Source organism: Protomyctophum parallelum (assembly GCF_964188405.1).
Source record: "Protomyctophum parallelum genome assembly, chromosome: 9".
Classification (NCBI taxonomy): Eukaryota; Metazoa; Chordata; class Actinopteri; order Myctophiformes; family Myctophidae; genus Protomyctophum; species Protomyctophum parallelum.
Window position 1 is genome coordinate 13,232,891 of NC_139706.1, and position 126,886 is coordinate 13,359,776.

The 126,886-nt window shown below is 42.8% G+C and overlaps 4 protein-coding genes across 9 annotated transcripts in view; 3 read left to right on the plus strand and 1 right to left on the minus strand.

The window, feature by feature from the left end:
• Positions 1 to 13,348: 13,348 nt before the first annotated feature.
• LOC310864907 (uncharacterized protein) lies at positions 13,349 to 70,121 on the plus strand. 2 transcript variants are annotated; one of them, XM_083773737.1, is made up of 32 exons: positions 13,349 to 13,627; positions 16,030 to 16,117; positions 16,321 to 16,390; positions 17,462 to 17,535; positions 18,614 to 18,853; positions 20,923 to 20,988; positions 21,752 to 21,835; positions 21,993 to 22,046; positions 22,715 to 22,820; positions 22,915 to 23,020; positions 23,461 to 23,531; positions 23,647 to 23,718; positions 24,539 to 24,659; positions 25,591 to 25,696; positions 26,038 to 26,184; positions 29,155 to 29,202; positions 33,722 to 33,823; positions 53,441 to 53,471; positions 54,319 to 54,379; positions 55,288 to 55,332; positions 57,769 to 57,965; positions 58,675 to 58,734; positions 60,307 to 60,374; positions 62,216 to 62,351; positions 62,986 to 63,070; positions 64,264 to 64,336; positions 64,756 to 64,893; positions 65,088 to 65,171; positions 66,219 to 66,242; positions 66,371 to 66,441; positions 67,315 to 67,363; positions 69,006 to 70,121. In XM_083773737.1, the coding sequence occupies exons 1-32, from the start codon at positions 13,471 to 13,473 to the stop codon at positions 69,109 to 69,111; spliced, it is 2,940 nt and encodes a 979-aa protein (XP_083629863.1). In that variant the 5' UTR covers positions 13,349 to 13,470; the 3' UTR covers positions 69,112 to 70,121. The 2 variants fall into 2 exon arrangements, with proteins under 2 accessions (XP_083629863.1, XP_083629864.1); XM_083773738.1 differs by having other exon boundaries at positions 22,718 to 22,820.
• Positions 70,122 to 77,865: 7,744 nt separating this feature from the next.
• Positions 77,866 to 90,564, minus strand: LOC310863882 (high-affinity choline transporter 1-like). Of its 5 annotated transcripts, none has more exons than XM_083772399.1 (10): positions 90,279 to 90,564; positions 89,234 to 89,557; positions 83,976 to 84,166; positions 83,655 to 83,768; positions 83,310 to 83,465; positions 82,792 to 82,940; positions 81,900 to 82,046; positions 81,246 to 81,399; positions 79,303 to 79,520; positions 77,866 to 78,517 (listed from the first exon to the last, which is right to left on the minus strand). In XM_083772399.1, the coding sequence occupies exons 3-10, from the start codon at positions 84,157 to 84,159 to the stop codon at positions 77,966 to 77,968; spliced, it is 1,674 nt and encodes a 557-aa protein (XP_083628525.1). In that variant the 5' UTR covers positions 84,160 to 84,166; positions 89,234 to 89,557; positions 90,279 to 90,564; the 3' UTR covers positions 77,866 to 77,965. The 5 variants fall into 5 exon arrangements, with proteins under 5 accessions (XP_083628525.1, XP_083628523.1, XP_083628527.1 ...); XM_083772397.1 differs by having other exon boundaries at positions 89,227 to 89,557; XM_083772401.1 differs by lacking the exon at positions 89,234 to 89,557.
• Positions 90,565 to 96,553: 5,989 nt separating this feature from the next.
• Positions 96,554 to 107,626, plus strand: LOC310864909 (dihydropyrimidinase-related protein 5-like; the record flags this gene model as incomplete). The annotated part of the gene is made up of 12 exons (XM_083773740.1): positions 96,554 to 96,817; positions 100,210 to 100,368; positions 100,928 to 101,107; positions 101,814 to 101,882; positions 102,750 to 102,794; positions 103,343 to 103,418; positions 103,766 to 103,922; positions 104,868 to 105,009; positions 105,962 to 106,104; positions 106,476 to 106,683; positions 106,836 to 107,007; positions 107,404 to 107,626. 12 exons carry the CDS (start codon positions 96,554 to 96,556, stop codon positions 107,487 to 107,489), a joined length of 1,701 nt encoding a protein of 566 aa, XP_083629866.1. The 3' UTR covers positions 107,490 to 107,626.
• Positions 107,627 to 125,308: 17,682 nt separating this feature from the next.
• dock10 (dedicator of cytokinesis 10) overlaps positions 125,309 to 126,886 on the plus strand; it is a gene marked incomplete at its 5' end in the record, with an annotated part of 160,202 nt that continues 158,624 nt past the window's right edge. Inside the window, one exon of the mRNA XM_083773857.1 lies at positions 125,309 to 125,669. Coding sequence (XP_083629983.1) covers positions 125,559 to 125,669 — 111 coding nt within the window. The remainder of the gene's footprint in view (positions 125,670 to 126,886) is intronic.

The following is a 126,886-nucleotide window of genomic DNA, read 5'->3' on the forward strand; positions in this document are numbered from 1 at the left end:
AAAATGATGAAAAACGGCGTGCTATAGTATGCCGTACGATATGTTTATTACCTCTCTGTCAGCAGTATGAGAATGAAACAACAAGCCCGCGCTCTGTCTTCCACCCTGAGCATGCAGTAAGTACCTACCAGTGTATAATATGGTACAGCATGCAGTAAGTACCTACCAGTGTATAATATGGTACAACATGCAGTAAGTACCTACCAGTGTATAATATGGTACAGCATGCAGTAAGTACCTACCAGTGTATAATATGGTACAACATGCAGTAAGTACCTACCAGTGTATAATATGGTACAACATGCAGTAAGTACCTACCAGTGTATAATATGGTACAACATGCAGTAAGTACCTACCAGTGTATAATATGGTACAACATGCAGTAAGTACCTAACGGCTGATTCGGTCTGGTTTATTAACCAGGCTAGTAAGTACCTACCAGTGCTTTTTTGCCTCTGCAACACCATGCCTTTACTTGCATGTGAATTATTTTGTTTTGACGGTAGGCCTACTTCTACATTTTTTTTATAAAATATTAATTTAATCAATCAATCAAACCCATTCATTATAACACAGATATGCTAAGCTATTCATGTCAACATGCTCTCTGAGTCTCAATAATAAGTATAACTGCTGTTTATTGTAGCAGAAGAGGCAATTAATTGAACACAGTTTGGCACAATTTTAACATCCCAGATCCATTGAAATATGAATCTACTGTGCTGACTGCTACAGCAGGTCCATATATAGTTCTAATGCCCATTGAGCTATGGACCACCGCCCCCCCCCCCCTTTCCTCTCACTGTATATGTATCTTTTCCCTTTTTGCTTCCTATATGATGAATTCCTGTTCTGTTCTTTAAACTACATAGAAGTGTCTATTTGTATGTCTCTAAATGTTTTGATGAATTGAACAATGTGGACCCTGTTGTAAACAAGTGTAATGCTTAATTGGGTCGTCCACTCACAGTTAAGTCTTTGTATTGAGTTTGTGCTTGAAATGTAGCCTACTGTAATTCTACAAACTGTTAATAAATATCTCAATCAATCAATCAAACCAGAGCTAGACTACACCATGATATATTATTAGGAGTACAATAACTTTGCATTGTGAATAAAAAGGTATAGCCACAGTGGGGTTGCAGTGTAATGCTGAAGGTTTAATCACAGGGCTGTCTGCTTTATGTACTATGATTAAACGTGCATTCTGGTATTGTGAATCAATGATTGAGAAAAACATCAGAGGGGTTTGAACCCGTGAAGTTATATAAAGTTTAATTCAAAGTCGGGTGTCTAAACCGCTAGACCACTGAGGACGCTGCCAGGAAGGGGACTCATGTCTGTATTGACTATTTATAAGCCGTGACGTAACCCGCTTCCGGTTCTTATTCAAGGAAGCTCCACGTCCTCGCGGGCGTGGCCTCACGTCACACCCGGAAGGAAGTGCCGCCCCCCCTCAAATACGGAAGAGACGCGTGGAGGGGGTTTTGCTCAGTGTTGTTTTGCCACGTCACCATGTCGGTCGTCGTCGTGTCCGCAGCAAGCAGGTACGTTCAATGTTATTTAATGCTTAACGTTGTTGTTGTTCAAACATCTGTGATCACTTTATATGATGTTAACTTGTTGTGATGTTTATATATTATGTTCGTGCCGCTCTGTAAAACCGTGTTCCAGTAGCCTAATGGTTACTCTCGGCGCTTAGTAGATAACAGGGCCCGGGTTCGAGTCCCCATCGAGGACTGAGAGTTAGCTACATTCTTACCAAACTAGCACAATTGTTTTAGCTTTTCTCGTCGAGGTCCATTATTCATTCAGTATTTGAGCTTAAAAATGGTGGTCCCGTGGCTCAGATACTGAATGAATAAAGGACCTCGACTTGACGCAAACAAACAGTGTTGTGGGATGCACGCTAGTTCGTTAGCTAGCTACTTAACTTTATGGCTAGCTAGCGTGCTGCCGTCGTGAACGTGCACATTGCACAATGATAGTCAACGGACCAGCGCGTTCATGTGTTTGGGGCCAGGCTGCAATACCTTCATTCGGCCACTATGTCCATTTCGCCTCAGGGTTTCCTCTGGGTGCCTTCTCTACTCTATTCATAATATACTCTATGCTCACAATGGTGGTCAGTGGCTCAAATGGGTCTGAGAGGCTAAATGGCCTCAAATGGTGGTCCGTGGCTGAATAAATAATCGACTAGAGGTGAACAGAGTAGTGTTTAGATGGTTCTGTTATGACTGCATGCTGTAGTGTTTAGAATTTAGATGGTTCTGTTATGACTGCATGTTGTAGTATTTAGATGGTTCTGTTATGACTTCTCCTCTGCATGTTGTAGTGTTTAGATGGTTCTGTTATGACTTCCCCTCTGCATGCTGTAGTGTTTAGATGGTTCTGTTATGACTTCCCCTCTGCATGTTGTAGTATTTAGATGGTTCTCTTATGACTTCTCCTCTGCATGCTGTAGTATTTAGATGGTTCTGTTATGACTTCTCCTCTGCATGTTGTAGTGTTTAGATGGTTCTGTTATGACTTCCCCTCTTCATGCTGTAGTGTTTAGATGGTTCTGTTATGACTTCCCCTCTGCATGTTGTAGTATTTAGATGGTTCTCTTATGACTTCTCCTCTGCATGCTGTAGTATTTAGATGGTTCTGTTATGACTTCTCCTCTGCATGTTGTAGTGTTTAGATGGTTCTGTTATGACTTCTCCTCTGCATGCTGTAGTATTTAGATGGTTCTGTTATGACTTCTCCTCTACATGCTGTAGTATTTAGATGGTTCTGTTATGACTTCTCCTCTGCATGTTGTAGTGTTTAGATGGTTCTGTTATGACTTCCCCTCTGCATGCTGTAGTGTTTAGATGGTTCTCTTATGACTTCTCCTCTGCATGCTGTAGTATTTAGATGGTTCTGTTATGACTTCTCCTCTGCATGTTGTAGTGTTTAGATGGTTCTGTTATGACTTCTCCTCTGCATGCTGTAGTATTTAGATGGTTCTGTTATGACTTCTCCTCTACATGCTGTAGTATTTAGATGGTTCTGTTATGACTTCTCCTCTGCATGTTGTAGTGTTTAGATGGTTCTGTTATGACTTCTCCTCTGCATGTTGTAGTGTTTAGATGGTTCTGTTATGACTTCTCCTCTGCATGTTGTAGTGTTTAAGGTGGTTCTGTTATGACTTCTCCTCTGCATGCTGTAGTGTTTAGATGGTTCTGTTATGACTTCTCCTCTGCATGCTGTAGTGTTTAGATGGTTCTGTTATGACTTCTCCTCTGCATGTTGTAGTGTTTAAGATGGTTCTGTTATGACTTCTCCTCTGCATGCTGTAGTGTTTAGATGGTTCTGTTATGACTTCTCCTCTGCATGCTGTAGTGTTTAGATGGTTCTGTTATGACTTCTCCTCTGCATGCTGTAGTGTTTAGATGGTTCTGTTATGACTTCTCCTCTGCATGTTGTAGTGTTTAAGATGGTTCTGTTATGACTTCTCCTCTGCATGCTGTAGTGTTTAGATGGTTCTGTTATGACTTCTCCTCTGCATGCTGTAGTATTTAGATGGTTCTGTTATGACTTCTCCTCTGCATGTTGTAGTGTTTAGATGGTTCTGTTATGACTTCTCCTCTGCATGCTGTAGTATTTAGATGGTTCTGTTATGACTTCTCCTCTACATGCTGTAGTATTTAGATGGTTCTGTTATGACTTCTCCTCTGCATGTTGTAGTGTTTAGATGGTTCTGTTATGACTTCTCCTCTGCATGTTGTAGTGTTTAGATGGTTCTGTTATGACTTCTCCTCTGCATGTTGTAGTGTTTAAGATGGTTCTGTTATGACTTCTCCTCTGCATGCTGTAGTGTTTAGATGGTTCTGTTATGACTTCTCCTCTGCATGCTGTAGTGTTTAGATGGTTCTGTTATGACTTCTCCTCTGCATGTTGTAGTGTTTAAGATGGTTCTGTTATGACTTCTCCTCTGCATGCTGTAGTGTTTAGATGGTTCTGTTATGACTTCTCCTCTGCATGCTGTAGTGTTTAGATGGTTCTGTTATGACTTCTCCTCTGCATGTTGTAGTGTTTAGATGGTTCTGTTATGACTTCTCCTCTGCATGTTGTAGTGTTTAGATGGTTCTGTTATGACTTCTCCTCTGCATGTTGTAGTGTTTAGAATGGGGGTGGGCAACTTTGACGATAGAGACTATATTTCCACTCTCACTCCAGAGGGCCACGTTGCATATTACTGTTGTAGCAAAAATAGCCGAAGTACAAGCTCAAAACGCGTCGCAGTGCAACGCGTTTGGGGCTTATTGATCAGCTATTTTTTCCCCCCAGACGGTGGATTGTGGCCCATGCCTTCCTGCTGTTATTTGTCATGTTGGTGTTCTCTATATCTTTTCGTCCTGGGCATGACGTTAAACTGTTCCGTTCGAGAGGACCGGCGACCCTCGAATGTAAACAGCCACGAAAGGAAACTGTGTGTGTGAGGTGTTCTCTATCATTTCATTCCAGTACTACTACTTTGGGTAGTGGCTGGACGTTTGTGTAGATATTGAAAAGGAGGGGGCGAGCAGGCTACCTTGCCCAACACATCCTCAATGTGTTGGGTGAGGTTGAGCTCTGTCCAGCACAGGAGCGGCCGGGACAGAAACCAGCTTGGTCTTTAGTCAGCTTGGTGTCTATGAGTGGCATGAGGCGTTGGAGTAGCAGCCTCTCTTGTAGGTTATGCAGAGGAGGGAAATGGGTCGGTAGCTCTTTGAGGATGATGGGTCTTTGCCAGGTTTAGGGATTGCAACCACTTTGGCCTTTTTCCAGACAGAAGGGATGGTTTTCTGTGCCATGCATGTATTCAGCATCCCCACAAGCCAGGTCTTTACGTTAGGTCCCAGGTGCTGTATCATTTCTGCCAGTATGTCATCAATCCCTGCTGCTTTTCCGGGTTTCAACTTTCCCATTGCAGTTTCGAGTTCTTCTAGGTCGAAGGGTTTGGTTTGAGGGCTGGCTGATTGAGGTTGGTCTGATACCACTGTGCGATGGTATTCTCCTGTGGGTCGGTGGCGGTGTTGGTCACAACTGGTGGCCAACAGTCGTAACCAACACCGCCACCGACCCACATAGAATACCATCGCACAGTGGTATCAGACCAACCTCAATCAGCCAGCCCTCAAACCAAACCCTTCGACCTAGAAGAACTTGAAACTGCAATGGGAAAGTTGAAACCCGGAAAAGCAGCAGGGATTGATGACATGCTGGAAGAAATGATACAGCACCTGGGACCTAGCGCAAAGACCTGGCTTGTGGGGATGCTGAACACGTGCATGGCACAGAAAACCATCCCTTCTGTCTGGAAAAAGGCCAAAGTGGTTGCAATCCCCAAACCTGGCAAAGACCCATTATCCCCGAAGAGCTACTGACCCATTTCCTTCCTCTGCATCACCTACAAGCTCTATGAGAGGCACTAACATTTCTGAACAGACTATATTTACATCAATATGTCTGGGTCCCCACCTACTCACTCAGGGTTGACGTGTAACACCTGCAGTGATGGGAGGGGCACCAAAATGTGGTGTTTTGATTGGTTGATGGGGGCACTCCCTTAGTATAAAAGTGTATGTTTTGTGTACACATGACCTGATGAAGATCAAATAGATCGAAACGTTGTCAGTATTTCAATACAGAACGTTTTTTTTATACCTGTGATGTGCGGGCTCCATCCAATACCTACACCAGTTGTGATGCAACAGAGTTTGCTGTGACCGTTGTGAATTATGGGTGGTGTGGTCTTTGCCAAGACGGTGGATTGTGGCTCATGTCTTCCTGCTGTTATTTGTCATGTTGGTGTTCTCTATATCTTTTCGTCCTGGGCATGACGTTAAACTGTTCCGTTCGAGAGGACCGGCGACCTTCGAATGTAAACAGCCACGAAAGGAAACTATGTGTGTGTGAGGTGTTCTCTATCATTTCATTCCAGTACTACTACTTTGGGTAGTGGCTGGTCGTTTGTGTAGATATTGAAAAGGAGGGGGCGAGCAGGCTACCTTGTGGTAGGCCGTTCTTTTGGGCTTTCCATTTACTCCTCTGGTCATTTAACTGGACATAGAAGCGCCTGTTGTTGAGGAGGCCTTTCCTGACCATTGTGCGGTGTTGGACAGTGTCGTAGGCAGCAGAGAGATCTCTGAATGCTGCTCCAGTTATTTGTTTTCCCTCAAACCCATCCTCAATGTGTTGGGTGAGGTTGAGCTCTGTCCAGCACAGGAGCGGCCTGGACGGAAACCAGCTTGGTCTTTAGTCAGCTTGGTGTCTATGAGTGGTATGAGGCGTTGGAGTAGCAGCCTCTCTTGTAGGTGATGCAGAGAAGGGAAATGTGTCGGTAGCTCTTTGAGGATGATGGGTCTTTGCCAGGTTTGGGGATTGCAACCACTTTGGCCTTTCTCCAGACAGAAGGGATGGTTTTCTGTGCCATGCATTTATTCAGTATCCCCACGAGCCAGGTCTTTGTGCTAGGTCCCAGGTGCTGTTTCATTTCTGCCAGTATGTCATCAATCCCTGCTGCTTTTCCGGGTTTCAACTTTCCCATTGCAGTTTCGAGTTCTTCTAGTTCGAAGGGTTTGGTTTGAGGGCTGGCTGATTGAGGTTGGTCTGATACCACTGTGCGATGGTATTCTCCTGTGGATCGGTGGCGGTCTTGGTCACAACTGGTGGCCAACAGTCGTAACCAACACCGCCACCGACCCACATAGAATACCATCGCACAGTGGTATCAGACCAACCACAATCAGCCAGTCCTCAAACCAAACCCTTCGACCTAGAAGAACTTGAAACTGCAATGGGAAAGTTGAAACCCGGAAAAGCAGCAGGGATTGATGACATGCTGGAAGAAATGATACATTACCTGGGACCTAGCGCAAAGACCTGGCTTGTGGGGATGCTGAACACGTGCATGGCACAGAAAACCATCCCTTCTGTCTGGAGAAAGGCCAAAGTGGTTGCAATCCCTAAACCTGGCAAAGACCCATTATCCCCGAAGAGCTACCGACCCATTTCCTTCCTCTGCATCACCTACAAGCTCTATGAGAGGCACTAACATTTCTGAACAGACTATATTTACATCAATATGTCTGGGTCCCCACCTACTCACTCAGGGTTGACGTGTCACACCTGCAGTGATGGGAGGGGCACCAAAATGTGGTGTTTTGATTGGTTGATGGGGGCACTCCCTTAGTATAAAAGTGTATGTTTTGTGTACACATGACCTGATGAAGATCAAATAGATCGAAACGTTGTCAGTATTTCAATACAGAACGTTTTTTTTATACCTGTGATGTGCGGGCTCCATCCAATACCTACACCAGTTGTGTTGCAACATAGTTTGCTGTGACTGTTGTGAATTATGGGTGGTGTGGTCTTTGCCAAGACGGTGGATTGTGGCTCATGCCTTCCTGCTGTTATTTGTCATGTTGGTGTTCTCTATATCTTTTCGTCCTGGGCATGACGTTAAACTGTTCCGTTCGAGAGGACCGGCGACCCTCGAATGTAAACAGGAGTAGCAGCCTCTCTTGTAGGTGATGCAGAGGAGGGAAATGGGTCGGTAGCTCTTTGGGGATGATGGGTCTTTGCCAGGTTTGGGGATTGCAACCACTTTGGCCTTTCTCCAGACAGAAGGGATGGTTTTCTGTGCCATGCATGTATTCAGCATCCCTACGAGCCAGGTGTTTGCGTTAGGTTCCAGGTGCTGTATAATTTCTGCCAGTGTGTCATCAATCCCTGCTGCTTTTCCGGGTTTCAACTTTCCCATTGCGGTTTCGAGTTCTTCTAGGTCGAAGGGTTTGGTTTGAGGGCTGACTGATTGTGGTTGGTCTGATGCCACTGTGCAATGGTAATCTCCTGTGTGTCGGCGGCGGTGTTGGTTACGACTGTTGGCCACCAGTTGTGATGCAACAGAGTTCGCTGTGACCGTTGTGAATTATGGGTGGCTCCCTGAGGTCCTTGATCCCCATGGGGTCCAACAGTGGCCATTGAAGCGTGCACACACACATGCACACATGGACCTTTAAATGAACAACAACACAAAAACTAAGGCGCTGGTGTCGGACTTCTGGTTTACCGGAACGGGGTTCAACTCCCTGCAGTGCCCTGCTCAATGTGTTGTATTTCATTCATTGGTCCATGGTCTCAGGTCATTGAGCGGCGCGCTATAGTGCGCGATTCTTCATCTCCATCCAATAACTACACCAGTTGTGATGCAATAGAGTTTGCTGTGACCGTTGTGAATTATGGGTGGTGTGGTCTTTGCCAAGACGGTGGATTGTGGCCCATGCCTTCCTGCTGTTATTTGTCATGTTGGTGTTCTCTATATCTTTTCGTCCTGGGCATGACGTTAAACTGTTCCGTTCGAGAGGACCGGCGACCCTCGAATGTAAACAGCCACAAAAGGAAACTATGTGTGTGTGAGGTGTTCTCTATCATTTCATTCCAGACTTTCCTTCGTTCATTCCCAACTTCACTGTCTATCTCCTGTGTTCTCCATTCATCTTGAGCGATACACAGTCGTCTGATGTGCGGGGGGAGGTGCCGGCTAGCGCATAAAGGCACGGGACAGGTGTTGTCTTGACGCATCCCGTGTTGATGCGACAGGTGTCATTTAGGGCTGTGTCGACCAATTTGGTGTGACGTGATCGGCTCCAGCTTGAGCAGGCATACTCTGCTGTAGAGAAAGACAGGGCCATGGCAGTTGCACAGATTGTTTGTGGGTCTGCGCCCCTCTTGGAGTTCACTAGTTTTCACAGGATGTTATTGTGGGTGTTGACCGTGGCTTTTGTGTTCTCCAGGTGTTTTTTGAAGAAGAGTGTCCTGTCCAGTGTAACTCCAAGATACATGGGGTGGGTATGGTTGGAGAGTTTGTGACCATCCCAAGTGACGCTCAGTTCTTTTTTCGCGTCTCGGTTCCTCAGGTGGAAGCTGCATAGTTGGGTTTGTGTGTGTCTTTCTTTTTCTGTCTTTCTTTCTTAGGACGGAGATCAAGGTAGACGCCGTTGGAAGGCTCAACACAAGCCGATGCCCCTAGAGATCCATCCCAAAGCTTCCCTCAGGGAGCCCAGCAAGCCAGCTAGCCAGCAAGCCTGCCCAGTCAGCGAACGCAGCCAGTCAGCTCCGCCAGTCAGCCAGTGTAGAAAGTCAGGCTGCCAAGCCAGAGCATATCAGCCCTTGCAGTCAGCCACTGCAGCCATGCCAGCCTTGCTCAGTCAGCTCAGCCAGGCCTCTCTCGAGGCCTGGCTCTCTGTCTGCCTGGCCCGGTCTGCCCCGCCCTGCCTTGCAGCAACAGAACCAGCCTTTCTGGCAAGCCAGCCAGCTCAGAATGCGAGCTGAGCAAGCCAGTGCAGCAACAAGCCCAGACTAGGTTACTGCAGCCTTACTGTGCAGCCACAGCCACTCAGCGGAGATCAGCAGGAGCTGGCCAGGCTCCAACCCTTGCAGCGCAGCCTTAGGCCGGATAGTCCCCCTGCCTGCACTTTGTTGCCTTCCTGGCCTGTCTGCCTGCCTAGGCGCCTCGGTCTTCCTGTCTGTCTGCCTTGGCCTGCCTGTCTGAAACTGGTTAAGACTAACTGCGTGCTTGCCAGCTGCGCTGGCTTGCTGAGCTCGTATTCTGAGCTGGCTGGCTTGCTAGCAAGGCTGGTTCTGTTGCTGCAAGGCAGGGCAGGGCAGACCGGGCCAGGCAGACAGAGAGCCAGGCCTCGAGAGAGGCCTGGCTGAGCTGACTGAGCAAGGCTGGTATGGCTGCAATGGCGGACTGCAAGGGCTGATATGCTCTGGCTTGTCAGCCTGACTTTCTACACTGGCTGACTGGCGGAGCTGGCTGGCTGCGTTGGCTGACTGGGCGGGCTTGCTGGCTAGCTGGCTTGCTGGGCTCCCTGAGGGAAGCTTTGGGATGGATCTCTAGGGGCATCGGCTTGTGTTGAGCCTTCCAACGGCGTCTACCTTGATCTTCATCCTAAGAAAGACAGACAGAAAAAGAAAGACACACACAAAGTCAACTATGCAGTTTCCACATGAGGAAGGCAGGCAGGAAGGCAGGCAGGCACGCAGGCAGGCACAAGCTGCCTGCGTGCTTGCTTCGCCCTCCAGTTGCTGCTCCAGTTATTTGTTTTCCCTCAAACCCATCCTCAATGTGTTGGGTGAGGTTGAGCTCTGTCCAGCACAGGACGGGACGGAAACCAGCTTGGTCTTTAGTCAGCTTGGTGTCTACGAGTGGTATGAGGCGTTGGAGTAGCAGCCTCTCTTGTAGGTGATGCAGAGGAGGGAAATGGGTCGGTAGCTCTTTGAGGATGATGGGTCTTTGCCAGGTTTGGGGATTGCAACCACTTTGACCTTTCTCCAGACAGAAGGGATGGTTTTCTGTGCCATGCATGTGTTCAGCATCCCCACGAGCCAGGTCTTTGCGTTAGGTTCCAGGTGCTGTATAATTTTTGCCAGTATGTCATCAATCCCTGCTGCTTTTCCGGGTTTCGAGTTCTTCTAGGTCGAATGGTTTGGTTTGAGGGCTGGCTGATTGTGGTTGGTCTGATACCACTGTGCGATGGTATTCTCCTGTGGGTCGGCGGCGGTGTTGGTTACGACTGTTGGCCACCAGTTGTGATGCAACAGTTTGCTGTGACCGTTGTGAATTATGGGTGGCTCCCTGAGGTCCTTGATCGCCATTGGGTCCAACAGTGGTCATTGAAGCGTGCACACACACATGCACACATGCACCTACACACGCACAGGCGCACATGCGTATGCACACCTGGACCTTTAAATGAACAACAACACAAAAACTAAGGCACTGGTGTCGGACTTCTGGTTTACCGGAACGGGGTTCAACTCCCTGCAGTGCCCTGCTCAATGTGTTGTATTTCATTCATTGGTCCATGGTCTCAGGTCATTGAGCGGCGCGCTATAGTGCGCGATTCTTCATCATTGTTGAGGATTTTTTAAAGGTGAAAATCAAGGAAAAGCAAAAGGCTATAGTCCATGGTCACGGACCGCATACTGGTCAAGGTCATTTATACTGGTGAAGATCATTTACTAGTCTTATAAAGGTCATTTATACTGGTCAAGGTCATTTACTAGTCTCATGAAGGTCATGTATACTGGTCACAGTCATATACTGGTCACGGTCATTTCTACTGGTGAAGGTCATTTATACTGGTCAAGGTCATTTGTACTTGTCAAGGTCATTTATACTGGTCAAGGTCATTTACTAGTCTTATTGAAGGTAATTTATACTGCTCAAGGTCATTGATATTGGTCAAGGTCATTAAGTGGCACGCTATAGTGCACGATTCTTCATCATTGTTGAGGATTTGAAAAAAGGTTAAATCGCAGAAAAGCGAAAGGCTAAAGTCCATGGTCACGGAGGGCATACTATAGTATGTTGTTTTTCTTTTTTTGGTGGTGTGCGGGCTCCATCCAATAACTACACCAGTTGTGATGCAATAGAGTTTGCTGTGACCGTTGTGAATTATGGGTGGTGTGGTCTTTGCCAAGACGGTGGATTGTGGCCCATGCCTTCCTGCTGTTATTAGTGTGGTTGCCCGAATGGGCAACCAGACTCTAGTAATTGTAACACTTTATTAGTGTGGTTGCCTGAAGGCAACCATACTATTGTTTTTGTGACCTTTTATTAGTGTGGTTGCCTGAAGGCAACCATACTATTGTTTTTGTGACCTTTTATTCTTTTTCTTATTATTATAGATAAACTTTATTTTGTCGCGTTATACCTCCCACAGTTTTTGTCGCACACACTCCATATGTCAAAACGACGGGCTACATCGGGAATCGTGTGCTCGTATTTTGCTAAGACATTTGTTGAATAGTTTAATTGATATGAATTAATTAGTGCATTAAATTTCCCCATAGACATGAATGGGAAAATGCAAAAACTCACTTTCAAGTATTTTTTCCTCTGAGACCATAAGGGCTATACTTACAAGACTTGGAGGAGAGATTCATAATAATTACTTAAATTAATTACCTTAGAAGTATATCGGTCGGCCTCATGGTGGCGCTATAACAGCCAACTTTACCTTTTGGGGTATAACTCTTGAACTGTAGGTCGTAAAATAAAAAATATTTTTTCCCTGGATTCCTTGGGTCATGACACATCTCCCCATATAGGCCACGCCCATTTGCGTCTAGATAGATTTCCCGCCATTTTGAATTTTGTTCAAAACACACTTTTTGCTCCTCCTCCTACAGATTTTGACCAAATCTCACAAAAATCAGTACACATGATCTCGGGACCTATCCCATTAAAACAGCACAGTCAGAATTTAGATCTTCTGTATCGTTCGGCCGTAATCGTCTTCCAAAGTTAGTGGGAGGGGCCTATTTTACAAAAAATGCCACAATTCACGCACGGAATGTCCGATCCATCCCAAATCTGAATCAGATGTCGAGGGTGGCTTAATCAACGCAGAGACGAAAGCGATTCCATTTTCGACGGGAGCGATGTGGGCAACCACACTTTGCAATTTCCCAGAATTGCCTCTTTCTAGTTTGTTGGCTGTTACTGTTGATCACTGTCTGGAGCATTTTAATTGTTAAGCCTAGATACATATATTAATATTGGAGTATTATATAATCATGCCACACACACAGACTTCCCAAAACAAACTGGTCAGGCTCCTACTTGGCCTGATCGCCTCACCCCCCGAACCCACCTCACCCCTGCCCACTTTGACAGGCTGGAATGACTTGGGCTCGACGATAGAGTACAGCATCTTGCAATGGGTCTTCGATAAGATTCGATACACCACCAAGATACCCTGCATGCATGTAGGCCTACCTGTCTAAATACTTCCCACACCCACAACACCAAAGGGAGTGCAACAAACCATGTGCAACCCAGATTCGGCACAAACAAGGGACTAAATTATTTTCGCTCCTATGCCACCAAAATGTGGAACGCCCTACCAACAGTCATTAAGACATGCGAATCCCTTGACTCCTTCAGAACAGTCCACTCACAGTTAACAGTCTTTGTATTGAGTTGTGCAACTTGTGCTTGTCGAAATGTACTGTAATTCTGCAAACTGTTAAATATTTCAATCAATCAAAACAAACACACACACACACACACACACACACACACACACACACACACACACACACACACACACACACACACACACACACACACACACACACACACACACACACACACACACACACACACACACACACACACACGCACACACACACACACACACACACACAAGTCACACGCACACACACCCTTTTTCCTCCTATCCACGTGTTCCGTGTGACGTAAACATCCCGGAAAAGGAGAGTAACAACTGCGATTGACTGAGTGTGTACTTTTCCATCTCTGTTTATGGCAAATGGCAGCGCGAGACACTTGTGCGACGATTTATGGCTATCAAAAATCGAAACTAAAAGTGACCAGTTTGTTGTTTTTACAGACATTTATAAAAGGTTTCAGTCGCTGCTATGATGAGCGGCAGTGTTTTGATGAGAGATCCAGGAAGAATGAAGAAGATGAAGAGTCCAGCAGCGGAGGAGGATGTCTGGAAGAATCACATCGTCAAACAGCTGAGAAGCAGAGATAAACATCAACACGCCAAGTTCCAAGACCTCGTCCGCTTCTGTACGTTTTTATATTGTATTCATAAGATCAGTGGTTGGAAAAATAACTAAATGTCTAAGTAAAAGTATGAATACTGTCAATGTAGAACCACTCTGTTACAACTTGCAAGTAAAAGTCCGATAATAAAACATTCTGTACAAAAGTATTGGCACAAAATATACCCATGAGAAGTTAAAGTACTACTCATTATGCAGATTGTCACGTTAACGTTATCGTGTATAAATATTTTGATAAAAATTGTTTTAATAATAATAATAATAATAATAAAACTTTATTTGTATAGCACCTTAAGCACCTTTCATGACATGAAATGCAGCTCAAAGTGCTTTACAGAACAATGGAGAATAAAAGAAAAGCAAGGCAACGACATTAAAAAACAAGCAGTAATGCAATACAGTGAGGACATGAATAACAAAAAATAAAAGATCAATTAAAAGCAATGTTGTAGAAGTGGGTCTTGAGCTGAGCTTTAAAAATGTCTACAGAGGCTGCCTGACGAAGGTACAGTGGGAGCTTGTTCCATGCCGACGGTCCGTAGAAGCAAAAAGCTGCTTCCCCGTATTTTTTAGTTGCCATTTTTTTAGGCAAAGCGAGAAGGCCAGCAGTGGAAGACCTTAGGGGGCGGTTTGGGACATATTTAGGCAGGCAGTCATGTAGGTAGGAAAGTGCAAGACCATTGAGAGCTTTATAGACAAGTAAAATAATTTTAAAATCAATCCTAAATAGGGATTTTAAAGAATTTAAAAGAACTAATATACACTTTTATATCATCATAAAAGGAGGTAAACTGGGAAGAAACAAACAGTGAGGGGAAAAGGGGGGGGGGGGGGGGGGGTTATGGGGGCTAGTGGGAATGGGAAGGCAGGTGTTCCACATTTTGGTGGAATAGGAGCGAAATGAATTTAGTCCCTTGTTTGTGCCCAATCTGGGTTGCACATGGTTTGTTGAACTCCCTCTGGTGTTGTGGGTGTGGACTTCGTTGACATTAAGGAAGTAATTAGACAGGTACATGGGTATCTTGGTGGTGTAGCGAATCTTGTGGACCAGACCCATTGCAAGATGCTGTACTCTGTCTACAACCCTAAGCCATTCCAGCCTGTCAAAGTGGGCAGGGGTGAGGTGGGTTCAGGGAGTGAGGCCAAGTAGTAGCCTGACCAGTTTGTTCTGGGAAGTTTAGAGCCTTGTTTTAAGGGCCTTTTGAGGTGCCCAGTCCCCAGGACTTTTTATCTCAAATGTCTTAATATTCCTCATGCTATTTACATGTATGTCTTAAATTCTAACAAAGTAATCAATCAAGCAATCAATTTCACAGCAAAATAATTCACACAAAGTGATATAATAATAATAGTAGTAGCTCAAATTTAGTAGTACCAAAGTCTCTTTACATAAGGAAAGGATAGTGTAATGATGAAAAGGGCGACCATCTCCAAGGCCTAGAGAGGACTAGAAGTCTCCATATGATCCCTTTTGGGTGGTGGGTGAAGATCCATTGTGAGCAGCAGGCGCGGAGAACACATGACAACACACTACTGGTTGGTTATCAATATGCTTACAGGATGCAGATAAGTGTGTCGTCTGAGTCAGGCAGCTGAGGCCGGATTTTTACAGATAGTATTATCTTTTTCTGAAGAATGACTATATTGTTCTTCTACATGTGAACATTTCACACATTTCTAAACTGCTACGGTCAGCTGTTTTCTAATTTCCTGTCCTAGTTTTTCTTCACATGTTCATAATATGTTATGTAACACTTAAGTGTTTAGGGGGCAAACAGTTTCTGAGCCAGGAACAAGTATGAAAATAGAACTTCAGCCTACTTGTTACATAATACCGGTAAATAGTAGTGTCCCTTTTCTGTGGACGAACATTCGCCGAAATACAGCAGCAATATTCTGCGAAGACATGTTCTGTAGAGAGAAAAGAAGATGAGACCTAGACCCCTGTGGTACCCTGATGGATAAAGTATATAGGGTTTAAGTGGTTTCTGACGACCAACCACTACTGATACATGACTGAGGAAGATGTAACATCAGTCACATCATGTCAGTCACTTATTGTCCTAATATGCGGCACCTTATTTATGTAAAGAGGCTAATAAAGTTGTCTGAGCTGCTCTAGTGTCTCCACGGTTGGTTAAGAAAGAGGCAGATTTAAAATAACAAAAGTGAATCATTAAATTGCTGGCTTTCAGTTACTTGTTACTACTGAGCCTCTGCTCTGCTTGAATAGAGTGCACTGCAACAGTAGCCAGTGGTTTTGGCTAATATACTAATATTAACTCAAGTTGACTGAGAAGGGAAGCTATCCCAAGTAGTAACATAGTTAATAGTAGTCCTGTGGTTTTGCACTGACATGTTGTTTTCTAAAGGTGCATCTACTGTTTTTGTCTGTGTTCTCTCCAGACACCAGACTATTGGAGAAAACCAGCTTCACCAAAGGATTTCTATTGGAGAAAAACAGCTTCACCAAAGGATTTCTATGTACAACAAAGTAAGAGTGTGTGTGTGTGTGTGTGTGTGTGTGTGTGTGTGTGTGTGTGTGTGTGTGTGTGTGTGTGTGTGTGTGTGTCTCCATGGCTAATCTATTATCTTGCAAATCACTAGCAGTAGCACGTTGCACTAGCAGTGCAACGTGTTGTGTGCATAATTTTTACTTTCACATTGAGTGTGTGTGTGTGTGTGTGTTTGTTTCAGGTTGGCTGCCAGTGACTCCTTGTCATCCCTGGCTTCCCAGAATGCCAAGCTGAATAAAACCACAGGAGAAGTACTATTGCAATTGACAATTTAGCCATTTGGCAGATGCTCGCCTCTCACCCAGAGTCACTATAATTAGTTACTACTAATACCATGACCACTATTCCTACTAGTTATTACCGCCGTCAGGTCAGAACGGAAATGGTGGAGGTATGTTTTCACAACTTGGTGTGTGTGTGTGAGTCCGAGACCAAGTCGCAAACTAGTACACTGTTCAGCGAAGTTGATCCCGAAATATCTTTCACAACGCCGTTTCACAATTAGTGTGTTTGGTGTGAAATCATAATCTCATAGCCACCGTACCACCAGGCTATGGGATGGATCTTCTGCGAACCAATGCTGCTACGTACATCAAACAGTTGCATTTATTCCAGCACTGCTGCTATGATGACAGATTTGCGGCGCGCTCCGACATTAAAATGCCTAATATAAAAGCGCATCAACACATGTATACGCCATTACGCCTATCCTAGTCAACCACCCATCATCCCTGCCAATGTCATGTCACATTCTGCCTCTGATATGGCCCTGGGTAGGTCACCTGGCCTGGTGGAGATATGCCTCTTTATCATATTACTGCTATTACCGTTCCTACTACTGTATGCATTTACTTAGCACCTTTAGCCAAAGCACTTTAAAATGTGCATTGTATTCAGCCATACATTCACACACCAACGGCTGAGCCTTGCAAAGCATGCGGGGAGCCGGTAATCGAACCGGGGACCTTCTAATTCCCAAGTCGCCTGAGTCTTTTTTGATTGATTGAATTAATGAATGAATACCGGTACTTTATTAACAGTTTGCAAAAAAGGCACAGTGACACAGATTTATATATAAAAAAATGCACAAAGCATAACCCAAATAGTCCCTCGGGGCTTGTTTCCATTAAGGTCCTGTCACTGTATTCAATTCATCAGGCTGATTAATTGGTATTACATCTACCATTACTACTAGTATTTACTACTAATACCATCATCCTAGTGTTACCACCACTACCATTCCTACTTGTAAATATTCATAATAGTGATAGACAGGTAATAGTAATATTTAATAGTAGGCTAATAAAGTTGTCATGTTTCAGCTGGTCATGCAGGTTGTGGAGTTTCAGCAGCTGAGAAATGTCAGAGACAAAATTCTGGAGGAACAACAAGTTAGGTAACGTGTGTGTGTGCGACTGTGTGTGTGTGTCTCTGTCAGACCTGTCTAACTGGAATTTGTGAATATCTAAAGTGAACTTGAACTCTTGAACTTGAACTACAGATAACTTTGAGAATGTAGCAGTGTTCCTAACCAGACATTAACCACAGCGTTCATGTTGGGGCCAGCATTCAGTGAAAACAGACAATCTACAAGCTTGTTATGGGCTTTAACACTCACATTCTGTCTCGTCGTGAAACCTCATTTAGACGTGGAAAGCATCCGTGTCATTTTAAGTTTTAGCCATATCGTATCATTCTGGGTGGTCCTTGACATGATGCCGTTTGAGAACCACTGATGAAGCAACATAAGTCTTTCAGAAAACAGTTAGGATTTAGAAAAGATTTGTAGAATCGGCCTCAGGTCTTAATGGGTTAAGTCTGTTAAGTGTCTGTCTGTCTGTCCGTCCGTGTTTGATTGATTGAATACTTTATTAGACAGAAATGTAAACGGCACAAGTACAGTTATTTGAGCTAAAAGTTTTGGATAACATCCAAAGGATCCACTTTTGGCCTTCTGAAAGGTGGATTTTCAGGCCTATTTTGAAGGAAGCCAGTGATCCACTTTTTTTTGAGTGGTGCAACCACTCCTACAACCAGCAATGTCCGTGTTCACCTATGTGTGTCTGTGTTGGTTCACCTACAGTATGTGTGTCTGTTTTGGTTAATGAGCACGAGTATGACTATTAGTACTAGTAGGCGCGCTGTTGTGCCAGAAACAGAGAGAGAGAGAGAGAGAGTGCTGCACTGTTGCCTGCTAATGAGAGAGAGAGGGGGGGGGGGGGTTGCACCACTCAGTTCACAAGGGTGTGATTTTTTTAGTTGTCGGGGCATTCCAAACAGAATTTGCCCATGTTTGTTCTATAATTGGGTGGTACCAGATCGTTGTCGCTCCCTCTAGTATTGTGGCTGTGTGTATGTCACTCACGGTGAAGTAGTTACTATGAGCTCATCGAGGGCAGAGCCCCTTTGACTCTTGAAAACCATTTTGAATTGCGTAACCCCCATCTTCTACCCTTGTGTGTCTATCTCCACAGTCTGTCCGTCTACCAGAGCTGCGTGTCCTCCCTGGAGCGCGAGCACGGCTCTCTACAGGTCCACGTGTGCGAGGTGCAGGAGGACAACCGGGCTCTGAAGATGACCTACGACCTCCTGCTGGAGAGACACCGCGAGCTGGACCGGGCCTACCGCCAGCAGCAGGGTGTCGGCCACGACGTGTTGGAGGAGCTGATCGCCAGCAAACAGCAGGCAGCCGCACGCCTCAACCGCTACAACCAGTACAAACGCCGCCACACACACGCCTCACGATCGACACGTATCACAATGCACACACACACACGAGTCCCAATGCTGATGTTTTGACAAATATATTTATAATTTTAAAGTTTCCAAACCAATTTGAAAAACGTAGTAGATGATATTTAATCCATTTTGGGCGGGAACCCCTTTTGGTGTTAGCATTATGCTATGCTTTAGCTATTGCAAAATAGCAGATCTACATACGATACGATTATTGCCATATCGATTTAATTGCAACCACAGCGAACACCTCAACCGATTCATACAACCAGTACGAACACAGCCGCACGCTTCGACCGATACGAGTACAAACAGTACTATGGTCCGTACAATACGACCTCATGGATTAAAGTTCTCAGTCATTCGGAACTTCCATTTGGAACTTCCATAGAAGTCAGCATGCCTTCTATGGAAGTAGCCGATCTACAAGCTCTCTCTCACCTTGTAGACGGGCTGCTTTCAGTTATGTGCAGTCATCTTCCAATATTACAAAAACATCAGAATTCTATATATATTGTGTTAATTGTTTAGTAAACCACGCTAGTATGGGAGGCTCCTTTCACTAATCGCATATTAGGACTTTTTCTTTTCAGTTGTGATATTTTATTTCTCTTTAACCCATTTAGGCCAAACGTCAAAATAAAAAAAAGTCTTCTAAATCCCGACAGTTTTCTGAAAAACCCATGTTTCTATTCTCAGACATTTTCATGTCAAGGACCCTCAAAAATATATGTAGTTGGCCGCCAACCCCCATCTGAAAATATGTTATTCCAGGGACCGCCCAGAAGCAAACTGAAAGAATATATATTCAAACGCCACTATAACCAGTACAGTACAACCAGCACACACACCAGTACAATAGAGCGTCGCAGTCCCGCCCCCTTTCAGAACGACGAGGGTCCAGGAAATATTTCCCCATTCATTTTCCCCATAGGCTTTTCAAAAAGTATTCATTTAAAGACGTTTACGCCGCGGACAAAGCCAACTCTTGTTGTGACAAAACATGACCATCTATAAACACAATGTTTTGGGCCGCCGATCAAATAATTAGTAAGAGTTAGTAATGACTAATTATTTGATCTGCCCAAAACATTGCGTTTATTGTCATGATTTGTCACAACAAGAGTTGGCTTTGTCCGTGGCGTAAACAAACGTCTTTAAATAAATACCTTTTGAAAAGTCTATTGGGAAAATGAACTGGGAATTATTTCCTGGGCCCCTGTCGGGTGCGGGACTGCGACGCTCTATACAACCACTTCAAACACAAGTATAACCTGTTCAGTATGTAAGCCAGAGTGTGGGAGTCTACCACCATTTCACAGAACTACAGATTTTACATTTGTGCATGATAATAGCAGTAATAATAACATTATTGCTATTATTGATTATTATATGAGGGGCGCTAGCTCTCAATAATAATAGCCCTCTTATCATCGTACATCATCCATACATATGACGTAAATTAGCCATTCATTGTCAATGGCATTTAATGTTTGTGTTAGTATTAGAATCTACACTAGCTGAATCAAAAAAGGGGGGTGGGGTGGAGGTTTCGAATTGCAGCCGTCCATAGGCAGGGCCAAATTGACCATTGGGCCAGGGGCCCTTGGCTCTCAGGGGCCCTTTGGGGAAATTGAACCGTATGGTACTGGGTTTGAGGCCCTGAAAAGGGCTCCTGGGGCCCTTCATTGGCTGTTGATTTAGTTAAATTTAGGTTGAAAAGATGATAAAAACACAAAAAAACATTATTAACACTATGGAGGCCCCCCCAAAAAATCCCGTCCCAGGGGCCCTCGTGGGGGTTAATCCGTCTCTGTCCGTAGGTGCCCTTTGAGAGCGATGTCCTTTCATAGCGATGATTTGATTGGCTGAGCAAAGTACACATATTGAAGATAAAAGTGAGGACGCAAATTGTGATTGGCTATAATGAGATGATGTATGATTATAAGAGCGCCCCTCACTGTACACGGGTGTGATTTATTTTATTTTTATTATTCTGGTAACAGTAACACGAAACTAATAAAAGTAAATGTGTCTTGTATGTCAGAATGCGAGACGTGAGACTACAGAGGGACCTGGAGAAAGCTGCCAGCAGCCACATCACCCTGGAAATGTAAGAATGTACAACACATTCTCCCACTAGACACATGGATCTGTTATTTTGTGTTAGAGATTCACTGATTATATTTTCCCCTTCCTGATACCGATTCAAATTACCACTACTTGCGTATCGGTCGATACTGAGTACCGATCCAATACCAGTGTGTAATTTAAATACATCTAGGACAGTGGTTCTCAAAGTGGGGTCCCTCAGAGTTCCTTGCAAATGGACCCTTACAAGTCTGTAACTCTTGAGAGTGTGCAAATGGACCCTTACAGGTCTGTAACTCTTGAGAGTGTGCAAATGGACCCTTACAGGTCTGTAACTCTTGAGAGTGTGCAAATGGACCCTTACAGGTCTGTAACTCTATGGGATTCCTTGAAATGAAAAGGTTTGAGAACCACTGCTCTAGGAATAAATACACATTATATTAGTAATTGTTAAAGTTAGTAAAATAATAATGTAAATAGTACAGTAAGAGTCACATCGACTGAAATATTCACAATATGACTGTAAACGAAATCTCATGTGAAAATCGCAATGGCTTAGATTGGCATACTCACCGATACGAGCATTATAAGCAGTGTTGGTTGCTTTGCCGATACTGGTATCTATCTGTATCGGAACATCCGTATTTATTTGCGTTGCAAATAAATCTCTGCAGCGTCCTTGTGATCTGTTCTCGAGGAGTCACACTTTTTTACTTGATATCTTATTTACCCTGTGCACGATGTGTAATGTAGTTCTCCCATCTTTTCTTTTTCTGCTGTTGTAGTTCCGGAAGCTTTAGTAGTTCCGGAAGCTGTAGTTCTGTGAGCGCCCCCAGTTCTCCATCCTCAGAGAAACCTCGTCTATTCAGGTACCTGCGCTGAGCACTGATTCAGTGGTCAAGCTGTTAACAATCACCAATCAGGTGTACTTTGATGATGTGACCAAGGTAGTTATTTTTGTTTAAATTAATAACAATAATAATAACTACCTGTTAGTCGATCATTTCAAACGTTTTTCTTTCCCAGATCGTCATCTGCACCGCCATCACGTCTCCTGACCTCTTTCAGGGAGCTGTTTGAGTGAGTTCTCATTGATTCATTGATCTGAATCTTATCTAGCCCAGTGGTTCTCAACTTCTCACCCAAAATAATCATATTTGACCACCCTGACAAGCACTTGGAATTGTAGGAATTTCATTTAATTTGACTCGGTTCCACAGATAATTAATTTGAGATAAATATTGTGGGCTGATTTTACACTTGGTTGCATGTCGAAAATAGCCGATATACAAGCTCATAGTGTGTCGCGACACCCGAGCGCAACCAAACATAAAATGACTCTTTTAGTTGTACTGGTTATCTTCTCCACTAGTCCCTCCCTTTTCGTCAGTGAAAAACGGTAGTCGACGAACATTTCTTGTCATTAATTTTGATGAATGTGTGTGTGTGTGTGTGTGTGTGTGTGTGTGTGTGTGTGTGTGTGTGTGTGTGTGTGTGTGTGTGTGTGTGTGTGTGTGTGTGTGTGTGTGTGTGTGTGTGTGTGTGTGTGTGTGTGTGTGTGTGTGTGTGTGTGTGTGTGTGTGTGTGTGAAAGGTCTTATATCCATATTTTACGTTTTTCGTAAATGAATGCCATACTACTATACTACAGCTTCTAACGAAAGCATGTGCCTGCGTGTGTGCGTGCCTGCCTGCCTGCGTGTGTGCGTGCCTGCGTGTGTGCGTGCCTGCGTGTGTGCTTGCGTGCAGCAGGAAGAGGAAGGTGTCCAGTCAGGACTCTCAGGAGGAAGAGAATTGCTGTCGAATAGGGTTCTGTCTAGCAGCCAGGGTCCCTACTAGAGCCCTACACATTCTGGTACAACCCTACACACACACACACACACACACACACACACACACACACACACACACTCACAGACCTCAAACACACTCTCTCTCTCTCTCTCTAGGATGCTCATGAGCAAGGCATTAATGCTGTGAGGTTCAGCTCCAACTCCAACGTGTTGGCGACGGGAGGAACGGACTGCCTCATTAAACTCTGGGACGTCCACGCAGGTACGCATAGAGACGTCACAGTGTGTGTGTGACGTTCAGTGGCTGACCAAACCAAGGACCTTATTCATTAAAATGTATGGGCATGGACAATAGCCGATCTGCAAGCTCACATCGTGCATTGTGTTCTGTTAACCCATTCTGAACGGGCACCCATTTTGGTGTTAGCATCATGTTATGCTTTAGCTATTGAAAAATAGCAGATCTACAAGCTCATAGCGCGCCACCGAGTGGCGCGCTATGAGCTTGTAGGTCTGCTATTTTTGAAAAATCGACTGACGACTGACATTTTTAGAATCTGATCTCAGGTCAGAATGGGTTAATCAGACCAGTGTGTGTCCGGTGGAAACCTCGTATGAAATCTGATCTCAGGTCAGAATGGGTTAATAATGACAAGACATCACAAGGTATCTAATACAAGGCTGCGTGCGTTTGTTTTTCAGGCTCACTGAAGCACAGAGCAACACTAGATGGAAACACAGAGGGAATCACCAGTATAGAGTTTAACCATTTGGTACTCACTCACTCACTCACTCACTCACTCACTCACTCACTCACTCACTCACTCACTACACTACAATTATGACTTTACTGGAGACAGATACTAACTTTGTGTGTGTGTTCTCCAGGGCACTAAGCTTATAGCTGGATCCTATGATAAGTCGGCTCTTCTGTGGTGTCTCGATGACTCTGTTCCCAAGGTAACTATACTGTCAGTTCTCCCATAATCCCCAGCCATGATGCAGTAAACACAATCAGTCACGATATCGTTGCAGTCGAGCAGAAACGTCTTATATGCATATTTTACGTTTTTCGTAAATGAATGCCATACTACTATACTACAGCTTCTAACGAAAGCATCAAAAGTAGACTATTTACGAGCTCATACTTTGAGTTTGTAAAACTACTTGATACTACAGCATTGCACAAAAGTAGCAGATTTATTTTGCTATTTATTCATTAGAATCCTGAAAAGTAACAGTATGAGGTTTCCACCCGACAGAGACGATATACTGTTCTCTGCCAGAAGAGAAGATTATAATAGTCATGTCATGTTGGCATGGCTGTCACGGTCATTGTATTCTACTGGAGGTCATCTTGACACACAATCTTTTAGTTGTACAGTCTTGTAGCAAAGGAAGCTATTCTTCCCTTTCTTGGTAAAATGACACAATGATAATTACACACAAAAACCCACTTTTCTACTTTGATGTGACCTGATTCTGAGTCTGACACAGCAATAGGCATCCAACTGTGTTTTAAAGCAGTGGTTCCCAAACACAGTGGGGTTCAAGGCAAAAAATCTAGTTTACTCCAAAAAGTTAGAACCAAAAAGTTAGAAGGTTAGAGACAAAAACATTGCATTAAAAAAACCAAAGCACTTTATTTATGGAGAAGGAAGAATAAATAACATTAGTACATTACCAACCTAATGGTTTCACTCACCAAAGTACTGTGTTTGCCTGTCAGAATGATAAACGCTGTGTGTGTGTGTGTGTGTGCGTGTGCGTGTGTGTGTAGGTGTGTCTGACGGGTCACAATCGTAAGGTGACATCGGTCCGGTTCAGGCCAGGTGTTCATCAGGTTGTAACGGCCAGCGCAGACAGAACACTCAAGACCTGGGATCTGCACAGAGCAGCATGTAAGAACTGACTGACTGGATGCTGCCAGACCCCAGACCAGCTATACTATCTGGTCTGGGGGTTTTCTGGCTCAAACAAGTGCTCTGATTCAGTATTTAAGTCCAACGTCATTTTGTAGTGCTACGTTACGTCCGGGATGTGTGCAGGCTTGAGTATGTTTAATCTAGTTTGCAATTAATGAGGATTTAGTTGACACAATGAAATAAAATGGCGATAGTATTCAGTGTGGGGCAGACGGCCTGTCACAGCCAGATTTGGGAGAGCAGCGCAGCTTTGTTGTTGCGAGGAAAGCGGTAAAATGAGACTTTTGTGGTTGTTTTCTTCTCAGATTTAGTCCGACGGAGCGTCACAGTATAACTCTATGGGGACACAAAAGCAACACAAAAGTAGGACCCGGAAGTATTTCAGGAGGGGGGCGCTCATGTCACAGCTAAAATACTGAATTCTCCTGCTGTTTGTGCAAATCCCATATATGTCAATGGGGATTTGCCAGCAGATGTCACTGTTTCCACTGTTTTGTTTTGTTTTCAATGGAGCTCAAAAGGCTACCGAACCCCAGAGAAAACTCCAGACCACAGAAAATCCACTGAATGTTCAAAGTTCGGGTTTTTTGGGGGTGTCATAAAACCTTAACCCATTCTGAACGGGAACCCCTTTTGGTGTTTTAACTAAGCCTTATGTTATACTTTAGCTATTGAAAAAATAGCAGATCTACAAGCTCGTAGCGCGCCACCGAGTGGCGCGCTACGAGCTTGTAGGTCTGCTATTTTAGAAAATTCGTGAAAATGCGGCACAAATCTCTGAATATATATTCTTTCGGAAGACTTTTTTTTTCCTATGGGTTAAAGAATAATGGAAAAATAAAAATGTATATGAAAAGGAACGTCGTGAAACCCTTTTAACAGCTGTGTGTTGCTGCTTGTCGTTCAGGTGTGAACACGGTGGAGGTGTTGTCGTACTGTAGCGACGTCGTGTGTTCCGTCAACAGTCTGATCAGCGGACACTACGACGGCAAGATCAGAATGTGGGACAGCAGGTACGCACGCACACACACACACACACCACACACACACACACACCCCTCAGCCTTCATAACGACAACTCCCCCATCTTGCCCTGTTACCTAGCAACAAGTCACACACCCATGTGGAGAGAGAGAGAGAAATAGATGGGAGACAGTAAGACAGAAAGACAGATGACAGTTCCTAGTTTCATTTTAAAGGGATAATGAATAAGAAATGCACAATTAGAGATTGTCGACCATAAAACAATCGTGTGTGTGTGTGTGTGTGTGTGTGTGTGTGTGTGCGTGTGTGTGTGCATGTGTGCGCGTGTGCATGTGCGTGTGTGTGCGCGTGCGTGTGTGCGCGCACGCAGGATGTGTCGTTGTACTCGGGAGGTGTGTGTTCAGGAGAAGGTGACATCACTGGACATCTGTCCCTATCAGAGGCAGCTGCTCTCCTGTTGCCGTGACGACAGTCTCCAGCTGCTGGACCTCAGGACCAATGGGACACTGAGTTTCAGGTACACGCCCGCCTGTCTGTCCAATAGAATTGACGTTTCCTCCTCCAACGTACATCATGGAATTCCCCAGTGGAAAGTTTACTTGTTCTTATGTTTCTTCTAAACTTTAGTCATGTAAGTAAGCTTTTAGGTGTGTAATTGAGCGTATAATAATACTAATCACACCCGTGTGAAGTGAGGGGCGCTCTTATCATCGTACATCATTATGACGTAACATGTCGATTTGCTCAGACACTATGACGTAAAATTCTCCAATCATAGTCTATGGGAATTTAATGTTTGTAAGACGAATATAGCCGATTTGCTCAGACACTGACGTGAAATTGTCCATTCATTGTCAATGGGAATTTAAGTTTGTGTAGGACGAAAATCTACACTAATAGCTGAATATAGGAGGGGCTAGCGCCCCTCAAAAAATGGTGTTCATGCCTTGTATACCACGCTATACAAAGAAAAAGAGAGGGAGCGAGCGAGAGAGAGAGGAGGCGAGACTCGGCGGAATGAGCAAGAATAAAGTAATATTTTCTTATCGCCCGTGCTTCATGGTTGAGGCGGGGAGTGAAAGCAATAAGTAGCACCTCGTTCAAATTTTACTCGCACCTTAAAGGACAACTTTAGTTTTTTTCAACCAAGGTTCATGTTTTAGGTTGATATTAGGTTTAATACTAATGTATTGTTCTGGTATTGAGTGAGAAGAGATTTTGTAACTTTTGTACTGGTTCAAATTTGTGCAAGCTAAACAAATGAGACATGTTCTTACTCTTGGATTTAACCTTTGTATGTTTAAATCATTCAGTTGATAAAACCTTTACAATTATACAAGCTTTTTACTAAATGTACTCTGCTTTCATGCCAGAGGACTGGAGTAGATCATGCTAAAATTCAATTTAATTGTTTTTAATAAAAATAAAAAACTGCTTTAGAATCGGAAAAAAATCTTTTTTGAATCGAGAATCGGAAAAACCGAAAAGATCGTCTTTGAATCGAATCGTCACCCCAAGAATCGGAATCGAATTGAATCGTGGGACACCTAAAGATTCGCAGCCCTACTAAATACGTCTTATTTTTACAACATTTTATATCTATTTATTTTTTATTCTTTACTATAGTCCTACTAGACCCCAAGAAATTACATTTGGTCACAAAAGATCACGGGATCTCAATATGTCAAACTGACATATTGAGCCTATGACACACAGTGTGGCTTCCCCCCAGTAGGCTACCTTCACATTCAGTAGATCCTGTGATCTTAGGACTATAGTAAATAATAAAAAAATAAATAGCCATAATATTTTGTAAAAAAAGACGTATTTTGCCCCATGTTTGAATGCCCCCGCCCCTCTGTCAAAAATAGCTAAAACAAAAGAAAGCAGCAGCAAAATAAATAAATAAATGACACTCATCTTTTACTTTCTCTAATAACAACCTAAAACATGAACCTTGGTTGAAAAAAACTAAAGTTGTCCTTTAAGAATTTAAGTAGCATATTATGCGACTTAATAGGTCGCACACTGGAGCCCTGCCCCCACTCATAAACAATTTGAATTTTTGTTTTGTCCCCCCCCCCCGTTTCGTAATAATTAAAAAGTGAAACTTTAATATATTCTAGATTCATTGCACATAAAGTGAAATATTGATGATTACAAATGATGTACAGTAGGCGTATATATGATGTTTTCCACAATATTCAAATTGTTGGATGATTCTGTATATATGATGTAGGGATCTAGAGCTGACAGAATCATATCACAACTAGAAAAAGTGCTCTTCGGAGCACAGGTCAGGAATGTTTGTGATGTTCGCACAAAATGTGCAGGAGTAATATAAACGTAAATGTTTTAGTTTTTTTTGGTAAAAAGTGTGCCTCCTGGTGGCGCTATAATAGGGCAACGTGGCCTTGTGGTTAGAGTGTCCGCCCTGAGACTGGGAGGTCGGGGTTCGATCCCCGGCCGGGTCATACCAAAGACTCTAAAAATGAGACCCGGCCAGTGCCTCCCTGCTTGACACTCAGCATCAAGGGTTGGTCCCAGGGTTCCCCAATAAATTTTCCTCAAGGGCCATATTTTGACTAGGGTACCAGGCTGGGGGCCGAGTCGGCACGCGCGAGGTCGAGGTCTTGCCCTGAAATTAATGTTCAGGGCAAGACCCCATTTGAAAAGTACCCCCAGTTTGACATGCAGAGGCTACTGACCCCAATTTAATGCCATTTATATCTAGGACCCCCCCCCCCCCCCCCCCCCCCCCCCCCGCAGATGGCCCGCGTGCCACTAATTGGGGAACCCTGCCATAGAGTATTAATAGTATAGAGACTGAACTGGCGTGAAGCTCCGCCCCCTCCGCTATTCATGTCAGTGGAAGTTGCTCAGTGGCGTTTTGAAGCCGCCGGAGGGACCGTCTATTTCCGCCTTTTTGGGCGCATTTCTGCATTTGACCTCCAAAATTTGGAGGTCAAATGCGGAAGTGCAACCGAGCGCTCAATGTTAAAGCTCAGCTGCACGGGGTTTCCTCGTCATGAATCCACGGGTCCGCCTGCAGTCCTTCCTCTTACCACTAGGGCCCAGCGCTTCAACATTGGAGTGCCTAGCTGGCCCCTTGGTAAGTCCCTGCGACATACTAGCGTCATGTCCAGGGGGTGTACTTGTACATCAAGCTGCCTCACGCTACAGAAACAGGAGATAGGCTCCTGCCCTATGGGCCTCATGGCTCGGCAAGGCTACTTACTTACTTTAGTTCCGACATACTATTGGACCGGACTGTCGTTAGACCGACAACCTACCTCAAACCATAACCTAACCGCAAGCACGGGATCCGCGCATGTTCGACAAAATAAAATCTTATGTGTTTCACATAAGTCGGCCTCCTGGTGGCGCTATATAAGGCAGATTTAGGCAGATTATTATACTAACATTTCTGTCCCAACTCTATATTTCTCTGTCTCTCTTTCTGTCTTTCTGTCTTTCTGTCTCTCAGGGCTGATGGATTTAAATGTGGAAGTGACAGCACCAAAGCTATTTTCAGGTCAGTGCATGAAATTAAACAATCAATTAAAATGTTTGTTGATGAGCTGTTTGAGTAGTTTAACTTTAGTTTTCCCACTAATGGAGGCTGTGTAGGAGAGCCGTACAGCAGGACATACTGTGTGACAGAGAGACGGTGCCTTGCTTGCGTACTGAAGTGTGTCTGTGTGGGCTAGTAGAGGTGGGTGGTAACAATTCAGAGATATACACTGAAGAAGGCTTGACGCCGAAGTGCGTCCGTGTGTATATACCCGTGCCATTCATTGTTATTGGGGAGCACCCGATGAACTATTGTTGGAGTTTGGCCTCAACTCTTATCACCGTTTTAGGTGATAAGCTATCACCTAAAACAGTGATACGCTACAGTATCTCCACAAACTGGAGTATGCATGAGCCTTAAGGAGGAGAGAAGGAGACATTGTGGAAGACACTGACAGTAGGAAAGCTGCGAGACAGACTGTGGAAAAGAGACATACGGTAGGAAAGCTGAGTTGGAGAGGCAGACGGTAGGAAAGCTGAGAGGGGGACATTGTAGGAGAGACAGACGGTATGACAGCTGCCTGTGAGGGATACTGTACAGTATAGGAGAGACAGGCAGTAGGAAAGCTGAGAGGGAAACAGTGTAGGAGAGAAGGACAGTTGGAAAGCTAAGAGGGAGACAGTGTAGTAGAGACATAGGACAGCTGAGAGGGAGACAGTGTAGTAGAGACATAGGACAGCTGAGAGGGAGACAGTGTAGTAGAGACATAGGACAGCTGAGAGGGAGACAGTGTAGTAGAGACATAGGACAGCTGAGAGGGAGACAGTGTAGTAGAGACATAGGACAGCTGAGAGGGAGACAGTGTAGTAGAGACATAGGACAGCTGAGAGGGAGACAGTGTAGTAGAGACATAGGACAGCTGAGAGGGAGACAGTGTAGTAGAGACATAGGACAGCTGAGAGGGAGACAGTGTAGTAGAGACATAGGACAGCTGAGAGGGAGACAGTGCAGTAGAGACATAGGACAGCTGAGAGGGAGACAGTGTAGTAGAGACATAGGACAGCTGAGAGGGAGACAGTGTAGTAGAGACATAGGACAGCTGAGAGGGAGACAGTGCAGGACAGTTGGTGAGAGGGACACAAGAAGAGAGATATCATTACCAGCTGTGTGCCTTATATTTTTTGCTGTTTCCATGACAGAATGACCAGGGTGCCTTGTGTCTGAGCGACAGAACAGAATGAGTGTAGTGTGTCGTTAACAATACGTAACATTCATAAACAGTATTCGATAATAAATTATGTTGGCTGAATAGTTAACTAGTCACATAATGGAAGCCAGCTCACCAGTGAACATTATTCAACTAGTTAAGTGGTTTATACTACAGTAGGTAGTGATTCTGGTGCTCGCACAGGTCAACTGTGTTAAGGCTTAGGGATCCGGAACCGAAGGAAGTTGTTTACACTGAAAATGAATCAGTTCAAGAACCCTAAAAGTTGGTTTAGAAGTCGAACCAAAAAATGGCCGCCGGTTTCCGTAAAAGCACCAAGGTTCCAAGAATGTAGAGCGGAACCAAATCTAGAACCACATTTATTTCGGTGGAAAAGCAGCCATTTGGGGGAACCAGAAGCGGTTCAATCACATTTGGAAATACAATTCCAATAGGATTTCAAAGGAACCGTAACCCATTTAGGCCTTACCTCAAAATTCTTCTAAATCCTCCAGTTTTCTGAAATAAATATTTTCACGATTTAAAAAAAATAGCAGACCTACAAACCACCGAGTGGCGCGCTACGAGCTTGTAGATCTGCTATTTTTCAATAGCTAAATTATAACATAATGTTTAAAACACCAAAAGGGGTTCCCACCCAAAATGGGTTAAAATCCTAATGGAACAAGAGATGTTTTCCTCTTTCCACTGCGATCAGTGCGATGACTTCCAAATGTCTCCCCTCTTCAATGTTGGTGTTTTATTGGATCTCCATTTCCAAGTTAATTAAAGTATTCCAATAGTGTATTTCTGCAATGCTATAATCCCAAACAATCCAATCACACCTCATTTACCTTCCTTCTGGATCACCCACGTACTAGTCCACAGGAGAAATCTCCCAGAGTCAGGTGATTTCCCTTGTGGACTATTTAGTAATATACAATGCTGCCTCTGTAACATTTATATTGTACTGTCAATAGAGCCTGTGCCGGCTCTGTAAAGTGAAATTGGAATAATAAACACTCAACAGAATACGCATGCACGCACGCACGCACACACACACACACACACACACACACACACACACACACACACACACACACACACACACACACAAACACACACACACACAGTTTATTCTGTTCTCTTAGCCTGCCTGTTGACAGCTGGTTGACATTGTACCTTAACGACTCATTGTCCACTCAAAGTGTGTCTCTCTCTTTCAACTACAGAGAGCACCGTGTGGTTCAAATGGAAGAGTTTGTTGAATTGATATTCTTTGTTCAGTGCACTCATTTAGCGCCGACATCGCCTTTTGACGCCTGTTTTAATATCAATTGATTACGGTTAATATTAGAGTCCTGTATGCGCCTGTAACACTGCGGTTCCGGTGCGGTGAAAAAGTCTATTTGGACTGGATAACGTGATTATCTAAGATTCTTCTTTTTTAGACCAAAAACAAGCTTGATTTGCGGCTCCTTTCTCTAAACGATATGATCCTATAGCTTACAAAAAGTATGCTTTGGATGGATTAAATGACAATGTTAACAGTAGACACTCAACGGTGTGCAAATGCGGTGCACTGAACAGTAGACTCACTAGACTGTGTACAAGCGTTCACTCACCACGGCCCAGGAAAAGACCTTAAGAGCCTTTCAAACGTGATGCGATATAACGCGGCTATCGTTCCTTTTCAACCTGCGTTTTTGCACGGGGTACCGGGGAGCAGTCGCGTGCGACAACGCAAGCGTAACTATTTACGTGAGCGCTGTCCCGTTAATTTGTTGCGCGCGTGCTCGTTTCGTGCACACGCGACTCACCAGACCCGGATACTGTTTCGCTTTTTTTCTACGCTTGCGGAACAGTTCTTGGGAAATGTTTGTACCCAAGACAAACGTCTCCGCTTGTATTAACCCTCTAAGACCCAGCGTTGCTTTTTAGCAACAATTTTATTTTAATCAATTACTAAATTATTATAATTTTTTTCTGTTCTTTTTTCACCTAAACGTCATCAGTGATGTTCATTGCAATGCCATTTCAATGCCATTGGTCATGATATTTGCATATAAATATTAAATACCCCCCACAGAGGCTGAAATTCACACAAATTAAAAATGTCTGGACTCTGCAATTTTGAACATTTTTTAACCTAAGACTTTTGACCTTTACCCTAATAAAAGTAGGTAAAATAATTGTAATGTATGTTTTTTTGTGATCATTAGAATGTCTAGAACATGTTTTATTCATTATTGTGAAAGATATCCCCCAAATGTAAATTATTAATTTATTATATTATTATATAATTATTATAAAATTTTCATAAAACTTTTATTTTTATTTATTTTTTAACATATTTTTTAGTCTTAGTCCTAGTAGTACAAAGTAGTAGTAAGGTTGAAATCTATTTTTTGCAAGTAGAAATTAATGCAGGTCTTAGCTGCTATAAGCAATATAATGTCAACATTTTAATGACCTTTTTATTTTTTATTTTTGTGGTATTCAGACAGCCAGCAATGGGTAGAACGCTCCCAAAAAAGATTTAGTCTCTGTGACACATCTAGGGGCCGCAATCTGCATTCAAAGATGTTTCTATAGAAGCTTTGTCATTGGTCGATTTGCCTGTCTGCTTCCTGATTGGTTAGTCACTGCGACCAGGTTTCTTTCGACCAATGACAAAGCTTCTAGGAACCTCTTTGAATGCAGATTGCGGCCCCCCTAGATGTGTCACAGAGACTAAATAATTTTTGCGAGCGTTCTACCCATTGCTGGCTGTCTGAATACCTAATTTTTTTTTAAAGGTAATTCATATTTTGACATATTATTGCTTTCAGTGCCCATACCCGAAGGCGGGGTTGGCGAAAGGGCCTTTCTGTGTGGAGTTTGCATGTTCTCCCCGTGTCCCCTAGGGTAGGTACCCTCACAAAAACATGCAGTAATCCTGGTCACTAAACTGCCTCCCCCTGGCCAGCCGGGGCGCCTGATGGAGGGGAAAAGAACTGGTTGGAATAACGTGTTCCTTCCATGCGCTACGTCCAACCAGGGAAACTCCCCCCTGTCAGGTGTAAAGGAGCAACTTGGACACTCAGGCATGAAGGAAGCATGAGTTCAAGTCCGTTGCTCTCCCCTTGTCCCCCATATATGGGGACTAGGTTGGTGGAGGGTGTGTAAAGCCCAGGATCACATTAGATGATTGACACAGGGGTGAAAAATGGGTTACAAAAATCGTGGGATAAAAAATATATTAAAATATTATTGCTTTATAGCAGCTTTAACACTATATTTGAATATTAAAATGCTGTATGATATCCTAATAATGGTATTACTATTATGCAGTCCCGATGGGAGCTACGTTGCGGCTGGTTCTGCCGACGGAGCCGTTTATATTTGGAACGTCTCCAGCGGCAACCTGGAGGCCCACCTCCCAGGCAACCACAGGTAACGATCCACCTGTCAATCATCCAGTCATTCCAGAGCCCACGTATGTTATTTATGAGTCCCCTTCACACGCACTTCTACAGGTGTGTCTAGTTTGTGCTTTGATCCTAATGATCAGAATGTCATGGTGACATTAACAATTAAGACATTACTTAAATGCAGTTACACAAATCAACACACAGGGGGTGCTAAATAACAAAATACAATACTGACTGACTGAAGGCAGCACAATGAGTGCAAATCTCATACCAGACGCCTGCTGGCAAGATATACAGTACTAGTCAAACTGTAATAGTTGATACACCACATTGAAGTGCATTGATCTATCCATGTCATTAAAACAGTTTGACTGGTTGAAACGCGTAACCCCGCATTTTAATCAAATATCCTACGCTGCCGAGATTGTTGTATTACCTTTAGAGCATACAGTACGCTGAATTATTTGGGCTTTTGATCCGTGAAAATCCGGCGATGGTGTCTTTAGGCTTATTCTGACTGCATACATTTGATTAAAGAATAGCTACACATGTGTCAGTCTAGAAGGAACAGTACTCTTCTGAACTCAAATAGGTAATTAAAAAATAAATATTCAAGCCATATGTTTTGTACTTGATACTACATGGGTCATATCTTTCTTTGCAGTCGCTACTGTACATGTGCAACTATCATCAGATTGTAAGGGAAGAGAGATGGCTCACTCCTCTTTACTTTAGTTACACTTAACACTGGAAAAACTATGGTTAAGTGGGAAATAACCTATGATAAATTGCAAAAAACTAGTGATTAGTTGCCGATTTGATTAATCGATTACCAAATTAGTTGACAACTAATTGAATAATCGATTCGATTACGATTAATCGATGAATCGTTGCAGCCCTAGTATGTAGGGGGTATGTAGGGTCAGCTTGGTGGGGACAGCCTGATGTCTGCTGCATTCACGTGGACATATCTCACACCTGACAGAAAACATATATATCTTAATAGATAATCATTGGTTAGTGTATATTAGACACTGAGTTTTACTGGTATGGAATTAATGGCCAGTTGGTATAAGAACAACACTTTGATTAAACAACGATTTGATTTAATGAATGTGACGCAGTGTTAAGTAAGTAAAGTAATCACATTGAGCAAGACATGCATTTTTGCACGTTTCTTTTCTTTCGGATGCCAAATAAAAGCATCAAGTCACAAGCTCGAAAGATGATACATTTTCTCTCTGTCACCCTGTCTTTATCTCTCTCTCTGTCTCTCTCTGTCTCTCTATCTCTGTCTCTCTCTCAGTTCGTCTATTAGTTCTCTCTCTTGGTCTATCTCAGGACAATTTGTCGTCAGCGTAGACAAGAGCAGGCGGGCTGTTCTGTGGAGTGACCTCTGACCCGGCCAATCTCAACGGATTGTCACTTTGAAAACCCTGTACACCACCTATTATCTTATTTATACACCGCACACAACGACAAATGGCAACACTAATTAAACAACAACATTCATTTGTTCGATAAACATTACCGGTACTCTCTGCACAACTTTATGCAGGCCATTGTCCTGCTGAGATTCCAGTGAGGGTACAGAGCTAGTAGCTCGGGCGATTTTCACTACTTTTCCGAAGAAGTAGTGGGGCATTAATTTACAAAAACAATAAAATAAAAGAAATGGAGACATGGGGTTTCTGCTTCAAAGAAATGATATGTGGAATCTGACTCCTATTCATGTCTCACATATCCCCACTTCTCTCCTTTATGCATCGTTTGTTTGTAAAATAGATGATATTTATAATTGTTGCCCTGAATTGTATTAGTAATGCTATATGAAGTGCACTATTGTGGATGTTTTGAAGATTATTTTGAGCATCAGATGATAACAGAGCTAACAGAAGTGCTGTCTTAACACACAATAAATGTTCATTGTATTTTAATTGTCGTGTGTGTGTGTGTGTGTGTGTGTGTGACGTGTGTGTGTGTAAATACCGTGTGTATATATATATTTATATGCTTGCTGACAGCTGCGTTTGGGTCTCATGTGTTTGTCCATGGAGCCTTTGGGTGTTTCCTCCAGAAACCTTCACTAGAGGACAAACTTGTCAATCAATCATGTATTTATAATACATGTCACTATAAAGGTGCGGCAGAATGTCAACGGTATATATACACATCACAGAAAATACGTTGAAATGGCAATTGTACAATAAATACAATATCAAAATATTAACGCCTGGCTTTTGAAATGACGTCATATGGCAGCCAAGTCTATGAACTTTTTTTTTTTAAGATATTTATTTTGGCGTTTTTTTTTGCCTTTACTGATTGGGTACAGTAATTAGACAGGAAAGGGGATGTCATGTGGCAGCCAAGTCTATGGACTTTTAATGCTTGTTTATAGCATTTAGACGAACATTGACGATGTGAGACAGTCATGTGGAGAATATAAATACATCTTGTTTTATTATACAGTAACACTGCATTCATGTCTCTCGTAATGTATGTAGTGGCAATGAATGGAAGTGACTGCCATAATGTGGCAGCCAAGTCTATGGACTTTTAATGTTTGCTTTAACCCATTCTGGGCGGGAACCCCTTTTGGTGTTTTAAACATTGTTATAATTTAGCTATTGAAAAATAGCAGACCTACAAGCTCATAGCGCGCCACCGAGTGGCACGCTATGAGCTTGTAGGTCTGCTATTTTTGAAAAATCATGAACATTTTTATTTCAGAAAACCGGAGGATTTAGAAGAATGTTGATCAGGAATTGAGTTCGGGCCTAAATGGGTTAAGCAGTGACGTCATATGGCAGCCAGACACAGTGGGCACCCCTCACTTCACAAGAGTGTGATTTATTTTTTTACAGAATGGGTTCCCAGATTGAGATAAGATGGTCAACATAACTGCAGCAGCATTTTCAGGTACAGAGAAAGCCAGAACAGCCAGTAATGGCCCTAAACAATCAAAGGAGAAAAAATAGATATAAAGAAAAGCAATCTATTTGAACGGGGACAAACGCTTGTGCTTGTTTCCATGGCGATCCAGCCAGTAGTTTTGGAGATGCAGTATGTTTCCCAGAGCACACAGTGTCACATAAGAGCATGGATAGGAATCTATGAAACACTAACTGATCCGAGCGGTCTGACAGAACCTATCAATCATATATATATATTTTTATTAAGATAAGTATAGTTTTTTTTGTCTGCATAGTGCATTTTTTTTTTTTTTTAAGATATTTTTTTGCGGCTTACGCCTTTTATTGATTTTTGAAGGGACAGACAGTAGGCTGACAGGAAACGGGAGAGAGATGGGGGGATGACATGCAGTAAAGGCCGTGTCGGGTCCGGGAGTCGAACCCGCGGCACACCGCGACTGGATTACCAGTCCGGTGCCCAGACCGTTACGCTACGGCCTGGGCCCATAGTGCATTTATTGATCACAGAATAGTGACATTGCCAGTTTGATTCCACCTGGAGAAGCTGCATTGCTTTAGTTTTAGCCCCCTGTCTCTTTATTATCCTATATCTAAAACAACATTTCGCCCCAATTGACCTTTTGGCCATTTAATATTGTTGAAAACCGTTCAAAATGTTTCCAAATATATATATATATATATATATATATATATATATATTGTGAAAACCGTACATGCTTCGTCTATTTTCATGCAACTCTGTTGTATTGGCAAAGTATAAAATAGGGGCCTGGCACACCTACAGTACATTTGAGAGAAGAGATCCGCACAGCGTTTTTAAACGTTTTTGAAACTATTTATCTGATACAACTCCTGATGTGATTGTTGTGAATATTGCACAGGTTTGATCTTAACTTGTGGGATTAATCCAAAATCCAAGATTAATCCAAAATTGTCCAAAATATTTGTAGGCTAGAACAAAATGTGCCAGTGACCACAAATCATTTTAAAGTGCTATAGCAAGTTCTCAAATGCAGTTGATGTGAAAATATTAAAAATATAGAGATACTATTTTCAGAAAAAATGTCATTTCAAGATGGTTTTGTCTAGCCTAATAACAAATGGCACAAGAAGATCAAACATGCTCACAAACACATCCACAAGGTGAGTGTAATGGCTTATCTGCTCCATGACCATGTGGCTACGCTGGCTATAACCAAGCAGGGCTTGATATGAGGAGCGACCGTAGATTCATCTCTGAGAGTGACAAGCATCTTAAGTTATAATCATTGCCGCGAATCCGCGATGAAGATGAGCAGCCACGTGCGTCCCTCGGCTGCGAGGGACAAGAAAAGGCGCGTGTCATGTCATGACATTGACTGTACTGTGCCGGTTCCATGCTGAGGAGGACAGCTGCTCTTCAGCCTCTGGTGAGATTGGCAAGATGAGGAGAATAAAGGAGAGAGATTATTTGTCACTCACTCAAACCAAGGACCAAAATGTAGGCGGGACAGGGTTGGAAAAGTTACTAAAAAACGGTAATACAGTATATTACCTATTACTAGAGTTACTTAAATGAAGTAATATTGTGACTGTACCTATTACTCCCTACAAAAAGTAACTAGTTACTTACTACTTTACTTTTTTGTTTCTCGCCCCCAGTATCTCTTGTCCCTAAACGTGTCTCACTACCCAGTTTGTTTTGGACGTTTTAAACCCTCTAAGACCCGCATTAATTTCTACTTGCAATTTTTTTATTTCAACCTTACTACTAGTTTGTACTACTAGGACTAAGACTAAAAAATATGTAAAAAAAAAAAAAAAGGTTTGATGAAAAATTTATAATAATTATATAATAAATTAATAATTTACATTTGGGGGATATATTTCACAATAATGAATAAAACATGTTCTAGACATTCTAATGATCACAAAAAAACATATATTACAATTATTTTACTTACTTTTATTAGGGTTAAAGGTCAAAAGTCATAGGTTAAAAAAATGTCCAGACATTTTTATTTGGTGTGAATTTCAGCCTCTGTGGGGGGTATTTATATGCAAATATAATGACCAATGGCATTGCAATGGCATTGCAATGAACATCACTGATGACGTTTAGGTGAGAAAAGAACAGAAAAATAGTAATTAATTAAAATATAATTGTTGCTATAAAGCAATGCTGGGTCTTAGAGGGTTAAGGCCTGCCCTTCCGCATCCGATCATTCACACATACTGTACAGACAAGTGTGCATATAGTTCCTGTGTCCGCTCTAGAGTCTATCCAGACCTGCAAAGCAACTCCATCCGATCCCAACATTTATAAACACTCAAGCCCACCGTGACGGTACCACCGAGGCATGTGAAAATAGTAACGAGTTACTTTTAGAAAATGGTAACACATTAGTAATAGTATTACTCAAATGAAAGTAATTAGTTATAAGTTACTGGAAAAGGGTAATTATATTACTTTAAGGAATAAGTTGCTTTGGTTTCTTTCCAACCTGTTGTCATGTTCCACAAAGACTAGCACTAGAAACCATTATGTACCGTGCCGTACATCTATATTCTTTTGAGTGGTGCAACCACTCCAAGGAACTGCAATGTCCGTGTTCACCTATGTGGCCATGAGCACCAGTATATGACTATGAGTACCAGTAGGGGCGCTGTTGTGCCAGAAACAGAGAGAGAGAGATAGTATTAGTGCTGCACTGTTGCCTGCTAATGAGAGAAAGAAGAGAGAGAGAGATAGAGGAGAGGCTCTATTACCCATGCTGAATATATAACATTGCGAGAGGGAGGGAGACCCGCACACTGTCACTTACTGGTTCAAGAGCTTTTTATTTAATGTCCAAAATGCAACGTTTGGGTCTCCCTCTTAGGCCCGACTCACACCTTTCGATCTAGCATACAACACTGATGCATGCTAGATGTATACAAAGGGTGTGATACATCTTGCCCACAATGCATTTCCAATGGAAGTCACATGGTTTGACACAACATTTGTGTTGTACGGCTTTCGGCTGTGTTTCGACTGCCCCCCCCCACCCCCTCATACAACACAAATGTTGTGTCAAACCATGTGACTCCCATTGGAAATGCATTGCGAGCTTGCATCAGCTATACATCTCATACAACAAGTCTGTTGTAAAGGTGTGAGTGAGGCCTTACATGTCTTATCTAACATGTCTGCAGTCTGCTGCTTTGTCGTCGACACACCTGTTGTCATTATAGTAAGGAGTGTACAGAGGTCTTCCCTTCAAAGAATATAACATTGCAAAAGTGACTGTGCTCATAAATACAATATTATTATTATTGATAATAATAATAATGGATGTAATTAAGTAAAAAATAAAATATGAAAAACTATATCAGATAAAATTAGTACATGTACGGCAAGAACGGCAGGTATGATAATCCCTTTTTAAGGCAGACATTCATAGTTTAAAATCTAGCAGCAATGGGGAATGCGCAGAAAGGGGGGAAGATCATTTGGAATCAGAAGGAAAATGAGCACATGTGTCAGATATTAACTTGACTATGTATACGTTGACATGTGACATGAATAGCAAAATTATTCTGTCTCTTTTGCTACGTCTCATCAAGAAAACAGGAAAACTTAAACTTCACAAAAGGAATGACTTAATTACCTAACTGTAGACGGCTGCACTTCAATCAAAAGGTAATTAACTTAATGCCATAGAGACTTACAGTCTCATCACAAATTACAAGGTAGTACACAGTCCAAATCCTCAGTGTTAATTTGTCCACCTGTAACCCCCGAGACCGTTCCAAATGATTCCATTTACACTCTTGAGTTAAATTAGCATTCATGGTTTTTCCATGCGGACACTGCGTGGCATTTGATTTCCAACTGACCTGAGGTGCCTCCCGTCGCCCTGTGGCATACTGTAATGAAGAGCATGAGTGAAAAGATGTCTCCTAGACTCCTACACAGTCATAACTCTCATACTGTGTACTCTCGAGAGTCTACAATATGCACTCTGAGTTACAAATGGATCAATTATACTGATCTGATTTCTAAAGATTTGTCTCAGTCGGGATCAGACCGAGACACACTTTTGACCTGAGATCAGGTTCTAAAAGTGTCTTCTGAATCCTGACAGTTTTCTGAAAAAGCTATGTTTCTATGTCAGTGGTTCTTGTAGATCTGCTATTTTTCAATAGCTAAAGCATAACATAATGCTAACACCAAAAGGGGATTCCCGCCCCAAAATGGGTTAATAACATTTGAAACCACCTTGGAATGTGGGTGAAATCCTGAACAGGTCAAAAGCACATGTTGGGCTGCCAGTCTGAACAATAAAACAATAAAACATATTTGTTCAAGTAAAAGTCCTGAAGTCAAAATATTATTTAGTCAAAGTACAAAAGTATTAGTATCAAATTATACTAAGTATAAAAGTGGAAGTTCTCATTACGCAAGAATGCCCATTTCAATCATATCTATCATGTTGTTGGACAATAATTACTAACCACTTAAGCCCTATATTTGAAAAGAGCCCATCTTTACAAGCTCGATCACATTGGCTGTAGAGATGTCCCGATACTGTATCGGTGTCGGAAAAGTATGGTATCGGCCATTATTTGGTCATATTGGGTCATATCGCTATCGGCAAATATGCCAGTCTAACCACAGATCCGACACAGGGGTAAGCGGTTGACACTATGGCATGGCAAGTAAATAAAGTGTCGGGGCATGTGGAGTTTGCTTTCGAGTTGCCCAAACTGCTTGTGCACATTTGAGTGATTTTCTACTGTATAAACACAACACGATATATATAGCTAGTGTGGAAAAGGCCAGCTCAAATATACTCAAGTACTGAGCTGAGGGGCGCGTTCGGAAATGCGCCCTGAACGCACTGGTGTGCTCTCTTGTCGTTCGTTTATTCAGTGCACTCAGTGCGTTGTCGTTCGAAAATCCAGTGCGCTGCACACCGGGTGTGCCGAGTGCACGCACTGAGCGACCCTACCCTGAAGCTGGGGTTGTCCGGTGTGATTCGTGTGAATGCGTCACAGCTGTGGTCGTTCGGAAATAAGGCACACTGAACGCACTCTGTGACGTCACCGCCCACCACACTCAACAAACTGACCACATTCCCGGTGTGCGTTTCCGAACGCGCCCGAGGTCATGCTGACCTCCTCAATTAAGAACTGTTGGCTGGCAGAGGGCAAATTGACCTTAGCCTATCCCTGCTGTATTCTCAATTAGTGAGCACCTGTATCCACCCTGCAATCAGCACAGCACACTTTAGAGTTTGTCAAGCCTAGTTTTCTGCTCATTCTGTACAGACCACAGCAGCGTGTGCGTCTCCTTGTTGTGATTACTGATTTCTTTATGTGCTGTTGTAAAAGTGTTTGGAAATGTGTGCATGTTTTAGGCAGGTGATGTTTGTATGTTTAGCCAGTTGTATTTTGTTGATGGAAATGATTGTAATTTTATGTTTATGTTTTTTGTGTGTTTGCAGAACCACACACACATGCTTTCTGTACAACTCAACGTTCTTCAGTAAAACCCTCAACCCAAGTGCTCTGTTGTTCTTGACCGAACCACCTGGACCGCACTACAAAACAGCTAGATAGCTACATGCACTATTCCCAGTCGGTGGACTTCAAAATAAGATATTTGTTTATTTTTTTATTATTATTATTATTATTATATATATTATTCTCTGGTATCCGTATTCGGTATCGGTATCAGCTAACGCAGAAATTGTGGTATCAAGATCGGATCGGAAAGGAAAAAAAGTCGGGACATCCCTAATTGGCTGTGTTTGAAAAAAAGTTTGATTGTTTCTGATTTAGCATTTGAATAATTATAAAACAAATCAAAAGAAAATCTGCAAAGTAACTATAGTAACTGACTGGAGTAAAAAAATGAAGTACAATATTTGCCTCTTGGCATAAAGCATGAAGTGCTTTATGCTACATAAAGCATAAAGTAGCCTACAGTAGGCCTACTGTATATCAAACATGGAAACACAGTTATACTCCAGTAAAGTATATACACCAACTGCTGCTGTGTTTGCAGGGAGTTCTGACCTCTGGCTGTGAGGATACTCTGATTACTCTCTCTCTCTCTCTCTCTCTCTACAGATTGATGAGGCTTAATAAGCCGCCTGTCGTGCAGGGTGATCAATGCCCTGCTGTCTGGAGCCCTGGTAGCACTTATAACTCCTCATCTCTACAATAAGTACATCCCCATAAAACGGATCTGTCTGTTGTTACCTGACAGCTTTGCGCTCTGCTCATTTTCAGCTGGCTTTTTGTATACGATCAAGCTGCTGCTGTCGGTTACGGTGATGTGTGTCGAGCCGTTACAATGCCCTTTCGGATTTCATTTCTCACTAATAATAACTGTGGCATTCGTTCCCCTTTCCCCCACTGCAATATTTGTTTTATGAGGATGGATGGTGGCGTTCATTCCTTCATTACGTTTGTTTATTCTCTGTGTATCCCTCCACACGAGTCTGCACGCACGCATGCACGCATGCACACACACACACACAGCTGGTAATTATTTTAGACATTCACAACTGCTGTGTGTGTGTGTGTGTGTGTGTGTGTGTGTGTGTGTGTGTGTGTGTGTGTGTGCGTGCGTGCGTGCGTGCGTGCGTGCGTGCGTGCGTGCGTGCGTGCGTGTGTGCGTAGTGGTCAGCTGCTGGTCATAGTAGGATTCTGACAAACTGCCCCCGGCCAGAAAACACTGACTGACTGAATGACTGACTGTCACCTGCTACTCATTAGGAGAGGAGGAGGATCTTAAACAACGGAACCCCCAGAGAGAGAGAGAGAGAGAGAGAGAGAGAGAAGAGTGTGCTTCTATTTGCTCCAACAGGAAGAGACGAGAGGAGAAGAGAGGAATACACAGTGTGTGTGTGTGTGTGTGTGTGTGTGTGTGTGTGTGTGTGTGTGTGTGTGTGTGTGTGTGTGTGTGTGGGTGCGCGCGTGTGAGAGAGAGAGAGTGTGAGAGTGTGAGAGAGAGAGAGAGAGAGAGAGAGAGAGCAGAAGAGAGACACGTACTGGACCCTGCTAGACCACGACGGAGAGAAGAGGCTGAGTTCTCTCTCTCTTTCCGTTCTGTCGACTGACAGCGTTCCTATCTCTCTCTCTCTCTCTCTCTCTCTCTCTCCATCTATCGTGTTAATCACCATGGGAGATAAAGGCACAAGGTAAGTGTGTGTATGTATCTGTGCTCCATCTCCTGTAATGGTTGCTATGGGTTACAGAATAATTCTCTCCTAATTCTCTCCGTACTGCTTTCTCTCTCTCTCTCTGTGTGTGTGTGTGTGTGTGTGTGTGTGTGTGTGTGTGTGTGTGTGTGTGTGCGTGTGCGTGTGCGTGTGCGTGCGCGTGCGTACGTGCGCGTACATGCACTCTAGATGTACGTGTATGTTTGTGCATTTTAGACATGCATGCATGCGCGTGTGTGCGTGTGTGTGCTCTAAATGTATACAGTATTTGTGGGCATTTTAGACATGCATGCATGCATGCTTGTGTGTGCATGCGTGCGTGCGTGCGTGCGTGTTCAATTATCATCATCATGATGCTGACATCTTAAACTCCTCCTTCTTCCCCTCTTCAATTTCCCTCTTCAGCATAGTTGCAGTATCTTTTCCTCTTCCTCCACGCATTTTCTTTCTTTCTTTCTTTCTTTCTTTCTTTCTTTCTTTCTTTCTTTCTTTCTTTCTTTCTTTCTTTCTCCTTCCCTTGTACTATTGACTGATCTAGGATCTGATCCTTAAAGGTGGTTCTCACCCCCACATATATACTCTAGTCTATTTGGCTGTGGACCCCCCCTCTGAAAATGAGATAGGGACCCCCAGAAGAACAGATGTGTGCTAAATAATTATAATTTCTATAAATGTTCAAACAAACAAATCTAAGAAATTCCATAAAAAATAAAACAATTTAGAAGTAGTGAAAAGCCGATCTAAAAGCGTTTTCACTTGTCTGGGTCTAAACTTTGGGTCTTTTGGGTCTCGACCTGAAGTTTGGGAACCAGTGATCTTGTTAGTAGGATCTCATCCTTGTATTATTGGTACAGCATATTGTTCTGTTAGCAAGGATCTCATCCTTGTACTATTATTGGTACAGCATATTGTTCTGTTAGCAAGGATCTCATCCTTGTACTATTGGTACAGCATATAGAGCACCGAAGTCCTGACGTAACTCGCTCATCCCTTCGATTCCCCTGGTTCGCAGAAGTAATTTCTCTATGGAGAATAACATGGGCTCATACAGTCTGTTTCTAGCGAAAATGTAATTCAGTAGCAGTAACATTAGCGTTTTCTCTCAGTCAGTTGATTCTTCATATCCATATGAGTGAAGTGGCCGGGATGACATGTTTATTTTCCAAACATAGTTCTTATATGAGGCGATCTAAAATCCCCCTATCCTATGGGGATTATAATGCAAATAAAAAAGTACATGAACCTGTGGATTTGCGCCCTCTACCGATATTGACGTCAGACTTCGGTGCTCTATTGGTACAGCATATTGTTCTGTTAGCAAGGATCCGATCTTGTACTAGTCTCTAGTATTGGTATTGGTGATCTATAGTAGAATCCGATCCGACTCTTTCCTATTGGTATTGGTTATAGACTCCGATCCGATCTCTTTCCTATTGGTAGGCGGCGCCTGTATGTAAATGCCAGTGATCTAAGAGGGAGGGGAAATAAATGACTTATCTGGAAGCTGTAATGTGGCTCTGCCTGTCAGTTGCCATGGTAACGGGCTGCTGGGTAACTAGATCATGTTTAAAACATTTCACCCATAATGCAGCTCAGATGGATTTTTTTTATCTTCTTCCAGAATCCACCTCTACTGTCTCTACTGTATTGTGCCTCAACCGTACCGGCTACAGTATATGGCTTCGTGCGTGCGTGCGTGCGCGCTTGCGTGCGCGCTTGCGCGCGTGTGTGTGTGTGTGATGCCCAGTCATCAGATAAATGTTTATTGGCAGCCGTTTGTGTTCATCCATTGATTTGCTGTGAATGCTCCTGAGGGTTTAGGGGGGGGGGGGGGCTTCGACCCTGTGCCACCACGAGTACTATACTATACTAGCTATAGTAGGCCACTACTGGTGTACAGGCTATAGGTGGTTACTATACTTGCCTGTCGGGCCATGGCTCTTTAGCCGATTGGTAAACGCTCGCGGCTTGTTGATTTAAGATCCAGGGTTCGCCTCCTCCACCCTCCCGGCCGAGGCTATACATTGGTGGCAGCGGTGTGTGCATGGTTTCTGTATCCCAAGGTGGCACTGACTGCAGACTATAGCACCGTTGAGCGTATAGTCGACAGCATGTTATATACCTGCCCACTGCCCAGTCAGTCGCGCCTATAGCTCTTGGCTGGCGCTTCCAGGTGGGGCGGGGGGGCGACTGTAGGCTATAGGTGGCTGCGTTACTACTTGCCTATCGGGCCATGGCTATTTAACCGATTGGTTAACGTATACACAGCTTGTTGATACGAGGTCCCGGGTTCGGCCTCCCGGCCGAGGCTATACACTAGTATTAGTAGTACTATAGTTCTACAGTACTACCTCCACCACCACTACTATTATTATTCACGGTGTAATATAGACTTACTATAGAAATGTATGCAGCTAACCCCATTCATTGTGGAATCACTATTTTGGGCAAATTCATCAAAATCTGTCAAAATATCAAGGCTCGCTGTTTGTTATACGAAATGCCACGAATATTTTTTCCCCCATTTTGTCTCTTTTTTGCAATAAGAACTCTGGCATAGAGTCTGCTAATCTGTCAGCTTCGCATTATCTCATTTACATTGATACACTAACCTGTCACTCACTTTATTTATAGGCATATCGGACTGTAGGCATACATTTTATGTTCCGTATATTTGATATATGCTGTTATTTGATAGGTTACAGATAAGAGGCTTTGCATGACTATTTATCTTTTTTTTTCATCAACTTTCATTAACTGTATCATTAGCCTTTGAGGCAGCGTGAGTTTTTTTTTAATTAACTTCTCCAGCTGTGAATCCCTCACCCCCCTCTGCGTTGTGGGACAGTAGTGTTTATCCACACAAAACTTCAAAACCCTGTCTTATGTCGGCTATGGATATATGCAAGCAATAAAGATTTGGTGTTCTCTGTCGTAGCTTTTTGAGATGTGAGACTATAAACCTCTCATCATAGGCAGTGTGCTGGGCTGGACATGAGCTACTGACGAAAACATCTAACTATAAAGTGCAGGAACTACATAGCTACAGAAAGAAACATGTAGCCTTGTATTTGAAAGTAAAAAAAATCCGACCCGTCTGAACTGAGTGGTGCAGGCTGTGTGCGTGCGTGCGTGCGTGCGTGCGTGTACACACACATATAGGGACACACATAGCTGGTCATTGGAGTGGTTCGGCACTCAAAAGATAAGAGATACAACCGGGTGACTGGGAGGTTAGCAATGTGCATCGATGCACCTCATCTCATACTCTGAATAATTAACTATAGAACTGAAAGGATAGAGAAAGTCTGCTTTTAAAAGATGACACAGTTGTAAAAGATCTCAGGTCATAATAACTTGAATTTATATAGCTCCTTTCAAAAAGGATGCGTAACAATACAAAATATAAACTAAGTAATTGCCTGAGTAAACAAGTGTCTCTTCAGTGTGTAGACTTGAAAGTGTCCAATGTTGGCGTCTGGCGATACATGGGGAGAGAGTTCCAGAGGGCTAGGGGCTGCCACACTGAACGCTCTTATCGCCTATATAGGGTCCGCTTTTTGCTCATGGATAGTGACTATAGGAGTCCCAAGTCAGAAGGCCTCAGGTTCTGCACTGGGGTAGTGGGGTGTATAACCCTGTAGTTCTGACAGGTCCCGTGCTATAGTGCATGCATGGAGAGCTTTATAGGTGATGTGGAACTTAAAGGACAACTTTGGTTTTTTTCAACCAAGGTTCATGTTTTAGGTTGAGAAACTAAAAGATGAGTGTTCTTTTTTTTCATTTGCTGCTTTCTTTCGTTTTAGGGATTTTAGCTGTTTTTGACAGGGGGGCGGGGGCATTCGAGCATGGGGCTAAATATGTATTTTTTACATTTTATAGCGATTTATTTTTTAATTATTTACTATAGTCCTAATAAACCCCTGGAAATTTCATCTGGCCACAAAACATCACGAGATCTACTGAATGTGTCAAACTGACATTGAGCCTATATGACACACAGTGTGGCTTCCCCCCAGTAGGCTACCTTCACATTCAGTAGATCCTGTGATTTATTTGTGGCCAGATGTAATTTCCTGGGGTTTATTAGGGCTATAGTAAATAATAATAAAAAAAATCTCCATAATATTTTGGAGCCTGAACACATACTGCAGTCTGTCCAGGGCTTTGTTGGGGAGCCTGAACAAGACACCATTGCAGTAATCCAGGCGGGGTGAGATGAAAGCGACTGAGAAGAGTCTGTGAGTGGTACTGGCCGGAGTCAGGAAATGTTTTTGAGGTGGAAGAAGGCAGATTTGAGTACTAAAAGAAACTTCAACACAGATTTACAGTAGATATGTATATGGAGCTAGACAATTTAAGGCCTTGTAGTAGCCGGTAGAACTTTGAACACAATACGTTATTGTATGGAGCAGGGGTTCTCAACCTGTGGGTTTTGAAAATGATGGAAAATAGACATTTCCTATACAATGTTAGTCAGTTAGTTAGTTTCATTTATTGTCCACGTGTGGAAATTTGTCTTCGGTCTCAAGCAGTAAAAAAAACAGTTGCAATAGCAACAACACTTACTTACACAATTATTTTCTCATGGCAAAAAAGTGCAGGACAACAGTGGCAAATACATGATAATTAATAATAATTATAATTATGATAATAATTATGATTATATCTGATTTCAGTATTAATTGATGGTGTATTTTCTCTATTATTAAAGTTATTGTAGCCATCATTCAAGTTGTATTGCCCCCAGACCAAAAGGTTGAGAAGCTGTGGTATAGGCCAAGGAGTTAATGATCCAAGTATAGGAGTGTGTGTTCCAGCAAGAACTCTACAGACTACAGAATGTGGAATATTAATTGTTTTTGTTTGCCTTTATTTTTGTCTTGTAGATTTTTGTGTCTACAGTATTTGTCTTTCAGTCGTCTAACCTGTTGGAGATGCATGGACCAGTTTTTCAGAGTCAGGCTGAGACATGGAGTGTGCTTTGTAGAGAAGGCTGCATTTCATTCACTGTGCATCACGTAGACTAGCAGGAGCCATGTAGTAGTCGATATTCCATCCAGCTAGACAAAAATAGAAAATACCAATGTTGTAAATTGATTGATTTTCATCTTGTTGAAAAAATGCATTATGCATAAACATATATCTGTCAAAGGGATAAAGCACAACGAGAAAGATTCAGCAATTGTAAGTGTGGTTGCGTTTTACCAGACTTTATTGAGGGGCGCTAGTCCCCTCCTATGTACAGCTTTGAGGGTCTGTGTAAACACAAACATTGAAGACAAAAGTGTGTAAACACAAACATTGAAGGCAAAAGTGAGGACGCAAATTGTGATTGGCCAGAATTAGATGATGATGTATGATGATAAGTATGATAAGCTCCTCACTTCACACGGGTGTGATTTTTGCGACAGGTCGCATTTACTATTAAATCGTGTATTTCCCGTCAGTCAGTCAGTCAGTCAGTCAGTCAGTCAGTTGTTTGGTTGGTCACCCCAGGCATCACCATACATGGTCATGCTTTGTGACATCACATGACATCATCAGGGATGGAGATCCCTGATGTCATCAATATTAAGCCCATATAGTTTCCAGCAACGTCTCGACATAGAGAGCCCCCTCTCTCTGATCTCCGCCCCCCTTTGTGGGGAAAACTGGACCATAGCTGAACGGTGTGAATGACAATTCACACGCTTTGCGTTTGTAAAATTACTCATTTGCCGACTAAAGATTGAACGGGAAACTAATGGAAAGACGAGGCTTGCGCTCAACATACGTATACAGCTAGCTTTATCTCCACAAAATCGGGGATATTAAATTTATGACACACTCACACACAGAATGGAAAGATGATTTTGACAGCTACTGCCCCACTTTCAAGGCTACAACCACTGATGCAGCTCAGTAGCCTATACCTTATTGAAGGAACGAACTAATATACATGTAATTGTTTATTTTACATCTGCTGGTGGGTGCTCAAACTGATTGCCCTTTTGCCTATGATAACACATGTTAGGCTATGATTCAAGAACACTTATTAACAATATATATATAATAGGCCTATACGTACCTCTAGATCCGGTGCGTTTTTTCTATTGATTGTTAATCTCCACTTTAACTCTGTTCATTGGAAATGGCTGATCTGCAGCTCACCAGGGTATAGATTGTCTATTTTAATAAGCTACAGATAATTGACAGTCGACCTACTTTTACGTCTTTCGCAGTGCAGTGACGTTTTGGCTATTTTCTGGGTGTTCATTTAAACGGATGAATACATTGAGCAAGTACACTTTAACAAGATACAATACAATGTAGTGTGGTGGTTTTTAACTGAAAATAGCTGATCTGCAAGCTCACTACTAGGTTGCAGATGGATTACAATTATACTAATACTGATATATAAATAAAATCATGACATGACCAGCTAGACACCCAATTAAAATAGAAACCTCATTGATTATATGTGGCTTAATTAAATGACCAGTGCTTGGCTGTTATGCTTCCATGGTTCTGTGTGCTGCACAATTGCTTGAAACTTGATTGTTTGATAGAAAGTCCAGACAATAAAATCCTTCCTTCTAAAGTCCTTCTGTTATGGCACAAGTATGAACCGAGCAAATCTGCACCATTAAAGTAGTGTAATGGCATGGAAAAGTCACTGTTTAGGCTACAAGCTCGTCATGTCACTCTAGCAAAGTGATTGATCTGTGTCTCCCCTAGGGCCCTATACTTGCCCCACAACAAGGATGCTGGCTGGAAGCGACAAATGTTTACGATATGTTGCTGGGCTCTATATGGGAATGCCCATATACGGAGATCCCTGGTGCCATCAATATTGGCCACCAACTCTACATCTGACCTCAAACCCTTAGATCTCCAGCTAACCTGTTCTGACATTCCATATGTTGATCCTTCCTCGTCCGTCCTTTCTCTTCGATGTCTCCCTTTTTGACCGATACCTGTCCATTTAAACTCTAGACGGGCCTGCCCCAAAGTTATTAGTGCAGCCGGGGCCCGGCAGCCGGTGAAAACTAGAGTTCTCAACAGGACTGAAAAACCCTGTACACTCAAGACACTGCCACCCTTAGATCTCCATATATGAGAGCTGACCTGTTCTGACATTCCATATGTTGATCTGCCCCCCCCCCCCAATAAGCAGATATAAAAGGTTGCATATAAAAAAGATCTACATCGCGTTGCGAGCTTGTAGATCTGCCATTTTCGGCAAGCAATGCTATTATATGACAGATGTATCGTGTGAATCTGTCCTCATGCAGTGTCTGAGTGTCCAGACTGACACATGTCTATGTGTTTTTAAGCTGTTCAGACGTGATGAATACCGATCTGATTCAAGGCCAACAGAATGTGATTTGGGCCAAAGTGTGATGGACTGACTGTTGTATGTCCTAGTGCACTAGCATGTTTTCTACAGCACACAGGGACATCATTTCCTATGGATAATGACATCACATCCTTTGTTTTTCCAGAATCCCAGGGGCCAATTCTTCTGGGAAGGGTGTGTGTGTGGGGGGGGGGGGGTCTGAAAGCTAATGGACGCTGGGCAGCAGATATGGAGGGTAATTTATGATAGCATTAAGTCAGAGAGAGAGAGAGAGAGAGAGAGAGAGAGAGGGAGAGAGAGAGAGAGAGAGGGCAGGGACATAATTGTATCGGATGTGCATTAGGCTGAAAGACTGAATGACTAACCTACTGACTGCCTGACTGACAGGGATGACATTTTGGGGCTCAAGCAAAAAAAAAGAAAAACATCCACACACACCCAACAAACATGCACTATTCACACATTGATGTAGCCACACTGCCTCCATCCATAATCACACAGTACATTCATAACCTTAAGACCTGAGGCCGATTGTAAAAATGTCTTTTAAATCCTAGCAGTTTTCAGAAAAACCTATAGGTTTCTAACTTGCTCAGTGGTTCTCAAATTGTTTCATGGCCGCGGACCTACATCTCAACGAGATTTTTGTTCCAATGACCTTCAGAAGCATTTTGAGTTAAAAAAAAAAGTTTTATTTAAAAAATAAATATATTCAAAGATTTGCACAATGTTCTAGAGTATAAAGAAACTTTGGTAAATCTGCTAATATGAAGCTAAAAAATAAAATGATACAGATGCTTTCTCCGTTTTTATTCTTTAATTTTTTTAACCTTTATTGAACCAGTAAAAACCACATTGAGAGTGAAGTCTCTTTTACAAGTGTGAACTGGCCAAGAGAAGAGGCAAAATAAGTGACACAGCGCTCTCTGCCAGTAACAATAAACAGTAAATACACAACAAAAAAACAGGACAAACATACAATGCTCATAAATACAGTACCCACTACCGAAGGGAGAACATGAACGTTAACGCAACCAATAAAGACTACTAAATAAAAACTAAGCAACGACATTTTGCTAGTAAACTAAAAAGCAAGAGAACATTTGCTATATGTCAAAGCAGATGCAGTGTTTGGGAAGTGTGCCCATGGCAATCCTTTTAAAGCTCACTATAGGGCAATCACAGCAGCCAGTTTGAGTCTGCTTGGTCTGTAGGTCATTCCAAGACCAGGGTCCCAAATAAGCAAGGCTTTTTTTTCTCCAGACTCAGATTTTGTTTTGGGGAACGACATATAGCCCCCAATACATTATAAATTCTACTGAAGCTGAACATTTGGTCAAACTGCGTTTTGCTATGTTGGCTTGTAGTGTTGAGGGGGAAAAGGATGCAGGGCCAAGTTCAGACCCCCGGGGGACCCTGGTCAACCAAGTATATACTGTTGGAGGGTTTAACCCATTCTGACCTGAGATCAGATTCATAACGAGGTTTCCGCCGGACACACACTGGTCTGATGAACCCGTTCTGACCTGAGATCAGATTCTAAAAATGTCAGTCGCTCTTCGATTTTTCAAAAATAGCAGACCTACAAGCTCGTATCGCGCCACTCGGTGGCGCGATATGAGCTTGTAGATCTGCTATTTTTAAATAGCTAAAGCATAACATGATGCTGACACCAAAATGGGTGCCCGTTCAGAATGGGTTAAGTGGTTCATGGATTTTAAATAGTTCATATCGTTCCATGTATGTACTTAACTGTACACACAGAGACGAACAGACACGACATACTATATTCACACACACACACACACACACACACACACACACACTGTGCTGCTTATTTCGATTGATTGATTGATTGATTGATTGATTGATTGATTTAAACTTTTATTTGAACTGGGAAAACACACTACCATGCAACATGCCCAAACTGTATTACGGTATACTCATAATATACTATATTTATAGTACTATAGTAGTATAGCCTATTAAACTATACTATACTATACTATACTATACTATACTATACTATACTATACTATACTATACTATACTATACTATGTACTAAATGTGATTTGCATAATGATACTGTAGCAGTTCATTGTGTGTGCGTGCACGCCTGTGGACACAGACCAAGATAAAGTGCAACTCTGTTTGTGTTTTGTTACAGGGTTTTTAAGAAAGCGAGTCCCAATGGAAAGGTGAGTTACTCCATTTACACAGCAGCTCTATTTTTACTTCTTCAATAATACTTTCAATAATTTCAATGAATATTTGAATATAGCCAATCTACAAGCTCACAGCGCGTCGCAAAGTGCCGAGTTGTGAGCTTGTAGATTTTCACGGGATGTTTATACATTATTTGTATGCATTTGAAAACTTGGAAAATGGGACTTTTGGACTACTTTTGGTAGGCCTACTTTAAGTATATTTTAATGCCAATACTTTTGTACTTTTACGCAAGTACATTTTTAATACTGGACTTTTCTACAATATACAATATACTTTTTCTTAAGTAAATCACGTGAGTACTTCTTCCATCACTGTAACAGGCACACAACCCCTAAGTGGTTGCATGTAAAGGGTAGATACCCTCACAAAAACATGCCTTAATCCTGGTCTCTAAAACTACCTCCCCTGGCCAGCCGGGGCGCCTGATGGAGGGGAAAGGAACTGGTCGGAATAACGTGTCCCTTCCACGCGTTACGTCCGTCCGGGGAAATTCCCCTCTGTCAGGTGAAAAGAAGCAGCTTTGACTCCTCATGCATAGAAGGAGGCATGAGGTCAGTCCGTTGCCCCCCCCCAGGTTGGCAGAGGAAGTGTAGCGCCCAGGATTACATTAGATAATTGGCACTGGGTGAAAAGAAAACTGGGTTACAAAATCGTGGGATAAAAATTTAGATTAAAAAAAAAAAAAAACACTTTTGACTAACTGTGTGTGTGTGTGTGTGTGTGTGTGTGTGTGTGTGTGTGTGTGTGTGTGTGTGTGTGTGTGTGTGTGTGTGTGTGTGTGTGTGTGTGTGTGTGTGCGCATGTCCGTGTGTGTAGCTGACTGTGTATCTAGGGAAGAGAGACTTTGTTGACCAAGTGAACTTAGTGGAGCCAGTTGGTAAGGACACACATGCGTGTGCGCACGCACATGCACGCACACACATGCACGCACACACATGCACGCACATACACATACACACACAACACACAGTCACACATACACACGCACGCACGCATGCATGCATGCACACACACACACACACACACACACACACACACACACACACACACACACACACACACACACACACACACACACACACACACACACACACAAATGTATGATGACATACCCATGGTAACAAAAAATAGCAGATCTACAAACATGTTGAAAGACGCAACGCGACATGAATTTGTAGAAGAGATTTGGTGTAGGCCTAGAGGGGGAAAAAAGACGAGACCAAGTACATAGCTGACCCCAGTCAATTTGAGGGATTAACCCATTAATGGGTGTTAAATTAATCCATTAATCACCTGCATTTAGACCTGAGGCCGATTATAAAAAGGCCTTCTAAAAACCTGAGGCAGTTTTTTTGAAAGACGTCCTAAATCCATGAGGTCTGTCTGAGAAACTTCACAGAAGCAACACTCATGGAATGCCTCTTGTCCAATCAAACCACTTGGTCAGAACTAACTGTTGTATAAATAATATATATATATTTTAATGCACAAAAAAGATACCTTTAACTGGTTGAGATATATTTCAATGTTTTTGTACAGTATGTAATCATTATTCTCTCCTCTCCTCTCCTCTCCTCTCCTCTCCTCTCCTCTCCTCTCCTCTCCTCTCCTCTCCTCTCCTCTCCTCTCCTCTCCTCTCCTCTCCTCTCCTCTCCTCTCCTCTCCTCTCCTCTCCTCTCCTCTCCTCTCCTCTCCTCTCCTCTCCTCTCCTCTCCTCTCCTCTCCTCTCCTCTCCTCTCCTCTCCTCTCCTCTCCTCTCCTCTCCTCTCCTCTCCTCTCCACCAGACGGTGTAATTCTCCTTGATCCAGAGTACTTGAAGGAAAGAAAAGGTTAATGTTATGTTTCTGTTCTCCTATACTGTCATAGATTATAGTTTTATAACCGCATAGATAGATAGTGGACCCAAGATCGTAGCTGACATACTACAGTCGTATTACAGTTGCTACGAAGTAATTACAGTTTTACACGATTGTTAACACACAAAAATCACTTCATGTATCTAATCGCTTGATATGACACAATTTGCACTTCATCACACTCCCTTATCTGCATTAGACTCTGACTTTCCTTCTTTACACTCTGATGTCAATTACACATCACCGTTGTTGTCCAAACACTATACACACAATGTTCAGTTGTTGGCACACACTACAACCTACAACACACAACTATTCAAATCTCTAAACGGTCAGCTCCGGTGAGCAATTTGTTAGTAACACCTGACCACATAGATGACCCACAGTGAATCGACTACATTGTCATCTGGGACAATGTGAGCTTCGGGCTGCTCGAGTGCGTGAGTGGTTCCAGGACCGGGTGCAGTACTTAGTTTAGACAGTTGTGACGACCAGCCTCCCTCAATCTGGGTCGGCTTTCTCCATGGGGGGAGGAATGTGACGGTCACAAGTGACTCTTAATTTAATAATTAACAGGCCATCACCAGGTAACGATGATTGACACCTGGCAATCTCCCTCCTACTCAGGATATAGTTGCCACAGGTGTGTCACTCTGGGTGTGAGAAAACTGTTTGTGTGCTGGACAGTATCCAGCACTCTGCACTCTTTTCTACCCGTTTGTTTATTTTTACCTTCTGAGTAGCTCGAGTTACAGCATGTTTACACATGTTACACAGTACTTGGTTTAGACTAGTCATTGGTTAGACCAGTCATTAGTCTTGCAAATACAACCTATCTCAAACCCTAACCCTAACCTCCCACGGGGCAGCACACTAAACCTAACCTTAACCCATGTCTAACCAATGCCTAGTTTAAACTAACCCGACCAGGACCACCCACATTTTTCCGTTCTATACCTTCCACCCTGTTCTCCTTTCCTGAATCCTATTGAGGAGTTATTTTCAGCGTGGAGATAGAAGGTATAGGAACGGAACGGTTCGGTATGTCACACTGCGCTCCAGGCCATAGAGGAGGCTTGTGGCGATGTGATTCGCCTGCCAGGGCTTTATGCGCAACTCCAGGCGTTTCTTCCTCCAACGCTGCTTGGACAGGGAGAACATAGCCTGTGATGTGGATTAGGCCCTCTAGGGCCAGACAGGATTCAGGAACCGGTGGCATGATGCCTATACATTACGGTAGGTAGGTAGGTAGGTAGGGGTAGGTAGGTAGGTAGGTAGGGGTAGGTAGGTAGGTAGGGGTAGGTAGGTAGGTAGGTAGGTAGGTAGGTAGGTAGGGGTAGGTAGGTAGGTAGGGGTAGGTAGGTAGGTAGGGGTAGGTAGGTAGGGGTGGGTAGGTAGGTAGGTAGGGGTAAGTATAGGTAGGTAGATAGGTAGGTAGGTAGGGGGGTGAATACTTAGTTTAGACTATAGTCATTGGTTAGACATGGGTTAGGGTTAGGGTTTGAGATACGTTGTAGATGTAGGACTGATGACTGGTCTAACCAATGACTAGTCTAAACCAAAAAAAAATCTAAACTAAGTACTGCACCCGTAGGTAGGTAAGATAGATAGATAGATAGATAGATAGATAGATAGATAGATAGATAGATAGATAGATAGATAGATAGATAGATAGATACCGGTAGATAAAAAAACTATTTGTGGCTGCATATGTGTGGGCTGTTTGACTATGAAAAGGTAGGCATACACTGAGTCATTTTACAAAAGGAGAAATGGCTCATTCTCCATATAGTCATTGTCATTCGTGTCGTGTGTGTTCCATTTCTATGATTGTGTTTTCAATTTTGCACTTCATTGTGCTGTAAATGCTTGGTAGTGTGCGGCAAATGCTTAGTTGTGTGTACTCAATGAATGGTATGTGTGTGTCATTTGAAAATATGGCTGTGTGTACCAAATGAAAACACGAGTTCCATTTTGGGAACAGTCAAGAGATTTGATGGCAAAGAGTCATCATGGAAAAGGAGTGTCAGGGTTTAACATTTCGTGTGTGAGGTTTTCAGTTTTGTGTGTGCCGTTTTGAGAATGCCGTTATTGTTGTGAACAACGTGTGTTAACAATCGTGAAAAACGAATCTACCATGTGCTATTATTATAGAACTAGGGTGAAAAAGTCTTTCAGTCTGTGTTCACCTAGATTTCCTCACGTACTGTAGTGTAGAAAGTAGTAACATTCTTCAGTAAGGCACTGGATTTGATCACTAGCTGAGTTGGCTTCCTTCCTTGTGCTCCTAATCGTTAGGATGAGTCACGTACAGCGGTGCCACAATTAGTACAACTGTTACTACAGCTGATAATACAAAAACTGGATAAACGTGTCTCATTTTGTATTTTGTGTGTTATTTGCTGTTAGTGTTTGTGACGCTGACCTGTGCGTTTCGTTACGGCCGGGAGGACCTGGATGTCCTCGGACTGACCTTCCGGAAGGACCTGTTTGTCGCCAACATCCAAGCCTTCCCTCCTCTGGTGGAGGACAAGAAGAACCTCACTCGCCTGCAGGAACGACTGGTTAAAAAGCTGGGGGAACATGCTTATCCCTTCGTCTTTGATGTGAGAACCATAATCACACTTGTGCCTATAGTCTCTGGACTCTGAACCATTCGTTAATTCATTGTAAAGGAGAGAGGCATGGTCGGAAGAATGTTGTCTTTATTTAGCGGAGAGACAATGTAATAAGAATGTAGAAGAGACCGAAAATAGGACAGCTGGGAGACAGACTGTGTAGTCAGTGTAGCGGAGAAGGTCAGTAGAACAGCTGAGTTGCAGACAGTGTATAGAAGAGGCCGACAATAGGGCAGCTGGTAGGTAGACAGTATAGGAGAGACAAACGAAAAGAATCGGTATCAGCAGATACTCAAAATCAAATGATGGGAATCGGATCGGGAGCAAAAGAAACATGACCGGGGCATCCTTAATAATGGGTAATGCATAATGGATTGTGCAGTCTTCTCTTACAGGCAATGGTATGTGGCTGGTTTCATTATTGTAACGCCCAAACAACACCGATGTATAATGTAACCGCTGTGACGGGTAGCGGAGGTGTTTTAGATTATTTAGGCTTGGGTACAAGATTAAAAGAATGTACAGGGGAACGAACGCCTCTTATGCATCCTTATGCTGAATCCACACATTCTGGATTCCGTGTCTCTGACGCAAGATAGGGCCCTGAGAGTGAGACAGCTGAGAGTCGACAGTGTAGGAGAGACAGACAAAATGTATTTGTGGCGGTCCAATAAACAGTGTTATGCTTTTTATTCAGATTCCTCTCAACTTGCCGTGTTCAGTGACTCTCCAGCCAGGTCCAGACGACACTGGGAAGGTGAGGATTAGGTTTAGAAATACTCTATTCTATGCCTATAGTATGTATAACGCCCGGGATTCGAAACCTGGGAACAGACAATATAAAGCCAAACATGTTAACCACTAGCCCCCTTGGCCACGGGAGATATTAGGCCTTTTGATCTTTGTGTGCAATACACACCTTGTGTGGTGTACTGTAAGGTGATTGTGTGCATTTGCACCAGGTGTGAAATTAGACCATCTCCCACCTGGTGCCATTTCACTCATTTCTTCCTGACAATGCTTGGACTATCTATCCACTTACTATCCTCTAATCTGTAGCAGGTCTACTGTATAGGCTGGTGTGCGTAGACTGTCGTATACGATTAATTGTTGATGTTGTTGTTTTTTTTATGTTATTCTTCATTCGTTTTTTTGGGTCACTACTCTTGCTGTATCTTACAGTAATTCTCTCACACTGTATCTGTACTTTAACTGCTGTGCCGCCTCTGGCGATTACAGAACACGTGTACAGTTTGTACAGGCAAATGTTACCTTTATGAATTTAGCACTGGCTGGTTGCCAAGCTGCCAAAGTTACTATAGTTGAGCATCACGCTGTGTTTCATTAACACTAACAGGTTCCCAGCTGAAGAAGAGAGGCGGTTGAAATGGGTCGTGGCAATTAAGAGCCATGATTTTAGAAGCGCTAAGTGGGTCGGAACTCGGAAGCACTCCACTCATCATTGTGCCTCCCCGCGTCCTATTGTGCCTGTTTTAGTAGGCATCAATACTTTTAAATGCCTTTAGAGGCTTCCTGGTGAAATGTGACTGACAATTGTAGAGGTCGTGGTATCAGCCAGGCAGAATTAACGCCTGTCTGACAGTTTTGTGCATTGACTGAAGCATTTTTTAATGCAAATTATAAGGACCCTGAACTCCAGCAATCAAAACGTTTTGTAACATAACTTTTTTTGTTCATTGTCCATGTTGGAAAAGCTATGCCTTTAGAAGGATTTTGTCTTGAAGAGACTTAATTATTACATAAGATCACAGCCAAACATTTGATGAATGGTCCTCTTGTCTCGGGTGGAGAAAACATGGTGAAGTTACCTCTAGGCACCCATCTAGTGGAGAAAACATAATGCCTCAACACTAACTCCGGTCATTACAGTGACACTGACATGCTGCTCTGGAGTCGTTCTGAGATCGTCAGGGTCACTGAAGTCGTTTTTGTGGGAACAAATTCAACCGGAATTCTTGATTATAAGAGTAAGCACGGGCCTTGGTTAGTAACACCATAGCCTCTATCCATTCCATGCTAAAACAACAACACATTTACAGTACATCCAAAAAAGCAAATGATATAAATGCTAATCTTTGACATACACGTATAAAACTTCATACAATGTTGGAGGTAAAAAGGAGGCCCTGGAAGCACTACCCTTCTACAGGAAATTAATGTCAAAATTGCTAAGACGAAGTTTATTTTCTTTACAGGTCAAGACACGGCATGTTTCCACTGATTCTACAATAATACACATGACCTCATGTGTTTCATGAGTTATTCATCTCATCGAAACTCAATCCATCTATTTGTTGTGACTCTACAGGCCTGCGGCGTCGACTTTGAAGTGAAGGCTTTCTGTGCAGAAAACACAGAGGAAAAAATCCACAAAAGGTTGGTGATAAATCAATGAATTCTGATTGAAAGGGAACCAGGCTATGTTTGGTGATAAATCAATTAATTCTGATTGAAAGGGAACCAGGCTGTGGTTAGTGATAAATCAATGAATTCTGATTGAATGTGAAGGTGGTATAGACAAATTCACAGAGGCTTGCCTGGGTGCGGCCATTACTGAGGTGTACCATTAAGTGCAGCAGCACTGATTAGCTACACCTGGCCTACGGAGCACCTGCTCCATGGATTACACCTCAGTAATGGCCGCGCCCAGGGCACCCCTCTGTGAATTCGTCTATAGGCTTTGGTCTGTCTGTCTGAGTATCCTTAAAGCCCAAACCACAACCAAACGGTCGAGACGATACGGTTTTTAAGGTAAACCACACCAATGCAACTCATTGAGTTGCAATGAGTTGCATTGGTGTGGTTTACCGTACAATTTACAATTACAATTCAGGCATTTAGCAGACGCTCTTAATCCAGAGCGATTTACTGTAGATTAAGCAAGAAGCATGGCAATACATCACATACATAAAAAGTAGTTAACATGAAAAATGCGTAAGATAAGAACGTAAAAGTAGACTATCTATATAATGAAACTATACATATAAACTATACATATATACTATACTATGCTATACATATACAGTGCTGTGACTACATACAATGCAGTTCTAGTGCTGTCTGTCTGTATCAAATGCTATCTATCGTCCAGACCCGACCCTTTGGTGTGGTTTGGGCTTATATGGCTGGCAAGGAATATCACTTCAAACACTGGTCATGTTCTAAGGTCAGTCAGACTACAGACTACAGCTTTGTACTGCTTCAAACACTGGTCATGTTCTAAGGTCAGTCAGACTACAGACTACTGCTTTGCTTCTGTAAAACCTTCCGCTCCTCCAGTGGATGCAGTGAAATCTGTGTTTTGAAGGGTCTATTCAAGACCTTTGATGGATGTTTTATGGATAGGTAATGGCCTGATTATAGACCCATTATGAATGATGATGATGATGAGTGTCTAGTTAATGTAAAGCTGCTAATGTGCATGTGGTGAAACGCAACACTGCCTACATGCCTCCATAGCGGGGTCTTTTTCTATAGTCCAGGCGGGGTTCTCAAAGTGGGGTCCTTGGGGTTCCAGGGGCCCCCCGACAAAATTAAGAATAGTTTCCTGTTACATTTTTTTCTATCTCTAGAAGCTTGCACATTTGTGAGCTTTTCGATGCAATGTGTTGTGTGCTTCATTTGTCAGATCCTCTCTTATGGGGGGTCCCTGGCACAACATATTTTCAAATGGGGGTTCGCTGCTGCCACACTTCATACTATATATGGGGGGTTGACACACAGGGCTGTATTATGCATGTCTTAAGTACCAGGTCTTATTACTTAATTTAAGACCTGGAGGCGTGATCAATGCCATTTGGCTATTCTGAGTGGCCAAAGAGCATTGACCACGCCTCCAGGTCTTAAGTTAAGTAATAAGACCTGGTACTTAAGACACGCAAAATACAGCCCAAAATGTCTGAGAAACAACGGATAATGAACCCATTTTGGGCGCGGGAACCCCTTTTGGTGTTAGCATTATGTCATGCTTTAGCTATTGAAAAATAGCAGATCTACAAGCTGGTGGCGCGCTACGAGCGTGTAGGTTTTTGAAAAATCTACTGAACGACTGACATAGAAACATAGCTTTTTCAGAAAACTGTCAGGATTTATAGAATAGACATTTATAGAATCTGATCTCAGGTCGGAATGGGTTAAACTGTGTGTGTGTGTGTGTGTGTGTGTGTGTGTGTACGTGTGCGTGTGCGTGTGCGTGTGTGTGTGCGTGTGTGCGGTAGGAACTCAGTGCGGCTGATCATCAGGAAGGTCCAGTATGCCCCAGAGAGGCCAGGCCCCCAGCCCACGGCTGAGACCACCAGACAGTTCCTCATGTCGGACAAACCTCTGCACCTGGAGGCCTCCTTAGACAAGGAGGTATATGCACAGTTTGGGTCCCGGCGGGGAGAACGTCACTGTGAGAGGGAGGATGACTGATTTAAGCAGTCACACCTGGCCTGAGTCAAACTAGAACTGGACTCAGAGCTGGGTGTGGCTGCGCACCTGTTGTGCATCATGGACTTGATCAAGGCATGAGTCCAGTTCTAGTTTGACTCAGGCCAGGTGTGACTGCTTAAATCAGTCATCCTCCCTCTCACAGTCACATTTCTTCTTTGGGTCGCAGGCTAAAACAGTTTGAGAACTGCACTGCACTAGCACAATTTAGTCTGCCTATACATGAGTACACAGTTTGAATGCAAATTAATTGCACAAGAACATCCAATGTGTGTAAAATTACCGTTAGTATAGTTCTAAGACACGTTAAGGCGCATACATAGTCTGGATTTTCGGTGGTGGGGTGACCACCGAACTACAACATGACGTCACGAGCCGCTCCAGCCCTTCTCTCTGTTTTTACTCACCACCGCTCAACGTTATTTCAGCTCCGGACTCCGGTGGTCAGCTCACCACCGGAGCGGTGGTCACCTCACCACCAGACTATGAATAGGCCTTTAGCCTTATAGCTTTGTCTGTGTGGCACTTTGCCCACTAGTACACTGTTCTCTTTCAGATCTATTACCACGGTGAGCCAATCAGTGTAAACGTCCACGTCACCAACAACACCAACAAGACAGTCAAGAAGATGAAGATTTCAGGTACCGTACATCGGTTAGGTAATAAATGTGATGACCTCATCATATTTGTGATGACGGCTATGGCCGTTTTTAGCCTAAGGAGTGTTTTTTGTGCAATACTAATGCTTGGAATGGATTCAGAATCATGAAAACCCCCTCGTTTGACACGTCACATGCTACTTAAAGCATAATGAAATGTTGCCTTATTGTGCCTTAGCAGGTTGTTAATAGTGGCCTTGAATGGATGGATTTGGGCAGTGGCGTGCACAGATAGACACTAGGTGGTGCTAAAGCACCTGCCCTTTGCCCTCTGGACAGCAATGTGCCCTTTAAAAACCAACAAACAGTGTACACTGTACAATATGTGGACCATGGTAACATCATGATAAAAAAGCTTCTAATCTTATTTATGCCCCAAAATCAAGGCAACCGGACGGTTCCACGCGCTGCACAAGGTGACCTTTTTTCACTTGAACAGCTGCCCCTCTAAATGTCTGTGCACGCCACTGGATTTGGAGCTCTAACGAATTTTTGCGAGAGGCATGGGGGCTCAATTTGTTTTTTTTAACCGTCGTAGAATCAATCCACTGAGAAACAGAGCTTTGCTCTCCGTGGTCACGGAAGTATCAGATATTAGCCAACTACGTGGGTTCTGTAATGGATCGTGAAAAGTGGTCCATATTGAGAAATAAACCCCCTCCTCTCAAAATCGACCATCTCACTGTTCACTATCCTGCTCATTACACAGCGACTTAATAATTAATTAATTTTGACACAAAATATAAAAAAAATCAAAAGGATTTAATTGCTTACTAATGAACATTATGTCAGTTAGGTCCTTCCGATGCAACAAGGCCGGCCAAATAAAACTCAGCGAACGTCGTGCTGATCAAGAGATTATGGCATTGCCCATTTCTTATGTTTAAAAAATATATATATATATATATATTTTGAATGTACAGTTTAGCTGTAAAATGACATCATTTGGTTTGCTTACTTGGCTGCCACGTTAAGCGGTCAGAGTCTAAATGAGCTGTGTGCGTGCGTGTGTGTGTGTGTGTCTGTGTGTGTGTGTGTGTGTGTGTGTGTGTGTGTGTGTGTGTGTGTGTGTGTGTGTGTGTGTGTATATGTGTGTGTGTGTGTGTGTGTGTGTGTGTGTGAGTGGGAGTTAACATAATAGTCACTGTAACAATCTTTGTGTTGTGTGTTTACAGTTCGTCAGTATGCAGACATCTGTCTGTTCAACACGGCCCAGTATAAATGCCCCGTTGCCACAGAGGAATCAGAGTACGTCTGTTTGTTTGCCAACTGTCTGTCTGTCTGCCTGTCTGCCTGTCTGTCTGTCTGTCTGTCTGTCTGTCTGTCTGTCTGTCTGTCTGTCTGTCTGTCTGTCTGTCTGTCTGTCTGTCTGTCTGTCTGTCTGTCTGTCTGTCTGTCTGTCTGTCTGTCTGTCTGTCTGTCTGTCTGCCTGTCTGTCTGCTTGTCTGCAAAGCTATCGTTCTGCCTCAGACTATTTGTACATCAATCTGTATGTCCGCCTGTATATATATCTGTCATCAGTGTGTGTGTGTGTGTGTGTGTGTGTGTGTGTGTGTGTGTGTGTGTGTGTGTGTTTGTGTGTGTGTGTGTGTGTGTGTGTGTGTGTGTGTGTGTGTGTGTGCGTGTGCACGTGCACGTGCGCGTGTGTCTGATGCTTGTGTCCTCAGTGACCTGGTGGCTCCCAGTGCGACGTTCTGCAAAGTGTTTACGTTGACACCATTCCTGGCCAGCAACAGAGAGAAGCGAGGCCTGGCGCTGGACGGGAAACTCAAACATGAAGACACTAACCTGGCCTCCAGCACCCTGTGAGACCTGCTGTTTAGTAACCAGCAACGCACGCACAGCTGATGGCCGTGTAGTAGTACAAAACACCCATAACTGAAGGACGATCAAATGTAATATTGTATTTATGACTGAGGGTGTGTGTGTGTGTGTGTGTGTGTGTGTGTGTGTGTGTGTGTGTGTGTGTGTGTGTGTGTGTGTGTGTGTGCACTTGCAGGTTGAAGGAAGGCGCTAACAAGGAGATGCTGGGCATTATCGTCTCATATAAAGTCAAAGTGAAGCTGGTTGTATCAAGAGGAGGGTACGTGCACTAGTTACCTTTTCAATCAGACAAACAATGTATTATTATATAATATTTTACTGGTATAGTTTCAAAGGGACAATGCAGATTCAAGATTGGTAACCAAAACAGAAGGAATATTTGAAACTACTTAATACGACAAAGTAAAACTGAATAATATTATTAATCATACATTGTCCTGAGTGTTAATTGAACTTGTGCATTTTAGACTCTCAGAGTTAAATACTAGGGGTGTAACGATACATTTTAACAGCGTATCACGGTACTGGCAATACGATACGACATTATTTTAAACTAAGTAATTAATCCCCTCTTTTTCTTTTCTTTTCAAAAAATTGATAAATACCATGCACAAAAATTTAGTATTGATACAATCGATTATTTGCATAGCAAAACGATTCGATACCGATTATTTGCATTGCAAAACGATACGATACATAATCAATGTTGCTGTTTTCATTTCGATATACTTCGATTCATGAAATTAAAATCGATTCAACTCTTCTCCCTTCTGGCTCCAAAACTGTGGAATGCACTTCCCATTGCAGTCAGAACTGCAGCATCACTCCCAATCTTCCGCCGTAGTCTGAAACCCACCTTTTCAGACATGGCCCATAGCACTTACCCCACCCCCTTAGATAGCATTTCTGTAGACTTAGATAGCATTTGATACAGACTTATAGCATGTTATGTAGACAGCACTATAATTGCATTGTATGTAGTCATAGCACGTCATAGTACATATGTATAGCATAGTATAGTATATATATATAGTTTATATGTATAGTTTCATTATATACAGTAGATATTCCACTGTTACTTTCTTAGCTTACACATGTTTCATGATAAATGCTTTTTATGTGATGCTTTTTGGTTCTTGCTTAATGTAAATCGCTCTGGATTAAGAGCGTCTGCTAAATGCCTGAATTGTAAATTGTATATCATTACACTCCTATTAAATACACACTGAGGACATTGCAGTGTAGCTGCTTGTTGGATGGGTGGAGGTGACGTGAAGATGTCTAACTGTGTTTTGAATGATTTCAGGATCTTGGGCGATCTGGCAGCAAGGTAAGAATTATTATTATTATGTATTGTATTTATTCAATTCAATTAAATCTTTATTTCAGTTATCATTTTGGAGTTAGCTGGTTCTGCCCGACAGGCAGCACACTATGATGATAACGCTATGATTTCAGTGATGTGTCGGTGGAGCTGCCTTTCACTCTGATGCAACCCAAACCTTCAGAGGACTCTCTCTACAGAGACGGTATGTTACTTTGGTTTGTATATTCCAGAGAAGTGCTACACAGTACACACCAAAGCCTTTGGAAAGCAATGTTCAAATGCTTCCATCATACAGTCTGGAGCACGGAAGCTAGGATAAAGCGGGTAAAGAGGACGCCTCCTTCTTCCGATTCGTCTTTGCAGTCATGCAAATTGTAAAGCATGTACAGTAGCTACTGTATATACTGTAGCTACTGTAGGATTTCCATAATAAAATGTGAAGACAATTTAAAATATATTTTTGGGGACGCAAACATAAGACAGCTTGCTTCAGTTCTGGGCTTTTCGAGAGGTGTAGTTCCAGACTCTATGTGGCATTCAGAGATTGAGAAATACCGGTAGTTGTCTGGCTACATCATGTGCTGCCTGCCTTTCTCAGGATAGTGATTAGTACTACGAGGAAGGCAGCAGGCCTGCCCAAACGTTGCTGTTTTAATGTCGTCGTCGTCGTCGTCAAAGAAAATAGAGGTTTGTTTCTGTGACACTGAAGCTATGAGTGTACCTTAAAGTATATTCCATATTCTCTGGTTTCCTCTAAACACCCTTAATGACACAATTGTATAGCGATGCTAATTTACTAGACTCAAACCTGTGAATAACACCGGTAAAGAGGAGAGTTGCGTTATTCCGGTCAAATATTGTTGAAACTGTTGGAATGAGCAAAGAGCATTATTTACATTGTATTTTTTCATAATGTTTACGTATCATACACCACTCTAGTTTTAGAAATATGGGACGGATTTTATTTGGCCAAAATATCATTATTCTATTATTATTATTATTATTATTATTAATATTGTTGTTGTTTTGTTGTTATTATTATTTTACCATTATGTAATATGATGTTTATCTGCAGCTCCAGATGAAGATCCTATTGACGCAAACCTCATAGAGTTCGACACAAAGTAAGTAACCAACTCTATTTCAGTGCTGGCGCCATATGACTTCCAATCAATGTCATGGTGATTTAAAATGTTTTCCCTCCATTTAAAAACGGAAGAAAATGGTGAAAAAACACCGTTTGTACGCCTCCGATGTACAACAAACCTAATACAGAGTTAAGTGGTTAATCAGTATAATCGATTTAGTCAATAAAAAAAATAAAAAAAACTGCTTCTCGAATAATCAATTAGCCAAGATTAAGTTGGTTATTGGTTCAGATATTTCGTTATTGGTTCTCTCTCTCTCTCTCTCTCTCTCTCTCTCTCTCTCTCTCTGACTGGCTGCCTTTGGTCCTTGTCAATAATACATGTCAGACTTCCTGTTGTTTGTCTTCCTGTCAGTAACAGCTGTTTAATAATTCATCCACAGTGATGTGAGAAATCTGTTGTGCAGTGCTTTATAACTGCATCAATAACGCAGCCAGCGCTCGCTCTCTCTCTCTCTCTCTCTCTCTCTCTCTCTCTCTCTCTCTCTCTCTATATTATTAATTATTCATTTTTCATTCATGATTCATTTTCTATCACCCAATCTCTTTGTTTTTGTTGTTTCAACCGATTAACCCTATAACACTAAACATCCTTTTTGTCAGCCCATATACACAATGTAAAATATTCCATACAAAATATTTCTCATCATATATTGAAGTACAGCAATACATGGCAACTTGAGGTACTCTTCTTTAATATTTCATCATGACTTTCACAAAAATTCTTAATTCAAAACATAATGGAGCTGGGAACAAAATGAAAAACCATTGTGGGTGTATGGAAGTTTTCTCTATGACTCTATCACTAAACTCGGGTGAAATTCACCCAAAAAATGAAGGTACTGAAAGACCCACCCACCTCAGACAACATTATGAAAATTACAAAAATATAATTGTCCGGGTGAAAATCACCCGTGTTTAGTGTTCTAGGCCTATAGGGTTAAGACCTGGAAAGCATCTGTGTGTCATTTTAGAATTTAACCAATTCATATTTTATATTTAGGCTATTCAAAAAAAATGCAGATATACAAGCTCATAGCACTTCGTGCCACACTACATAACAAGCTTGTAGATCTTTAAATCTTTGCTTCTGGGGCAAAGCTATTTTGATATGTGGGTCGGCAGCAAATACATGTAATTGTGGGGCATCGTTGCAGCCTAGGATAAGTATCACGATACATGGTTGACGATACGATACATGGACGATATTGGTTCATTATGGCGATCCGATACGATTCATTGATTTGAAATCGATACAGTAACTATTTAAAATACATTGATATTATTTTAAACTAAGTAATTAAACCCCTATTTTTCCTTTTTCTTCTAAAGATTGCTAAATACCACGCACAAAAATGTAGTATTGATACAATCGATTATCTTTATAGCAAAACGATTCAATACCGATTATTTGCATTGCAAAACGACACGATACATAGTCAATGTTGCTGTTTTCATTTTGATATACTTCGATTCTTGAAATTAAAATCGATTTTTCGATGCAGTTACTATCACCCCCATTGCAGCCCTATACTGTTGACACTATGAACTTTAAAGCACAGCACAGCACTGAAATTATGCTCTCCCCCCTCCCCCTCCTCCCCCCCCTCTCTCTTCAGCGATGACGACATCGTTTTTGAGGACTTTGCACGGCAGCGGCTGATTGACGCCAAGGACGAGGAGGACGAGGAGGGCCCAGAGTCACCCATGCTCAACACCAGATAGACCTCAGACAGACACACACACACACAGACATACACATGTACAGAAGGACGGACGGACGGACGGACGGAGAGCCTCTTGTGCTGCTGTTTTGTTTGAGGAATCTGGACTCCCAGGGATGCCGTGTTCATGGTCTCATGGGGGAGGAGACGCTGTTTCGGCTTGTGTTTCCCGGCTTGAACGGCGGCAGCGCGAGTTTCAAAGTGTTAAAGGAGCTAGTGGTCCCGCTGCTGGTAGAGCTTGGGAGAGAGCATGCTTCAATTCACCATTTTGTTTTACCTGCTTTCACGCACATGAACCCTATAGCGTCCCTATTCTGTTATAATAGGCAAACATAGCAGATCTACAAGCTCACACGGTGAGCTTATGCATTTTAGTGATAGATTTAGGGTAATGGGGGGGAAGGAGAGGACCAAGTATAGACACCTGGTCAACAAAGTATATGTTTGGTGGTTTAGGTTGTTAATCGTATCGCGATCGGACTTGGTGGATCTCAACAGGCAGGCAACCGACCAATCGGGATTTGTTTCAAGTGGGAGTCACATGACTCATTCCGTGAATCCCATTGGAGGAGAGAATGTGATGTAAAGACTGTATAGCAACAGAACATCTTGCTTAACCGTTTATATCAATGGGTGGGATTGTCTGCATGGATACACGGCAATCATTCATTATATGTTTTGCGAGTACCGGCTTATTTTGTCAAAACGTCGTTTATTGGACATTAATTATTTTGTGGACTGGATGTTTTACAGAAACACCCCTAGCCGACAGTGAGTATTAAGCTAGGAAACTGTAGCTAAATGAATTAGCCTGCCGTGTAAGGAGATACACAACCTTACCATGTGTTAGAGCGTTGTCTTGTCAGGACACATAGATTGAAGACTACTTGTAGGGCATTAGAACATGATGTAAGCCAGTAGTTTTTTAACCCCATGTTGGTCCTCTGTGTGTGAATCATGATTAACAATGTCTGATTTATCACCTTTTACAGCTGTCTGAAAAAAGAAATGAAAAACATACTGTATTTATTATAGCGATTATAGATATTATTGGTATACTGTTTTATCTGAAAGAAAGCTGTATATTCAATTGCATCTTTAATAAAAAGGATATTTGTGGAAACCAGTGTTAGGATGCAATGCTACTGCCTACTCTAAGCTAGACTTGTAGTGAATCCTCTAATGAACGGTATCTAAGGCTAGTGAGCAGTATGAGCCAGATTGTGCAAGAGAAACAAGCGGCCAGGTCTACGAAAAGCAGCTAAAAAGAAGCGACTAGGCCACATGAACGTACGCACGCACGCATGCAGACAGACAGACACACATACGGCTATTGGTTCTTGACTAGAATGAATGTGGAATATCTTTGAAATATAAACAAATCTTTTATGGATGCATGGTCTCTGGCACAAAATATTTTCAGATTGGGGTTCCATGGACAAATATATATTAATTTGTGGGATCCTTGGCATGAAAATGCGAACCACTGGTTTAAAAACAACATTTATCAAGCCTAAAAGCAACTATTTTAGAAACAAAGTCCAAAATCGCTTATAATAAGCAGACATGGCAACATTGCATTCTAGTGGTATGGACAAGTGAATTATTTTTTAAAGCAGTATAAAAAGTAATATGGCTTCAAAATTGTACTTAAGTAAAAGTACGGTACAACAGCTTTGACATCAAGATGTACTTACAGTACCACATTTAGTTTTTCCAAATTGGCAAAACTTTGTGCGAAAATGGTAGATCTACAAGCTCACAACAAGTTGCAATGTGGCGTGCTGTGAGCTTGTAGATCTGCTATTCTCAAATATGTATAAAATAGGGCTTTGCTTAATGCGTGTTTTGTATTATAACATCAATCTACCAAAGCTGCAGTCAGCAGTATGACAGTCTCTCTATGTGCCTTTTCGGGCGTGAGACTGTGTTAGGAACAAAGCGTTGTCGGGCTGTATACTATTACTAACTTCATTTGCGTTCCACTTTTCAAGTGCATTTTGTGGTTGAACACTCAGAAACACTAAACAGGTTTTCAAAGAGATTGTTCCTGCCAGGCGAGTACAGGTGATGGATGGTCCACTCAGAACCCCTCACCTACAGTATTACCCCATGAGACAAAGGCATGCATTTGCATTCCTATGGGTGAGGCGAGGAGCTGACAACTAATAGTTCTGGATTGGAGTTCGGGAGGCAAGCTGCCTGCCGTGCCTCTATCCCAACAAGCACGGTCGGGACCTGGACAAATGAATGATGTCTTGATTGGGGCCAGATCAAGTCAAACCAAGACTATAGTCATATCTTGGCCCAGAATATCACCTGATCTAGACCAACATAAATTCGGGAGGCAGCTGCCTGCCTTGCCTGCCTCTATCCCAGCCATTCATTCATTTTTCGACCGCAGTCGAGATCATGGATTTCACAATGCCACGCCAGACTTCCCGGTCCTTCATTGCCATCTCCAGTTCCTGCTTACTGATGCATGTGTGAATTTAATTATTCTTCTATGGAAGGCGTGTGTCTTTGCAGTTCACAGGTGGGACCTGGGATAAATCAGGTTGACGCAAGGCCAGTGCAGCAGGGGGGGTGGTTTTCCTGTGGGGGTTATGAGCGGCGGGGGGGGGGGGGGGGGGGTATGCCTGGAGCTGCGGTGGGATTCATAATAACATAATAACACTACGTAAAAACATGGACCCTAACCTCCCACGGGGCAGCACACCTAAACCTAACCTTAACCCTCTCCCAACCCTTAACGCACCCCTCACCAACCTTATTCCAGTCGGACCTCGATTCTATGTCTGACCAATGCTATGTCTAACCAAAGTATGCCTCCCCCACCGGAAGCATCTACTGTACCATGTTCCTCAGTGACAGTAACTAAACCGGGCAGCAGCCTACTCGGGAACAATGAAATAATTGCATGGCCCACCCGGTTATGCAATACCCGTTGACAACATAAACATACAACCAGTCACAGTATGTGTTCTGTGTTCCTTTTCATGCCCATATACAGAGATGTCTGTATGTGCCCATCTGTGTCCCTTCTGTGCCCATTTTGTAGTTCCTTGTCAGGCATGCTCAACTATGACTAATATCAATGAAATCATGGTACATGTGTTGCACTTGTTGTCTACTTTCTTGGGGTGTGAGACTTCTGGTGTGAGGTGAAGAGTATAGCCTACTAGTGTGAAACATTATAGTTAGTTAGTGAGCAACTTTAGTTTTTGGGCAGCAGTCACACTTGTTTGCTGCCATGTACAAATGCATGATTACATGAAGGGGTGTGTCAGAGTAGATTTGCTTGGACACCACTGAAAATAATTGAGAAAGTAACAGGATATTCTTGTCAATTGTTCACTTTGCCTCTGAATGACAAAGTAGCAAAAAAAGGAAAGAAAAAAAATCATAGTAAAGGAGAAAAAAAACATACAAAAACACAAAGGTCTCCACCTCTGCAGTCATTTCTCTGCCACTCCCAGTTCTTCTTATTTACAAATATCTGTTTCCTGAAGTCCTCTGCCGTAACTGTCCATTTCTTTGCCCAAAGATTCTATTTGTTTCTACATTCCTTATAGGTATTAACTGGGTGTAGAAGTTTCTATTCGTAGAGATCTTCTTTGCAGTCTGCCCTGGCGCAGCTTCGTTGGTAGTAGAGTGCTCTATTCTCCTGTATGATGCTGCTTAGTTCTTGGTGTGTCTCATTGAGCACATTCATGTGCTCTTCTTTTTTTCCCAACTGAATGAAGGGAGGGTTCTAAGGATCATGGTTAAAGAATGAAGAATCTCCTGTTCCATTGCCTGGAGAATCTTCTATCTTCTCTCTCTGCTCTGTGTTTTTTTCTGTTGCTGGTGGTAGAATCATCGATGCGAGTTCCCACCTGATGTCGTGTGGGAGTTCCGACTGATGGAGGCCGTGATGAATAACTGCTAGCTTGCATATTGTCTTTAGACTAGGATTTAAGTCTAAGATGTACAGGTCATCGGGTGTGTATCCTCCGAAGAGGATGATACGTTCTCCAACCATGCAACAGCACATTCTAGAATTCATTGTATTTGGGCCTGTCCCCTTGGGCTTAACCTTCGTCCAGGAGAAGCTCTCTGGGTTGAATTTCCACACATCATTGAAGGACCGGTCCTGATAGTTTTTCTCACCGCCAAATACGTACAGCTCTCCATTGTAGGCAAATACAGAATGACCCCTGCATGCTTCCGGAAGATTCTGTGCAGAAGGCGTGCTCAGCCAACAGTTGCTCTCAGTGTCAAACACTCTGATGTTGTTGTAATTGACCTCATCCTCGTCCCCTCGCCCCCCATATACAAACATCTTTGTCCCGATGATGGTGGCAGAATGGCAATCTGAAACAAGCGTCGGAATGCCATTGGTATCAATGAAAGACCAGACCATCAAGGTGGTGTCAAGCTTGTAGATGTCATTGGTACGTCCGGTCAGCAGGTTGAATCCTCCAAAGATGTACATGACCTTCCCCAGGGCACAGGCTGAGTGGCCGCACCTCGCCTCCGGGACAGTCCTGGGAACAATCCTGGGATTGAACCATCGGTGGCTTTCCACATCAAATGCATAAAGCACATTGCACTTATTCCCACAGATAGTAATAACCCCATTGCCGGTTTCCTCCGTCTCGATGTTAACTATTCCCCCCCAGATGTAGATGATATCTTCTATCAGCACGGCTGTGTGGCACACACGCGTGGAGGGAACCTCGAGGGGATTCTCTCCTCCTGCAGTTATCACTCGGGGCAACTTTGTCCAGCGCAAAGATAGTGAGTTGAAGACGTGCACATCAATCTGGCCCATGTTGTACATGTAGGTCTCCCCGATAGAGTACCCTCCAAAGGAGTACACCTTATGTCCCACTGCCACAGCAGCATGAAGCGTCTTATTCGGTCCTCCTTTCAGATATATCGCCCAGCGCAACATTTCACACACCAGCAGATTGAAACGGATTGACGTACTCCTCCTGCGTAGAATGGGGTTCTGTCACTCTCCCTACTGCTATTTATGTTGTTCCATAGACACAAATGTCATTCGAACCTTGGCCAGTCCACGGGGATGATGGTTTGGATTGGCCAATGAGGGAAGTCGCTGCCTGTTGTTCTCCCTAATACGGTAAATCTGTTACGGCTCACCCCCCCTCACCTTCACATGCAAGCACTGCTTAGCCACTCCCCCCTCACTGACTACTCCATGGCTCTACTCAGCACACCTGCTCTCCTGCACCAATTCTCTGCACCTGTCTTCCATCCTGCAATCAAGCACTGCCTCTACAAAAGCCCAGTCTGCCCTTCATTCCACGCCAGAGCTTCACATGTCTACATGTATGGTAAAGTACAGCTCAAGCCTTTAAGTATTGTTAAACTGAGTTAGAGCTAGTTACAGTTTTAGCCTTACATACCGTAGCTATTTCCCAGCTGTGCAACTTTACACGGTTGCAGCTCCTGCCTTTGTTGTTTCTCTGAAGACTGACGCCTCCTCTCCTTGTTTCTCTGAAGACTGACGCCTCCTCTCCTTCTCCTCCTCAGTGTTTGGATTCCCATGCTGAGTTTGGCCAACCTGGAGAGCCACCGATCTACTACTACCCCACTCCTTTCCCTCAATACCTTTTGTGAATAAACCTGAACAAACATCTGACAACATCTGACAACAAACAAGGCCTCCTCTCTTGCTGTGCACTTGGGTCACACTTACTAAATATAACAAAATCACCATGAAAAGCCCATCCCAGGCAGGCTCTGGAGGTCCCTCGTACCATGCAGCAGTTTCATCAGATAGATTCACTGTGTCTTGACTTACTTGACTTAAGCCATTTGCTTCTCTAGGGTACATAGAACTCGGTCCAGAGAACTCGTTTCTTGGGCAGGATATCCCCTTATGTCAACAGCAGAGCTATGAGGACCTTGGCCGGTGCCCTCATCCAGTGCCACTTTGACTATGCGTGTACTTCATGGTACAGAGGTATCTCCAAGCTTTTGAAAACAAGGCTGCAGACCTCCCAAAACAAGCTTGTGAGGTTACTGCTAAAATTGAACCCCAGGTCTCATCTTACCTCTGCCCACTTTAGTAGCCTGGGATGGCTAAAGGTGGAGGAGAGAGTATCTCAGCTCTCATTGTGTCTGGTCTTCAAGATCCTAGGTGCCTCTGTTCCAGAGTACCTGCTGGGCTACCTGCCCAGAGTGAGGGATGCTCACAGGTACTCAACCAGAGGAAGTCTTTATGATCTAGTTCCCCCCCAGTTTCAGGACACTCATGGGAAAAAATGCTTTTTTCTACGCAGCCACTACTCTGTGGAATGCCCTCCCTCCAGCCCTGAAATCCCTAAATTCTATTGCAATATTTAGGAAAGACCTGAAATCATGGCTCCATCTACACACTCACTGGTCATAGTTAGCTTCCGACCCTGGATAGCCCATTTCCCATGCTCAGGACTATTCTCTCAGGGTACCTCTTGTCCTATGTATATAGTATAAGGATTATTTATTATATGTTCCATGGTTGTTTTTGTCTGTACATTATGTATGTGTATAGTTTCATGTTTCAAAGTGGACCACAATGGAAACAAGCGAAGGCTTTTTTGTGTCTAAGTCCATTTGGCGTTTTTAAAAAATGATGTCAATTTCTGTAATTTTCTTAAACTGCCAATAAAGTATTCTGTCTATCTATCTATAGGCCGTTGACAAAATTGTCCTCCATTTTACTTGGCTTTTGGCCGTTCTTTCGAGACCTCTCCAGGTGAGCCCATGTTCACTGTGCCTGACCGAAATATCTGTGTGGATGGTATAGGGGCCATTATATTATTACTTTTTTGCAGACACTGATTTTTACATTTTCTTTTTTATATTATTACATTTTTATCCCACAATTTTCTGAATTTTGCAACCCATTTTTTCACCCAGTGTCAATTATCTAATGTAATCCTGGGCACTACACTTCCTCTGCCAACCTGGAGGGCAGCGGACTGACCTCATGCTTCCTTCTATGCATGAGGAGTCCAAGCTGCTTCTTTTCCCCTGACAGGGGAGAGTTTCCCTGGCCCGACGTAGCGCGTGGAAGGAACACGTTATTCTGACCAGTTCCTTTCCCCTCCATCAGGTGCCTCGGCTGGCCAGTGGGAGGTAGTTTAGAGAACAGGTTTACTGCATGTTTATAAATGTTAATAAATACAATAAAATAAAAATAAATAAAAAATACAATAAATAAATAAATTATAATTAAATTAATAGTATATAATTAAATCAAATATTTCTTTCTTTCTCTTACAAGAAAGGGATAAAGGGAAAAACACTGGCACTCATCTGCCGTAGATTTAGGTGAGGTCCTGGAGTCACAATGAAGTATGGAAAAATAAAGGGAGGCTCTGCACACTCAAATCTGTGCAAATCGTATTTATTTATTCATTTGTTTGTTTATAAAGATAGCAAGATTTCGGTCGTTAGACCTTCTTCGGGCATAAATCAACCAGTGAATAGGACAGAATATATATAGGTTCATCACTTGATTAGTAAATGTGTCAACACCTGTGTCAAACATTTCAGTGAGAGATATTTCTATTCTACCATAGAGTACTATACCAGTAAGCCGCCTTAAGTTAAAGGCGAGAAGCGACCGCAGGGCTGAGACACTGCCGGAATAATGTCACTTCATTATGTCAGCACTAGAGCGGAGCGGACAAACAGCGAAATCTCTACCGAAGTCCTGATGTCACTCGTTCATCCCCTGGTCCTCTAGGGCCGTAGAAGTTTCATTTGAAATGGTCTCATAAGCATTGTGGTCCATTGTGTCTCAGCGATATTAAATGTCCTGAAACATTTAACAAATATCAGCCGTGTGTGTGTGTGTGTGTGTGTGTGTGTGTGTGTGTGTGTCTAGTGGTGTGTCGCCCATGTGTGCGTGTGTTGAATACTTAGGCACAAACCAACTATTTTATAAGAACAATATAAGAGATTCGACGAATTAGCTATATTTTATATACAGAGATTTAGAAAGAATAAGCAAAAGTCGTGATGCGACATTCCCTGGTTTAATGCGGGGTCGCGTAGCGCTCCGCTGTTACTCCGGAGCTAAGTAGCTGACACTTCCTGGAGTGGGCGGTGGCTAGCAGCATTACATGAAGAGCGGAAGCATTACATGAAACCTGACAGGAAGCATTACATGAAACCTGACAGGAAGCATTACATGAAACCTGACAGGAAGCATCACATGAAACCTGACAGGAAGCATTACATGAAACCTGACAGGAAGCATCACATGAAACCTGACAGGAAGCATTACATGAAACCAGACAGGAAGCATTACATGAAACCTGACAGGAAGCATTACATGAAACCTGACAGGAAGCATTACATGAAACCTGACAGGAAGCATTACATGAAACCTGACAGGAAGCATTACATGAAACCTGACAGGAAGCATTACATGAAACCTGACAGGCTTGGTTGGCTCATAGAAAGCTATGCAAGCACCACAGGCAAAGCGAGTACAGGAAGTGTGACAGGCTTCCTGCACGTTTGCATAGTAACTGCGACCTGAGTCGCAACAACACACCCAAAGGACACTGAGACAGTAAACGCCAAGAATAAATATGTACAATTATTTACAAACGGAAGGACAAAGGCCAAAATGCAATACAATGCAGACATCAGGCACATAGCCACCATAAAGCAAGAAACAAAATGGAATCTATTGTTATTTGTTTATAGTAGGCTACAACACTCGTGTCAAAATCCTCATTTAAATGTTTGTGGTCTATAGTCTCCAGAATTGGGATTGGAATAAAACCTTCAGTATGTAAAGGTTTTATTACAATTTTATCGTATTATTATGGTAGGGCTATACCGATTTAGCAGCTGGAGGTGGGAGGTATAACCAGCAGATTCTCAGTAGCACCAGGTAAGATTTCTTCTGCTCTCCCCGCTCCATTTACATCCTTTACAGCATTCCCAGTCTCCCTCAAGACACCAAAGGCGTCCCAGGAAGGAGGCAGCATGTGGCGGGTGAATACCAGACGTGCCAGCAAGGAGGCCGAGGGAATGATGAGCACGGTGAGCAACATTATCAAAGACTTGAAGGGAAAATACTGGTGGATGTCCCCCGTTAACTCATCCTCCCTCCAACCGGGAAACACGAGGACAGGGGGGATGTGGAGTGCAGGCTCCCCGCTCAGAAATCTCAGAAAGGTCCCCAGGACGAAGCCAGTGGTCGCGCCGTATCCGTTAGCGAAGGGACAATGCACGACGCAGATGATCTGCGGGAAGACCATGCAGTACAGCACGTCTGCACTCAGCAGCCAGAACGCCAAGACGCCTTCCCCGGTCAAGGCCAGGCCGGTGCCAGCCAAGCCCACTAACAGCACACTTAGCCGGATCACCCATGCACACTCCACCTCTGATGCCTTGAGAGAGAGAGTGGAAAAGACTCGTTATTACAGAATGGCGATTATGACGACATAGATGCATCATTAAATTAAAGTATGTGCTTCATGACTGTTGGCCGTCTGATCTCCTTCTTGTGCCTAATACGGAATGTATGCCCCGTCATTGATAAGGTCCCAAATGTATTTCTTTAATCCTACTATAAATGCGCCACGTCTCTGCGTGCGTGTGTGTGTAATGCACAAAACTCGAGAACCGTTTCACCCACCGACTTCACATTCGACACACGCGTTCCACACCCCCACAGGGACTGCAGTGCCCGGTGTCAAGTCGGTCGGACCCACGGTTCTCCAGAACCACCACAAAAGGCTCTGGTCAGGCTCTGCCAGTGGGCCTAATGAGACCAACTCCTTTCACCTGGGCCAGGCTCTGCCAGTGGGCCTAATGAGGCCAACTCCTTTCACCTGTGCAATTTCCAGCCTCTGCCTCAGCCAATTGAGGCTCAACCAATCAGGCTCTGCCTGTGGGCACAGGCACATACACAGATCTCCAAGTGGGACACTGGCTGACAGTTAAAACGGGTGCTATGACAACGTACAGTATATCGTTAGGTTCCCAAGTTGCATCGTTCCCAAGTAGGCCGGTTGCCGACTGTGACCGGCACGTACAGGTCTAGTTTAGTAAAGCTGCAATACATAACTTTCATATCCTACCCGGGATTCGAACAAGCTCAAAATAAATCACACACTTGGAAAAACAGGCAGGTGATGGACTCAACGAACAAACATACAGCAAAGTTTCCAACCTGTTTCCTGAGGTAGCTCTTGTAGATATTCTGAGTGAACATGGATGCAGAAGAAAGCATGGCAGAGTCCACAGAGGACATGACGGCTGCAGCCAATGCCCCAATGCCCAACACCGACACCCAGGGCGGGGCGAGGTTTTGCAGGACCAGTGGAAGCACATTCCCTGCCTCCCCGCGCTCAAACGGAGGTGGAAGACCATACTCTGTCTGGTTCCAGTCTGAGAGGGGGGAACCGGACAACCAAAGTGATGAAAAGATTAACTTTAACATGTTTTTTGTCAGTGGACCAGCAGAGGGCAGCCCAATGGCAAATGTTTCATCATTGATCAGCAAGATGGCAACATGTATGAGATATTCTGTTTGGTAGTTTGGCGACACCCTATGGTGACTGTGAGGGCCTCATAGTGAGATAAGACTCATCCAACCCACACTCACATTTGCATTCTACTTCATCTTCTAGTATTGACATTTGCAATAATTATACTAGAGAATGAGAATGGCTTGGTGACAATATGCACGGTTGTACTAATGTTTTGTTCTTTATTTAGTTCCTGAAATGGCAACATATTGAACATATGGGGCAGGGGGTGGAGTCAGCTGTGATGCAGAAGACCATACCAACAGATTTGATTGAGAAGAGGGGAATTGGGAATTGTGTAGTGTTTCCAGTTGTCTCACAATTGCTGTCCACCCCTTTGTGTATTTATTGGTTTGGTCCACTACTATATAAGCCTCCCTCATGTGTCATTTGAGCAGGTCTGTTAGTTTAGTTCATTTCCTGTTTGGTTCCACGTTATTTTCATTTTAGTTATATTATGTTGAACTCTTAAGGGCCCGACAACTTAATTTGTTGAAATCTTTTGTTAATAATTTGTCACTTTTTTAAATTAAACAAACTTTGAGTTTGAAACCTGTGTTATCCTTAAGCTTTGACTGCTCGGTCCCTCACAGTGACTAGTGGCTACATGAAATGTGATTTAATTTAGTACAAATTCCAGTGTTCTGTAATAATGATCCCGTTTAATAGGACATTCAGGACGTCATATTTATAATATTAATAATTCCTGCCGGGCGCGGCTGCACAAATAACTTTAGAGTTCCATATGTTGATCCCTCTGTCCTTCCTCTTCGATGTCTCCCTTTTGACTGATACCTGTCCATTCAACAGGCCAAAACATTAAGGCCTGGCCCTACCTGGGCCAAACCCTGTACACTCAAGACCCCGCTGCCACCCTCCATATATGGAGCTGACCTGTTCTGACATTCCATAATATGTTGATCTGACCTAATCAAACCTCAAAGGGCGAGGTTTCTTCTAATTCTTAGGGCATTCTCACTGACGCAGGAGTATGTTTGGAATAAAATGCTCAGTTTGATTTATTATAAAGATAGATCGCTCCTCAAGATAAAATTCAAACCATATGCATTGTTGCATTTCTTGTGTCTTACATAAGTTACATGCATCATTTCCTGTGCAAGCAGTAACATACTAATGGCTATTTATCTGATGAGGACAAAAGCTCAGTGGAGTGCCCAGGAATATAGGAGCAGACACTCGCAAATAAAAACAATGCACGTGTTGATTAATGTGCATTGTCCCTGTCAAATAAACAAACAAACAAACAAACACAGTATATTTAGATTACAGATTGAGTGAGTTTAAAGCTGCAAACAAAAACTTTATTATTATTATTTGAACCAATCTGTATTGCAGAGTATGTTTATAACTAGTAGGCTATACATCTGCTGTGGTTAGAACCAGGTATGTCAGGTAGGACACCTACTGGTTGACAAGTGGTAGTGCATGAAGCTCATATAAGGGCAATATTCTCACTGGCAGGCTCTGTTTTAGCACATCGGTGTCCGAACCGTGGGTAGGACAAAAGTTGTGGATTGCAGCTTTAACACTAGCAGTGTGCGCAAGGTGTGTGTTTGTGAAGTACCTGCAGAAACAGCCACCGCTCCTATAATGACTGAGGGAATGCCCATGATGACGCAAATGATCATTGATGCGAAGCACGTGATCTGGGCCTGAGCAGGTGATGCAGCAGAAAGGACCCTCTGATAGAATGCCTGGTAGGACAGTGCTCCGAGGGACTGCAGCGTGCACGCACGCACGCACGCACACACACAGTCACACACACAGTCACACACACACACACACACACACACACACCATGTCAAAACCATGGGAAACGTGTCCCTCCAGGGTCAATATCCTTCTGTCTGTCTGTCTCTTCCTTCTCATCTGGTCCTACTAGGTGTGCGTGCCCACCGCCCACACATCACTCATCATAGCTTTTGGGCAGAAGTCTCTGTTGAGTCGGTCGACCTACGGCGGTCCAGAAACGCCGCAAAAGGCCTCTGCCCGGGCTCTGGACAGGTCACCTGGTTGTGATGTTCTGACATCACAACACTCCATATTTGGGCATGCCTGCTGACACAGAACTCCATAGGCTATACAAATAAAGGGACACTGAGAGAAAGATACAGAAATATATGGGCATAAATGGGATACAGACAGATGGGTTGAGTCACTGCAGTCCCTGGGAGGACTGTGCTAACATACAAAGATGAGGCGGGAAACAACAACTAACCAATACGAGGAATTCATCAATCCATTTTCCAACATCCTCTGTCTTGAGCTCCCCCAGCCAGGCGGGCGGTGAGTGTAGAGGTGTGAGTGTCACATTAGATGATGATGATAATGATGGGTGGAGAATTACAAAGGGAACACACAGCCACTGAGAAAGGCAAGATACAACAGAACAAGGAAATACAAACAAAAACATAAATTATATTCATCGCCAGTGAAGAAGTGCTAATGCTATCAGGGATGGGGGATGGAGGTTGCACCCACTTTACAAAATGTATAAAAATGTACCAAAACTTGCCAGACAAATAAAAGAAAGACAAATCATCATCTTCCAAAATATTTCGAAGATACAAAAATAAAAATTGGGAAAATCTCAATGTCACGAACATTTATTAATAGTTAGATTATTCCTGTGGTATGGGAAATGTCTGTAAAAGAGAATTGATGGTTAAGGAATCTGTACCCCATAAAGGGAGGCTGCAAGGGACAGAAACTCTGTAGTACTTGGGCAGGCAAAGCGTTAACAGCCAAGAGTCATATGCCAGGGCCCTTAGTTAAGGGATAGCCTTCAGTGCAGTCACTGTATGGTGTGTTGTCTTTAGTTGTGCTTTAAGTTTCCATTGTTTTTGTAAATCTATTTTCCACAGTCTTATTTATTGGAAAGGCCTTCATTTTTGAGAGAAATAAAGAATCAGAAAACCGGTAATTCCTGAACTTGTTCATTTTTGGAGCCTAGGCCACTTGGCCAACAAAAAAAAAGGTTTTGAGAAACTCTTGCTCAGGGCACCTCGCCATACGTACTATTGGCTCTCTACCCTTAACTATGCCACCCCTGACATTCATTCATAAAGTTTGATTGATTGATTGATTGATTGATTCATGTCTGCTCTCACCAGACTGATGAAGATGATCAACAGCTGGATGACATCGGTGTAGGCCACTGAGTACAGGCCTCCCAGCAGTGTGTATGTGATGGCAACACCTGCAGACAGGACGATGGCGTAGGACGAATGAAGATCAAGAATCACACTGACTGTCCCACCTGCAGAAACACACGATATACACACAATGCACACGTGTCTATAAGCCAATTGAACCCTAGTGTCCCTCCTCTGCACATCATCCTCATAGATTGTAGAAAAATAGGTCATTCTTTAGGTGAACCATATGCTATCTAACAGCGATAGCACATGCATTCCACAGAGCACACTTTTGTAGTTGTTAAGATATTGTAGGAATGGAGAAAAAATAAGTTATTTAACCAGTAATGGAGATTAAACAATTAAAGATGATGACATTTCCATTTTGGTTTCGGCTCCTAGTAAAAGTCAATGTAGTCCATTTGGACCCTAGCTGGTCCCTGGAGGACCTGATGTTGATAAGCAGAGCTACAGTATAAAGTGTGACTGACCCAAGGCACCCAGGATGCAGGTCACCCACAGAATGTCACTGAGCAGACAGGGAAGCAGGAGGGCTGTGGTGAATGCCTTGCCGTAGCGATGCTGAAATGGATCCATCATCGTCACGTAGCGCTTCGACCTCATTTGTTTAGCAAAGAACAAGCCTCCTGTTGGGACACAACATGAAGGTGATGCATTAGACCAGGGCTTTTTGGCTAGGGACCCCCGGGAAATGCTTTGACCATGTCTCACGAAACATCTTAAAACTGTTGAAATATCGGTCAAAATTAGTGAAAAAAAATATCGGCCAATATCGGTGAAAAAATATTAGAAAGAATACACATGTTGCTTCTTACCTACGAGGAAGTTCATAAAATATGAAGGGGGCCCTATGGCCCAGAGGACGCCACGGGAGGGAGTGTAGACGGCCTCGGCAGTACCCATGATGTAGCCTCCTCCAACCCAGGTGGCTGATGGTGACGATAAAGAAGTTAACATAGTCCAGAGTTTTATGACCCTTTGGACACAATTGTGAACAGGTTCAATAATTGTGAAAGTTTCCCTGGTACATCTTTCGGATTGAGGGTCCACATCAATTTGGAAGCCCTTGACATGAAAAGGTTTGTGAATCCCTGATTTATGCCATATACTTTGTCATATAAATTGTATTTTCTCACCTGTCATTGTGAAGATGCCAATACAAATGTTGATGTTGCGTCCTCCTATCATGGTGACCTCACTTCTGGATCCCACACATTTCTTCTCCTCCCTCCTGGATTTCCTTGAAGCCCAGACCCCCATCCCCAGGATCAAGGCATAGAAGACCAACACTGCCACCAACCCAGCTATGTTCAGAGCCATCGTGAAACTGTAACACACAAATGAAAGCAGACAGGATGTGTTAACATATTGAAATGTCCTTGAGCAAGATATTGAATCCATAGCTGCTCCTGTTGCTGCCATGCATGGCTGCCGCTGCCACCAGGTGAGTGTAATGATAACATTGATTATTTAACACAGCATTGTCAAAATTATTGCTGATAAAAGCAGTAAATGTCATGTCTATTCACTTTTCTTTTCCCCTGACGTGCAAAAGGACTGTTTATCTGGAGAATGCTAAATGGCACTGCCACTGAATCAAAAGTAAATAACAGTTATTTTTGAGGGGCGCTAGTCCCTCCAACGCCTGTCTTTAACCCTAGAACACTAAACACGCGATCATTTTCATATTGTTGCTGATGACGAGCAAATTGAGCAATTATCTGCTATTTTTGTCCTACACACTTAAATTCCCATTGACAATGAATGGATGATGTACCATGATAAGAGTAAGGTCATTTTATCTGACGAACCCGCGGCACACTGCCAGACTTGGGCTACCGGCCAAGGTGCCTGAACCGCTGAGCCACAGCCCAGGCCCACTGGAACATTCTTACATGTCCCAGGAATGGGTGGACTAAAGGAGAAGTTCCCAGCTCCATTTCTTTTTTTTAGGGATACCTTTTAAATAATATGCATGTTTTTTACAGATTTTGCTCCGCTATGATCTATTTTTCGTTTTTTTTGTGAAAAGTCATGATGAAATATTAAAGAAGAGTACCTCAAGTTGCCATGCATTGCTGTACTTCAATATATTTTGATGAGAAATATCATTAATGGAATATTCTACATTGGGTAAAATATATCCGTATTTAGTGATGGTGTAACGAAAAATCACACCTGTGTGAAGTGAGGGGCGCTAATATATTAAAGTCTAACTCATGTTGATTAGGTGATGTAATGGTGATGTAAAACAAATTATGCCAACACAAACACAATATGAAGTAATGAGGGACAATATGACGTAAATTTTCCCTTCATTGTCAATGACATTTTTAAAACAAGCATTGAACTTAAAACAAACATTAAACCTGTAGGTCCCTCCCTAGGTTAAGCACTTAAGCAGTGACGTCATGTGGCCACAGTGGGAACCCTTCACTTCACACAAATGTGATTTTTCCTTTTGAATAAACTTCTATCAGTTACACCCCCTTTTGTGTCCAACATGAGTACAACTTGTTTTTGTAAGTTACAGTATAGTATCTGAGTTATAGCCTGCAGTAGCTGATGTTTTGTTGTTATTTTGGTTAATTAATTATTGAAGAATGAGAGCAGAATGTGCAACAGTGTTGCCAGATGGGAAATGTTAAGTTATTGTACCGGAGGCTTAAAATTATCGTATTTGTCACCCTCCCAATGACTGATTGTGGGGGTTAGCAGAGATGGAGTACTTGTAGAGAGGCTGGGGAATTGGGAATTGGCTATACTAAATTGGGGAGAAAATGTTTTTCGTTTTTCTATTGTCTTGAAGGGCCATGTTTTGCATAATAAGTCTTTCCATTATGTCTGCCCACGATCATACAGTACGTTTGTTTACCCCAGTCACTGATACTAAAATCTGATATATATATATTTTTTTTTTTTTCTATGAATCTGTGACTTGACACCCATACTGTTATAAAAAAAAAAAAATATATATATATATATATATATATATATATATATATAACTATAACAAAAAAAACATCGCATGGATGCACCTGGGACGTATCCTCAGTGATGTATCCTGAGGTCAATGGGGTTTCGGGTCTCGCAACATCATACCCCTCACTCAGGCGACCCAGCCGGGAGTGATCAAGTCCCGACTTACGTCCCAGTAGCTACCCTCAATCAGTCCCATTAGGGAAAAACCAGGGGCACACAATCCGTTGGAACTACTACAGGACTACTCTGCCAGGGCTTGGAGGTACACTTCTGGCACATGGAGGGACTAGGCTCTGTGGGTTGTCTCCTGTCCGGGCCCCTCCTACGTCTCACCAGGTCCACTCCTGCTCTCACCAGAGCGAGGACCTGTGCGTTGCACCAGAGTCCCAGCACCAGACAGTTCATTCAGGAGTGGTGGGCAATGGTTCCGCAGGGTCATGGTACTGCGGTTCCGCTTGCTGCTTGCATGGCCCTCCTAAAGGCCTCACCGAGGGTTGTTGGGCTTCCTCCTCACGGAGGACACAGGCTGGGGCGCTAACCCATACTGCTCACCCGGTTGCCGTCTACATTCCGGCTGTCACCCGTCTCTCTGGTGGTCACCAGACTATACCTGGTTGTCACATAGTCTAACCATTCCTATGAGTCACTATAAATAGAAGAACTATAACAAAAAACATCGCATGGATGCACCTGGGACGTATCCTCAGTGATGTATCCTGAGGTCAATGGGGTTTCGGGTCTCGCAACATCATACCCCTCACTCAGGCGACCCAGCCGGGAGTGATCAAGTCCCGACTTACGTCCCAGTAGCTACCCTCAATCAGTCCCATTAGGGAAAAACCAGGGGCACACAATCCGTTGGAACTACTCCAGAACTACTCTGCCAGGGCTTGGAGGTACACTTCTGGCACATGGAGGGACTAGGCTATATATATATCGTATTTGAAAGAGAACTATAGTACACAGCCAAAAAAGAGAAATCACAGGTGAAAATGAAATCAGACAGCTTGCAGCCTGCTTTGAAGCATAGACATATTAAGGTAGACGCCTCTTCTGACTCTGGGGCGTCTGTATCTCAACGGAAGGCATGCATGGAGAAAACAGGAGGCAATGGTGATGCGTGATTGGATTGCATTGGCAAGCTTTACCGAGATTCCTTGCGAAGCATAGCGAAAGCAAAACGGAAAAAACGGAAGGGAACATGTCGTATATTAAAATACAATACAGGAGAGAAATGTGCACGGCAGACGGACGAGATTCGATGTTCCACGATGTTGTTTTATTCAGAGAGTACACAGCACAGCAGCAAAGCATACCATCGGCTCACACAGGAGCGACCTGGCCGCACGAGTGACCAGCCCAATTGACCAACTTTACATTGAAATCGAACTGCTTTAAAACAGAGTCACAATACACATTTGATCAATTAATTGTTCATCTTCTAGCATGGTAAATCCTTAGGTGTGACCGAGGATCTTAACTTAAACAAAAGGCATGTAAACAGGCCAACGACACCTTGACTTTAAATAACAAAGACAGGCCTAGGAGACTAACTGTCTTGCATATTAAGCCAGCCAGCTAGTAATCCGACCTAGTTGAGTACATTTTGTTCACGAACGAGATATTGCATAGAATTATGGGTTCCAAGATACGACACATCCCCCCTTTCAACAGACAATACCGTCTGTTGAATACAAAATATGGAACAATAATTATCTTACACCCCCCTTGACCCTCAGCTGGACAATACATTCAAGATACCAAAAATAACAGCATTACAGTACAGAATTCCCCCAACATGGTTTTTAAACACAGAAACAATGAATGATGGAAAATGATTAGTACAGTTAACTGACATTTAAACAAGACATGCCGCTTTCAGCTCCATTGTTACAAGAGCACTTTTTAATATGCAATAACCTACATGTTTTACTATAAACTCTGCTATCCCAATGCCAATACACAGTAAATACACAATATCAGCTAAGTCACTCCGGACTCATCCTGACCAACATCACCCGTGGTGATACGCAAAAGAAGACATTGATGCGCCAGAGTTTAACCATAATAACACATATCTCTTCATACCTCTAGGAAAATACCTCATTGACTCATAATTAGGCTATATGACTCAACTTATCTAATTATACGACAAACACATACCAACATGAGGCCTATTAATTCATGTTGAAAACAAACGTAACGCACAATTTGTAATCAGAGTGAAGGAAAGTTCGTCTCCCCTCCGAATTGGACAAAGGAAAGTTCTTCTGTATGCTGCCCTTTCTAGTTACCTTGAAATGTTCGTTCTGCTGCACGGATCAAGGTGAGAAAAAGTTCACTGCTGTTTTCCGCTGTCCTCGTCATCACGATGTTCCACGATGTTGTTTTATTCAGAGAGTACACAGCACAGCAGCAAAGCATACCATCGGCTCACACAGGAGCGACCTGGCGGCAGGAGTGACCAGCCCAATTGACCAACTTTACATTGAAATCGAACTGCTTTAAAACAGAGTCACGATACACATTGAGCCAGACAGCCATTTGGCCACTCCTCTGGAAGGTAGATCACTAGCTTTCACTAGTAGCTTTGATCCATTGTTCATCTTCTAGCATGGTAAATAAGCAGGTGTGACCCAGGATCTGAACTTAAACAAAAGGCATGTAAACAGGCCAACGACACCTTGACTTTAAATAACAAAGACAGGCCCCGGAGACTAACTGTCTTGCCTATTAAGCCAGCCAGCTAGTAATCCGACCTAGTTGAGTACATGTTGAGTACGTGCTGACTGAACGATGTCATCGTATTCTGGTTATCTTATTTAAGCAGTTTACATGAGTAGAGGGTGTCGACAGAAAAATGCATACACTTACAAATAGTTCCAGGATGCACATAGCAAATGGCCAGGCCCCTCACCACATGGGCCCGGGTGTGGGAGCCTGAAGTGAAAGACGGTCTCAGGCCAATAGGTAAATAACACAAGGCACATTTGTCCAAGAACATATATAAGGAGAATTATGGAATTCCAGATTCCACAACTTCCTCCTTCCGTTGGAGACAGGTCTCTCCAACGAAAGTGCAGCGACCAATGAGGCATCTATATTTTTTAAATATCTCTGCTTTGAAGAACCATAAGCCCCCAGAAGGGCTGGCCAACGTTGAAGCGCTCAGCCCTACTGGTCAGATGCTGCTTTATACAGTAGCAAGCATGTGACAAGTGAATTCATGAATGTAGATGTATATTGACAATATTTGAAGCATGTTGGCTGCCGGACTATGATATTAATTGTATTGTACATGCACGCACACGCACAGCACACACGCATGCACGCACGCACGCACACACACACACAAACACACACACACACACACACACACACACACACACACACACACACACTGACCTGTTACCGTAATTTCAACTGTGCTTGACTCCAAGGCACCGCTCGCTTCACTATGGGTGTGAGCTGCAGAAATGCAGCTTGATCAAGCTACTGCCACAGTGAGCTACATGTAGCTTTGCACGCTATGAAGTATAGCTTCCCCAACACTGCTGGCATAGTTGAGTCGTGTGAAGAGTTATTTAATAACCCATGTGTTGGCACTGGGTGTTCCATTCTAGACATGCATTGATGTTATCATGTTGCCAGCTCATGCAGCGCCCCTGCCTTTTTAAATGCTGCCTTTTGGCAAGGTCATGCTTGATAAAGAGAGTCACCATGCTGAGTCATCATGCTGAGGAAAGAAGATTACACAGTAAATGTATGCAACACACTTCCCAACTATCAATACTGCAATATAAGTACTCCGTTACTTACAAGTGAAAGTCATAGGCATTCAAAATGTACAAAATACAAAAGTATTGACATAAAAATGTGTACAAGTAAAAGTACTCATTTGACTGTTTCAAGCTTTTGAATGTATAATAATCTTTTGAAAATGTGATGCATTGTGACTGAGCTTGTAGATCAGCTATTTTGAAATAGTCGAAATGTATATCTGAAGTGGTTAATGTAGGCTATGTTACTATAGTTACTCGTAACCAAAAGTAAAAGTACAATATTTGCCTCTCAAATGTATTGGAGTAGAAGTAAAAGCACAGTACTTGAGTACATGTATTTAGTTACTTTGCAGCTGAAATCTTGTTTTGCATTCCAGTGGTTTTCAAACATTTTCATGCCAACGACTCTCAAATTGATACGGTATGTATTTGGCCAGGGACCCCACAGATTGGCTTTGAGTAACCAAAATGTGTTAAAGTGGTTAAACAGATTGTGATGCTATATTAAGTCATTTAGCTGGAGGACCTCCAGGAAACCTTCTGACAGACCCTGGGATTCCCGGACCTTCAAAACGTTGGCATCCTCTCTAATTCTATAGCTTCCTGTCAAACATAATGTACAGTATATAAACAAACAAGTGATCTATATCATACAAATAGACAAGATAAGATAACCTTATTTGGTCTGAAATCCAGAAGATGTGTTGATCAAGCTGGGAGATGGAGCCTCGTCAAAAAGTCCAGGTGTGATCAGGGATACACTGGCCTCAGTAGTTACAGCTCCAGTCTGCTTAATGTTTCACAGACAGATGAAAACGAAAACACTAGGCACATATTTAACCAAATGCATTAATACTTACTATTATACGAGAAAAGATATCTGAAATTAACCGTCCAGAATATATTTAGTTTGGACTAATAATAATAACAATGGCACCAAAGCCTGCATGGGTACTGAGGCTATACCCTAGAACAGGCTGAAGAATGATTGCCAGTGTTGCCAGATTTAGCATGAGAAATAAGCAACTAGGTCTATGACAACAAGCTCAGAAGACGAGCACTTTAGTGTAAGCTGATCTCCTATGAAAAGGGGGAAAAAATAAAAATAAATCTTGAAAAGGGGGAAAATGTGGAATGATTTTTGAAACATTTGAAAACATCTGGTACAGGGGTGGGATCCCTGGCACAAAAGCCCAAATAAGCAACTACACTTTAAAAACATAGCCAAAAAAAGTAATAATTACAAGCAACTTTACAGAAAAACAAGCCCAAAGTCGATTATAATAAGCAGACATGGCAACACTGCTGAATGCTTCAGTCTACTGAAGCATGACCAAAAATACCACATACGGACAGCAATTAATTTGCATAGATGAAACCTCCATAGGATGAATTTATAGTTATAGTTTCATTCTTTGAATGTTATGTTTTCACTGTCAACTTTCCTCTTTTGGATGAGAAAGATCTTTCACATAAAAAAAACATCAAAACTATGTTTCACAATTCACCTGCCTTAACCATTCCATTGTTTCTCTCTGTTATTTATTAACAGCTACCAAATAGCTACCAATAGCTACCAAATGTGCCCCATTCAAGGGTGGGGCTGCAAAAAAATATTTCACAATCATTTCTGTAGGCCTATGCACCCGTTACATTTGATTCAATAGGCATTTCTAGATTAATTCACAGTGAAGTTTTCACTGTCAGAAACAGACAAAAATCAGGGGGCACGGTGGCACAGTCGGTGCTGTCGCCTCACAGCTACAGTAGAAGGTCCATGGGTTCAATTCCCGCTGGGGACAGTGTCTCTCGCTGTCTCTCCCCGTGTCCCCTAGGCCTAGGGTACCCTCACAAAAACATGCAGTAATCCTGATCTCTAAACTACCTCCCCCTGGCCAGCTGGGGCGCCATGATGGAGGGGAAAGGAATAACGTGTTCCTTCCACACGCTACGTCCGGCCGGGGAAGGTGAAAAGAAGCAGCGTGGACTCCTCATGCATAGAAGGAAGCATGAGGCCAGTGCGGTGTCCCCCTCAGGTTGGCAGAGGAATAGCACTGGGTGAAAAAATGGGTTGCAAAATCGTGGGATAAAAACGTAGAGGGAAAAAAATAAAAATAAAATCTAAAACGTGGAGAGTATAGACCATCTTTCCCAGTAGAGCTAAGCAAAGTAGATCTTCTTTGACCCTTGCTCAAACATGGAAATAGTGTTGTCATAACATCGTGCAACACATTTTCAACGCACTGGTTGAGAAATACTGCTCTAATGAGCTGCCACTTAAAACCCTTCATTGACTGGAAGGAGGACCCATATTTGTTTACACCAAATCTCTAACTATAAAATAGCCAATCTATAAGGACACAACGTGTCTCGTTGTGATGTGTTATGAGCTTGTAGATCTGCTATTTTCTATTAACCCGAGAATAGGAACCGGTTTCAATATATACGTTGATTTGACCTTCCTCTACACAAGTCTGCACAACCTATAAATATAAGACATCATTTTCAGTCCAATAGTCTAGTCTACTACTTCCAGTCCCATGCAGCTCACTCACATTGCGGATTGATTAGATATCCCAGCTAATCCCAAGGTAGTCAAATATTTGCTTAGCTTAAGCTGAGGGAGGGGGACCCCTGTGGGTCTGCGGGTCTCTTGTCCCAGGTTTTGAACTTAAACGGCTTTGGAAATCTCTCGCTATTGTCTTCAGTTGTGGTATGGGTCAGTCCTTCTCCGAGACTAGGGGAGAAGGGAAGCTGCATCTCATGGTTTAATTTGTTTATATGGTCAATAGGCCTGTTCTAAGTTTATTCCACTGGTTCTCAATGGACGCAGCTTCCTGAATTCACGCCTGCCCACCCATGGCAGGTGTGCTATCTGGTATAACGAGCTATATCTTGCCCTTACGCCTTATCCCTAAACTTATTTGTTATTTTTTACTATTTTGAAAAACATTAAAAAAATAGTTCAAATAGCCGATCTACAAGTTCACACAATGTGTCGATGTAGATCGGCTAGTTGGAACTATTTTAAAATGTTTTTCGAGAGTAAAATATGGCAAAGAGGTTTAGGGATAAAGGGTAAGAGGTGTCTTACCCTCTTACGAGCGTGAGTTCGTCAGATAGAATGGGTCCCTCTTTCCGCATGCAAGGGGAGGGCGGCCTCATGCTGTCCGATGATGCCTGGCTGAATAGCAGACAGACGGGATAAGAAGAGAGGGGAGAAGCCAGAGCTTGTAGAAGGGATCGAGATGTAGTGATTTGATCCATCAGAGCAGCTAATTTGGGTGGTCAACCTGAAACAACCATGTCTGCTCTTGTGGAATTCACGATCAATCAATAATAGGCCCAATATAGGCAATATATAGGAGTCGAGACAATATTCTCAGGTGCTGATGTATGCTTTATGTAAACATGATGGGTCGAAGTACAATAACACTCAGGTCAGTGTTGAGTTAGTTCTGCCCAGAGCACAGGGCAGAATTATACTGTAGCTGCTCCAAGGACAAAGTAAACCATAACAAAGAAACGCTATAACACAAACAACGGCCACTAGGCCACAGTGGAGACATCCTAGGGGCCCACATCCACCCAATAGCACATGTAGGAAAAGTCCGTTATTGCCCTCTATATCACCACCTCTTTTTTTTGTTTTAAGCAACGGCCTAATTGCCCACAACTGGGTTTATTATTAAAATAACCATCATCAATTGACACGCTCTGAAAAAACAGGCATATCAAGATTTAGAATCCAATATACAGTTCTGTATTGTTTTCTGTGGGGCAGTGTTCACACGAGGATCCGCTGGCAGTATTCCAGCAAGAACAGATCTCCTTTTTTTAAGCGGTTGAAGATGGATGGATGGATGGACCACCAAAATGCACAAACTCCACACCTAACAGGCAAAGAGGAGCAGAACACATGAGGATAATTTCACTCAGGAACTAACTCAACACAGCCAGGTGAACCGATCATAATCAATAATCAATAATCACAGGGCAGGGTGAGACAAGTCAGACAACAGAGGTAACAGGGTTACAAGGACAACGGGAAAAACTTCAAAATAAGGGTGCACGATATTATAACACAGAAGTAAGTGAAAGGGAGAAAGTCGATCAGAGTTTTAATAAAAACTACTTTTTAATAAAAGTACCAGCACTAATCTCCTTTCTCCCCTTCCTCTCCTTGGTCACCCCCCTGCTTACCCTCCCTGATTTGGCTGATTAGGGCTGAGGCTCTTCCAAAGGGGCTTGTGGGTTTGTGTAAGACCCCCAGGGGCCAGGGCACCGTCTGAGACCACTGGTTCTCCTCTCTCAGCGCAGCACAACCCGTAATCCCATTGTGGGACAGAAATAAGCAGCCAGAGGTCTGGGGGAAAAAAACCTGTAGAGTCCCAGAGAGAGATGGGGGTCACTAGCTCTCATCGTTCCAATTAGCGCATGGTTATAAGCGTTATAACCCCTGGAACCATGCCAGCCCAGGGTTGCCTATAAGTCTCACTCCAGGGTTTATGTTAGCAAACCCAAGCTGCTTATGGAAGGCAAAGTGCTGCATCTAATTCCTTTCATAATACTAAAGTCTTGCATCTTTTCTTTGCCTGTCATGGAATGTCAACAGCTTGGTTATCAATGGATGGGAGTGACAACATTGAATTGAAATTGATGTCACTTTGTTGGAATATTGGAGTAAGGGGAAAAAAATTACTAAATTCAGCCAAAAGCCAAAAGGTAATTTTGAACATTATCACAGTTAAATTAATACTGAGGATTTGACTGTGTCATTTCTGTAATTAACTCCAAATGCAGTGCTTTGGGGTTATAAATATGAAAAGAATATTCCTTCCTATCACTGTTGCTCAACCACCAAGGAGCTGTGTATAAGCACTGTCCAAACATTCTGTCAACTTAAGGCCTCTAAAATGTGCATCAAATGTTCATGGTTGAATTGGTGCTGCTGAGACATACCAATACACTGATACTGCAAAGGGAAGTGGCTCTATAGGCCTCCCCTGTGCCAATGTTGGCCCCTGTGCCTAAAGTTGCTTAAAGGACCACTTCACCACTTTTCAACTATATCTTCATATAATAGGTCCTCACTAATAATCATGATGAAATGGCACGATTTGTTCTACTCAGTCTGTGTCTCATAGGAGGGCTGTGGGCAGTTTAGAAAACCGTCCTCCAGTGACATCATCATTAGGCAGATGGCTTCCATTTTCGCATTGTAACTTTTCAGGACTAGAAAGCCTGCCGTTTCTATTAGCTTGTATTCCCCATCGATGATGTCACTGGAGGACGGTTTCTCAACTGCCCACAGCCCCTCCTATGAGACACAGACCGAGTAGAAAAAAGATTTATTACACACCCTCATTATGGTATTCCTCCCAGTTCACACCCACTTTCTCTAAGAGTGGAACAGCCTCTCAGTGGGCACGCCCTATAACTCTAAGGCAATTGGTTTCTCTGGCCACAGAGCCGGCTTTAGATGCTGGTGATTGGAGCATCTCTCTCAGGTCTTGCACTTTTGGGATGCTGCGATCGGGTTCTGGCTCTACAGATTCTGTAGCATACTGTGATTGTCACACAAAGTAACCATAAAGACGCCTGGAGCGGTATATAGACCCATAGAACAGGTATGTTTTTTGTTTTTGTCCTTGTCATAGTGTTTTGTTTATTTATTTTGATACTGACTGTACAGTAATGGGTTATTTGGCTATTCTAGTAAGACTACAACGCATACTTTATAGTACTGCCATTTTGTTTTTTGCTTTTAGATATTTTTATTGAAAGTAGGTTGACAGGAAATGGGGAGAGAGATGGGGGGGTGACACGCAGCAAAGTTATTTTTTAAATATATTTTTTATCCCACGATTTTGTAACCCATTTTTCACCCCTGTGTCAATCATCTAATGTGATCCTGGGCTCTACACACCCTCCGCCAACCTGGGGAGAGCAACGGACTTAACTCATGCTTCCTTCATGCTTGAGTGTGTAAGTTGCTCCTTTACACCTGACAGGGGGGAGTTTCCCTGGTTGGACGTAGCGCGTGGAAGGAACACGTTATTCCAACCAGTTCCTTTCCCCTCCATCAGGCGCCCCGGCTGGCCAGGGGGAGGCAGTTTAGAGACCAGGATTACTGCATGTTTTTGTGAGGGTACCTACCCTAGGGGACACGGGGAGAACATGCAAACTCCACACAGAAAGACCCTTTCGCCAACCCCGCCTTCGGGTATGGGCACTGATGACGCGGAGCAAAGTTAGTCGGGAGTCGAACCCGCGACACGCCGTCAGGCTTACCATGCAGTCTAGGTGCCCGCTAGGCAATATACTGCCAGATTTTATCTGAAATAATAATCCAATTTATTTAGCAAAATATTGTGATGACGCTTATTATTATGAGAATGAATATTAATGTTTGATGATTCGTGAAATACAATTGTTTTATTACGCTTTTTGTATCTTATATATTCATTTTAAATCAATACAGTATGTATATCTTCAACTACAGTTTGTCTCCTGACATTAAAAGGCTTTAATATGCATACTAGTGTAAATCATTCTGGATTAAGTGCCTAAACAGCAATATTGCTGATTTAACCCATTCTGACCGGGCACCCATTTTGGTGTTGGCATCATGTTATGCTTTAGCTATTGAAAAATAGCAGATCTACAAGCTCATATCGTGCCACCGAGTGGTATACGATACGAGCGATACGAGCTTGTAGGTCTGCTATTTTTGAAAAATCGAAGACACTTTTAGAATCTGATCTCAGGTCAGAATGGGTTAAACAAAATATGGTGAACTAAAACCAATAAATAAAACAGATGCAGCCTCACAGGATCAATTGTGCATCCGCACTGACATTCAACAGACACATAAACAGAAATGTCTAACATCAATAAAAGGTCATACCTGTGTCTGTGTCTCTTCCAGAGCTAGATATACAACCACCATGTCCTCCGGCACAGCAACAACCAGTCGGATCCTGATAAAGGGCGGCAGGGTGGTGAACGACGACTGCACCGTGGAGGCGGACGTCTACATGGAGAACGGCGTCATCCAGCAGGTGGGGAAGGAGATGATGATCCCGGGTGGGGCCAGGGTGATCGACGCCTCAGGGAAACTGGTGCTGCCGGGCGGCATCGACACCAGCGTGCACCTCCAGGAGACCTTCATGAACGCGACCACGGCGGACGACTACTACAGCGGCACCAAGGTATATAGGGAGGAAAGGAAAGGTACTATGTTTACCCAGGGTATAACTGGACTAAGCTCAAGAACTTGTTTACAGCCAGGCCCTGCTCATAGAACATTTCATGGTAGGGGTTCAATGCCTTGTCCAAGGGCACTTCAGCGGTGGTCATTTTATAACGTGCCGGTCCGGGCAGAGCCGAAGAGTTTGATCAATCCTCAAGGGGGCCCGTCGTCCCCCCCCCGCAGCCCCGCCTCCCCGCACCCCCCCCCCCCCCCCCCCCCCCCGCCGCAGCGCGGAAAAAAATAAGTTGTTTTCGCAGCTACTATAGGCCAATGTCCAAGCCAAGGTGAGGACTTTCAGGACTATATGGGAGGGAGGGAGAGAGAGAGAGATCATAGGCGGCGGGTGCGTTTTACCTTTGGGTAGGCTACAGAATTGCGTTGGGGGGGACTGTCGCGAAGCGAGGCCGCCGCCGCGGATTTATTTATTTCCCAAATGGTCTAAAAATGAGTTCTTTAGCATACTTTTACCAATGAATTATTAGCCTATACACAGACAGCGACTGATCAGCCTATTTTGGACGATATGGGTCTTTTCTCGAGTCAGTGTGTAGTCTCACTAGTCTGTGGTTAGGTCTCTTTGGTGAATTCTTTTTTTTTTTTTTTTTTTTTTTTAAGATATTTTTTTGCGGCTTACGCCTTTTATTGATTTTTTAAGGGATAGATAGTAGGCTGACAGGAAACGGGAGAGAGATGGGGGGATGACATGCGGTAAAGGCCGTGTCGGGTCCGGGAGTCGAACCCGCGGCACACCGCGACTGGATCACCAGTCCGGTGCCCAGACCGTTACGCCACGGCCTGGGCCCTTTGGTGAATTCTTGATCAGTGTTATTGGGCGTGTTCGGAAATAGCGCACTGAGCCCACTGTGCAATGCAAACTAATAGGCGAGTGTGCTCCGGTGTGGTATTTCCGAACGCGCCCTTTATGTCACGCCTCAAGAACAACTACAAAAGAAACCCGATTAGCACTTTTTAACACCTCTTGGACGGCCGGTGTCTCTCAAGACAGACTGTTGCCTGAGGAACAACAGGGGAGGCGCTGTTTTCCCGAATATTTGACGATGGGATTCTCAGATTGCCGGCGGAGAGGTCCAAAATGTTCGGAATTCCCAGAAAATATGTAATGTAAATGTAAAATGTCCACGAAAATCTTCATGGGGGCCGAAAGGGGCCCTAGGATTCTTCATGGGGGCCATGGCCCCGTGGCCCCCACAGACTCTACGTCGCTGGGTCCGGGGATACGAACTATAGCGACCTTCCGATATCAAGACCGCTCCGCAAACCGTTCGGCCACCGCTGCCCCAGGAGGAGGGGCCAGTATGGTGGGAAAAGTACTCAAAGGTTTCACTTAAACCCATTTTGACCTGGGAACGATTCTACGAAACGTCTTCTAAATCATGACGGTTTTCAGAGAAAAACCTGTGTTTCTTTATCAGTGGTGCTCAAACTATTTCATATCAAGGACCCCAGAAATTATATGCAATTGGCCGCCAACCGCCATTTAAAAATATGTTGTTCCAGGGACCCCCCCCCCAGAAGCAAAGATTTGAGTAAAAACCATAGACTGTAAAAAATATGGACAAAGCGTTCCCCGGGTCTAACATGAACGTAAAATGAAGCCTGTAATAATATGCTAATTCCTGATGTAAGTCGCCATCTTTGGTACCAGCTGGCCATTGGCTGGCTCCGTTTTGTATACCAGCTGGTCATTGGCTGCCCAGACAACGAGGCGGGACTTCCCCCCTTCTTCTCCGTTGGTTTTTATTTTGACTCGAGTGGGAGGGGAATCCCGATCATAGACTGTAATGGTAGCCACGCCCCTCAGAACATACGCGATGGTTTTTTTTCTTTATGGTCATTTTTTTAATTAATGGGACCATAATTTTCCCAAAAGAATATTATGACATTAGAAATGAGACTTTAAACTAGTGACTGGAAGAAGAAAGTATTCATGACCATGTTTATTAAGGTAATACAGTCTAGGTGAAGTTGGGCCAAAATACATGGGCCTCTATGGAGCTATGGGGCTTTTTGGGTCCGGTCCAGCGCCACAACAGGCCATTATATGAACTACCGATTTCAAATGAGGCTTCACGAAATATCTGGCTGACTGCCCCCCTGGTAAAAACATTCACTCTGAAAGTTATATTCAAAGATTTGCACTATTTTCACGATTTTTCAAAAATAGCAGACCTACAAGCTCCTAGCGTGGCACTCGCGCTATGAGCTTGTAGATCTGCTATTTTTCAATAGCTAAAATGCTTAAAACATCAAAAGGGTTTCCCGCCCAGAGAATGGGGTAAGTCAATGTATAAATACTGCAATGTAGATGTATACTCCGTTACAAGTAGAACTTAAGTCCCGTATTCAAAATGTACTCAAGTAAAAGTACACAAAAGTATCGGCATCAAAATGTACTTAAAGTGCTAAGAGTATAAAAGTACTCATATTGCAGAAAATCTTTGGAAAATAGCCGATCTACAAGCTCACAATGCATCGCATTTAACCACCAATAGCTTTACGGGTTTAGCCTACTATACAGCAACCTCTTTGCACACACGCTATGGGGCTGCGCTGACAATTTTAATACACCCCACTTTAAAATGTACTATATGCTACACATTTATAATGCACCTAGAAATGGTAAATGGTGCATTTATATAGCTCCTTTATCCAAGGCGCTTTACGATGACATGTGCATTACATTCACCCATTCACACACCCATTCACACACACATTCATACACAGTGGAGGAAACCATGCGAGGCACCGACCACCAACCTGCTCATCGGAAGCAATCAGGGGTTCAGTGTCTTGCTCAAGGACACGTTGCAATACTAATACTACTGCGCTGCACTGCATAATTATGCATATATGCATTAGGGGCGGATAAAGTCTGGCTGCGCCAGGCTAGCAAGCAGCCGCTCTACCTCCTGAGCCACTGCCGCCCCCACATTTGGATTCATACAGTACATCATTGATTATAGATGATGACTGACATGAGCCTACTGTAGATCAGGGGTTCTCAACCTGTGGGTCGGGTCCCCACGAGATTATTATATATTATCCGGTCAAGTGACAATGTTTTTTTCATTATTATTATTATTACTGCATCAAACTATACTATACAACTGGTCAACATTGGCTCTATCAAATAATATAAGAAAATAGCCGATCTACAAGCTCTCAATGCCTCGCAACGCTTGTAGATCAGCTATTTTCACATCACAGGGTGGCTGCACAAATTAATTGACGTTTTCACCACATGTGAACTAGAACAATAGCAGGCACACCGTTATGAGTGCCCAAAATGTCTAAATATGACTGTATGTGTGCATGTGTCTCCTCTACTAGGCCGCTCTGGCTGGTGGTACCACTATGGTGATAGGACATGTGCTTCCAGAGAAGAATGAGTCTTTGCTGGAGGCGTACGACAAGTGCCGCAGCGTGGCCGACCCCAAAGCCTGCTGTGACTACGCTCTGCATGTGGCAGTCACTTGGTGGGGACCCAAGGTCAGTGGTGGAAAAAGTATTTTTGAAAAATCGGGAAAACATGTGCACATTTTTGAACATTATATTCTTTCACAGTATTAAAAACATTTTTTTTTTAATTAAAATCTTTGCTTCTGGCAGGTCCCTGAAATAACATATTTTGAGTTGGGGGTCCACGGCCAATTACATACATCCATGTAATGAAATAGTTTGAGAACAACTGACCGTTAGGATTTGGAATTTTTTTTAAGAATCGGCCTCAGGTCACACTGGGTTAAGTAAAAGTATAGCAATACTGCTATAATAATATATAATATATAATAATGCTATGTAGAAATACGTTGTTACAAGTAAAAATCCGGAAATTAAAAATTTACTTGAGTAAAAGTACAAAAGTATTTCCATCAAAATGTACTTAAACCGTAAGTAAAAAGTACTCATGATGCAGAATGTCCCATTTCAAGTTTTTGAAAATAGCAGATCTACAAGCTCACAAGGTGTCGCATCCACTTTTCTCTGCACTTGTTCTGACAGTCAGATACTGAGTATTACTCAACTCAGTCACTTACTCATCCTGCAGGTGCGGGCTGAGATGGAGAAGCTGGTGAGAGAGAAAGGAGTGAACTCTTTCCAGATGTTCATGGCCTATAAGGATACGTACATGCTGCGGGACAGTGAACTCTACCAGGTGCTCCGGAACTGTAAAGACATTGGAGCCATAGCCAGGGTTCATGCTGAAAACGGAGAACTGGTGGCAGAGGTGAGTATAGCGATGATTTAACCCATTTAGGCCTGACCTCAAAATTTTTAAATCCTCCAGTTTTCACGGTTAAAAAGAAAATAGCAGACCTACAAGCTTGTAGCGCGCCACTCGGTGGCGCGCTATGAGCTTGTAGATTTTTTATTGAAAAAAAAGTGTGCCACTTTTATTTTAATTAATTGCGACCGTACGTCCCAGATTACAATGTATGAAACCCTATATTAGTCCAGCAGCTGGCGAAAACTAGTTCTCAACAGGCCCGAAAATGAAGGCCCAGCCCTACCTGGGCCCCAACTGGGCTGGCCCGAGGCCTTACTAACTAGCACACATTTTGGGCTTTACGCCCTGCCGGAAAGAAACCGTCAATTTAAAAAAAGGTCCATATATAGGCATTCCCTTGTTGTTTCAGCGCACCCTCGCTCTCAGGGCGTCTTAAAGCCTAATATTATTTCTATCCTATAGCTTACTTTTTCACTATCCTATAGCCTAAGGGTTTAATTAGAACTAATGTGCACTTATTTCTACTATAGGCCTACTACTATTATGCTTCATGTGTTCTTATTAGGAACACATTATGGCTTGTTACTAAATAACTGTACCGTAATTTATACATCAGGTTCCAACTTCTTGAAAACAGTGTATGAATTGAATTAATAGTGGATATTATATCGGTTTTCCTTTATTATTTTCTTTTGTCTATTTCCAGGGTGCAAAGGAAGCATTGGACTTAGGAATCAGCGGTCCAGAGGGCATTGAAGTCAGTAGACCTGAAGAGGTGAGACATGTGGAAATTAGATTTTCTTGTGAATATTAAGACTACAGTACTATTAGAAAAGCTTCTAATATATTATTTATGCCCCAAAATCTATAAATCTCACACTATTACCGCAGCCGGCCGGTTCCACTCGCTGCACAAGGTGCCCCTCTAAATGTCTGTGCACGCCACTGCACTTTATAACCAAGAGAGTTTGCACTGCAGACATCTAAATGTTGATTGTCAACAAAAAGTGGCTGCGCCATCATTGTGTAGTATTCTGTGAGAAGAGCGAGGATAGAGGATAGAGTTAGAGTGAGCGCAGAAGAGAAAAGAGAAAGAAACGTGGGATAGAAATACATTGTCTAAACGTAAGACGTAAGTCAACACCTAACATAACCATTATTAATAGCTGTGTGGCTGTGTTCTAAATGTTAAAATAAATATAATAAATATTTCATTCGATTGTTTTCTCCTTTTTTGGGGCGACTCCTCTGTGTACTCAATTGTTTTACTTAAGTCAAAGTACCAATACTGCAATTTAGAAGTACTTCGTTACAAGTAAAAGTACGGAATTGAAAATGTACTCAAGTAAAAGTACAAAGGTATCAGCATCAAAATGTAGTACTAAAAGTAAAAGTACTCACATTGCAGAATATCCCATTTTACAAGATCAAAATGTGTACAAAATCTATTGAAAATAGCCGATCTACAAGCTCACAATGTGACTCAAGTAAAGTACAAATACCTCAACATTGTACTTAAGTACAGTACTTAAGTAAAAAGTACTTAGTTACTTTCCACCACTGGCTTTAGATTTCAGAAAACTCAAAAGACCACCCGATATGCTGCATGATCACATCACATCAATGTCCTTTTCCTTAACAGTTGGAAGCAGAGGCAGCCCACAGGGCGATTACCATTGCCAACAGGGTGAGAACAATCTCTTTTGATTGATTGATTGAAATATTTATTAACATTTTGCAGAATTACAGTACATTGAAGGACCACCTCATCACATTTCAACCTACATACCTTCGTACAATATTGGTCCTCACTAATGTGCATGATCACATATGCCACAATGTTTTTCTATTCGGTCTGTGTCTCATGGGAGGTCTGTGGGGCAGTTCGGAAACCTGTCCACCAGTGACATCATCGATGGGGAACCCAAGCTAATAGAAACGGCAGGCTTTCTATTCCTGAAAAGGAATGCGATAATGGAAGCCATCGTTCTCACGATAATACAAATATATATATATTTTTTATATATTTGTTTTTATCTGCCTAACGATGATGTCACTGTTGGACGGGTTTCTGAACTGCCCACACCCACAGCCACCCACATGAACATTAGTGAGGACCAATTATATGAAGATAGGTTGAAAAGTGGTGAAGTGGTTCATTAATATAAGCACATAATAAAACACAAAGCGTAACATAATTACCTACAATGTATAATATATACTTTTTTATTTTAGGCCCATTGTCCCATTAACATTGTTAATGTGTCCAGCATGTCTGCTGGAGACGTTGTGGCCACGGCCAAGATGCAGGGTAAGGCTAATGTATTTACCGTAACCATTTCCATGTGAAGAATTATTGCTGATACGAAAAGAAAAAACATCATGTTGTACAATTAAACCTACACACCTGCTGTATATTAGTCATCTTATCTCAGAATATTGATTACCACATTGTCTTAATTGGACAGTAAAAACACTTTTGAATGTGATTGTGATTAACTTAACTCACTCATTTATTTGTGAAATAAGTGTTCATTTAGATATTGAGCACAGGTGTCACTTGATTAAGTTGATTTGCACATTTTTGCACCGTCTGATGCACTGGTGGCCACCCATGCATATTGTATGCACAACGTATGCTGTGATCTATGGAGACAGGTAAGGTTGTCCACGCGGAAACAACCACAGCGCATGCTGTGCTGACCGGTCTACACTACTATCACCAGGACTGGGCCCATGCTGCTGCCTATGTTACTGTGCCTCCCCTCCGCCTGGACCCAAATACACCAAAATTCATAATGAGCTTGCTAGGAAGGTAAGTCAAATAAGGCACACATAACAGAACATCTCATACCAGATACAGATAGATTATTGGAAGTAGTATACGTATGTATGTTTTCCATACATAAGCAACTGTGTAGCTTCTAACTCGTGTCTCTTTTGCCACATGAACATTTTTGAGCGGTGCAAAGCACTCCGTAGTGACTGAGTGTGTGTGTAGGTCTGTGTCTATCTGTCCGAACAGGCCTATAGGACCGCTGCTGCAGCTGCAGCTGTTTTGAGCGGTCAGCCTCGTGGGTCACATTGGAGGGTCAATGACACGCACGCACAAACGCACACACACACACACACACACACACACACACACACACACACACACACACACACACACACACACACACCAGGAAGGAGGTGTAATTACAACTCTGTGCTTAACTCTCATATATCTCATATCAACAACTGTGCTTGTTATTATTACACCCAGCAGGACACCAGCTGCTACATCTCACAGGAAAATATTGTACTTTCACTCCACGCCACTGCACTTTTACTTAAGGCTCATACATAGTCTGGTTTTACGGTGGTGGGGTGACCACCGAACTACAACATGATGTCACGAGCCGCGGTGAAGAGCAAACCACCGCCGCCGCTCCAGCCCTTCTCTCTGTTTTTACTCACCACCGCTCAACGTTATTTCAGCTCCGGTGGTCAGCTCACCACCGGAGGGGTGGTCACCTTACCACCGAAAATCCAGACTATGAATAGGCCTTTACTCACTGCGCATTGCAGGTGTGATTCTGTACTTCTACTATGTGCGGGCACATTGTTCTTTATTGTTACAATTCATTGGTGTGAATTAATGGTCTGTTCCACTGTTGTAATTAATCAAAAACAGCTAAATGCCTAAAAAATGTGTTTGTAATATCGTATAGCACACATCACCGACCATCCCGGTCTCTCACCCCTCCTCTCTTCACAGTGACACCCTAAACGTTGTGGCGTCTGACCACCGGCCCTTCACCATGAAACAGAAGTCCACGGGCAAGGACGACTTCACCAAGATCCCCCATGGGATCCCAGGCATCCAGGACCGCATGAGCGTCATCTGGGAGAGAGGAGTGGTATGAATGTATACGTGTAAACCCTTTGTTCTCCTTTGCTTGCGAGGAAACCAACTCCTCCAAAGAGGGCGCATACAACATGGGGGCAAAATGCCTTCTTTAGCGTGTCCCCAGTTCCAAGGAAGAACCTCCCCTCGACATTTAAATCAAATCGGCCTCATGGTAATGGGTCGCTTCACATTTTGGCCTATAACTCTTTAACTGTAGGACGGACGTACTATCAAATGTAGTTTCCCTGGAGCTTGTTCCTTGTTGATCTGCCCATATGCTGTTGTATATAATACGCCTCTTGATGTTTTGTACTCATACCTGACGAAGACCCACAAGGGTCGAAACGTTGTTCAATAAATAAAGAACTTTCCTGGGAGCAGTGAAACAGTTTGCGGACATCCCTTCCTTTTCATTGTATGTATATTTTTGACCAGCACCTGTAGAATTTCTGAAGATGTGCGTGCTTCCTGTTCGATCATGTCTCATGATGCAACTACACATATTCTACCCATTTACACCTGGGAGATCAAAACAAAAAACTGATTGCAATTACACCCACACATGCTAAATCTCTGCAACCCACGACTGACTGACAGCAATGGGTAGGAAACCTGGCCTGGCGGGGTTCTGCTTTAGTTGTCTCTATTGTTATTCCTAAAATAAGAATCCTTTGGCGCCACCTACTGTAGACCCTCAGCCAATCATTTGTGTACCGTTTAGCCACAGACCTTGGTATCATCTGTTCAATCCAGCTCGTGGTTGCTCGGGTGTGTCCCTCATCTCTTATTCCTTCCCGTATTGCGTACTGTGCATAATAAAAACTAACGAAACGTTTTCATTTGTGCTAGTGCAAAGCCAAAATCTACACACGCAAACCAATTAGGGGCCAGTCACAGCTTACCGTGTATTATGTGCTGCTTGTTTTTAAGAGGTTAACCATGTCATGTCACGTGCCCTATAGGTCGGAGGCAAGATGGACGAGAACCGTTTTGTAGCCGTCACAAGCTCGAATGCAGCGAAGATCTACAACGTATACCCCAGGAAGGGCAGGATAGTTCCCGGGGCAGACGCTGATGTGGTGGTCTGGGATCCAGAGGGATCTAAGTATGGGATACCTGAATCGACAATCTTGTCTCTCGCTGCAGGATTTATCATATTATATCATGCCTCCTATTCCGGACGGGAACCCCTTTTGGTGTTTTAAATATAGTTTAGCTATTGAAAAATAGCAGATCTACAAGCTCATAGCGCGCCACCGAGTGGCGTGCTACGAGCTTGTAGGTCTGCTATTTTTGAAAAATCGTGAAAATATTTATTTCAGAAAACTGGAGGATTTAGAAGAAATTTTTTAAATTTCGAGGTCATGCCAAAATGGATGTTTTCTTGTGTACAGTGATACACTTTTTTACTATTGGGCCTACAGTTTTAGTCTTACTGTTTACATTAGTTATCTGAATGAATCCCGTTCCCTTCAGGACCATCTCAGTGGAAAACCAGTTCCAAGGGGGAGATGTGAATCTGTATGAAGGACTTCGTTGCCATGGTGTACCCCTGGTTACCATCAGCCGTGGCCGGCTGGTTTATGAAAATGGCATCTTCACATGCTCAGAGGGCTCTGGAAAGTTCTACCCACTCAGGACTTTCCCAGACTTCCTTTACAAGAAGATGGTCCAGAGGGAAAAGGTACATTTATCTGATATAAATCTGCGGTGCTCAAACTCTACCATTGTGTGTGTGTGTGTGTGTGTGTGTGTGTGTGTGTGTGTGTGTGTGTGTGTGTGTGCGCGCGCGTGTGTGTGTGACACTCACCTCTGTACACATGTGTGATCCATCAGTGCCAGACTGTAAAAGCTGTGGAACGAGAGCCCTACACAGGTGATGTTGTTGCAGTGACCAACTCAGGAAAGAAGGACTTTGGGGCTTCCGACCTGGACACACCCACACGCCCGTGTACCAGCTGGCATGGGGGGGTGAGAAACCTCCATGAGTGCAGCTTTAGTCTTTCTGGTAAGGCATAATACATTACATACCCATGGTTCACCAGTCTGGGCAACAACCCCCTTCACCGAAGGTAGCTCCCTCAGAGGAGGGATCTGGCCAAATATCACGATGCTACAATATTAAACATTATATGACTCCCCCTGGCCAGCCGGGGCGCCTGATGGAGGGGAAAGGAACTGGTTGGAATAACGTGTTCCTTCCACGCGCTACACCCAACCAGGGAAACTCCCCCCTGTCAGGTGTAAAGGAGCAACTTGGACGAGTTCAAGTCCGTTGCTCTCCCCATGTCCATGTGTGTGTGTGTGTGTGTGTACTCCAACATCTGCAGTAGATTTGTATCCATAGTTTTACTTAACTTCGGAGACTAACACAGTACCATGTCCATTGCCCATAATTTGACAGGCTCCCAACTTGATGACAAGATTCCAAATAGATCCTCAGCTAGGATTCTGGCTCCTCCCGGGGGTGGGTCCAGCGGCATCTGGTAACTAAGGTAACCAATGGCGGTTCCACAAAGCAGAACAGGAAGCCGGAAGGAAATGTCATACGGCCAAGCAAGAAAGCCTGAGGAGGGGGGTTAAGGTTACATTTTTACTTTGGATTCAACACAGTTATTTAGGGCATGGTCAGTGGAACATTATACTGTATTACTGTATGTGTTAGCCAAGAATACTGACTAAATGGATAAACATTTCAGTTGAATATTAACCAAATGACACAGGTAGTTCATTCTAACCTGACGCTGCCAGATCCAAGAAGCTTAATTGCTACACAAATTTGTTTGGGAACATGGTTACTCAATACCGCCCCCATCTGGCAGAGTCAGGTTAAGTTAATTCAGCCACTGGATCAGAATTAGTGAAAGTAGGCCTACTATTATGCTGTAACTTACTAATAGTTTTAGGGATATGGGAGCGAGTTGGTTTCTGCATTATGATGGTTTTATCTCACTGTTAAATACGATACTTGTATCATTATGTACTACTTAGATGCCATTTCTTTTTTACATGATTGAATGTGTCACAAATGGAGTCTACATGCCATTGTGAAATAATTGTCATAAGTCGATCACTACAAAGGAACTGACATGACTTTAATATGAAATCACTAGTAAATAACACAACATAGGTTACAATTAACCAGCTAATGAAAAACGGCATAATAAAAATACACACAAGGTAACGATGGAAAACTGCATATGGCATAGCCTACTGCATATACATCAGTGATGTAAATCGGTTTTCAATTTAATGAGTCCCAGGATGGGTAATAGGTCATCTGGCCCCTTTGCCAACTCGCCCCCGTGAAAAGTTAAGACAGCTCGTCCCGGAATTTCGAAAAGTGAAGGCAGCATGAATGGCTGTACCTCTCTAGTAATGTTAGAGAGGTACAGCATTGTTACTATTGCTGCTTTATTGTATGTTTATAATAAAGGATTCCCATTAGAGATACATGCATAAGCCTCTAGTCTTCCTGGTGTCCTGAATAAAGCAAATAGCCTACAATACAGATGTACAACTATGAATACAAAAAAATAAAGCAGAATAATAATAAATAAATAAAAAACGAATACAAAACAAATTCATATTATAAAATAAAATCTAGCAGTAAACAAATCACAGTTTCTCAGTCCTTGGTCTAATCTTAAATGCTTATGTAGTAGATTGGAATTTTGTTGATTTATTATAAAACACATCTCTAAGCTATTTTTGTTCCAAAGTATTTTGAACTAAGCCTTTATTTTGAGTAGCAGCTATTTTGGTATTTGGAGCATGTTCTTTATTTTGTATAACGTTGTGGTTTCATTTAAAACAGTTTGACATTATTATATTGCTTACAACATCACATAGATCGATAGTTCTAGGATCGACTATTGTGTTTTGGTGAATCTGTGATCGATTGTTTTGGTCTGTCTCAGTGGTTCCGGTATGGGAACTGGTAGTACAGCGGCTAACAGCCATATTGTATGGTGATATGGTGAAATTTTTCCTAAAATTTGTAAGAAATGTATAGACATAGGCTAACATTTAGATGTGGCGGCCATCTTGAAATAGCACCGCCATATTGGATTCTTGGATGACTCGGTTAAAAACGTTAAAGAGGTGACCCAGAGGCATGTTCATGCCAAATGTCACGCTTGTATCACCAAGCGAACAACCGTTCCAATGATCTGCTATATTGCACGAATTTTGTGTGCGTGTGTACATCTGTAATCAACGTAACCCGATAACCGTTCACCCCACCGACTTCAAATTCGACACACACGTTCCACACACCCACAGGGAGTGCAGTGCCCGGTCTCGAGTCGGCCGCACCCATGGTTGTCCAGAACTGCCACAAAAGGCCTTTTTTATTTGGCGGCCATCTTGAAAGATGACCGCCATATTGGATTTTCGCTGGCTCGGTTAAAAAAGTTAAAGAGGTGACCCAGAGGCATGTTCATGCCAAATTTCACGCTTGTATCTCCAAGTGAAAGATCGTTCCTATTATCTGCTGTACTATGGCATTCCTCTTCAGTGCCGTTTGTGTTTGGAGAGAGACACAGCGTCGTGTGTTTGTTTATTCACACATTGCTCCTTTTACAGGTAAAACTGCCGTCAGACGGCTCAAAGTATAAACCGAACGTATTGAGAATTGTGTATGAAGTTGTGAACTGTATTTTCGTTTGTTTATAGTCACTTTAAGAGCTTAATACAGACCAAATACTTGATGAGGTTTGTTGTGGTTTCAGACACTGGGCTCCGCCATCTTCTGTAGCTATACACTGTGGGTTGCGTCGCATGCACGTCGTGGACTCGTGTAGAATGTTGTTTACATTTATTTCTGAACCACTTAGAACAGTGCAATACATTGGTGAATAGTGAATGTTTAAAACATGATGCATTAATAATTTCATTTGTCACAGCTAAAAGAATATAACAAGTTCATGAAAGAGTAAAAGACTCATTTGAAAAGTAAAAAAAGAATAACTTATGGTTAAAAAGGGATAAGAGTACAATGAGAAATGCATTTATATAATAATTAGGCTAGTTAAAAACTGAACAGTGCATTTCATGTGACATTGTGCCTTTACTTACCTGTGATTATAGTAGGGGTTCATCTAGCTCTGGTCCATGGCCTTCTACGATTCTGCCCTGCGCAGTAAGGCTATGGGACTTTCCGTTTTAAATCTCAAATCGAAATCAGACCAGCCTCTCCTCTTTGGCGTAAATAAAAATAACGTTTTTGCTACTCACCAAAACAAAGGCGGGTTGTGTCATTAGAAAGCCTACTTTCCTTAGTGGACGCACTCTGAGCCCCCCACCACACGTATAAACGGTACTTTTTGGCCAGAAAGGGATTTGTTTTCACAGGAGGAAAAATATTTTCTATGAGGCAGTTCTCTGGGCAATATCAGTAGAGGGCGCAGCGGATAGGGTGGCCACCTGCAAGACCTCAGAAAGGAGGACACTTTTGCGGGGCTTCCCCCCCCCCCCCTGATTTTCACCACCATCATCTCCAGCATTATGTCCACAGAGAACATATATTTGCTAATTAAATTAACCTTTTTAAATTATAGGGTACCACAAAGGCCATTCATTTTATAATATTTTTTATTTATTTCATGTTTAGATATGTTTTATGTTTAATCTCTTTCTTGTGGGTTTTTGAGTGGTGCAACATCCTATAACCAGGAATGTCCGCATGTATCATGTATCATGAGCACGAGTGGTGTGCGCATGCGTGAAACCAGCAATGGCCAGCAATATCCGCGCGTGTGTGTACAATGCGCGCCTCACATCTTGTGCTAAATAAATAGCGTCAATGCTAGCGAGCTAAAATATAGCCATCCTTGCTCTAGAAAGCACCAATGTTTCCATCTAGACCACCGGATAATCAGCAAAGACCTCCGAACATCGCGCTAATTGACCAAACCATGGAGAGCTCTGTAGATTAGGAGTTATTGAAGCTTTTAGTCTGCCTGTATAATGGGAGGTGGACGGCAGCTCGCCTGCGCGATCCGGGCTAGGTACGCTAAAGAAGGAAAGGCTGACCCCCGTGGACGGAAGCTCGCATGCGCGATCTGGTCTAGGAGGTATGCTAAAGAAGGAAAGGCCGACCCAAAATAATAATGAAAAAATAGTTCTCAGCGACGCGGATTGATATCCATAATAAAGAGAGAGAGAGAGAGAGAGAGAGAGAGGAGGGGGGGGAGAGAGGGGAGTTGCACCACTCGGTTCACACAGGTGTGATTTTTTTTATACCGTTTTATGGTCATCGGTGTGGGACATAGATGATGATGCCAGTAGCCTATATGTTCACAGTGCTTTAGCCTCCCTTTCTTTATGATGTCGAGTTCCTTGCTCCATTGCTCATTAAATGTAGTTTTTCATTTCGGCATATTTGGTTTATTTATCTCTGCATTAAATATACAAAATGATTGTGAGAGCACAACAAACAAACCGACCATCCCACTGGCAGTGTTGCCAGGTTTTGGAAGAGAACCAAGCAACCATGTCTATGAAAACAAGCCCAAAATAAGCCTCACTGCAGAGCTGAGCAACGCTGCAGAGATTTTAATACCCAGGGCAGGCAGACGACGTAAATGACAGTTATGACACAAGCACTGTATATCACAAAAAAACGGACAATTATCTGTCCGGCCAGAAGTTGAGGTGGGAGGAGGACAGGTGGGTCTAAAACCGGACTGTCCGCGTCTGGCCACCCTAGCAGCGGAGTAACTAAAAATATTATTTTTCCGGTGGAAACAAAATCCCCTTTTGGCCAAAAAGTACAGTTTATACGTGTGGTGGGGGGCTCAGAGTGCGTCCACTAAGGAAAGTAGGCTTTCTAATGACACAACTCACCTTTGTTTTGGTGAGTAGCAAAAACGTTCTTTTTATTTACGCCAAAGAGTAGAGGCTGGTCTACATTCATGCGAGCGGCAGAAGTTGAGAGTAACATAGCTCTAATGCGCGCATTAGAGCTATGGACCAGAGCTAGGGTTCATCTGAACATTTACGGATGCTGATGCTACAGTTATTGCGGTTACTGAAGAAATGGTAACAGAATATTGCATTTGAATGCATTGATGCTATTTACAGTGATGTGATGATTCAGGGTTAAAGGTCACATTATTGTTGAAAAAAGTGCCGTTTGTGTTTGGAGAGAGACACAGCGTTGTGTGTTTGTTTATTCACACATTGCTCCTTTTCCAGGGGCACTACACTTACCATACTTTGGATCCATTGAGTGAGTATATCTGTGGGGAGGGTGGAGGACAGTATGTTAGACTGTGATTGGTGGAGAGATGGTTATATTGTTCTCTTAGTCAATCATTCAAAGCAGTTAGTGGCTCTCTGGTATAAGAAGACTTAGGGACGATTCATACTCCTATTTTAGAGCCGAATAAAAGTCGGTTCGGCACTGTAGAGCCTACAATTTGACGTCATTTGAGGTTTCGGGGGGCGGGTACCAGGGGCGCTGGAAGGTATTTATACCAGGGGGAGCTGAAGGAGCTGAAGAATTTCGGGTCTTATTCGGGTATAATTGGCCTAATAATGACTTATTTAGGACCTAGTTAACCGAGTTAATCATAATAACAGTATGTGACTCTTATTGTGTTGTTGTTTGGGTTAGATTTCTTTAAACATGGTGCAGTTGAAAGTAAAACTACAATAGGTTTTTGCTGTCTCGTCATGTTGTGTCTGTCAACTCACTCGCTGTGCATTCTGCATTCAGCACGCTCTGATAGACATGTCAAAACATTCTCCTCTCCACCAGCAGGGGGTGCTGGAGCACCCTCCGCACCCCCCTTCCAGCGCTGATGGCGGGTACCGTCCTAAAGTCGGCTCTTCGGTGCTACTGAAAATTTCTGACGAGCCGAAATCATTTCGGCACTACAGCGCTGAAACAGCGGTAAAATAGGAGTATGAATCGGCCCTTGGTCTGTGTCATTTCTGCACAACTCCTCCAGAATAATTTCTGATCACTGTGGACTGCAGACTTCAGGTGAAGATGAACTCTCTTGAACCCACCAGGGACATTTCTGCTGAACAGGAGGAACCCAAAGACCTTGGTATGTTACTCAACCTCCCCTTTCATTCCCACTGTTCTGTTTTTATTCCCTCGATATTCTCAATAGCCATTTTATTATTAGCGTATTATCAGTATCTTTGCTGTAGATCAGTTGTGTTGTTACAGCAACAACGAAATATTTGTAGTATTACTTAAGGATTAAGTAATCACTTAATTCCTGTATTTTAGTAATGCTAAGGTTTTTAAGGTCATTTTTAGTTAGCTACATGACAGGGATTTGTTGCACAACAATTACATTTAAGTCTGCCTATCAACAATCTTTATTTTGTATTTGTTTCCAATCCAGTGTCGCATCATCAGTCTGACTGCCCTGACCTACCAGAGGTGAATGGACAAAGACGCGTGACAAAGAAAAAACACCATTGCTGTGATCAGTGTGGAAAACACTTACCTAACATGTCCAGCCTTAAAACACACAAGATAATTCACAATGGGGAGAAACCATATGGATGTGATCAATGTGGACAACACTTCTCTCACATGGCCAGCCTTAAAACACACCAGAGAATTCACACTGGAGAGAAACCCTATGGATGTGATCAGTGTGGACAACACTTCTCTCAACTGAACCACCTTAAAAGACACCAGAAAATTCACACTGGAGAAAAACCCTATGGATGTGATCAGTGTGGACATCACTTCTCTCAACTGAACCACCTTAAAAGACACCAGAGAATTCACACTGGAGAAAAACCCTATGGATGTGATCAGTGTGGACATCACTTCTCTCAAATGGCCAGCCTTAAAACACACCAGAAAATTCACACTGGAGAGAAACCCTATGGATGTGATCAGTGTGGACAACACTTCTCTCAATTGACCACCCTTACAGGTCACCAGAGAATTCACACTGGAGAGAAACCCTATGGATGTGATCAGTGTGGGCATCACTTCTCTCAAATGGCCAGCCTTAAAACACACCAGAAAATTCACACTGGAGAGAAACCCTATGGATGTGATCAGTGTGGACAACACTTCTCTGAAATCTCCAGCCTTAAAAGACACCATAGAATTCACACTGGAGAGAAACCCTATGGATGTGATCAGTGTGGACAACACTTCTCTCAACTGAACCACCTTACAGGCCACCAGAGAATTCACACTGGAGAGACACCCTATGGATGTGATCAGTGTGGACAACACTTCTCTCAACTGCACAACCTTAAAACACACCAGAGAATTCACACTGGAGAAAAACCCTATGGATGTGATCAGTGTGGACAACACTTCTCTCAACTGCAAAACCTTAAAAGACACCAGAAAATTCATACTGGAGAAAAACCCTATGGGTGTGATCAATGTGGACAACACTTCTCTACAATGTCCAACCTTAAAACACACCAGAGAATTCACACTGGAGAAAAACCCTATGGGTGTGATCAATGTGGACAACACTTCTCTCGATTGGCCCATGTTAAAAGCCACCGGTTTATACACACTGGAGAGAAACCCTAGTGTGAACATTATGACAAGAGCTTCTTAGCACATCCATGTAAAAGTGTTAAGGTGATGATCATTTTTTTTATTATTGTTTTGATTAATTGCAAGTAAACTTAACATATAGGCCTACTGTGTAACAGCAGCTGTCGTTATTGTTTATATATATATATATATATATATATATATATATATATATATATATATATATTGACAGTCTACAGAGCAACTGTCAACACTGCACTGGCTTAGTGGTGCCTATTATGTTTGGTGCGTGTTTATGTCCTGATTGCTTTACCAATTCTGCTTTTCCTTTGTGCTCCCTTCAGGAAGGACTTGGTAGGCCTAAGCTTAAATTGTAGTTTTGATTAATTTGTTATCGGTTAGGGCTTTTCAGTTAGTTCAGCATTGTTTATTGTTGCCTTTTTCTTTCATGATACCTGAAACCTCTGTAAATAAGCCTGATACTAAAAGCCATAACCTATGTATGTTGATTAACTTCCAGCATTTGTTATTGAGCCATTCTGAGAAAGAAAACTAACATTGCAACGAATCCTTTGTTGACCATAAAAAATGGCAACTAAAAAATACGGGGAAGCAGCTTTTTGCTTCTACGGGCCGTCGGCATGGAACAAGCTCCCACTGTACCTTCGTCAGGCAGCCTCTGTAGACATTTTTAAAGCTCAGCTCAAGACCCACTTCTACAACATTGCTTTTAATTGATCTTTTATTTTTATTTTTATTTTTTGTTATTCATGTCCTCACTGTATTGCATTACTGCTTTTTTTTTTTTTATGTCGTTGCCTTGCTTTTCTTTTATTCTCCATTGTTCTGTAAAGCACTTTGAGCTGCATTTCATGTCATGAAAGGTGCTATACAAATAAAGTTTTATTATTATTATTTTATTATTATAAACCAATGTTCTTATTGCATAAGCAGTGTCTGTCCCCACTATGTTATGGGTGATTGTGAAGCCCCTAGACATGTGTATCAACTGGTCCGTAAAAACTGTTTAAATGAGCTGTTCTTTTTTGTGGTATTTCTTATTCACTGGGTCGAGAGTTTTCAGAGAAATTATTAAAACCGAAAAGTATGGTGGTGACTTTGTGTTAGAGTCTGTTAGAGCCTATTTTTCCACCCATTGCATCAATCTATCTTCATTATTTCTGCTTCATTACATCTGACGCTACATGTTTCATTATTATGATACTGCTGTTATACTGTATACTGAACATGTCACACCAACATTATGCTGCAGATATAAATAAAAGTCTCAATATTCAACTTAATTCTCAATCTTATTTGTTTTACTGTCATTTGACCTGCAGAGTCTCTGTAAATTACATTTAGATTAACTTTGTTCAGACTTGTTCAGACACATATTTTATTTTTAGGCCACACTTGGAAGGAGCAATCCTGTTCAAATTCAGTTTCTACGAGAACATGGGTCCCATTTAATAATGGGCTCCATGTCCTTGTAGAAACTGAACATGAAGGTCTATGATTGGATTGATTGCAAGTTTGCAACAGGATTACACATTAAACATTTTGGCTCATATGCTTTTCATTAAGCTTTATTCTACACTTCCCCATAATGTCCGAAATACACCAGATAATTCACATTAAGCGATAAATTCATTGCAGTGTGTGTGGAGAAGCTTTTAGTCTATCAAATTACTTAGAAGTTCTATAGAAGGTTGTATACACTGGATTTAAACTGTTCCCTTGTGGGAGAGTAGGCTATTGCATCCATTGTTTCAAATGGTGTATTGTTATTTCTTTGTAGCTGTCCTTATAATAATTCCATGGGTTTCAGTTACAACTCCTATTATATTTTCTTTTGACTTGTGTATTTGTGTGTGTTCTCTAAAAGTACAGTTTCTTATGTAGTAAAATAACAGAACAAACACATCCCACATCTGACATAAATCCTACAAGGCCACACACACACACACACACACACACACACACACACACACACACACACACACACACACACACACACACACACACACACACACACACACACACACACACACACACACACACACAGTTTCAAAGCTCATTGAAACTATGAAAATATCTCTGGTGATGGCCCATCATCACCTAGCCTCTCACATTGAAATGGACCCTGACTGCAGTTAACTGGAGGAGAGCTGTGAGGAGGGTTTTCACCACTCCAAGACAAAGGGTAGGTGTTACTACTTTCAGGCTGCACTCTTCTTTAAAGTGACCTTTTGATCCTAACTAAGTTACTGCACAGTATCATACGAGATAATACGCCTTATAGTCATATGAATTTGTTGGATATTTATTTTCACATAAAGTAATTTAATTAGTGTAACACTAGTAGACTGTTTAAATGTGATAAAGCAAATAGCCTACAATACAACTGTACAACTAAAAATAAAAAATTATAATAATGAAATGAATACGCAACCAATTCACATTAAAGAAATACACAAATCAGTTATGTACTTGACAAATTGACAAGGTATCTCTTTTTTAAGTAATCTTGTCATGTATTGTAGATAAGATACACAGATAAGATGTTGATAATACACCTTATAATCTTGTGAATTTGTTGGCTATTTATTTTCACATAAAGTAAATATTTTAATTAGTAACAAGACTCTTTAAATGTCATTCCACCTAACCTGTGGTTTGTTCAGTGGTGGAATAAGTCTGTGTTCAAGAGATAATGGCCTTTGTTTAGTGTTGAAACATTATATTTATATTTATCGATTTGCCTATTGGACAAAGTCCAAAAGTCCCAGAAAGTGTGCTTATAGCAGGTGTCTGCGAACAACTTTTATATTGGGTATTTTGGCCTCCGACCATTAGAAGTGGTTGCAATTTGGATCTTTCTTTCAAACTATGGGGCTTTTAGTTCCGCCTGGGAATATATATATATATATTCCCAGGCGAGATGGGCGGATATATATATATAGGCCTATATATATTCCTGTAGTAACGACCCAGCACACTCAAACAAAAGAGGCTGATGACCTTGGGCCCCCTCCACTCTCACTATAACTAGACACTTTACCTCCTCTCTCTCTCTCTCTCTCTCTCTCTTTAAAAGTACAGGAAAAATCTCAAAGTACAGGTAAAAATATAGTACAGGTAAAAATGTCTCTCTCTCTCTCTGTTTAAAAGTAGGCTATACTATTGTGAATCAGTGGACCGACACAGCTTCAACACATCTTCTTTACTTTCAAAACTCAGTCATAATAACAACAGAAAAGCAACGTCTGGGAACGGCCGCGAGGTTGTGACACAAACATATACATTACTAAAATAATAATCATACTAATATGGGGGGAGAACACAACGGAAGTGCTTCTTTCACCTGACAAATATCACTTTTTCTTAAAACTTCTATTGGATTGTTTGTATTTCAGAAATTAACTCATTATATATATATATATATATATATATATATATATGGCTGCAGTGGAGCTCCACCGTTAGGGTCCATTCGGTTCCATTTGTACACGTTAACACAGTTAATTTAGGCCTAGCTCTTTGTGTGACGTCTACTCATTTTGTATGTCTATGGCTAAAATAGAAGTTAGACAAAAATGTCCCCAAGGCAGCATGGCGATGACCCCTGCTTGTAATGTACACTGCTTCCTGTCTTGTAATGTGTGCTGCTTGTGCATCATTTGTAAGAAATGGACAAGGACATTAAAGAGGAAGACAAACATACTGTATTTCATACATTACAACACCGTTTTGCATTTAGTAATGAAGTATCATTAGTAATTTGGTATAAGTTTGTTTGTATTGTTACATTTCAAATAGACACACATGTAGTCCAGGCACTTTTCTAGTACCTGGCAAAAAATAAAGGCAAGGGGTGGTGGGCGAATAGAAAAGTATTGAGCTTTGATTTTAAAGAGCATTGTAAAGATGAGACAGGAGATAAAGTTAGGTACGGTTACATCCAGACACTAAATACTCTAAATGATGCTCCTTTATAATCACAAGGCCAGCTGCTGGAAGCTCTACTGAGATGAATGAAGACAGTAGTATTCCGGTGCACATTTGAGACGAAGACTTTCTATAGAGCTAGTTACAGACAGTACACCAGGTTCTGGAGCACAACAATTACTGGGACATCACCGTTGACCCATCCATTAGGCAATCTTAACTAATTTACTGCAGGAATTGATTATCACTGCATTTAGCCCCCGCCACGGCCTTGCAGCCGGACATTTCATTTTGAAGACCATGAGTGTCCGCCCTGAAACTGGGAGGTCGGGTTCCATCCGCGGCCGGGTCATACCAAAGACTGTAAAAATGGGACCCAATGCCTCCCTGCTTGGCACTCAGCATCAAAGGGTTGGATTGGGGGGTCAAATCAACTAATCAAATTATTTCCGAGTGCGGCACGGCTGCAGCTCACCGCTCCTTGGCTGCGGCTCACTGCTCCAAGTCAACTGCAGAGAACAAATTTCACTGCGGTAAGGTGTGTGACAAATCGTACGACTTTGACACAAAAATGCAGTCGTCAAAGTCGTCTTCAGCAGTGGGGTCGAAAGTTAATACAGAATGACCATGAATCCTCATGTGTGTCTTCAGATTTCCAGCTTGGTTAAAGCTTTGACTACAAACTGTGCAAGCAAAGGGCCTTTCGCCTGTATGAATCCTCATGTGTGTTTTCATATTTGCACTATTGGTAAAGCTTTTGTTTCAAACTGTGCAAGCAAAGGGCTTTTCGCCTGTATGAATGCTCATGTGTGTTTTCATATTTGCACTATTGTTAAAGCTTTTGTTACACACTGTACAAGTAAAGAGCTTTTCACCTGTATGAATCCTCATGTGTGTTTTCAGAACCCCAGCCTGGTTAAAACTTTTACTACAAATTGTGCAAGGAAAGGGCCTTTCCCCTGTATGAGTCCTCATGTGTATTTTCAGATCACCCTTGCTACCACAGACTTTGCCACACTCTGTACAACAAAATATGTTCTTTCCTGTTTGACTCCTCGTGAATGGAGTTTGTTTTGATGATTTCAGGTCCTGGGACAGCTTGTTTCTCAATGACAATATTTGTCCTTTCACATGTCTCTTGTGTGATTTCAGTGTGTTTAAAGCCGACTGCTGTTCACTGGTCTCCCGCTCATCACCGTCTTCAGCATCAGATTCAGAACAGTGTGAAAGCCAGTCATCACTGTCCTCAAAAATGTCAGATTCAAAACAGTGTGAAGAGAGGAGCTGGTCATCACTAGTTGGTTGTGATTGTACCCAGTACTCTATATAAGCTTGTGTTTTCATGTGTTCAGTTGAGGTGCTGGCTTGAGGCTCTGTCTCTCCGTTTTCATCATCGTCTTCATTTTTCACCGCTGGTAATGTCACCACTCACCCTGCAACCTCCTCTGGTCTTTGAAGTAACTCCACGCCCTGTTCATCTTTAATATCTGGAGGTTCTAGTTTCACCTGGACCAGCATATGTTCAGTTGAGGTGCTGACTTGAGGCTCTGTCTCTCTGTTTTCATCATCATCTTCATTTTTCACCGCTGGTAATGTCAACGCTGACCCTGCAGCCTCCTCTGGTCTTTGAAGTAACTCCTCGCCCTGTTCATCTTTAATATCTGGAGGTTCTAGTTTCACCTGGACCAGACTGGGACTCATCTCCTGCTGTTGTTCAGGGGAAATCTCCTCTTCACACACAGGAAAGAGTGAGAGACCTAGAAGGAGAGAGTTTTGTAATCATTATTTTCTTTTTGTCAAGCGACACTGGAAATTACGATCATTCGCCACACAGCAAAGCACCTCCATCCCAATGTGAAACTATGGCTGGAAGTACCCTTGGGAAACAACCATTTCTGAGACATGTCGCCTATATATGGCAGGAGCCAATATGCTGTCACCATGATGTTCAAGACCACTGCCTGGACATTACACCTGTCATAGGGACTGAGGGACCAACCCTGAATGCTGAGTCAGTGCCAAGCAGGGAGGCATTGGGTCGTGCAAAACACTGCCGCACGACTTCAGACAGGTGCCAGAAGGCGTGACCACATTTCCTCCGTTCTGCCTCACTTCACTGGCTCCCTCCCTGTATGTTTTAGGATTAAAGTTATACTGTGTAACGTTTTCAATAAAACAAAGGTTGAATTTGTATATATATTTTGACTTGCAAAAGTTTCACAACACCCTAACCCTTCCATGAATTTCACCCGCAAATATTTTATAGTTTGTTGCGTTTAGTGTTTTTTCATTTATATATATTTTTTCGATTCGTGTCCGTGTTGATTGTCGACACGGACACGTACACTGTGTTCACGGGGGAAAAATTGGGAGCTTGGGTTTTTCTAGAGTTATGGTCGTCTGAAAAGATCATGCCTCACCGATCATCAGTGTTGGGTGTAACGGCGCTATTAATAACGACGTTATGTAACGGACTACTTTTATTGGTAACGGAATAAACTTACTAGTTAGTTTTGCAATATAGTAGTTAGTTACTTTTCCAAAAAAGTAATCCCGTTATTATAATGTGTCCCTGTTCATTCTGTTGGCAAGATTTAAAAATAATAAAGCCCCGACTGCCTGCGGAGTTTATTTCTCCTGCCTTCTGTGTGATTTATCCTTCCAAGCCCACTATACCATGTACTACACAGCCTGCGTCTACTACATCCTGTAGTTCACTTAAGAAATAAAAGTATTGTTACATGCAGCTTTTATTTTGAAGAGGAAGAGGAAGTTGTTTCGGTTGTTTCCAGCTACCACATGACAGTGGTAGTGGTGCCGGGTGGTAGTGGAATAATAAAAACAACATGCTTTTAGCCAACGTTCATAAAAACCGCATGCGTCTATGACTTAAACAATGTAGGCTAAACACTTTGGAATTACGTTAAACATGGAATATCCTCCGTGGCGGCGTCATTAGGTGAGTAGTAGTACTAGTAAATGAATTGTTAAGTTTCATAGTATCATTCATCATCAACAGGCTGTTGAAAATGAACAGGTTACACAGCCTACAGGATTCTCATTATGTTACTGTCACTGCCTGCAAGGATGGCCGCCGTGCCATTTCTTATAAACTATCTAATTCATACGTGGGTCGTCTTGGGTACACGTGGAGTTGTTGTTATTGTTGTTCATGCGCCACGGTGCGGCGTGGAGAGGGCGTCAGAGCGCAGCGCAACAGCCTTATGGTATTGTCTGTACTCTCTGCACTAGCTCTTTCTGTCCAGTCCTACGTGTATAGGCTGGCGATTGTGGCGACTTATATTCGTTAATAAAGAGAGAGCTGTAAAGGGGATATATTGTCTATGGTCAGTTCATGGTGTGTATCATTCTCGTTTTTAACCGGGCCGTGATAATGCGGCGCAATGACGGTAGGCAGTAGCCTAATACAATGTAACCAACTTGCGCAAGCATTAAAAAATGGGTTTTAATTGTCGGGTAACGGAAAATAACGGAAAATAACCTAACTTGTTACTTTTCTAAAATGGTAATCTGTAACGGTAAGGGATTCTTTTTATGGGCAGTAATCCAGTAACCTAACGACGTTACTTTAGAAAGTAACGATGCCCAACACTGCCGATCATGCCTCACTCTCCATCTATCTTCTGTTTTGAACTCATTCGCCGCCAACAGCACTATCTGGTGGTTTTATGTACTCCAGGACCGCCATAGTTTACTTAAATGTTATCCGTCTTATTTTTAAAGGCGTTTCTCTCGGAAACAGAGAAACAGGATGAGAAAAACTGCTATGTAACATTTCGTGCGAATGTTATTTAATTCACCCAAAACATACATTTTGTAACCGGCGATCGTTTATAGAAATGAGACGCAAATCAAGCTTGATTTGATGCAAAACGCAGCCAGGAAGAAGAATCCGAGATATTAGTATTCTATAAAATGCATTCCCAAAAGAAAGCATAAGCCAGCAGAATTTTCACCTCTGTTTTATTCTGGGGTTTTCAACGCACCCGAACAGGAGTGTTACGAGCGTGTACAGAACAGAGTTTTGAACCGTAATCAATTTATATTAACACTTATTGTGCCCAGGACGTATGGATATGAAGAAAACAGTATTGTTACTGCTACTGAATTAGTTACATTTTCGCTAGAAACAGACTGTATCGTATATAAGTGACTGACTGTCGCAAACGATACAGACACCTCCCTGACAATAACGCAGAGACAGCTTGTTTAATTTTGGACCACAACACGATTTTAAGATGACCCCATGTTGTTCTCCATAGAGAAATGACCTCCGTGAACCAGGCAGGACCAGGGGATGAGCGAGTCACGTCAGGACTTCTGCGCTCTATTGATATGATATAGCGTATATGATCTACACTATACAGTCCTGCTGCTTGCAGTTCTTTGTGTGTGTGTGTGTGTGTGTGTGCGCGAATGCTGCAAGAACAAATGACAGTCAAATTCCTTTTAAAACACCACGTGGGTTCGAACTTCGAATGTATATAATTTTAATATAAAATATTGTAGCATAATATGCGGTAAAACTTTCTCTTTCTTTCTCTATATGTGCTGGCCGCGGTTGGTGCTGAGAAATGCGCTCTCTTGCAAGATCAAATGAATGATTATAGCCTCCTTGTTGTAATGGTTTTAGATACAAGCCCGGGACGTATCTGGGGAACAGAGATGAACCGCTCCAACGATGTGCTCATTATGCTGTGATAGAAGTTGGAACTTCTATCACAGCATAATGTTACCTCAACATGAAAACGGTTTAAATAAAATAAAGGTATGCTACAAGATAAATGTGTCACGGAGGGAGCTTTACGGCGAGAGACAAGAATCCATGCATAGTTTTACATTGTGTTTTCGTTCGTCGAGTATCACTGTAAACTGTCTGTCTTCACCACTACCAAATAAAATCACCGTTTCAGCTTGACCTGTGTTTTAATCAATTAAACTATTAAAGTAACATTGTGTGGTTAATACAAATATGTAATATTCAGTTCTCGTGTGTGTGTGTGTGTGTGTGTGTGTGTGTGTGTGTGTGTTCACACAATGAAAATGAATGTCATGAAAGCTTTGAAGTTTATCGACTACCGGCGATAGCTGGCGAACAGGCGATGGTCGAAAAGTGGGCAGAGGAACATCGCCTGAAAAGATACAAATAATTAATCTTATCGGCCGATATAACGGGTGATTGGGCGATGTGTCAGCCGATGCTCGCCCGCTGTTAAAATGCAAGTTACTCACAGCCTGTCTGTGTCTCAGCGCCAGTGGGTGAGTCATGCAGGTGGGAGTCACGCAGGCAGCAGTCCTCCAGGGGGCAGCAGAGCTCAGATCTTGACTCAGGGCTGCTGAGTCGTGACTGGATAGATGAATGTCATTGGTAGACATCTGCTTTATACAACACACACACACACACACACACACACACACACACACACACACACACACACACACACACACACACACACACACACACACACACACACACACACACACACACACACACACACACACACACACACACACACACACACCTAATGTATTTAGTATGCACATGTTTGTTACTGTGTGTGTGTGTGTGTGTGTGTGTGAATACAATCACATGGAATTGGCTAAAGCACAATAAAGTCTCATGGCTATATATGTTTGATCCAATCTGTGATTTAGGAAAAATAAATGCAAAAGGAGCCTGTTTCCTGCAAATTATACAGTATGTTGCAAAATGATGCATTTAGGCATTTGTCATTCTAAACAGCCATTCTACAGCCAACCAGTTGGAGAAAACACAGATTGAGGCTTTCTTTACTTTTATGAAGTAACTGAGAGTCTTTTTTTGTGGTCTCGTAAAATATTCTAATTCATTGAGATAGGATTTTTTTATTTTCATGATCTGTACGCCATAATCATCAAGATTAAAATAAAAAAGGTTCACTTTATGCACAATGAATTGAGATTTGAGAATATATGAAAGTTTCACTTTTTAATTTGATTACAGAAGAAAATTACTTTTACAAAATATTCTAATTCAGTGAGATGGAGCTGTATATATATATGTTTTGATGATGGTTTCTCAGATCATAAATTATGCCACTGACAAAAGGTAAATGAACAGAAATGCGGTGTGTCACACTTGCCGTCGCTTGGTGTCACTGTTGGTCCACATTGGGTTACATATCGCCCCATTGCTCGCTGTACTCGTAGTAGGACTACCAACCTGCTCCGCGCCGTGTCACTGTTGTTCCATACATCTCTGTCACTGTACTACTACTGTAGTAACTGTACACGCGCTCCATGCCTCCATCGGAGTCCACCCCTCCTCGTCCGTGATCGTGAGGAGACTGTTGATGAGTGGTTGACATTTTAGAGGTCTCCTGAAAATACAAACTCACACTAACGTGTCAAATGAATGAATGGCGGTCGCGTGCCTTATAGTAGCCCACAACAATAACAACAGCGGCCTCTTTATAATCATGACTTATGTTGCATTGATTGGCCCACCCAGGCCAGTGTGCGGGTCGGCGGCATGATTAGCCTATGCTAGAAGGAAGCAAGAGGTCAACATATCGTATATATAATTTGCCCGAATGAAGCTCAATTATAGCCTGCTGCCCCAAAGCGCGACGCCGGTGTCGCTTGAGCTCCCTCCACTCCAGTCGGCAAGGCACACCGTCGGACGGATCTACTACGGGCATCCTCCTCTGCACTCAGCACTCTACGTGCGTACGGTGCGTTCGCGTGCACGGTCCGTCCGTATGTTTGTGTGTGTTTTGCGCGTGCGCGTGCATGCAGCAGCAGCAGCAGCAGCAGGAGAGGCACAGCCGAGCAGGAGGAGAGAAGAGATTCAAGAGAAGCCTTCGCGCAGCCAGCCAGCCAGCCTGTGACGCTCCGAGACGAGCTATAGATGGGTTTGCAGTAGAGTAGCCCTATAAATAGAATAGATACAGACAGACCGAGGGAAGGGATTTTTTTTGTTTTTTAATTTAATTTATTTTTTCGGAAAGGAGAAGAGCACGTACTACTACTAGCTGGGACCAGACCAGTCAGCTTGTCGATCGGTGAAAGAAGACCGTACCCCCCGTTACCGCTCAGATGAGGACATGGCATCGGAATCGACCCGGAGATTTACCAAGAACCTGCTGAAGCCCGGGAGCGCGGCGGAGATCCGTCAGACGGCGTGCAATGCGGTGAGACACACCACGGCCACGGCGGTGAGTGCATGCATGGTTCACTTATCATGACGAGGGGAGTGTGCGTTCATAAACTGTGACAACAACGTGTTTTGTTGTTTTTTGGGGGGGGGGGGGGGGGGGGGGGTAATCAGCAGAGGAGCAGACCACCTGTGGGATAAATAAAATAACATTCCCCCTTGCTTTCCTGTTCCAAACTAAGGGTGGCCTCGGCCTGCGTTATAAAAACAATAATGTGGCCATAGTTGATTGAAGATATAGACTGCAATTGTTTGTAGCATATCTTTTAGCCGAAACCTCCCGAACCACGGCATGGTTTCAGCCGGGGGTTCTGGCTGAAGGGAGACCAGGAGGACCTGTCGGCGTGTGAACGGACTTGACATTGAAACCCAGTGCCTCTTTACCTCGCGTCACCAGTCACCACCTAGGCTTTACACCTCGTAGGAAATCCACCTCTTCGGTACTATAGCCCTAACATGGAAACCCGTGGCTGCACAGCCAGCACAGGCTATATATTGATCATGTGTGGGGTGAAACCAACGAATAGCCCCGTACATGTCGTATCCGCTCCATAAAACTCGAACGGTTTTTTGAATGGGCTATATTATTTTCAGCATCACCCTCCATTGGCCTGTATATGGCTATAAAACAACCCCTATAACCTATCACATCATTCCCCTGTGGCTTGAGGTTTTCTCCGGCTTGGCTGGCTGGCTGGGCTGCATATGGGGGGACGGTTGTGGAATCAACAATTAAATAAATAAATGAAGGGCTTGGTAGTAAAGCGGTGGAAATGCCCCCACAGTGGAGATGCGGTGTGACGTAGGCGGTATACATCAGCCCAGCAGTGCAGAGAGAGATACAGGGAGAGGATGGATGGATGGATGGACGCTCTGTGTGTGTGTGTGTGTGTGTGTGTGTGTGTGTGTGTGTGTGTGTGTGTGTGTGTGTGTGTGTGCGTGCGTGCGTGCGTGTGTGTTTGGTAGGATTTGTCAATATATGCGTTTTGTGTATGTATGCAGCCAGGTTTGAGTGGGTGTGTCGCGCCGTGTGTGATGTGTTCACAGTCACACGAGATCCAGAGAGAGGAGGGGATAATCCAGGGAAAAAGAAAAAAAAACATGCACTCACTGCATTCTAGACGGCTACACGCTGACATGCACACACCATACGTGCTCCGCTCACACATACCTCCACACATAGACACGTATATAGGTATTGTCAATGTTGGCTATTGA

What these genes read in the sequence shown, in the direction of transcription:
- LOC310864907 (XM_083773737.1), top strand. Translation starts at nt 13,471, where the DNA reads ATGATGAGCGGCAGTGTTTTGATGAGAGATCCAGGAAGAATGAAGAAG. An exon ending in AAGCGAGTCCCAATGGAAAG is followed by an intron (nt 53,472 to 54,318) that starts GTGAGTTACTCC and finishes CCGTGTGTGTAG; the next exon opens with CTGACTGTGTATCTAGGGAA. An exon ending in GAGGAAAAAATCCACAAAAG is followed by an intron (nt 60,375 to 62,215) that starts GTTGGTGATAAA and finishes TGTGTGCGGTAG; the next exon opens with GAACTCAGTGCGGCTGATCA.
- LOC310863882 (XM_083772401.1), bottom strand. Translation starts at nt 84,159, where the DNA reads ATGGCTCTGAACATAGCTGGGTTGGTGGCAGTGTTGGTCTTCTATGCC. An exon ending in CTGCATCCTGGGTGCCTTGG is followed by an intron (nt 82,941 to 83,309) that starts GTCAGTCACACT and finishes GTGTTTCTGCAG; the next exon opens with GTGGGACAGTCAGTGTGATT. An exon ending in TGATCATCTTCATCAGTCTG is followed by an intron (nt 82,047 to 82,791) that starts GTGAGAGCAGAC and finishes TGCCTTTCTCAG; the next exon opens with TGGCTGTGTGTTCCCTTTGT.